At 42.4% G+C, this 144,179-nt stretch overlaps 1 protein-coding gene across 1 annotated transcript; it reads left to right on the top strand.

Moving 5' to 3' along the window:
- Positions 1-30,238: 30,238 nt before the first annotated feature.
- Positions 30,239-135,431, top strand: PARM1 (prostate androgen-regulated mucin-like protein 1; the record flags this gene model as incomplete). Its single annotated transcript, XM_080697118.1, has 4 exons — positions 30,239-30,281; positions 98,492-99,199; positions 122,131-122,209; positions 135,347-135,431. The coding sequence occupies 4 exons, from the start codon at positions 30,239-30,241 to the stop codon at positions 135,429-135,431; spliced, it is 915 nt and encodes a 304-aa protein (XP_080553244.1).
- Positions 135,432-144,179: the final 8,748 nt, after the last annotated feature.

The raw sequence follows: 144,179 nt of genomic DNA, 5'->3' as shown, positions 1-144,179 counted from the left end.
GGGAAGCTTGGAGGCAAAACACAACAGGGAAGAGGAAGCTTTAGGTATGATCTGATTAGAGAGTATTGGCACTGGAAAGCTGGAGGAGGGATAACTAAAAACAGAACATCATATGTAATCGGTTGGGGGAACATGTTTGGCTTTCTTTGTTAGGTCCTGAATTGGAAGCCAGCAGTGATGGAGCATGTCCTGACCACTGCAGGACAATTGTTGCAGAGGCTGTGGTTTGGCTTCCCAGGCTGTTTGCTACAGAGCTTGTGGGTTGGAGTTCTGTTGCCATCTGTAGCCTGGTCACCGTCTGTATATTCAGTTTCTTGGTCTCCACTTTGGCCAGTGTCTTTCTTGTGAGAAGCTGACCAATTCACAGACAGCTAGAGATCTAACCTTCACTGTTCGGGGATTGTTTGCCCACCTTCTAATCAACTGCACCGCAAAATTGTCTTGATCTTTGTCATCTTATCATGGTAACATGATGAGCAAACAGCTGTTCTGGGCATAATTCTATTATGTAATGAATTTACATAATGACTGCTATGACAAAAACAGGAACAATTGTAGTTTTTGTAGGACGCATGGAACTGAGAACTCCAGTTGCCCAATCCACACCAAGAACAAATTTGGTAGGCCATGAGGGTCAGTCTTAGAAGCAAGTAGTTTTTTTATTTTTTATTTTTTAGTGGGGGCATTGAAGGTTTTTAAGACCACTCTGACTGCACTGAGTAGATACTGGAAAACCTGTGGGCAAGTGATTAAAGTCACCTAAATAGAATGAAGCCGCTTGGGGCAAGGCAGGCAGTGCTAGTGGGTTACTTTCAAGGTGATTAGATTTGTTGAAGGATCAGATGCATGGGGAAACAAGGCTGGGGGTGACTGAGGTTTCTGGCCAGTACAACTGGAGTAACAAGGCTCATCTCATGATCACTGTGTGAAGGGACATTCCAGAGTGTGTGTGTGTTAGGGGTAGAAGGCAACTGTTTGGTCTTGAGCTGTGCTGTGGCCTGGATAGGTGCCTTCCACACATGCCTATGGAAACACTAAGGGTGCAAGTAGATACACAAAAGGGGTAAGAAAAGTAGCCAGCAAACATATGCAAATATTATCAGAGTCCCCACCCTAACAGGATGAATTAGGAGTGCAAACTTTTATTGTTGTTTTTGTGGTCCTGGGGGCAGAATCCAGAGGCTTTCTACCTCCAGGCTATACTCCCAGACCTATTTTTATATTTTGTTTGGAAACAGGGTCTCACTGAGTTGCTGAGAGCCTCACTAGATAGCTGAGGCTGGCTTTGAACCTGTGCGATCCTCATGTCTCAGCCTCCCACCTCATGTCTCAGGTGGCACAAGCATGCACCACCACACCCTGAAGGAGTGCAAGTTTTGTAAGCCTCGCTGGGGCTTTTGTGCCTAAGGAGCCTTCAGGGTTAGGAACTTCAAGGCTGTTACATGCCCCCACAGCTGAGGCAAGCAATGGATTACCCAGCAGGGAAGAGTTGGGAAATCACACAGGGGGCCCTTTTTCCTTTCAAACCCTGTGGATTGCCCAATTCACTTGTCTTGAGATACAAGTAATTTTTGTTCACAGCTGCCCCACATCCTAGCTTTTTCTAGCGTTACCCACTTAACTTCCTAATTAAGCCAAAAAAAATAAGTCGGAGCTCAGCATCCTGCCAAAGGTTTAGAGACATTTGAGCCACATCTCCTTTGCAGATCAGTCTTGCAGTATCAACTCAGGCTGTATGGACACATACGAAGGTGATTATTTTCCTAAGAGTCCTGATTAGATGCAGGAGTGGGTGTAGCTGTAGCTCTTGCTGGAACAGCTTCATTTAGGCCTGCCTGATAAGTTCTGGTTTCTCAGAATAGACAAACACGTCCAGGAGGAGCTCCATTTCAGGAACCAGCATTTTATGGAGACGTTTCTAGGGCTCTTCAAAAGTTCACAGAATCACCTTTATTTATTTCTCAGATGATTATGGGTGGGAAGTATGGTCATCCACTGAAGCCCTGGGATAGGCTCTGGCCAACCAGCGGCCAGACAGGTAAAGGGGGAGAAACCTGAGAACTTGTTTAAGGGCTAGAGGGTGCAATTAAGGGTAGGTGATCAACATTTAGGTGATACGAGCACAAGTACTAGAAAGAATCCCAGATAAACATCGCAGAAAGCCTGTAATACGTTGCTGGAATACCAAAGATACTGGGGTCAGAGCAGGAAGAGGTTTCAGATGAGAGCAGTAGACAGTCTGATGTAACCCTCAGGCTCATCACAGAGCTTGTTAGGCCCTTTAAAAAGATAACCTTTATAAATTTAAAACCCCAATAGGGTTTAAACTGATACAAAGTAGGAGAGGGTACCCAGGTGGAATCAATTATCAAGTGAGCCACGAAAGATACCAGCTCCACGGTTCAGGAGTAACAGCTCAAGCCTTAAGTGACGAAGCAGAGCCAGTAGGACTTCCTGGCATATTAGGTAGAGAAAAAGCCAATGGTCATGAGTTTTAGAAATTTAAGTACCCACATACGATTTATAAGCCTTCTCTTTAGCCCTCTTGTCCTTACCTTAACTGACCCGTAGGGCTGAGCAGCAATACTTGGTCGGCTTTGTTTTCCTTCCTTGCCTGGGGGGCTAACCCCTACCCCCCCCCCAACCAAGTTCTTTCCACTCCTTTTGCTTCCTTAAGAAATTCCCCTGGTCTTCTTGCCACCCACATCCCCTTAACCATTGGCTTCTTAGCTTTCTAAGTGGTTCTGAGAGGAAACCCCGAAGCTCTTACGTGGAGGAACGAAAACTTCCGACTCAGTTACGCCCAGGAGAAAAATAAGATACACGAAGTTCGCAAAACCCACACTAGCACTCCCAACCTTCTGCCACCGCCCGGTTCCTGCCGAGGCTGGCAGCTGTGGCCCACCCTGCTGCCCACCGACACCCCCGAGCTTTCCCATCGCTTCCCCAGCCCGACTTCCACCGCCCTCCATCCAGCAACAGTAAGAAGCCGTGCGTCTGGCTCCCAACGCCTTTTGAGGCCGCCGGCTGCTCTAGCTGCCTTTTCACGGTTCGCGGGGCGGGGCGAGGCGCTGTTCACGTCACTTCCGGGGCGGGGCCAGCGGAGGTAAAAAAGTAGGGTTTTTTTTTTTCATTTATTATTATAGTGATTTAAAGCCCATTATAACTTGACCATTTCATTGTCATAAGTGGAGCAAGAATCAGCGATGGCACAGATGGCCCCATGACTGACTAGCCAACAAGAACTCTGGAGCGAAGTGATTGTCCATCACTACTCAAGACAGTGAATTGAGACTGATTTGTGTTCCATCTAAAGCAGAGATGGTATCATTAATGTCTGCCAAAATAAGTGATAAATTTCCTAACAGTCCTTTATGTTTGTATGATTCCCACAAAAGAACACTACTCTGATTGTTTGCATAAACAGTGACTCAGAAATTTCCCCAGGTAGAAAAATGAATAATCAAAGCCAGCATTGTTTTGGAACTTGTGTCTAAATCCAAATTTACAATCTTGACGCTTTATAGAAGTAGGGTCTCTATGTACAGACAAGTCTCAGAAAACTATTCCTAAAGCATATGAGGTATTAGTCTGAAACAAACAGAACCTACCCTGCACATAAGGAAGTGGTATCTATTAGAGGCACAGAGTCTGGAGGATTGTGGACAGCCTCAGCTACTTAGTGAAGCCCTCCACAACTTAGTGAGACCCTGTTTCAAAACAGAGAATAAAAAATAGGGCAGGGGTGTAGCTAGAAGGTCGAATGCCCCCAGGTTTCATCCCCAGACCCGCAAAAAAGAAAAGAAAAAAAAAGACATAACCATAATGTATTTGAATCCTAAGGAAGATGGAATTTAGATAAAATTCATCTGATGGTGTCAGAGGATCCTTAGGGCTCTGTTCCTGGCATTGTTTCACCTTTACAGTTTACAGTTTGCCAGGGCTATTTTATTGTCAGATGACATATGATCTTCAGCTATCTTTTTTAAGGTTTCTCCATATATTTTGATTTAAAAACAATTTGTCTATGTCAAGATGAGTAGTGTCATGGAAAAACTTTATCTGAAATCATGTATTATTAAGCATGTGCTGTTACCAAACAGCTAAGTAAGAATGCCAGAAATGATTGTAGTGAAGAGTAAATTGGTTTTTGTTTGCTTTCTCCCATTTTCCCTTTTCCAAACCAGGAGCTAGTACATACTGATATTTTATATGGTATCTTTTAGTTCCTCCAAAATTTTTTCCTTTGGGGTGTAGTCATGATCATAACCTCAGTTAATACTGATAATTAGGCATAATAACCTGCTAGAGTATTTTCTTTAACTTCACTATTACCTTTTCTGAACTTGGCCTCAATCTTTGTAGCAGCCTCCTCTCTAGAAAGTAGAAACATGTTTAAAGTTTCTTTCCTTCTGCATGGACACACATGCACACACACACACACACACACACACACACACACGTGTGTGCGCACGCACACACGCACACGTGATTTTTCCGCACACACGCACACGTGATTTTTGTGGTACTGAAGAGGGAACCAAAGGGTGCTCTATCCCGAGCTACATTCGTAGTCCTTTTGAGTTTTTATTTTGAGATAAGGTATTGCTAAGTTGCCGAGGCTGGCCTCAAACTTGCAATCCTACCTTGGTGACCATTTTTGATAGAGGTATCAGTGATGAGAAATCTCCTTTGTTTCTAAAGCCTCCTCAAATCATGTACTACTTCACTAGCCTACCTCATGTCTGTATATTTACTATAGTTTAGATCTTGAGTGTTCCCCAAAGGTCATGTGTTAAAAGCTTTGGTCGCCAGAGTAGCAAAATTGTGAAGTAGTGGACCCTTTAAGAGGTGGGCCTAGTGAGAAGTCTTGATGTCATTTCATATATGCCCTTGAAGAGGACAGTGGGCTGTAGAGCTCGCTCGCTCTCTCTCTCTCTCTCTCTCTCTCTCTCTCTCCCTCCGTCCCTCTCTCTCTCTCTCTCTCTCTCTCTCTCTCTTTCTCTCTTTCCCTCCCTCCCCTCCCCTCCCCTCCCCTCCCCTCCCCTCCTCTCCCCTTCCCCTCCCTCCCTCCATCCCCCCCTCCCTTTTATTTCCTGGCTCCAAGGTGAAAAGTTTTGCTCAGCCACATGGTCCTTCCATGAAAAGCTGGCCAGCCGGGTGTGGTGGCGCACGCTTGTAATCCCTGCGCTTGGGAGGCTGAGACAGGAGGATCACACAGGTTCGAAGTCAGCCTCAGCTACTTAGTGAGGCTCCCGGTAACTTACTGAGACCCTGTTTACAAATAAAAATATAAAATAGGTCTGGGAGTATAGTCCAGAGGTAGAAAGCCCGTGGGTTCCACCCCCAGTACCACCAAAAGAGAAAAAAAAAGAAAAGAAAAGCGGCCCCAAAGCAATGAGGCCAATCGTTCACAGACCAGAACCTTCAAAACTGTAAGCCAAACCAAAACTTTTCTCTTTGTAAGTTGATTATCTCACATATTTGTTATATTTTTATACAGATGGCCAACACAACAGTTATTAATATTTAGTGTCTATTTCTAGTCTTTGGCTACTTGACAAACTTGAGAAAACATAGTAAGTTTTGCCAACTGATCTGATTTTGCCTCAGAAGACTAGATCCTAAAGAAGACTTTAAATTAATGATAACATATTCTGCTTGGTAACCTCCAGTTTAGTCACCAAAATTTAGTTTTAAGTTTAGAGTTTAGAGATTAGTTTTGAGTTTGGATCTGTCAACAAGAAGTAATAGGTCAGAGTCCTCAGTAGGAGGCACTAATAAATCTGAGTGAGGTAGAGGGAGTGTTCAAGTTGAGGTTAAACAATCGTGAGATTCCTTTCTGGCAGAAGCAGTTGAGCTGCAGAACTCAGGGTCACGCAACAGTAAACTATGTGAGAGAGTGAGAGTAATAAAACTTACATCTGTCGTAATGTCTTTATTGTGTGAAGAAACATGCAGAGAGCCTAGGACTCATTTAGCAGAAGCATCAGCAATTTTGTAGTAGCAGCCTTTGCCTGAAGATGAAGACCTCTGCTACCAGGTAAAGATTGAGTAATGGTTTGGATGGTTGCCATGAAGTTAAGTTAAAACCACAAGGGCTCATCTGTTTTGTTCATGCACAAATAGACCTTTGTAGTTAGGAATACTGTCGTGGGTTAAATTGTGCTCCCACCTCCCAAAACAAGATACATTGAAGTCTTAACACCCATACTATAGGATGTGAACTTACTCTGAACTAAAGTCATTGCAAATATAATCAGTTAAATTAAGACAAGTTTGTGCTAGAATAGAGTGGGCCCTTAATCTGGTGTGAGTCATGTACTTACAAGAGACAAAGGAGGAACACAGCGAGATGCTGGCCAGATGACAACACAGGTAGAGACTGAGTGATGCATCTATAAGCCAAGGGATGGCAAGGACTGCTGCTAATGCCAGAGCCAGAAAGGAGCAAGGAAGGATTCTTTCCTACAGGTCTCAGAATGAGCACACCCCAACAGCACCTTGATTTCACACAAAGTACTTTGTGGTGGTATTTTGCATTCAGCTCTAGAAAACTATTACGGAGGCCTAGGGAAGTAGGAGTAGAGATTCCTTCAGATTATAAAAGATCAGTTCATGTTTGGAATCTGGAAGGAGAGAGTCTTACTGAGGACACAGGTAATTCATAAAGAGGTGTCACAATTTCAGAAAATGTTGGCACCTATGCCTGCCAGATCCAATTAGACCTAGAGGTCCTCTCAACTTATTTTGTGGAGGTTCCAGAAGAGACTTAGATATTATTTATTAGAAAGAACTATTTTTTCCTCCTTTGGTAGGCCAGGTCCTAGACAGGGTGAAGAAAAGAGAGAGGGAGGATATGATAGGGAGGTGAGTTTACTTTGTTATTGCTTAAGTTTGTCAGGTTGTCACTATCTTTGTCCAAGGGATCTTTAGTGAAGGAATTTTTATTTAGAATTTGATTCTAAATATTTAACAACACAATATTTTGCATTTTTGAATTTTGTCAAGATGGTAGAGCTAAGTGGTTTTATTACAATGAAAATAAAAAACTGTACTTAAACATACAAATATTTTTATTAAATTAAAATGAATATATTTACAAAACTAATAGGAAATTTCTTCATTAACTATTTATGATAAAGAAGTTTGAAATTTATTCAAGAAATATTCAACATCAAACTACCACTTTGTGATAATAAATATAATGTATTTTGTCCAAATATAAATTCACATGATTTACCTTTCTTACTTTCAACATGCTTTGATTGATAATTTTGTTCTAAATTACTGCTTTTTTCCCTACAATATTATAATATGGTTTTTGCTGTAAAGTTAATAATCATAAAAATAAACCATGCTCACACTGAGAATGAAGCATGTAAATCGTCATGAATCTTTAATAATTATTATTTTTTTAATTTTATTTTTTGCAGTACTGGGGATGGAACCTAGGGGCATTCAACCTCTAAGGTCTACCCCCAGTCCTATTTTTTATTCTTTAGTTTGAAACAGGGCCTCACTGAGTTCCCAAGAGCCTCACTAAGTAGCTGAGGCTGTCTGTGAACTACGATCCTCCTGTCTTAGCCTCCAAACTGCTGAGGTTGCAAGCGTGCTCCACCACACCCTACATTTAGTAATTTGCTATAGCCTGGATGTGTGTTCCCGCTCCCCTGCGTACTTTGCTCACCCATATGATACTATAAGGAGTTGGGGACTTTGAGAAGTGAGGCCCTCATGAATGAGATGAGTGACCTTCAAAAAGAAGCCCAGAGTCCTGCCTTGTCCTTTATACCACAGAACAACACAGAACGATGCCACCTGTGAACCAGGAGCAGGCCCTCGCTACATGTTAAAACCACCAGCACCTCGCTCTTGGACTTTGCAGCCTCCATAACTGTGAGGAATGCAGTTATGCCGTGTATAAGCCTCTCAGTCTATAGCACTCTGTTCTAACAACCCAAATGCACTAAAACAGTACCTTTACGACTTCCAACTGAGTATGTGAGATGCAATTTAACCCGATCTTCAGTAGTTCAATTTGTAGTTTTTAGGGCTATGTTTCCATTATTTATCTCCGGGAAAAATTTAATAAACAAAGATTTTATTTTATCAAAAAGCAAAAAAAAAAAATGATTCAGAACACTCTGCATAGCAACAAAAAATGTTGCCCATTGAATATGAGAAATCTTATTCCCATTCTTATCAAATGAAAAATTTTGTTCAAATCAATTAGTCTCCATAGTAGTCACTGAAGACTCAAATCATCCTTGATGAAGACATGCAATTTAGTAATATAATAGTATGAATAATGATGACAATGAAAGTAGATATAAAATTCAGAAAATTTTCCTAGAAAAGTGGAGGATTTAGATTTCAATAACCTAGTGACAGCTAGAAACAGTCAACCCAAAGTGGTTTTCGTGTCTGTGTCTTAGATCTCCAACTTGTTATTTGTTTTTTTTTTAAGATTTAAAGAAGTTTATTAAAAACATAGGAATACAGAAAATAGTTACAGCCCCATGCCAGAATGGCATGGGGGGAGGGTGGTCCGAGCCAATTCACCACCCCCAAGATACAGCACAAGGACCAGACTTTTTATACCCATGACCTCCATCTTGTTTACGTAATTCTGAAGTAGTGAATGTCCCTGTAAGGTACCTCCCCCAGCAAGGTGTGGCAAGGTGTCTCCTTTCATGAAGGTGAAGGTCAACCCCCTGCTCCACCCTCCCTACACTATCATGTAGATCTGTCTTTAGATAGAGAAAGGCCTAGTTCTCCTCTCCTTTTGACTTGTTAATTACTTTTAGCTAGGTTAATTTACACTGGAATAGTCGCCTGCTTTTAGGCAGAAACCAAGTCCTTGCACAGATTTTCCCCTCACCCAATTTTTGGAATATATTAAGAATCATAGCTTTCTCAAATCTTCCTAGGCCATTCCTAATACTGGTACATTCCCCCCTCTGTCTAGTAACTTCCTGACACCTGTCAGGCCAAAGGTAGATACAGAAAATACATTTTGGCATTTACAATTTTACAAACATTTAACATGAGTTCAATTTCCAACTTGATATTTGGCCACCTGAATTGTTCAGGATTGTATAGAGAAAAAGAACCAAAGAACTAATAGAAAAAATATATATTATATAAATATATTTAGTATATATAAGATATATTTATATAAATATAAAATATATAATATGTGTGTGTTTAGAGATTAATGTATATATTTATGGAAGCCAATCAAATGCTAATCTCTTTCAGAAACGCACCCAGAGATATGTTTGACCAGCAATCTGGATACCACTTAACCCAGTTCAAATAAACATATGAAATTAGCCATCACACCATCTCTAAATATAGACCTGACAATTTAAGTTCTCTCCCCCTGCCACTAGCAGGTGAAAATCCACAGGAAATTATGTCTCTGAATCAAAGCCAAGTTGTTCAGACAAAATTTAAGACAAAGAAAACTCTTATCCAATTTTATCGGAGACTCACAGCAAAGTCTGTCCAAATGGTTATCATGTCCAGTGAGAACTTTGCTACTTTCTGGATCCAGCTGGAACAATAAACTTAAAGATCCTCTGCCTGCGTTCCACTCTTCGATTCTCCTTCCTGTGACAAACAAAACTATTAGATAGCATGACACATAGAAACAAAAAGAGGGGGAAAGAATGGCTTGATTCCACCAAGAATGCCGAACAAAAGAAAATCAGCAAAAAAAACCCAACAAACAACCCTAGATATCGAACTATGAGTACATATTCAAAGAACACAATGCAAAGAGTTCAGAGCTGGTAAAGATTTACAGTCCATGCTACTCTGACTTGATAAGCCACCAGCAGCAAGGCCTTGGGGCCTCGTAGGCACCATACCTGCCCAAGGCTTGGTCCAGAGCACTGAGTGGTGTATACTATCTCTTGGTGGGATGTCAAGGAACACACAAGGACAATTTAAATGAGAAGAAAGGCTGTTTATTCAGTCCTTGCTATTGCAAGGGACTCGGCATCAATACTTATATTTGGGAGAGATCCCAAAGCAGGCAGAGCAATAGGAAAGTTTTATATTGGGGAGAGAAAAAGAGAGAAAAAGAGAAGGGGAGGGCTATAGATATTATCTGGTTGGAGGTTGTTTGTATAGGAAACTAGAGCGAAGCTAACTAACAGTAAGGCATATTATGTAATTGGTGTGAGAATATTGTCTTTCACGGGTAGCTCCAGACTTGGAATTAGAGCAAAAATTTAGAGAAGCTGGCAGTTATTAACCAAGTCCTGACTGCTCTGGGCTGGAGGCTACCGAGGCTGTGGGTCAGAATTCTATTTTCACATATGGTTTAGCCATTGTTTCTTTGTACATTTAGCATCTCAGAGTTATTGTATCTATTTTCTTGTATAATCCTTTGCCCCTTGTGGTGACACAGATATTATATTTAAGTAGAAAAATCATTTTGTTAAGAGTATTCAAGTGGTAATTAGATTAGATCTTTTAAAGAAAGGTCTTCATCTTTGAGATGTTCATTTTCAGTTGTTTAAAACAAAAGAAAAAAGTTGGTTGACCTTTAATGCTACAGGCAATCACATTCATATGGCATTATTTTCATTAAATCAAGCTCTTTTAAGAACATTTGCAGTAATTGCCAGAAATTGAGGTGGTTGTAGCACACACACATAAAAATTTAAGAACATATAATAAAACTTCATTAACTGGCTTATTTTTATGGTTTAAAACACATGATTATTCAGATAAGGAAAATATTGGCTATTTGTATCAAAAAGAAATATTTTGCTGAGTCACTATTTATTCCTCTAAGTCAAAAATCTACATTTCTTTTTCAATGAACTATTTATAAGAAATTTTCTAATGCCAGTGGGTTCTCTCAACCTCTCTGGTCTTAATGGACAAGGATGTATACATATGGTGCATAAAGTAAAAATACATTACAATATGTAATTCCATGTGATTTTAATAATTAATGATATAAGTAAAGGGCTAATTTCTACCAGAGTACCAGATTCCTATTACATTTAGTATAAATGTAAGTTGGCATTTTTTCTTATAAGCGTATACCATTAAACAGTATAAGCATATTCTTTCTACAATTATAAATAAAAACAGAGAAGTATAAATATGCATAATAAAATATTATTCACCGACAAAACAACAAATTCCTGTCATCTGCAGCAGGATGGATGGAGGACACTGTGATATAAGCCAGGCACAGAAAGACAAATACTGCATGTTCTCAACCATATGTGGAAGCCAAAAGTCTTGATTTCATAGAAGAGAACAGAATAGTGATTTCAGAGCCTGGAAGGCTATAGAAAAAGTGATGATAGAGAATGGTTGGTTAATGGGCACAGGGGTGCATAGAAAGGATAACTCTTTGGATAGACAGGATAACTCTCTTGATTCATATGATTCTTGGAGTACCAGAAGAGGGGTATGAAGTCAGATTGCAAATAGATAGAAAGCATGTAAGAGTGACAGGCAGTAATAAGTGGCACTGCTGAAGGAAAGAGCCAGGGCTTAGGAGTGTTCTAGGCTCTGTCACTCACTAGATGCCTGGCTTTCGGAGGAGCCATTTATCACTTCTAGAACTTAGTTCCTTCATCTATAAAACTGAAACAATTATCTCCTTATCATGTTTGGATTAGTGATTGACTTTGATATGCTTGTGAATATACTTCAAAATAGATCACATCCTGGGTCACAAAGTGAGAGCTAGCAAATTCAAAAAATTTGGCACATATAATTACTTTTCTAAATAATAAATATTTTAATTAAAAAACGGAAACAATTAAAACAAATATGGAGGAAAATACACCAAGTTATGTGTGCATGTATGTTTATATCACTTTGAATCTCATTATGATGTATAATTACATGGCACCAATAAAAGTAGTTTAAAAAAAGTAGTTTTATTCTATTCAGGCATAGTGGTAATGTCTCTAATCTCAGTACTTAGGAGTCTGAGATAGAAAGATCACAAGTTTGAGGCCAGCCTCAGCAATTTAGTGAGACCCTGCTTCAGAATAAAAAAAAAAAAAAAAAAAAAAAAAGAAAAGAGAGAAAAGAGGGCTGGAGCCATAGTTCAGTAGTAGATTGCCCTTGGGTTTAATCTCCAGTACACACACACACATACACACACACACACACACACACACACACACACACACACACATTATTTTAATCCAATCAAAATAATCACATTGACTGGAAGCAACAAATCTCATTCTATCACGATCTCCAGTATAATCCTGACCCCAGACTCATCAAAACAGTGTCTAAACAACCTTTTTTTTTTGTCGCAGAAAATAAGTGTTATATGAACTAGAAAATAATAGAAGTGCAATCACTGGCAACTGTTAAACTTGTTGTTTTTGTTGTTATACATAAAGAATCAGAGGGAAATAGAGACCTTTCCAGTAAGTAATTCCCACTTTGTTTGATGAGTATTTGATTAAATACCCATCTTGATTTCAACTAAGCCTAATCCAGGTCTAAGAAAATTCATCTTGACTCTCTTTGAAGAGAGAAAATTTTCAACTGCTCTGTGCTTTCATGGGTTTCAAAACTATAGTATAATTCAGCACAGGTATTTGCCAAATAGATTTGTTTTCCCCTTGGTTTCTATGCAAGGATAGCAATGCTCAGAAAGATGTGTCATCTTGATAGAGAGTGGGTGAGAGAGAGACATTTCAAGGAAGATTTTTGATATGATAATTATTTCTAGAACACAGTCATCCTAGATACTAAATACTTCTGGATACCAGGTACTAGATACTCCTAGATACTAGAACAAGATACATCTTAGTTACTAGGTCCTAATAATAAGGGAAATAGAAGCTTCTATGGTTCATTATTAACTGGGTTTTGTCCTTCATGAATTCCTGTACATGCACAACAATTCAATATATTCTTTATCTATAATAACTGTTCCCCTAAATAAATATAGTAACCATATTTTAGAAGGAAGAGAAGGGGAGGGAACAGGAAAGAAAAGGAGAGGGGGAAAGAGAGCAGTATCAACCTGACCAATTTTGGTTTCTGATTTGGAGGTGCATTTACACAGAAAATAATAAAACAACATAGTTAAGACAGATACCGGTGGGAAATCAGAGATACATCACAGCCTCACCAATTAATAAAAGACAGCTGCTAAAAGTCTGTTCATAATTAGCTGTCTTGTTCCTACCATAGCACAGCAATGGGGCAGCTTACAAAAGAAAGTGGAGCTAATTGGGCCACATGAACTACTTTCATTAGCTTACGTACCAGATAGCACAGAAACTAGTGTCTGGCTTGAAAGAGCCGTTATGCCAGGCACCTTCAAAAATGGTAGGGCATTAATTTGCTTGTCTACTGAAGAATACTGTAAATGAAATAATATATGAGCCAGTCTTTGGCTTGGATCTGAAATGTCCACCAGGGGCTCATGTGGTGAAGGCTTGGCCTCCAGCACAATACTGTTCAGAGATGAGGACTTTGGGGAGGTGATTGGACCGTAGGTTCCAGCCTCATCAGGGATTATTGCATTGGCGTATCAATAATTTAGTGGCATTACTGGGGAGTAGGGAAATTATAGGAGCAAGGGCTTAGTTGGAGGAAGCAGGTCACTGGGGTGTACCCTAGAAGGGTCCCAGCCACTACCACCGCCAGCCCTCTGCTTCTTGGGCAGCTGTGTAGTACCACACCCTGTCATGATCTTCTGGCTCACTTCAGGTCCAAAGCAATGGAACCAGCTGAAATCCCTGAAACTGTGAGCTGAAATAAGCCTTTCTTTCTCTAAGTTGATTTCCTCAAGTATTTTGTCACAGTGATGAACAACTGACTAATCCAGCCATTATCTTCTTTTGGTTGCTGAACACTACATATTTTCTTTAGTCCAAGGTCTTTCTCTGCTGTGGATGTTATCTTGGCTCCTCACCTCCACTCCTACCCTCCAATTCTCAACTCATGTCTGGCTCATTCCTATTCAAACTTCTAATTTCAAAATAAAGGTTACTTTATTTTTTTTTAATTTATTTTTATTGGTGCATTGTAATCATATATCACATTGGAATACAATACTTGAGAGGATATACAAGCACACATCATCCAATTAGCCCTCATCCAGCCCCCATCCCATTCCCTCCCCCTCCCTCGATCCCATGCTTGTTTGGTGATTAACTTTGATACATATGTTTATGTACCTCCTGCTTTTTAAAAAGGCTCCATCCTCCCCTATTCCATACCCTCTGATTGGTCACCTTAATTGCTTCACTATAGGGACCTTTCTATAGCTCGACCACTTCCTGTTGCCCATTTCCTCCTAGTTATTGCTGATTAGGGGAAGCATCTGGTTTTAATTTTCTGCAATATTTCTCTGTGCATGCCGCGTTGCAAATACCGATCCCACTCTTGACGGCCCAAGTTGTGGCCTGGCTACCCGGTGGACTGATCCAGACCTCGCTGGCTCAAGCAGCAGCCTTGCCTCATGGAAGGCCCTGGTTCTGGCCTCGCTGGCCCCGACACCAGCCTAACCCCTCAGCTGGCTCCGATCCCAGCCTCGGAGGCCCCAGCACTGGCCTTGCCTCACGGCAGGCTCCGATGTTAGCCGATGGCCCCGGCATTGGCCTAACCCCTCAGCAGGCTCCGATCCAGGCCTCGGAGGCCTCAGTAGCAGCCTTGCCTCACGGAAGGCTCGGATGCCGGCCAGTGGCCCCGACACCGGCCTAACCCCTCAGCAGGCTCTAAAGGTTACTTTAACAGAAAGGCCCTCCTTACATAAGTTTCCTTGTACTTCTCCTTTGATGCATCACACTTTTTTTGTATGTGTGTGGTGCTGGGGATTGAACTCAGGGGCATTCTCCCTCTTATCTATACCCTAACTTATTCTTTGTTTTAAAACAGGGTCTCACTAAGTTGCAGAGGTCCTGACAAATATTCGAGGCTGGCATATTGCCTCGGCTTTCCAAGTACTGGGATTACTGGCATGCGCCACCATACCCAGCTGTGCATCACACTTTAAATCCCTGTTTCTCCTGTCCTTTTCCATCATTTGTGCCAATGAGTCCATCTCCTACACTATAAACAATAGAAGATCTTGCTTATCTTTTCATTACTGTATGCCTAACATTTTAGCTAGCACAAAATGGACACTCAAAATAATATTTTTTGAGTGAATGGATGGACAGTCAAATGGATAAATCCAAACAGAGTCATATTAGAGGAGAGGTCCATATAAAAATTCTTCTAAAGATACTTTATTTGCCAGAGTAACAGCTTTAATCTCCCAAATTTCTGTGGCTTAGCACAGCAGATATTGGTTGTTTGGCCATAATTTATTGCAGGTGTTCTTCACTGGTGGCGAGGGGCTTTCTCTTCTGTAGTTAAAGTCCAGGCTCCTTCTATCTTGGGGACTGAAGAAGGGAACACAGACACAAGCTTACATTTACCAGTGCCAGCCTGGAAGGGACACAGAGAATTTCTGGTCACATTGTATTTAAAGGAGTCATTTGCCACATCTGAAAACAAATACTCCTAAGAAATGGAGCCCTTGTCTAGTCACTCACCTCCCAGTGACAATACTTGTAAAAAGAAGAGTTCAGGTTTTTAGTGGATGGCTAGCATATAGCCATTGGCCCACATATTATAAACCAATTCAGATAACTAAGCTAAAGCAGCTTTATCCAATTCACCAATCCATTTGCTGCTTGTTAATCATACAAATTTCGGCCTCATTTTTGTCTATGAAATCGTGATCCTAATATTGGTGTTTTATTATTAAAAGTAGTTTCCGCAAAGCTGTTTTAAACAACTTTGAAGGTCTGTAGTTTTCTTACATACTATTTAGGTTTACTAAGTAGTATGTAAAAAATTAACATAAGGTAAAATGAATTATCTTTGATGATGCCTTGGCAGGTCTCTTCTAATCACCGAACCTATCACTACGTACCAATATTATCATCTAAAGCAGCAGTAACATATGCCTATAAGAGGCTTAAAATAATATTAAAAATATAAACAATTTAAAATACAACAGATCCAAACATGGAGATGCACACCTATAATCCCATACACAGAATGCTGAGGCAGGAGGATCACAGGTTCAAGGCCAGCCTCAGCATCATAGACTCACCACCTAGAGCGATCCAGTTTCAAAACGAAAAGTAAAAAGAGATGGGGCTGCAGCTCTTAGGTGAAGGCCCCTGGGCTCAATCCCCAGTGCCACACACACAAAGATAGATGATAGGTAGGTAGGTAGATAGATAAATAGATAGGTAGAAACATAAATAGATAGAATAGCACTGTAATGCAGTGTTGTTACCATCAAGCAGGAAAAATAATTTAAAGATCTTTAATTGATTTTGATGAAATCTTGCCATATCTAAATACAAGGATCACTAGCCAATTTCTTTGGGCATTATATAAGCACAAAATATCACCTAAATAATATATATATATATATATATATATATATATATATATATATGTGTGTGTGTATGTGTGTGTGTGTGTGTGTGTGTGTGTGTGTATCCAAATGGCAAATTAAATAAAAAGAAAAAATATTACATGTAATGATACAATTTATTAAAGATCAAAGGCCCTTCTAAGGATGTACTAAGAGAAGTAGATTCTCACTTTAATGCACATGCCAGCAATAGTATTTTCACAGGATAAAATTTTTGTGAGGAAACACTGATTTAACAAATTGAATATGTAGTGCTGATTTTACATCTATGATGGTGGCTACCGTGCTGAATACGTCTGCTTTCCTCAATAATCAATAGGCTCCCATGGAATGGCCGCTGATGCAGTCAGGAAGCGGTGATTCATTTCACCCCCAGTGGCCTCGCATATCCCAATTGCCTCAGGGAGTAGATTTATTATGCTCATCAGCCAAAGGCAGATGGACTGACCCAATAGTTTATGTGGCCTTATGTAGGAAAGCTACACTGTTGTAAGCTTGCTTGCTACAGTGAGTTCTGTTTAGGATGGTAATAACATCAAAATTGGTCACATATTGAGATGAAATTAATCATACTGCTGACAGCCAATGATTACTCAAAGAGTTCACCTTCACTGGTTTAAATAAGACAGAGCTATTCAAATAATAGCCAGCCTTTGAAGACTCTAGAGGCATTTTCTTGAGACGGCCCGGCCCCTCAGATTCTTACTTTTGTGGTTCTGGCATCTGCTTTTCTTCTGGGAGCCTCCGAAGCTAAGGAGTGGCATTTAGCACAAGTTAGCCCAGTCAGAGCCATTCACTCAAGGGTGCTAGTCATCTAAAAATGAAAGGGGGTAATTATTGAATATCCTCAGGGGCTCTCTAAAGAAACTATTTTTTTTCTTACTATCCTTTCTTTGTACTATCCCTGGTTTATGAGGCATAGAGTTACTCATATTCTTCAAGAGAACTAACTTCTTGGCTTAAATTAGCTAGAATCATTTTCTGTGGCTGGAAACTCAATAATCTGACAATAAAAAGGACACTAATTTTTTTTTCAGTACTGGGGATTGAACCCAGGGGCATTCTACCTCCAAACTACACCCCAGCCCCATATTTTATTCTTTATTTTTGAAACAAAGTCTCATTAAGTTGCAGGGAGCCTCACAGAGTAGCAGAGGCTGGCCATGAACCCAGATCCTCCTGTCTCAGCCTCCCAAGTATTGGGATTACAAGCATATGCCACCATGCCCGGCTTCAAAATTTTAATCACATAATCACCCAAAGATACAAGATTCCTAGATTTCCAGAATCTCATTTTTTTCTGTTTTAATAGTTGAACAATTCTACTAAACAAATATGAGAAGGTCTATCAAGTTTAAAGGATTTAAAACTATGTTCAAAGCCAAAGAAATACGCAGTTCAGTCAAGCTACTTTGTGGAGAACTAAAGGTAGTATAATGTAGTAATAAGTATTACTTCTTCATAACTTTAACTCTTAAACATTCTACTCATTGACAGATATGATTCTATATTCAAAGAGGAAAATCAGTATTAAAAGATTCTCAATATTCTTCATTTCTACAAAATCCACAGCTTAATAAATAGGGCCCAAGAAGAAATCTGAGTGAATATTTGATTCGTGCCTCTGTCTCAACTGCACATCCTATAATCAGTTAGTACTTTTGTTGCTCTTATTCTCAAAATACATTTTATTTTTTTTCTCTCATCTTGACTGCCACTACTTTATTTCAACTACCATCAATTTTTTAGAACTATTACCATTACCTTTCAAACATGTGGAAGCAAAATACTTTAAGCTACTAATCTATTTTTAAACAATGCTATACTTTTTTCTTACCCTGTCCCAATTAAAACAAATTAATCAATCCAGTTCTCACTGCCAGATTAAGGGAAGAGAACAAGGACAGAGAGATTGTGTAAGAAAAAAATCAGAAACTGCTTGGCAATCTTTTAGGCCTTGGTTTCTAAAGACCTAATCCCTAAAGCTGGAAGAATATTAGGGAATAGACAGAGTAGATAGACCAGAATCATGAAAGAAATATGATTTCCCTAAGACAAGAAATCCCTGGGGTTAAGAGAGTAAGTTGAATCATGAGCACAGAGAGGCCTGAGAGTCTAAATACAGGGAGACCTCTTACCTACTTCCCAGGCAGAGCCACAAAAGGCGTTGAAATTCTTTGGTAATTAACCAACTATTTCATGGGAATCTAGATAGTTTTGCGAAGGTTCCTATACCCCAACCTTATTCAGTAACCTAAAATATAATTAAAGAAAAACTGATACTCTATAGACACCTGGATTTGATAGGCAGATGGGTCAGTAATTGGATTGTCTCATTCCCACTCAAAATGTTAGCACTGCATAATATTCTGCATAAGATTCTAAGTTATAGATTAGAAAGATGAGAGTAATTTACAATGACTAAAGTTAAAGTCTTTCACCAGCCTAATACAATGGAAGGCTTAAATTGGAAATTAAGTTAGATAAAGGAAACAATAAAAAGAAAAAAGAAGAACAAGACAAAAAAAATAGGAGACTTCATTTCCATAATTATGGAGGTTGAGTTATTCTGGAAAAAAAAATACTGTATTTAAAATGCTGAATAAGCTAGACGTGGTGGCGCATGCTTGTAATCCCCGCATTTGGGAGGCTGAGACAGGAGGATCCCACAGGTTCAAAGCCAGCCTCAGCTACTTAGTGAGGCTCTCAGCAACTTAGTGAGACCCTGTTTCCAAGTAAAATATAAAAAATAGATCTGGGAGTATAGCCCAGAGGTAGAAAGCCTCTGGATTCCATCACCAGTACCACCAAAATAATTAATAATAATAATAACAACAACAACATAAAATAAAATAAAATAAAATAAAATGCTGAATAAGCCAGGCATGGTGGTGCACGCTTGTAATCGCAGTATTTGGGAGGCTGAGACAGGAGGATTGCACAGGTTCGAAGCTAGCCTCAGCTACTTAGTGAGGCTCTCAGCAACTTAATGTGACCATGTTTCCAAATAAAAAATATAAAAATAGGTCTGGGGGGTAGCCTGGAGGTAGGAAGCCCCTGGGTTCCATCCCCAGTATTACAAAAAAAATGCTAAATAAGCTGCTATATTTATCATATGCTCACAGAATGGGAAAAAAGAAGGATAGTTGGGTTTTGAAGGAAAGTGGAACAAGAGATTAGTATGCGACCACCCTTTCTGCCTCACTGCTCTAAATTATGTAGAAATAGACTTCTAGGGACAGTGGCATTATCAGTGCCTTTGAGTAGTAATAAATCTAATTCACTTAATAAATTATTCTACTATAATGATATCGACATGCTTTTACTGTTAGTCACAATTCTTCTTCCTCTTCTTCTTCTTCTTCTTCTTCTTCTTCTTCTTCTTCTTCTTCTTCTTCTTCTTCCTTCTCCTTCTCCTTCTCCTTCTCCTTCTCCTTCTCCTTCTTCTTCTTCAATTTTCATCATCATTTCTACCAGAAACAACAGCAAACATTTGTTTGAACGTCTGCTTTATCTAGGTTCAATTCTAAATTCCTTCTACACATTTAATTCTGATAATGACCCATTGAGGTAAGAGGTAATATCTCCATTTCACAGATGGAAAACTGAAAGCTGGAAGGTGTGCCTCTAGCTATGCAGTCGGCTTCCAACAGCTATGCAGTCAAGAGGATCTCACTCAGCAGCACTGTCCCTTACTCTTACTGAACATACTCGGAGACAAGGCCCATGCTCTATAGCTGCACTGCCCATTATGATGCCTATCAAACACACTGGACTTTTTTTTTTTTTTTTTTTTTTTTTGGTGGTACTGTGGTTTCTGGAAGCCCTTCTACCTCCGGGCTACACTTCAGACCTATTTTTTGTATTTTTATTTGGAAACAGGGAACAGGGTCTTTTTTTTTTTTTTTTTTTTTTTGGTGGTACTGGGGGTGGAACCCAGAGGCTTTCTACTTCTGGGCTATACTTCCAGACCCATTTTATATATTTTTTGGAAATAGGGTCTCACTAAGTTGCTGAGAGCCTCACTAAGTAGCTGAAGCTGGCTTCGAACCGGTGTGATCCTCCTGTCTCCGCCTCCTCAACATGACAAAAATCAAATAAAAAAACATGTGATTATTACAAGTTTTAAAATCGAATATGTGGCTTGTGTTTTATCTCTATTGGATAGTGCTTGTCTAACTATTGATTTACTCGATTAAGCTTTACACTAGTTCAAATAAGAAGTTTCATTATGTGCCTCAGCTCCAAGGAGTTAGTCTTATCCTTCATGAAGTATTTTAAGGGCCGTATGCGTAATTAAAAACTATTGACACATGGCTTATTGTCCTCAAAGACCTCATGCAACTTCAAATAATGTTATTTATATCAGAGAAACAATAATGTTTCATCATGCCCCTTTTATTAATTCTTATTTTTTTTAAATTTAATTGGCACACTTTAATTGTGGATGATAATGAGATCCTTACTCCAGTTAGAATGGCAATCATCAAGAACACAAACAATAACAAATGCGGATGCGGTTGTGGGAAATAGGAACTCTTATACACTGTTGATGGGGTTGTAGATTAGTACAACCATTGTGGAGATCAGTAAGGAGGTTCCTCAAAAGATTATGAATGGAACCACCATATGACCCAGCTATACCATTCCTTGGTATCTTTCTAAAGAATGAAAGTCAGAATACTATAGTAATATATGTATATTGATGTATATAGCATCATGCTATTTTTAAACTGCCCTATTCAAGTGCATATTTCTTGGCTAAATTCCAAATATACACTTTTACACATATTGTGCAACTGACTTTAAACTTTTTGCCATTATTATTAAAAATAAGAAAACTACAGTTAAGAGAAGAAAAGCAAAGGAGTAGGGCAGATGTGGTAGACCCAAAAAATACTTTTGTAATTGCACTTATAGAGAAATGAAGAAAGCCAATACAAAATATACTGGGGTCCTGAAGCTGCTGTATTTCTGAGAAGAAAGGAGAGATGGGGAAGAGGCTGGCAGAGACAGTTCAGAGCTTCCTACTGTCCCTCAGTTGTAGCAGAAGTGGAATTAAAGACCGAGCCCAGCGGAACCCCGGAACAGCCGGGGCCCGGGTCGCGGGACTCTGGGCCCCAGGCCGGACCGTGCATAGCATGCCAAACCCCTGGAGAAACCGAGCCCAGTAAGACCCTGGGTCCCGGACAGGGGTCACGCGGGGCACGCCAGCCGGGGCCCGGGTCGCAAGACTCTGGGCCCTGGGCCGGACCGCACATAGCACGCCAGAACCCTTGAGAAACCGGGCCCAGTGAGACCCTGGGTCCCGGGCAGGGGTCGCGCGGGGCACACTGGAACCCCGGAACATCCGGGGCCTGGGTCGTGGGACTCTGGGCCCCGGGCCAGACCGCACGTAGCACACCAGACCCCTGGAGAAACTGAGCCCAGTAATACCCTGGGTCCCGGGCAGGGGTCGGGCAGGGCACGCCGGACCCTGCAACAGCCGGGGCCCGGGTCTCAGGGCTCTGGGCCCCAGGCGAAGTAGTGCGGAGCACTCTGGGCCCATGGGGAAACCGGCCAGGTCACAGTGCTACTGAGTGCCTGATCCCACTACCTCCTCAAACCACACATACTGTCTTCTCTTATTGAAAAAAAAAAAAAAAAAAGGAAAAGAAAAAGAAAAAAGAAAAATATTGGAGAGGGGTTAAGAAGGCCATGGCAGATGCCAGGATACTGGAGATGCAGACAAAACTTATCCAAATGAACTGAAACTTATGGAAAAATTCCCTGTAAAGGAGGACTTCTGTTTCTCTATATTGTAAAGAATCTTGGAAATCACCTGTAAGGAGAGAGTTTAGCAGAGACCAAGGAGAAAGGCGGTGTTGAAAGCAGTCTTCGCGATGGCAGTGGAGACTTGTATTCAGGAGAAGCAGAAATCGGATTCTACCAACCTTATTTATTTGGAGAAACTACACCAAATGTCGAATGCTACCGTCACGCATGCTTAGGAACACTGGACAACATTCAGAGTGGAAAAAGAGCTTGGGAAAGATTTGAAATGGTGGAGGCAATGGCAATGGCAGTGACCAGTACTCAGGGGAGGCAGAGATTTGATGCATTACACCTGGAACCTTTGAAATAATAACCCCAGAGGCAGAATGCTAACACCACGCACCTTTGAGAACGTGGGACAATTGGTTGGCGAAGAGGGTGCTCAGATTGGAGCCTGCCGAGGGGTGAGGCCAGCGATGGACACAGCAAAACTGGGATTGGAGCCTGCCGTGAGGCAAGGCCGGTGCTGGAGCCTCTGAGGCCGGGATTGGAGCCTGTCGAGGGGTTAGGCCGGTGCCGGGGCCAGCAAGGCTGGGATTGGAGCCTGCCATGAGGCAAGGCCGGTGCTGGGGCCTTCGAGGCAGCGACCGGAGCCTGCCGAGGGGTTAGGCCAGTGCCGGGGCCAATGGCCAACATCGGAGCCTGCCGTGAGGCAAGGCTACTACTAGGGCCTCCGAGGCCCAGATTGGAGCCTGCCGAGGGGTTAGGCCTATGCTGGGGCCAGTGAAGCCGGCATCGGAGCCTGCCGTGAGGCAAGGCCGGTGCTGGGGCCTTCAAGGCCGGGATCGGAGACTGCAGAGGGGCCAGCAAGGCCAGATTCAGAGCTCACCGTGAGGAAAGGCCGGTGCTGGGGCCTTCAAGGCCGGGATCAGAGCCTGCAGAGGGGCCAGCAAGGCCAGATTCAGAGCTCACCGTGAGGAAAGGCCGGTGCTGGGGCCTCCAAGGCCAGGATCAGAGCCTGCTGAGGGGTTAGGCTGGAGCCGGGGCCAGCGGCCAGCATCGGAGTCTGCCGTGAGGCAAGTCCAGTTCTGGGGCCTCTGAGGCCGGGATCGGAGCCTGCCGAGGACTTAGGCCAGTGCTGGGGCCAGCGAGGCTGGCATCGGAGCCTGCTGTGAGGCAAGGCCGGTACTGGGGCCTCCGAGGCCGGGATTGGAGTCTGCCGAGGGGTTAGGCCGGTGTCAGAGCCAGCGTGGCTGGAATCGGAGCTCACCGTGAGGCAAGGCCACTACTGAGGCCTCTGAGGCTGGGATTGGAGCCTGCCGAGGGTTTAGGCCAGTGCTGGGGCCAGCAGCCAGTATCAGAGCCTGCTGTGAGGCAAGGCCGGTGCCGGGGCCTCCGAGGCCGGGATCAGAGCCTGCTGAGGGGTTAGGCTGGAGCCGGGGCCAGCGGCCAGCATCGGAGTCTGCCGTGAGGCAAGTCCAGTTCTGGGGCCTCTGAGGCTGGGATCGGAGCCTGCCGAGGACTTAGGCCAGTGCTGGGGCCAGCAAGGCTGGCATCGGAGCCTGCTGTGAGGCAAGGCCGGTACTGGGGCCTCCGAGGCCGGGATTGGAGTCTGCCGAGGGGTTAGGCCGGTGTCAGAGCCAGCGTGGCTGGAATCGGAGCTCACCGTGAGGCAAGGCCACTACTGAGGCCTCTGAGGCTGGGATTGGAGCCTGCCGAGGGTTTTAGGCCAGTGCTGGGGCCAGCAGCCAGTATCGGAGCCTGCTGTGAGGCAAGGCCAGTGCCAGGGCCTCCGAGGCTGGGATAAGAGCCTGCTGAAGGGTTAGGCTGGTGCCGGGGCCAACGGCCGGCATCGGAGTCTGCTGTGAGGCAAGTCCGGTTCTGGGGCCTCCGAGGCCGGGATTGGAGCCTGCCAAGGGGTTAGGCCGGTGCCCGGGCCAGTGGCCAGCACTGGAGCCTTCCGTGAGGCAAGGCCGCTACTGAGGCCTCCAATGCCAGAATCGGAGCCTGCCGAGGGGTTAGACCAGTGCTGGGGCCAGTGAGGCTGGCATCGGAGCCTGCTGTGAGGCAAGGCCAGTGAGGCCGGGATCGGAGCCTGCCGAGGGGTTAGACCAGTGCTGGGGCCAGTGAGGCCGGCATCGGAGCCTGCCATGAGGCAAGGCTGGTGCTGGGGCCTCCGAGGCCGGGATTGGAGCCTGCCGAGGGGTTAGGCTGATGCCGAGGCCAATGGCCGGCATCAGAGCCTGCTGTGAGAGAAGGCCACTACTGAGGCCTCCGAGGCCAGATTGGAACTTGCCGAGGGGTTAGACCGGTGCTGGGGCCAGCAAGGCTGTTATCGGAGCCTGCCATGAGCCAAGGCCGGTGCTGGGGCCTCTGAGGCCGGGATCGGAGCCTGCCAAAGGGTTAGGTCGGTGCCAGGGTCAGCATGGCCAGGATCGGAGCCTGCCATGAGACAAGGCTGGTGCTGGGGCCTCTGAGTCTGGGATCGGAGCCTGCCAAGGGGTTAGGCCGGTGCTGGGGCCAGCGAGGCCGGGATGGGAGCCTGCCGTGAGGCTAGGCTGGTGCTGGGGCCTCCGAGGCTGAGATCAGAGCCAGCTGAGGGGTTAGGCTGGTGTCGGGGCCAGTGAGACCAGAATCAGGGTCCCCCATGAGGCAAGGCCGCTGCTTGAGCCAGCGAGGTCTGGATCAGTCCACCGGGTAGCCAGACCACTACTGGGGCCATCAAGAGTGGGATTGGTACTTGCAACGTGGCATGCACAGAGAAATATTGCAGAAAATAAAAATCAGATGCTTCCCCTAATCAGCAAAAACTAGGAGGAAAGGGACAACAGGAAGAGGTCGAGCTACAGAAAGGGCCCTATAGTGAAGCAACTAAGGTGGCCTATCCGAGGGTATGGAATAGGGGAGGATGGAGCTTCTTTAAAACGCAGGAGGTACATAAACAAATGTATCAAAGTTAATCACCAAACAAGCATGGGATCGAGGGAGGGGGAGGGAATGGGATGGGGGCTGGATGAGGGCTAATTGGATGATGTGTGCTTGTATATCCTCTCAAGTCTTGTATTCCAATGTGATATATGATTACAATGCACCAATTAAAAAAAAAAAAAGACCGAGCCCAGGTCACATAGTTATATGTGTCAGGTATTAATGTTTTCTTCCTGTTTTTTGGACAAAAAATGTTTTAATGTGCCCCAAAACTTCTCTAATAATGGCTGACATTTATTGGCACTTAGAATATGCCAGGTCTTTCATATATATAATCTATGAAGAGGTAAGGAGTAGGCAGCCATCTGCATGCCAAGGAGAGAGGACCCCCCCACCCCGAAATAGGACCTGAAAGACTTGAGTCTTAGATACTCAGCCTACAGAACTTTGAAAAATAAGTTTCTGTTGTTTAATCTGCTCAATATGTGGTATTCTGTTATCTCAGCCCTAGAAGACTAGCGGAGAACCTGCAACATAGAGATGTCAAGTAACTGAAGTCACTCAGCTGGTAGGTGAGAAAGAGGAATTAGGACTCGTCCTCTTCACATGCTGCTTCTCCAGCTCCCCTAGCCAAGTTATTCTTTCTGTATTTTCAGCCATGACAAAACCTGAGTTCAGAAAGAACACTTCTATACCATCCAACTTATATGATCTAACATTATCTATAGGGTGTCACGAACTCAGAATGTCAAAAACTATGCCAGCCAAGAGTATTTTGTTTTCTTTTCCTTTCTTTCTTTTTCTTTTTCTTCTTCTTCTTCTTCTTCTTCTTCTTCTTCTTCTTCTTCTTCTTCTTCTTCTTCTTCTTCTTCTTCCTCCTCCTCCTCCTCCTCCTCTTCTCCTCCTCCTCCTCCTCCTCCTCCTCCTCCTCCTCCTTCTTCTTCTTCTTTCTCTCTCCCTCTCTCTCTCTCTCTCTCTCTCTCTCTCTCTCTCTCTCTCTCTCTCTCTCTTTTGGTAAGATGTTGAAAATCCACAGCACTAGAAATTCATTTTAACTGTGATTAAAGAATAGAAGTCAATATAAGGCAAATTTTGCTTGGATTTTATACCAGGAAGTATTATAAAAAGAACCAAGAGAATTATATGAAGAGACTGGCATTTGCTTTAAGGCATAATTAAAGGGTCATGTGCACATTCTTTTCTTTCTTTCTTTCCTTCATTCTTTCCTTCTTTCTTTCCTTCTTTCTTCTTTCTTTCTTTCTTTCTTTCTTTCTTTCTTTCTTTCTTTCTTTCTTTCTTTCTTTCTTTCTTTCTCTTTCTTTCTGATACCAGGTATTGAACCCAAGGGTATTCTACCTTCAAGCTACACCTCCAGCCCTTTTATATAGCCTTTTTATATTTTGAAATAACTTCAAAATTAAGTAGCTGAGGGCCTGGATAAATTGCTGAGGCTGGCCTTGAACCTGCAATCCTCCTGCCTCAGCCTCCTAAGTACTGGGAATACAGGCTTGGGCTACCATACCTGCATCAGATTTTACTTTGATTCCTCTGAGGAATCTATGTCCCTCACTATTATATTTCATAGAATTCTTCAGTTTTCTTCATAGTTAATTTCTCTGTATCTCTTGGTTTATTTGTAAAATTAGGATAGTAATAGTATCATAGGGAAGAAAAAATATTTTTCTCTTTATCCTTATAAGTTTTTAACTGGGACTCCCTATAATGAAACACAGATGAACAAAAGAAAACCAAAGTGTATAAAGATGATTTCCATATATACATGGGAGATACCCATGGCATGAGTAATTCTCAGAGGAGGCTTTGAATTTTGGCTTAAAGACCATCTTCAGCTGAAATAAGGAAATAATAGTATTGGAGCAGAGCAGTCCTGAGCAAGTGACCACCAAACCTTCATAACGAATCACAGTGTTTGTTATACAGATTTAAGCCAATGAGAACTGTCCAGTGAGAAGAGCCTCCAATAATTTACCAGTAGTGAGGAGATTCCTTTACAAATGGAGGTTCATAAATTCAAGTTCCTTTCATTAAAGGGCGACTTCTCCATTCCAGAGCTTCTCCTATAGCTGCTATTTCTCAAAATAACCCTTATGCCAAAGGAGTATTTTAAGGCTACATCTTCTAGTTCTCTACAGTATCTACCGCATAAAGCGTAACTTTTCAACAGATAAATATACATAAAATGCTTGGAACAATTCTTAACACATGGCAATAAATATTAGGGGGTACTATCATGGCATTTCACATAATACATTCTTACCTATATTTTGGTGGTTGCTCATTCAGTGTTTGAGTCTCCACTTTTAGAAAACGGGCTTCCCGATGACAATGGCAATTCACCTCTGAGGCGCACAACCCAACTGTCCCCTGCGATTCATTACTCCTCTCCACTGGGGCACACAAAGAGATTGTGCTTCCTTGCCTTCTTGAAGTTGGACATAGCCATTCACTGACTTAGTTTAGTCAATGAAATACAAGAAGAAGGGTCACTTCTGGGTGGACATTTTAAATAGTGCATTCAACTCTACTTCTCTCTTCTACTTCACTGAATGTAGAAGCAGGTTTTGTTGATACAACAAGTTTTACTGAGTCGTGATCAGGAGGAAAACTACTCTGGAGAGTAACCTCAATCCATAGTGGAATTCCATGAGCATGAAACCAACTTTGGGTTGGTTTGTAAAGCAGCAGAACCTAGCCTACCCTGGGTATTGTAACTGTTATATCTCTGCAGCTTAGCATAAGCCCTGGAACACAGTGTGCTTTGATTATATTAATATATTAAAACATTTTATGCAGTAATTAAGTACATGATTTTAACTAAATAAATTATTTCAGTCTGATTCTGTGTACAATCAAAAGTCTTGGAAATTTCAACTGATTAATATGTAGGGATCACTATCCTTTAAGCATCAAACCATCATGTTTTATGTCAAAGTTAGAGTTATACATGCTTGGCACTCCAAAGGGACTCCATTAAAGTTTTGTTGGATTTAATTGAATACATTTTTTTCTGTAAAGTAGTCTTCAGAAACCTTTATCTCTGCTATGGAGTCCCTTATTTAACTCACCCTGTTTAAAGGCACCAGTGCCTTATGCAATGTCCCTGCAAAACGCCATTTGCGTGTGGTCCCTGCCTCCATGACAACCAAAACCCAGATGCAGAAATTCTTCATAATCACATAGATTACACTTGAAACCAGAGGACTTTGAGGTCAAAAGCGTTCGGAAACCATGTTTAGCAAATTGAATTTGCAGTTTCTCTGGACAGGGAAGAGGGAAGGGGGATGGGAAGGTGCTTACAGTATCTTTTCTCATTTTGACAGAAATCAATACATTTACAAAAGACAAAAGAAAAAATATGAGCCTCATTTATCCTGGTTGTGGAGTGGAAGTAAGCTATGCAGGTGGTAATGGTGGGGTCAGGTAGAAGAATTGACCTGGCCACAGATTAAGTAATGAAGCCCCTCAGAGTGAGGAAAGCCCCTGAGATATGAGAAAGAAGTGTGGTGGCACACGCCTGTAACCCAGGACTTGGGAGTCTAAGATAGGAGGATCACAGGATGGAGGCCAGCCCCAGAAACTTGGTGATACCCTGAGCGACTTAGTAAGAACCTGCTTCAAAATTTAAAATATTTTAAAAAAAAGGGCTGGGGGTGTGCTTTGGAGGTAGAATGCCCTGGATTCAATTCCCAGTACCAATAACAATAATAATAAAATAATAAAAGAAATAAAAGAAAAAAAGCTACTAATGGTACCAAACAAAGAACTCCTTTAGGAAGATTTAGGGGCCCACAAGGCTCATAAAAACTGGTAACAGGAGAGGGTCTGACCTCTGGTTTGGCTGAGGGGTAAAAACTAAGTCAGTCTTGGTTGTAGATACAGGGGAAAGTAATTAAGAAAGAAGGTCAGTAGGTGCTCTGGGCTTTGGAGAGGCGGCAGCATGGAGCGGGTGAGCCAGGGGCCTGAGCCAGGAAGCCTAGCCCGTGTGACACCTTTGCTGACTGTGTGCCCTTGGGTAAGAACTTTAAAATCTCTGTGCCGCCATTCCCTCCCCTGAAAATGAAGATAAAATAACGCCGATCTCACTACTGAGGTGGGATTGTTGTAGGAAGGACTGCTGTAGGATTCTTGTGAGGATTTGTGACTTAACACTTGGTCAACTGGTAGGCAGGTGCCTGGCACATCAGTCACTCAGGAAATGTGGGCCTGGTGCATAGACTATCCCTTCCAGCTATGCGACCCTGAGCACTCTACCCCTTTTCTCAGCACCTTTGTTTTATCATCTGTAAAGTGGATAATAATGATTTCTAAGATTTAGAGGTATTCGGAGTCACAGCACAGCCACCCAGAACACTGCTGCACTCAGTTATCTCACGATCAATGTTATCTGACCGTGTTTTTTTTTTTTTTTTAATGGTTGGATCTGGCGGCAGACGCCCTGGCTCAAGCACCAAGAAGGGCATTGGAGTTGAGTGTGGGTGAAGGTTTAATGAACTCGCAAGAATTCTCGGAAAAAAAGGTGTTCATACTTGAAAAGAATTGTGCTGGCTCACACCTCTTTCAAGGCTGTAAAGTCTTGTAAGAAAAGCCGAGAGGGATTCCGGGGGCCAGAGATCTGCTCACCTTTTGCATAAGCATTTCTTGGCAGCGTGCGAAGCGCTCCCAGCTTTGACCAGATCCACTTCACGCTCGGATCTGCAGTCCGGATTGTCCAGCAGGGGCCGCCCTGGGCCGGGGCTCCAGGGGCCTGAGCGCACCGAGAGGGAAAGCCAGCGGGTGGCCCCGCCGTCGCCGCGGGCTCTGGTGGGAGGGGTTTGGCGGCGGCGGAGGCGGCCGGGCCTCGGGCGGCGGGGATGGAGCAGAAGCGCTCCGCACGCCGGAGGGCACGCAGCTGACTGGGAGCCGCGCTCGCCCGCCCCGCCTGCAGCCCGAGCTGCCCCGGCCGCCGCGCCCAGCCGTCCGCACCCCGGCTCCCGGCGCAGCCCACCGGGCGAAAGAGGAGCCTGCAGCGCCCGGAGCGCGCGGTCAGCCCCAGCAAACTCCTCGCCGCCCGCGCCCGGCTCGGCCGAGCACCCGGGCATCATGGTGTGCAAGACTCTCCTGGCTTTGTGCATCTTCGCGGCAGGTACTTGGCGCGGTCCTCGAGGAGGGGGCGGGCGCTGGCGCCCGGCTGAAGTGGGGTGCCGCCTGGGCGAGCCTGCGGGGTGCGCCCAGGTGTGCACGCACTTGGGTTCGGGGTGGTGGAGTGTGCGCCTTTGGCGGTCTGGAGCCGCGCGGAAGGAAGGGACGGCCAAGCCCGGGGATTGCACAAACTCGGGTTTTGTGGAACAGGTGGCTGGCTGGCGCGGCGGGTTCGAAACCCCGGCTTGGGCGACGCTGGCTGCTCCACCAAGCTTCTCGTTCTTCGCCTAGGTTTCGGAGCGCACCTGCCAGGCAGGGAGTCCTGGATCGGACTTCGGGTCGTGGCTCAGCCAGGGAAGGGATGCAGAAGCCTGGGAAGGGGTGAGGTGTGTGTTGGGGGCGGGGGGATGTCTTCACAGCTAGGAAGGCTTGGGCAGCGATGGCCCACCTGGCGGGGCTGATCTGCTGCGCTCCGGAGACTTCGGAGCATTCTCTTCTCTGCGATCTCTGGGTCCCCGGCGTCCCTTCCCAGTTATGCCCAGGGATGATGCAGCACAAGTTGTCCCAAGGAGAGCAGCCCGGCTGGGGTCAAGCTTGCCATCGCCTCTGGGATTTTGCAGGTTTACCCTGCGGTTCGGAGCCGTGAAAGAAACTAGTAACTTGATTAAAACTAGCACCCCCCCCCCTCCATTTCTTCCCATTTCTCCTTCATCATCCCTCACACATCGCTTCCCGATCCCGTCCCCACGCACATAAGCCTCTCGGTTCTGAAGACCACCAGCCTCAGCGACCTCGGGCAGGGGGTGTTAGGGAGAGCCGAGCCGGCCAGCTACCGAGCTTGGTGGTGCCGGACGGGGAGAGGTCGGACCAGCCGAGTCTGGAGTTGGGTACTCAGTTTGTCCAGAAAACGCAGCCTGACAAGGGATGGCTAACGGGTGGAATGAAGGGCTCCGAGTGCGCGGCTGCCGGCCTGTTCTGCAGGACCCAAAGCCACAGAGTAGAGCCGATTGGACCACAGCTTTAGCGCGTGTATTTTCCCACCTCTGAGTTTCCTGGTTTTCTGTAATTGTGGCCCCGAGTCATCAGAGTCCCTTGAAAGGAAGTTGGTTCCCTGGCATTTCACAAAGGACAAACATTTTTAAAGAAAAGTTTCCCAACTTGATGTGCAGCGTGTTGTTTTCCCTACTTTCTTCACGTCTGAGAAAACTCCCTTTCTGCTGTAGTATCTGCGCCGTTTTGGATAATAGCCTGTAGATGGTTCCCGAACGCTCTGGCGCAGTGGCTGAACAGCCTCAGGCCAGGCTTGGGGAGCTGGAGTCTGGAAGGTGAAATCAGGCATCCAGAGCTCCTGGCCACCTCCCTTGCTAATTCCATAGCTCTCCAAGCTAATTCCAAGTTTCTTTGCAAGAGATGTTCAGGAAATGGCACAGAAGATACCTGTACTTTCTCCTCACTAAAAATCTTTTTTCATTTTAATTTTTTTATTGGTGCACTGTATTCATACATCATAATGGGATTAAAAAAAACTTTTGTAGACATATATGCACACATCGCCCAGTTAGCCCCTACCCGATCCCCACCCCGTTCCCTCCCCATCCCTCCTTCCCATGCTTGGCTTAGTGGTTGACATCTAGTATTATAGCAATTTATCCAGAATTAACAATGATAATCTCACATGACAGTTTAATTTGTCTGATACCAAGCTTTTGATGACTTAAAGATAACATTTTAATATTTATTTTTGCTTTCTTTCTTACCAGAGAATATTTTTTTCTTTTTTTCTTTTTAGGTGAAACTATCATACATTTATTTATTTATTTTTCAGAAAAAATCTATCTTAATATGGAATATGGACTAAAAATCTTTTCTTGAGGCTCAGAAACACTTGATCAAGCAAAACAGTGGATAGTCATTTACTAGTTGGGTTTCGTTGTTTGTCTTTTTGTTTGTGTGTTTGTTTATTTATTTATTTTATATTTTGACCACCCCAGGCAGTTGACCAAAAAAAAAAAAAAAAAAGAATTAAACAGTTTATTGTGGCATTTTCCTCCAGGGATCTCAAGATGGAGAGATAGAATCATTCATTCATTCATTCATTCATTTTATCCAGTCCTACAGTTTATCCCTGTTATTCAGAGAGAAGGCATTGTGTCCTCACCCACTGCTATTGTGAGGAGTCTGGTGGGTCAGGGACTGGCTGAGCATCTCTCCCTACCATGGCCACTCGCTCGTAGGGCTAAGAGCCAATAAGCACGCAGCTGCCAGTTCAGCGGCTTCCAGGATCCAGGAAGACATAGTGCCTATTTCCCCTAGTTATGCCTCTACATACCTATGACGCTAGTGGAAACCTGCCCTTGCCTCTGAAATTTGCGCCTCTGAAAGAATCTCTTGAGGTATCAGTTTGTTGTTAGAACTCCTTGCAATAAATTGCCAGAAGAATCATGTAAAAATTGGCACAAATACTTCACCAGATCCTTCACACCCCAAAATAATATGTTTTCAGGATCCAAAATAGCGTTTCTCTAGGATCGAGCAGATGTACTGGTGAAGGAGCAAGGGGTGAGGGTTCTTAAAAGAAGAAAGCATGTTTCCACAGCTCATCCTGGGCTCCCCTGGCCAAGCTCCTGTTAGAACTGGTCCCCTAGGCAGTTGCCTCCTGTCTGTCTTTTTTGTTTTTTCTCCAGCTTTAAAGGCTTCACAGGTTTTTTTTTTTTTTTTTTTTTTTTTTTAATTCTTAAAGTGATATGTTCTGGAGCCAGGAACATGGTTGGGCGGGAGCCTATTTTTTTAGCTTACCCGATCTTCTCAATTCATATGCAGCATTTCTTCTAGTATGTACAATGGACACTTGCAAATCCTTTTGTTGTTAACAACCCATGGGTTGTCAACAGTCCAGCCAGGGTAGCTCTTTCCCTTCATCCACTTATGTTTTTAAAAGGAGGAAGAGAGGAGCCTTGGATGGTCTTCAGTTCTCTAAAGGCTCCTTATAGTAGAACACTAGCAGTGCTACTTTACAAACTATTCAGGAATACCTCTTAAGCTGTGCCAGTAGAGGCGTAGGTGTGCTGCCTCTAGATTAAAATCCAAGCAGAACCTCTGAAGTCTGGCGCCAGGACCCAGCAGGGAGGGTCGGTGGCAGGCCACTGGGCACCTTTCCTGCTGCCCCCTGGGCTATCTTCATGCCCACCACCATCAGTGCTGCCCTCTGACATTCTATTTCCCAGTTTATTTAAAAACTCCCTCACTGAGATATACTGGAACTCTCAAAAGGCCTTTTCAAACACTGGAGGACAAAAGAGAAATACATAGTAAGAGAGGCACAAATCTCATAATTCTACTTCTCCTACCCTGGATCTGCCCTCTCCGCCCTGGTCTCCCTTTAGGAAGAGCACATCCCAGCCCATTACCAGACACTCTGGGCAAACATATTGGTCCCTTGGCGAGCAATTAAGAGGAGAGCTAGATTCCCACTCTTCTTCTGGGCAATGAGGGGATCCTATGTGGGTTGTAGAACTGTCAGCTTTCTCCGGCATCTAATATCTAAAATGTCCTTATCTTTGAAGGAAGACCCCCCCCCTCTCCCTACACATTTATGACTCTGTGCCTGCTATGAATCCTGATATGTGTCAGTTCAGTATCTTTATCACAAATATATTAAAATAAGCCAAAAATGCATACACATTTACAGGTTGCTAAGTTTGTTAGGAGTGGCTGGGAACAGTTGTTTGAATTCTTTTGGCCCAATTAACTCCTGTTGCCCTGAAATTTGTGGTCACAGTAAGACAGGACACCTTCCTCATATGAAACCTGACCCGAGAATATGGAAGATTTTCATTGTTATCTGGTGTATTCACAGAGCCAGGTTTTTAAGGTGGTGAGCAAGTAGATTGCTTAGGCACAGACAGGCTTTACTGCTTACTAATTGTGTACATTAGGACAACCACCATAACTACTCTGAGTTTTCTTATCTACAAAACTAGGGAAAATAAAACTATATAAGGTGTGGGAAGTATCAAATGACCAGACACACCTACAAGCAGACAGTGCTGGGGACATGGTAAATTAGCAGTAGTAACTTTTGTCACTGCTACTATCTTTATTTAATAAACTTTGCTATAGTCTGTACCAAATAGGCCATCCTCTCCAAAAGTGGAATTTATATGCTTACACGTGGACTAAGTAAATCAAAATTCTTAGCTAATATTTTAGTGCCAGCTGTTCCAGAAAATCCAATGTGCAAATTAAGAAAATATTCAGCTAAGCCTACTATATGCCTAATTTGAAAAGGTTAATAAGGTGCCAACTCAGTTTTAGCACAATAGTCCAAAAATCACATAGTAACAAATAGAAGTAAAGTCTCACTAAGGACTTTATTTCTTCCACAGGGACTTTTGCAAACCAGTATGTTTCAAAAGCCTAAGTCAGCTAAACGTTAAAGGTCAGGTCCCCAGAGCCACAAAATGTTGGGTAATTCAGATCAAACAACTTAGGAAAAGACCAGCCATTTTGTCTGATGATTTCAGAATGGCTCTCTCCAGAACCCAGAATCATCAGTAATTGTCAGAGCTCTAATTTAACTTCAGCATTTGGGCCTGGTCTAATTGTTCTTGTGTTTTCAAGAAGAAAATATTGGCCAAATATTTATACTATTTAAGCTGATTTTCTTAAGCAATAATTTCCCCTGGGGGAGAGGGAACTTCAATCCCTGGAAATGGTGGAGAGTGTTTTCGAAAGAGATGGGCTATCTTATCACCTAAATCCAATTCACTATAGATTAAAGGAATTCTGCAAGAGTAGTTATAAGAGAAAGTAACTCTCATTGAAATTGAACATGCTAGTTTAGAAATTAAATATTCGCCTCACTTATAAGGTATTAGATGAAGCAGATCCTTGGAAAAGTTAATGTTTAATGTAGAAGACAATGGTAGTTCTAAGAAGTGGACAGGTGGTAAATGTCTGCTTTATCCAGGGATTGCTTTTTATTTGGAAATGTGGGGCTAATAGGTTATCCAGTTAATGGGCAAGCAAGGTAACTATCAAACAAAACTGATTTGTATATGTAGTTTGTCATGTTTTAAAAATTTATTTACATATTAAATTATTTGAATGACGGGGATTGGTGTAACATCAGATTTTCTGATGGGTAGGCCTTTAGATGCAAATGTTCATCATAGCCCTTTCTACCAGCATAGCCATTTCTTTCACTGCTTTAATATTATTTAGGACTTTATCACTTTATAAAATGATAGATATCATCAAAATGAAACAGTTACTCATTTGTTTTTCATCTGTGCTTTCCATTGGCTCAGGATGGTTTAATGGCAATTGAAAAATATATTGTCTTAATTTTCTGTTGGCTAGTGTTGCCAGATCAAATTTGAATTTTAAATAATGATTCTAAGTTTGTCCTTTGTAATTTCAAATTCAACTGGGTATCCTGCATTTTAGCTGGCAGTCCTACTTTGGTCTTTCATTTGCAGTTCATCTGTACAATGGGTTTGATGGAGAATTATCTTTATTTTGAACCTTGCCCTCATGGGCTTTAGTTGCCCTGTAGCATTTCATTAAATATAATCTGCTTGTGTGGAAACATAGAGATTTAAGAACAGTTCTCTTGGTTAGCAACTACATGAATTAGGATTTAGGGGTAGTTTTTGCTCCAGTGAGATATTTTGATTCTGCTTTCGTATTCATTAACTGTGCACTGTTGTGTGCTTCCAAACAATTGGTGGGGATTCTGTGCCCTCCCTGAACTACATTTTTAATGAGTACCTTTCGACTGAGACTCACTCTCTTCTCTTCTCCTCTCTCTCTCTCTCTCTCTCTCTCTCTCTCTCTCTCTCTCTCTCACACACACACACACACACACACACACACACACACACGCACACAGAGTATATTTCTAATAGTAGCAATATTTTTGTCTGGGAGCTGGAACTAGAAGCCTTTCAGAATATAGCTGGCAGCTGATTAAGAAAATTGTAGAATGGCTTTGCATTTTAGTGCTCTCTTTCATGCCAAGGTCTTAAGACATCTTACAATTATTAATTATATAAGTTTTATAAGTTCTGCTGCATAAGTTTATTGCTATTGCTTAAAAGCTGTAGCTACATGGAGCCTGAAGCAACATATTAAACTAAATTTTTAAGGCAGATGTAAAATAAAGTCTCTTAAGCAATTGAACTGTGGTGGAAAATTTGTACCTTTTATGCCTAAGGCTAAGCTTGTGAACAGCTAACTAAAATATTTTAAAATGTGGGAAATTACCAGGTGTGATATTTAGAAAACATGCCTATTCAGTACAGAAGGTGAGTAGTGGAATACAACTTTGATGATAACATCTTTCACTTACATTCCAAATTCTAAGCTTTTCGATGAGAAATGGAAACTTTAGTACAGGTGTTAAACATGAAAGGAATTAGATGGGAGACCCTTTGTTTTGTTGTTTTTATTTGGTATGGTTGTGAACTAAAGTTGCCATTCATGCTTCCTATTGGTTATAGCACATTATATTTCCTATTAACTATTTTACATAGTTAATAAGATGCATGCTATGCTATACATTGTGAAATTCTCACCAGCTTTGTATAGTATGGAGCATAACCTTACTACTGATAAGTTATTGGTGCCTCTTATGAAATGTTTCAGTTTTCATTGGAAAAGCTTTTATAGTTTGTCATAGTCCATTCAGATTGCCATAAAAGCCTGATTTCATAAACTGGGTAGCAATACACAACACTTTTATTTCTCATGATTCTAGAGGTAGGAAGTTCAAGTTCAAGGTGGTGGCTTATTCTGCCTCTGGTGAGGGCTTACTTTCTGGTTCATAGATGGTGCCTTCTCAGTGTGTAGTCACTTGGTAGAAAAGGCAAAGCAGCTCTCTGAGATATATATATAGGCACTAACCCCATTCGTGAAGGTTCACCTTGGGGGTTAGGATTATAACACAGGAATTTGGGAAGAATAAAAGCCTTCGTCTCATAGAATGATTTCACAGATAGGGGACAGATACCATTAACAGGTGTTGAACATTTATCTGGTTATTAAACACTCCATACCATATGACTAGCTTTGTACTATAATTTGGATTCCTCAAGAAGAACAGTGGTAATAGTAGCAAGGATAAAAGCATGTTCTCTTTATGTGCTGTGTAAAGTTGCAGTGCTCTGTCTAAATGTGTTTGAGGAAATGTTTAAGATCCCAATTACTGAGTTAAAATGGGCCTTATCATGAGAGGATTTTAGTATAGCTCAGAATTACAATGTGAGGGGGCCTTTCTGCCACATGTCCATCAGAGGGTCTTAAGGAAATATGATGGACTGAACATCTGTCTCTTGGTCTGGGAAAGAAAGAGCCAAGTTTTTTATCATGCACTCTGCCAGTCACAGGGACTCCTGCTGTCGATGAACTCTGCTATGTTAGAGGCAGCACCAAAACATGTACTGTCATCATTCAATTAATAGGAAAACCCAGATGTTTTCTCTTAGGAATTATAGTATTGATGGAAATAACATTCAAGAGGAAATCCCTAAAATTCTCAACTTTTAGTGGGCTGGTCAAAGAGGTCTGAGCTCCCAGAGAAAGGACTATCGGGACTTTGTGTTTGTTTGTTTTGTTACTGTTTTCGTTTGTGGCATTGGGAATTTAACCCAGGGGTGTTCTACTTATGAGCTACACCTCCAGCTCTATTTTATTTTTTATTTTGAAACAGGATCCCACCAAGTTGCTTAGGCTGGCCTCAAACCTATGATCTTTCTGTCTCAGCCTCCCAAATATTGGGATTACAGGCAAGGGCCACCATGCCTGGCTGGATTATTCATTTTTTAGGATAATTGAATCACTTATCATTTATATTCCAGGAGAAATATTGATGGGGAAGGGAATTTCTACATAAGCTATATAGGAGCAGCTGGGGCACAAGATTACATGATACTCAGATAATATCATAGCCTAAACAAGAGGGGGATGACAATTAAAATTATTGAGAGTACTAATGCCCAAACCACCCCCTTAGTGCTGTTGCTGGGATTAAAAAATCATTCCAATTTTTCATAGGTATAGATAAGGAATGTTTTCTCAAATTTATATGAATATAAAGTTTATTCTACTATACCTTTTCAGTTCTGTGAAGGATTGCAAGTCAAGACTTTTAGATGCAACAATGTGAGGACTTTAATGGCAGGTAATTAAAGTACCCTCAGACTTGTAAAAGGGGATATAGAATATTAGAAACTGGCTTGTATCCAAGAGCAGTGGTGAACACCTATACTTTCAGCTCTTTGGAGGCTGAAATGGGGGAGATGAGCTCAGGAGTTTAAGACCAGCCTGGACAGCAGAGACCCCATCTCAAAAAGTAAAAAGAAAATCCTGGGGGCTGAGGATGTAGCTCACTGGTACAGTATGTGCTTAGTATGCACAAGGCCCTAGTTTAAATCTCCAGCACCAAAGAGAAGAAAAGATGAGCCCAGCTGTATGGGTTGGGTCAATGAAGGAAGGCTGAGTAACCTGGGGTTGCTCACGTTCAGGTAGCCTTTTGAGACTGTACTTTAAAAATAGTCCTGTTATGGGTACGCTCCTTTATATGCTTATATGAAGAGAAGCATAACCCTAATTTTTTCCAGGTGGGGATGAAATTTTATTATTATATTTGATAAGTGACAGGGTATGTGAAAGGAAGCTTTGGAGTTAGGCTGGTCAGCATGGAATTCCAACCCTAGAATCTCAGTTTCCTCCCCCATGGAGTTAGGATACTATCCATAGAGCGCCATGTGCTATACGCCACTGGCAAAATATTTATTTTACTTCCTTTTCTTGTCTGAATCCTGCTTCTATATAGTAAGGTATGTAAGTGTAGAAATTTTAGCTATCTTATCTGCTGCTGTGTCCCCAGCATGTAGAACAGGTTGAGACCAAAAAATGAGTGCCTAATAAGTATTAATTTATTTAACTATTAATTCAGAATCTAGGTGTACTGAGGATTAGTTAAAGCTCTGAAGATACATCAATGAAAAAACAGACAGAACTCTATTCTCATGGAGTTTACAATCTCTGAGGATGAGGAGTTGTGACTTGTTCAAAAGAAAATCAATACTTGACTAATAGTCATCCCAAACCCACCATGTCCAAACTGAGCTCCTAGACTTCCTTCCCTCCCCCAGAAGCATTACTCCATCTCCACGGGTGGCAACTCCAGCTCTCTAGTTGCTCATACTGAAAACTGTGTGTTTGCTCTACCTTTAAAATCTATACAGAGCCGGGCGTGGTGGCGCACACTTGTAATCCCCGCTCTTGGGAGGTGGAGACAGGAGGATTGTGCAGGTTCAAAGCCAGCCGCGCTGTTGTAAGAAACCCTGTTTCAAAAATATAAAATAGGTCTGGGAGTAGAAGAATATAAAATAGCCTGGAGGTAGAAGGGCTTCCAGGAACCCCAGTACCACACACACACACACAAAAAAAAAAAAAAAAAAAAAAATCTATACAGAATCCAACCACTTTGGGCCGCCTCCATTACTCTTTCCCTGGTCTAAGCCACCACCGCTTTCCTCCTGGAACACTGCAGTGGCCTCCCAGATCTACCAGCTGTCACCCTTTTCCACCTAGTCTGTTTTTGAAATAGCAACATTTGACCCATTGGAGCTATACCATATCAAGGGTGGCACTACTCTGTCTAAGCCCTGTAATGACTTCCCATTTGTACTTTAAGTGAAAGCCCTTACGGTGACCATCAAGACCTGCATAAACTGCTACTCTGTTCATTCTCCAACCTAATCTACTCTCCTCTTGGCTCACTGCAGAGCCACACTGGCTCCTTAGAATATGCTGGGGCTGATTCTCCATTTGGAACACACTTTCTTAGATGTCCATGTGGCTAATTCCCTTACCTCCTTAAAACCTTTTGTGTTAGTAGCTTTCGATTACTATAATAATACTGAGATAATCAACATAAAAAGAGGAAAGGAAAGGTTTATTTTGACTCACACTTTTGGAGGTCACAGTCTGAATGGCCCATTGCTTTGGGCCTGTGGCAGCACAGTGCATCATGGGAGGAGCACATGGCTGAGAAAGGTCATTTACTCACAGCTGGGTATGAAGAAAAAAAGAGGAAGAAGCCAGCATCCCAGTATCCCTTTCAAGGGGAATGCCCCCAGTGACCTAAAACCTCCCACTAGGCTCAACCTCTTAAAGGTTTCTACCACCTTTCAAGAGCACCCAGCTGAGGACCAAGCCTTAAACATATGGGCCTTTGGGGATAATTCCAGATCCAAATGATAGTACCTTTCCTTAAATGTCACCTTCTCAAAAACACCTATCCTGGTCAAGATCTTAAAATTATAATCTATTCCACCTGCCAACACTGTATTCTCAGTGCCCCTGAACTGACTCTTGTCTCTACTTTTTCTTTAATGTCTGTGTCCCTCTATCCCTCTCCCAACATCTGGCTAAAAGACAGCCCAGGAGAACAGGGCTTTCATCTCTGTCTTTTGCTTCAGTATCTCTCAGTGCAAGAACACTATGCAGCACAGAGTGGGTGTTGAATTGGGTGCTAAAAATACATTTTTGAGGGCTAGCACAATGGAGACTAGATCCAAATTTTTTCTTAGATCACTTGAAAATGAGACATTGGCAAACTTGTTTACTCTCAGGTGCTTATGTCTAGTGTTCCCAAATAGCAGATAGAAAGGAAGACAGACAGACAGACAGACAGACGGCAGGCCTTTAGTCTTCACTGAGGATTAAACTAAAATTTAAAAATCAGATACTTTTGAGCTATACATGTACAAAATTATTTTTAAAATGCAAGCTTTGAACATTTTTTATTTGCCATCGACTTTGTTTTAAAATAGCTGAAACCTCTTAAACTCTCTAGCCAATTAGGAAAATGTCACCTTTGCGCTTAGCTAGGGAGGATCAATTTACCTCCACTGTTTGAACGTTTTTGAAAATATTCTGAATAACTAAAAATAGCCTGCTGATGAAAAGTGACTTGCGTCTAAAAGAAGCAAGTTGGCAATTGTCCTGTGAAGTCTAAAAAAAGTTAAGAAAATTCAGACGGTGAGTGCTGAAAGTGTAAGTTAGTCACTATTAATCCCACAAACACAAGGGAGTTTTCTTGATTCAAAACATCCCGCATTCTACCTTCCTAGGTAATTCTGAAAGATGAACTATGTTTTAGTCCTAGCAGTAGATTGAAGCAATGTGAAGTTCAAACTCAAATCAAACCCGTGTCCTGAAGGTGCGGGCAAGATACATTATCTACCCTGCAGGCTGACAGTCCTTGGGGTGGCTGATGTTAAAAGTCACCCCAGTGGGTATATCCCCCAGCTCCATCATGCAACAAATACTCCTGGTTCTTTCTGGCTTGCTCAAAGTATGAATGATTAGTTATTTAGTCGCCACTATGAAAAACACAGAGTTTTAAAATAAAATAACAACATGTTTGTCTTGATTCTAACAACTTGAGTGACTTATAAATAAAACAAAGAGAGAAGATGAGACTTTATTAAAAACATTTGCCTTGCTTGTCCATGAGGCCCATCTGTCCATTCATGATAACAGGCTCTCTGTCCTCTTATACTTCAGCATCCCTGACTGTCAACAGAAGCGAAGCAAAGGAGAGAGACCCAGACCTTGGGCTGGAAGCCCTCTAGACCTATCCCTGGTATCGTGAGCATGGCCCTGGAAGACAGGTGGCCTTCCCCCTCCTCCTGTGAGCAGTGCTGTGTCCCCTGAGTGAGAAGAGAAGTGGGCCTCATATCTGATTGGAAGGAAAAGGAGAGCACCTCAACAAGAGAAGGCGTGTGATGCCCCAAATCTCCAAGGCTGGTGTTGCTGCCAAAGGAGGGGACTGCCTCCCAGAGAAGAGAGCTGATCCCATTACGTTCATACAGGGCAGTCCTGAGAAACTGCTTAAGCAAACAGGGTGGCTCATTATGTGACAGCATGTAAAGATATTAAGCCAATATATTATAACTTTATATTTCCCAAAATTGAAAAAGCAAACTACAGAACAAAATGCACATTGTGGTAAAACTTTTAGCACATTATTGTATAAATGTGTGCCATTCAGAGAAAAAAGTTTGAGAGGACACTGTGGTTATCTCTGGCAAGTGAGTTTGGGGTCAGTTTTACTTCCCTTTGCTATTTCTCCTGAATTTTTAAAATAAGATATTATGAATATTTTAAACCCTTCTTTAGCAACTTTTAATGTGGCTACAGTGACTTCTAGGTAGATGTTTCAATCCTCCAAATCTTGATTCAAAAATTGTTCTGACAGAAGACTCAAAAATCAGATTTTACAGAAGCAAATAGTCTCATTAAGGTTTATAGAGCATCACAATGTGACTGGCAGGGAAGGTTCTGGGAAGGATTTGCGCTTAAAGTAATACTACATTTTCTAAGCTAGAGTGCTGTATAAATCATTGATCAGGATGACCATCTTGGACCGAATTTTAAGGGGCTCTGAGCTAGCTGATCAATATTCAGGGTATGTTGTTCAGTTTATTTCTTTTCTTAATCTCTTCAGAATTTTTCACTGATGAGAGCAGTTCTTATTTTTTCAAAAAGAAAGTTGCCATCTTAGATACCAAATAAGAAAAAGAACCCTCAGAAGAATAAATATATAACTTTTTTTTCCTTTGGCAACATTAAATTTATTATATCATCTTTTCAATAAAATAATCAATAAAATGTGGTTTAGGCGAATGCAGGAGGATCCATTACTAATCCTCTAGGGTATTATCAGAGTGTAACTGGGACGACAGCTGGAGCAGATAGGACAGGAAAAAGCTTTGGCATGAGCTGGGAAGCCCCTTCCCACAATTAGACATAAAACTAAACTCATTGCTGAGGGGGTCACATTTTTAAGTTAGTCTTGCTAGGTGTAACACATTATGCTACCTTGGTTTCACCTAATGCCCCCAGCCACGCTGTGAGGGAGGTCATCATATTCCCATTTTGCACTTCAGTTCACTGAGGTTCAGGATTCACATAATGAGCCATAGATCACACGTAACAGAGCTGGGCTCTGACCCTCACCTCTCATCTTTACCCGCCTCTGCCCCCACTGCCTTGAACAGCCAGATCAATTGCTAAATCCTCTTGAGGGGCCCTCTCTGATTCTCTTCTCCACTCCGGCATCCATGGCCTCAGTTGGGAACCTTATCATATCTTACTAAGCATGGGAGTAACTCCTATGTGATCAGCCTTTTTCTTCACACAGGCTCCCCAGTCTTTCAGGCCAGGTCAAATTGCCTGTTCCTTACCAAGGAGGAGGAACAGGCCCCGATTTGCTCAAGATTCTTCCAGGTGTTTAGATTGGTGTTTCTAGATTCCATTGTAACAGAGAGAGAGAGAGAGAGAGGGAGAGGGAGAGGGAGAGGGAGAGGGAGAGGGAGAGGGAGAGGGAGAGGGAGAGGGAGAGAGAGAGAGAGAGAGAGAGAGGCAGGCCCCACAATTATAGACTGTATTTGGATCCTGAATCAAATGAAAACTGTAAAAATAAATGATCACATTTATGAAACAGTTGTGAATGTGAACATTGACTAGATATTTAATGATTTAAGGTTCTGATGTTTTAAGCATGATAATGATATGGCCCTTAAGATCTTGAGACTCCAGAAACCTGTCCTGGTGTCAGCCACCAAGGCTAAAACAATTTGGAAGGCAGCATGCCCTCCTGAGCAGAAGGGGGACATTTTTCTGTTTTCTCATTTATCCTTCAGTACATGTTGCCAGAAGTAAGACTCTTGTTCCTAAACATCACTCCCTGCAAGTCTCTAGGAGATGCTTGTCTCTTCGAACCAAGCCAACCTGCCGAGCTTAGGATAAATATAGATTAACTATTGTCTGAGTTTCCTAGGGCTGCCATCATAAATTAGCACAAACTTGGATGGCTTAAGACAACAGGCATTTATTTTCTCACGGTTCTGGAAGTCTGAAATCAAGGCTTCTGCAGAGCCGAGCTCTCTCTGAAGCTCCACAGAAGCAAGCTTCCTCCTTGCTTCTTCCAGTTCCTGGTGGCCCTGGGCATTCCTGGGTTTGCAGCAGCATAATTTTAATCTATTTCTCTGATTTCACATGACCTTTTTCCTGCCAGGGCTGTCCGAGTCCAGATTCTCCTCTGATGGACACCAATGACATTGATGGACACCAATGACATTGATCAACTGTATGCATTGGATTTGGACCCACCTTGATTCACTGTGACCTGGTCTTGATGGCACCTGAAAAGTCCATATTTCCAAATGAAGCCACATTTATAAAAACTAGGGATTAGGGCTTCCACATATCTTTTGGGGGACAGAGTTCAACCAAAAATAAAATAGTAATAAATAATAATAGTAATAATAATAAAAATAGTAAAAATAGTAATACTATTTTTATATCTAACCCACGCTTACAGAAGATCCTACTCCATGGATAAAAGGAGTTCATAATATCTATAAATAGTTATAAATAAGTCTTATTCAAGATAGCAGTTGCTATCATCTCGAGCATTTTGTTGTTGATTTCTTTAACTGTTTATCACTTGTGATGGTAGAAGACTTATTGAGACTATTTTAATCAGATATTTCTCAATCTGAGTACTGTAGGCATTTGAAGGGGACATTTCATCAACCATGGACCTTACTGGTCCCTGACCATTAAGTAAGAATAGCACCCTGTAACCATTAAGACAAGCAAGAAGAAAATTAGCAAACACAGTAAGGAAGGAGAGAAGAAATGCCTCCCAACACTCTCAAAATATGACTTATTGAAAACCAGTGACTAAATTAATGAGGGTTTTAATGCCCCCCTTTAGGGTGCCACATAGAATGTGTATTTAGAGTACTGAGTAGCTCTGGTGCTTAGCCTGCCAAGTGTGAGAGGCCTCTAAATGATTCCAGAACATTCTACTTGAACAAGGTTAGTGGTAGCTTGAATACTGTTTTGGATGTATATGGCAAATGTCAAGCACTGTTTCAATTCTATGCCACAGTTGATACTATGCTGTTTACAATATTGTGCCTGAAGTTGAGTTAGTAAGAGTATAGAACAGAGCAAAATGTTATACTAGATAAAAATAACCTTCTGCTTTTTTACTATAGTTCATGGCAATGTAAAAATAATACCTTTTTTCTATTTGTGTAGGGCAGGAGTCACGATCTATGTAATATAGTTTTCTTGGTTCTGTGTAATCTGTTATTAAATGTGGGAACGTAAAAGGTCACAGTAATCTTTCATGAAAAAATACATAAATTGTGACATTACAGGACAGTGGATTTCTGTTTGCCAATGTTAAACTCTGTGTGTGCATGTACATGTGTGTATGTGTGTGTATTTGTGAGTAGGATACATATTTCATATTTCTTTACCTCTTTCCATGCTTCTTTCCTTACCAAAATAACTAGAAGTTTTAAAAGGAGGAGATCAAAGCATTAGAATGTCTTTTTAGGGAAAATTAATATTCAGTGCACTCACCTGTTTTCTAGAGTATCTAAATTTTACTTTCCCTCCCTGTAAACAAGTAGAATATTTTATATATTTAAGAGCCATAAGCATAACCATCCATCTTATGATTAGTAACTAAGAGGTTTATTAGGTAAACATTGATGTTTATTTGATCTAATAGCTACCTTTTTAATGGTTTTTTGGGAACCGTAACTTTCCTTTATTTATTTATTTATTCATTCATTCATTCATTTTGCGGTACTGGGGATGGAACCCAGGGGCATTCTACCTCCAAGTGACACCTCCAGCCCTATTTTTCATTCTTTATTTTGAAACAGGATCTCACTGAGTTGCAAAGGGCCTCACCAAGTAGCTGAGGCTGTCCACAAACCTCAATCCTCCTGTCTCATTCTCCCAAATGCTGGGATTACAAGTGTGTGCCACCACGCCCAGCTCTGTAGCTTTCATTTAAAATCAGAGTGAAAATTAACATTTGAAAATTTTTTCTCTGGAAAAAATATAATTCACACATAGGACATATACTTAGAGTGTTCGCTTATATAGGTAAGAGAAATTGTCTAAGAAAAGTGAGAGGTCTTCTGTCTAAAATCTTTATTGATTTGAATTATTCTGTAAAAGGAAAAAATAAAGCTCTAATACTACAAACAAAGCTCCTTGATGAGAATGAAGTTCATGCTGAGATAAAACGTTTCAAAGCAAGAGAACAGCCTCATTATATATTTTAAATCCCAGGGAGAGTCATTGTGTTCCCAAAGCAATGTGGTAAGATAGCCTGAGACCCAATGTCAGTGCCCAGGAGACCAGGAGTAAAAAGTTTTAGAAGCTTTGAGGTTTTTCTTTTTTCCTAAAACAATTAAGATTAAAGAAGTTAATCAGGAAATCTGAGGTTATATAAGGGGTGAACAGGTCAGCCAGCTCAGATATCTGGTTTGGGGCACATGCTTAGGATGACCAAACTTTTCCATGAAAGATTGTACTCTATGATAATTCTTCCAGAATGAAAGAAGTGACAAGAAACATTAAAGTTTGGAAAGCGATCCCCACCGCCACTGACATCTGAGAGCATCCTGGCCTTTCCAGAGATAGCTGACTGAGGGAGGCAGGGCAGCAGGTGGGGCTCCAATCCGAAGGACCAGTGGCAGGAGGGAGGGAAGTGGGTCACAGCTGGGAGTGCTGTCTTTCTTGGCACCTCAAGTTGACTGGTTTGGAGGCTATCAGCTCTTGGCCAGTTCTCCAAAGGTGGCATTGGTTGCAGCTTGAAACTTGACAAGTACTTGAAGCTAAAACTAGAAGTAGGTCTGTATATATTCAGAGGAGTATGTCCTCAGAAGCTTTAGGTTCAAGATCCACATTAGAGTCTTCTCAAAATTAGCGGAAAGAGAACATTCACTATTCAAGCAGGAACCACCCAGAAAGAACTGAAAGCCTTCTGCAGTGGTGGGTGGAAGGGAAGAATCTCGTTTCTCCTTCACTCAGTCGGGATTGGCTTTGGGGTTTCTGGAAAGGCAGAGAAAACTTGAGAGGCAAGGGTTCATTGGCAAGTGTCATTTAATACTTCACATTCCTAGTAAAAATGTCATCATATATGTTCTTTCTTATTCTGTGTCTGTTCTGTCAAATTCTAACAGTAGCAGCTTGTACTTGGAAGTGTGCCTGTGTCCTTTGCTAAGCACTGACTAACATGGTTTTTAGCAACCTGCATTTGACCTGTGTTTGACTCATAATACCCAGTGAAGACCTGCTGCTGGTGCCTTGACAGTACACCGAGAACAGCATGTCGATCCGACCACGCTCTTCTCTCAGTTCTATCTACCCATTTTATTTCCACTTATGATGCTGATGGCCCATTTCTAGTATCATGTTCAGAAGACACCCACCAATCCTGCACCTGAAGAAAAGCAATTTCTGCTGGTTGTGATAACAGAGGGAAGGTAGCTGGTCCCCAACCCCATCTGCAATGGCAGTGTTGGCCCTTATCACCCAGGTGCCTAAATGTACAGATTATATTGTTGATGCATTTCCTTCATTTTATTTTTATACACATACACACACACACACACACACACACACACACACACACACACACACACATATAATTTTTGTGTCTGTGGTACTGGGGGTGGAACCCAGAGGCTTTCTACCTCCGGGCTATACTCCCAGACCTATCCTTTTTTTTATATATTTTATTTGGAAACAGGGTCTCACTAAGTTGCTGAGAGCCTCACTAAGTAGCTGAGGCTGGCTTCGAACCTGCGCGATCCTCCTGTCTCAGCCTCCCAAGCGCGGGGATTACAAGCGTGCACCACCATGCCTGGCTCCTTCATTTTATTTTTATAAAAATGCATTTAAGCACCAGACCTAAATAACACTTGATTTTCCTTTGTGATAAGGAATTTGGCAGAACATAGGCAATTAGCTGGGAGCTATGTACATCCAGGAAATCTGATTAACAGATCAAAATTCATCTGAGAATTTATGTGTAAGCCATGGTGGATAAAGTTTCTGTATAAAAGCCTTGGGCAATTTGGTTTTAAAAGGAGTGCTAGATTAATTCAGTCTGTGCTTTCTTGCTATATGGCATCATTTTGAGGTACAAATCCAGTTTATACTCTTGGAAATTTATAAGATATGCATAAGCTTGTTTGGATTTAATAGGGATGATAAAATTTTCTAGTAGCTGGAATATTACAAATAACTGTGCTTAATCTATATAATGTACACTACAGAATCTGAAAAATAAAAAAACTTATTTCAATTTTCTTTTGTTTGTTTAAGTTGTCATAGATTACTGATAAGCTCCATGCCTCCATTGTTATCTGTTAAATAAAAAGTTTATACCAGGGGTGATGGCACTCACCTGCAATCCCACTATTTGGGAAGCTGAGACTGGTGAACTACAGGTTCAAGACCAGCCTTGCTAAACTTAGAAAGACTTTGTTTCGAAATAAAAAATAAATAGGGCTCGGAATGTAGCTCAATAGTAGAGCGTTCTTAGGTTCAATTTCCAGTACCACAAAAAAATTTAAAAAAATAAAGGGATTACATGATGGTCATTAGTCTCTGTTGTTTATGATCTAAAGTAGATTCTTAACCTGAGATCTACCAAAACTTAGATGGCCCATCAAGAAGTTACCAGAAAATCCATGAAATTCCTGAAATTGTAGTTAACCTTGTGTGTATATACTTATGTGCTTTTTTCCCTTTTGGGAGAAGATCCATGGATTTCATCTATTACCTGAGCTCTGTGCTCCCAATAAGATTAAAACCATCTAATATCCATTCTATGATTAATTTGACCATTAAACAATTTAGGCCTTCTTTGAAAATTCATAAGGCTCCTCAGGATGTTCCAGTCCTGGCTTGATGCATCTGAGCTCCAGTTTCCATGGTACAGATGGCTCTTGCATATATTTCTCTTGCCCTCAGGTCACCTTCAAAGCAGGGATTGACCTCTCAAGTTAGAAGTGAGGAAGTGGAGGGGCAGAATGACTCCAAGGTAGGTGTGTAACACATTACCCTTGGCAGTCATGGGTTTTGGCTTCTTGGTTTATTGTGCTTTCCATTAGAGTTTGTTACACAGATTATCATAAAAGCTCCAAAACAATGCATAAAATTCAATATTTTGAAACTCATTTGTGTTAGCAAAGGTCTCCAAAGTTCAGGTCCCCTAAAAATGAACCCCAAAGAAATCAAAGTAATGGCAAGTATGAATTTGAATTTTAGTTTAAAAATGGAAAATATTACCTAGGACATAGAGTTCTTCAGGCTCAGTTTCTTTAAGTTCTTAAGAGCTTAGAACCCTTTAGAGTGGTTTCCTCTCAGTCTTCAGTTGCAATATGATACTCAGTCCTTATAAGCTTTTGGCAGTAAGCTAATCTCCCATTATAGTGATGAGAAAAATCGAGACATAGAATTGAGATGACGTATACCAAAAGTCAGAGATAAAAGGGCAAAGCTAGAACTCAGTGCTGATATCATTACTACATATCTGTACTGGTTCTTCTCAGCTGTCTCTACAATGTTCTCAGGGCATCAGACACAGATAGAGGAAGGGTGCACAGCCAAGTGAATAGGTTTCCATTTCTATAGAATGTGCATTGAAGATGGAGCCATCTACAAAAGAAATTCCATGGTAAGATAAACAGTGCATTCTCTAGAGTCTAAATATGAGGAATTTTTCCAAAAGTACACAATGATTCTCCATACCTAGCACACTAAGAACAAATATACCTATGGCTAGCAAGAAAATTGCTAAGAAGGAAATCTTGCCCATTTGGAAATGCAGCCTACAACTTTTTACAAGAATATTTTTTGTGGACTTGCATTTTTTTTCTTTCCAGAAGAAAATGCATCCTGATTCAAAGTAAGGACATGGAAAGAGAGATTTAGGATGAGAAAGGTTACTGGTGTTCCCTAGTTCTTACTGGCTTCCTGCAAATGCCATAAAAACTAAAGCACAGTAATTATTTTGATTCTTTTTACTTACTTTTGCCAATGTTAAGCCTTTTTTCCTAAATAGGTCTATGGCATTAAGTGCCTGGCAGAGATATTTTTATGATCAGGCTGTACTAAAGAGACATTAAAATGCACTGGAACCATGCATGATTTATGTATTTTGATTTTGAATTCTAAAATATTTGCATCTGGACGTAGATACATGAAATAATAGAAAGTGGTTTGCCGGTACAAAGGAATCATTCAGTTTCAGACGGTCTGATTGTATCACCACAGTGATGGAGGAGCAGCTCAGACAAGTCCTTATTACAGATCTCCAAAGAACTTGGGTTGGGGGGCCCATGACCCTGATTTTTAATTCTAGCGCTGCCATGTAACAGTCACGGGAAGAGGAAACCAACATTTATCAACTAATCATATGGCTGGCACCTTACAAACATTTCCATATTTCACATGCCCGTATTTGACCACGACAGCCCTAGAAGGCTACTACTACTGATGTCTACTTCAAAATGAAAAAAAAAAAAAACTGATTCAAGGAGGCCAAATAATGTGCCCAAAGTGGGAACCAAACACAATGGGTTCTCCCTTTAGTCAGTGCAAAGCCAGGAAGTACAACCAAGAGATAAAGAGTGAAGAGAAGTTTATTACTAGTATAGGTAACCAGAGTGCTGGGGATAACACCCAAAGCAGTGTCTCCCAAAACAAAGAAAGCAAGGGGGTTTTATTGAGGAAATGTATGCATTAAAATTGGAAAGACACCATCACTAGAGGTGAGCACATTTCTGAGCATGCCATTTTAAGATTATGCTTCTTCCTATCTTCCATGTTCAAAAATGGTAGATGGGAGTGGTTCCTGGGCAGAGAAATTAACACTAAAATGAGATTTAAATGAGCAAAATTTACTCTAATTCACTCAATAGAATAATTCAAGATGAATCAGCAATTTTAGCTGGTTCTTTGTAGTTTCCTCTGAAGGGCCTTATCTGAAATAAAACAACCTGATGGAATGTTAACAGCCATTTAAAGGGCAACAGTCTCTTCTTCCTGCTCCCAGCAAGCACAGGAACTTAAACCTGTCAAGTTCCTGCCTAGCAGCTTACAAAGCTATACAGTTAGTAGTGCTCACATTTGAACTCAGATCTCCTTGCCATTAAATTGATGCTCATTTTCTTTTATGGGACATTTTATCTTGACTTCAGTGTCTCTGTTTTTTAATGAGATCATTAAGCATGACTTTTAGGATTGTTGGCTTACAGGAGATTAATTTATCCAGAATAATACTGATATACTGGAGGTCTTTGAGAAATACTACTTCTCTTCTTATACTTTGTTCTGATAATAGCCATCATTTTGCTTTTTGATTTGTCTGTTAGGTTGATTGATGATAGTTGTTGGTTTGTTTTGTTTTGTTTTTAAGATTTGAGCCTATCTCAGCTTTCTCTAAAATACAAAAACAAAAAGATGACTCAAAATTGTGCTGCCTGTATGACTTTTGAGGACAGAGAGAGCCAGAATAGCATTTTTGTTATTTTTCTATTTGTCCAAGATAAAGATCTACAGAAATGTGGGCAGAAAATAAGGTGATGCTGTTCTGCTCCCTGGGACAATGTGTGGGACTGCTGCATGTCTTTATATGTACCAAAGTCTTTGAGAAAAAACAGTAATTTCCCTTCATTAAACAGCTACAGTCTTGCTTTGGGGAAGGGTATAAGCCAGACAACAGCCAAACTGAATCTTAATAGGCCTGCAGTATTTTCAAGTGGTTTTTGTCATTGTGTGGACTGAATGTAGGAGACAGTAATATGTTCCTACCTATAAATGACGGGCTACTTGCAGAGAAGCAGAGGAGGATCTACTTGTTGGTTGGTTGGTTGGTTGGTTGGTTGGTTGGTTGGTTGTTTGGTTGGTTGTATTTTGCTCCCTGAAGGTTCTGGAGTTCTCTGGCCTGTAAATAATAAATGACATCTAAAGTTTCATATTTCCAGAACAATAAAAGCATCCAGATAAGTTGGGTGGTTGGAAAAGGTGACTATCTTAGAAAGATATTTTGATGCTTTCATGCAGCAGATATTAACTCAGCACCTTCTTTAAACTGGGGCTATACAAAAATGACTTGGCACAGCCTTCATCTTGAATATACTGAGTCTGGTAAGAGACTAGACCTATAAATAGATACTGTCAGGCAGCCTGGTGGTCTGCATACTTGAGGTTGAGTGGAGTGTAGTAGAAGTACAAAACAGACAGTGTTACTATTTTATCTGATAAAGAAGTTATAATTGAGTTAGTTTTATAGGATAAGTAGTAATTTTTCATTCCAAAGAAAAGGAAAGGAGGGAGAGCATTTTAGACAATAAAATCTGTGAGGGTTGGTCATAAGAGACCAAGCTTGAAGCCAAAGTAAAACAACTGGAGCTGGATTAGGATAATCAGTGGACTCAATCCCTAACCTTAGCTTTGTCATTTCTAATATGTGTGTCTGAACAAATAACTTACGATGCTCCAATTTTTGATTCCCTCATTTATAAAATGGGTAAATAACAATTTCTATCACAGAAGGTTGTTGTGAGGATTAAGTCAAAATGGCGCTTTGCACAATTTTAGTGTACAGTCATGCTAAAAAAATGCTACTTTTTATTAGTATTCATGGGAATGATACTCACCTTTACAATAAAATCAATAATATTGCATAAGTATAAAAATTTTCACATTAGATTTCTCAAGGATCTTTTTGAAGACAGGGTCTACAGAGGCTGGCCAAATGTTTTCTGTGATGTTGGAGATGTTTTCTCTGTGTATTGAGCTGTATCTGGCTCAATGCAGTTAGTGAAACTGAGGAACTTGATTAAACAATCAAATATGCTCTAGTCACTACTGTACTAGACAGGAGTTCTGCAGAAATGGACTTATAACATCTATAACATGTTTTAATTACAAAAGACCTTAGAGATTGAAATAAAGCCTTCACTTTCCCTTACCATAACCATTTTACAAATATCTAAATAAAGGCTCAGAGGGATTTTTTTTTTAATTGTGAATATTATTTGACTTACCCAGGGTCACATAGTTAATTAATGATGGAGGTGGTGCTAGAACCCAACAATTTTTTCTAGCTCTGTAGGCAAAAAATATTGAGGTCTGGTTGGATTATCCTTTTTATGCTTTTATGCCTTTTTATGCTTTTTATGATTTTATGCCTGTTACTCAAGCATCATGACCTTTGATGTCTCTCTTGACCACCTTTCCTTCCCTTACCAGGCACATTTCTAGTCCTTTTGTTCCTTATATCAGATGCATGCTGCACTGTAGAACCTGAGTAATTCAACTTACTGACAGATATTTAGTTCCTGGTTATGGATAAACATTTGGGAACATTATGTATTGGTAATAGCTCACTTAGTATGAAATACATCTTGCCATTGTTTTTATAATCAGCTATGCTTGTTGTTGTTTTACTATTATTTGTTTTTGTTAAGTTTCCTGAGAGCTAAATTTGTGCCAACAAAAATATAGATCTTGCAAAATTGAGATGATCTGACCATTTCACAGAGTCAGTGGACAAGAAAGGACAATCAGGGAATTCTGAGAAGATGGTGGAGCAAAATGCACCAGGAGTTTGTCTCCCCCTCTAGACAGCAATGGTACTGGCAGAGTCTTTCTGATTTCACTGTTTTCAACTCCAGAGTCTACTAGAAGGATCCCAAGTTCCAGGGAAAAGATAGGATAGTAAATTGTGGTGAATTTTGGCTTATAACTGACACTCTGATACCCAAAAGTAGCTTGTTAGGCAACTTACAGGAGCCAGGGTAAGCAAAAAGGACTGTCCTTTTGGGGATCTGTATTCTGGTTACTGATGCTGCCTCTAGTCTTAGAAGTGAAGACACATGGGAGGCAGGCATTGTTACACCCTGGCCCGACTGTTGAAAACCTTTCTCCCATTGGCTGAAGCAACTCCAGGGTATTTAAAAGACCAAAACACTGTTTTTATATTTTTTTTCCTCACATTTCCCTCATTTTCTGCCTTTTACGCTTGTAGAAGACAAATATCTAAGGTCCAGGACATTCAAAAGCAACCATATACAGCTGGGGTTATAGCTCAGTGGTAGAGTGGGTACTCCTATGTTTAAGGCCCTGGGTTCAATCATCAGCATCACACCTACACACAAAAAAAGCAATCACAGAAATGAATTTAGAAAGTCACAACATATGCCCAGGGAATGTCACAGGCTTATAAAAGATCTGAGGAGACTGTGTGTTCATGACCACCACCACAGATACAGCCTAGGCTCATCAGAAAAAAATAAACATTAGCAAACCCAGATAAAGGAAAAAATTTAATTTCCAACATTACTAAAGTATTAGATTCAAATGTTCAATTTTAACAACAAAAAATCATAAGACATACAAAAAAAGAGGAAAGTATGTTCTAATCAACGGAAAATATAAGCCAACAGAAACTGTTCCTGAAAAAGATCTAATGAATTCTGTATACATGTATGTTTCTGTCACTCTGAACTTTACTGTGATATATAATTACAATGTACCAATTTTTTAAAAAATTGAAAAAATACCTGAAAAAGGATTTATTAGGCAAAGACTTCAAAATGACTGTCTTAAAGATGCTCAGAGAACTAAAGAAATAGGTAAAGTAGGAAAACAAAATATGAACAAAATGGAAATACCAATAAAGAGACAAAAATCCTCAAAAGAAACAAACAAAAATTCTGGATCTGAAAAGCATAATAACTGAAATGAAAAATTCTCTAGAGCTATTCAAAGACAGATTAAGGAATGCTGAAGAAACAATCAATGACCTTGAAGAAATCATTTACGCTGCAAAAGAAAGAAAAACATTGAAGAAAATTAAATAGAATATAAGGGATCTATGGGATACCATCTAATACACCAGCATACATAGTATATGAATCTCACAAGAGGTTCATATAAAAAGGCAGAGGTTAGTCAAAGAAATAATGTCCCCAAACTACCCAAATTTGAAGGAAGACATCAACGTAAGCATGCAAAAAGCTTATTGAACTCAAAATAAGATGACTTCAATGAGGCCTACACCAAAACACATTTATAATTAAACTGTTGAGAAAGAAAAACCAACAGAATCTTGAAGGCTGCAGGAAAGAAATGACCAAAACCTCCCATAAGATTATCACCAGACCAGGTGTGGTGGTTCTCGCTTGTAATCCCAGCATTTGGAAGGCTGAGACAGAATGGCAGTTCGTGGACAGCCTCAGCTATTTTAGTGAGGCCCTTTGCAACTCACTGAGACCCTGTTTCAAAATAAAGAATAAAATATAGGGCTGGGGTATAACTCAGAGGTCGAATGCTCCTGGGTTTCATCCCCAGTACTAAAAAAAAAAAAAAAAAAGAAAAAACAAAGATTATCACCAGAAAATTTGGAGGTCAGAAGGCAGTGGGCTGATATATACAAAGTGCTAAAAGAAAAAAAGAAAGAAAAAGCACCAAGAATTCTATATCCAGAAAGAAATTTTCTTTCAAAATGAAGGAGAAATTAGGACATGCTCAAATAAACAAAATCTGAGGAAGTGCATTACCACTAGACCCGTTCTGTACAATATGCTAAAAGGAGTCCTCTGGGCTAAAATGAAGGGACACTAGACAGTAACTTGAAACTATGGGAAGAAATAAAAATCTTAGTAAAAGTAAATACATGGGCAATTTAAAAATTAGTATTATTTTGATTTTTGTCTATGACTTCACATTTTGTGCTCTATGTGATTTTAAAGAATTATACATTAAAAAATACTCAGTTTAAAAGCTAATGTATTAGTCAGCTTTCCACCACACATCTAGAGATGAATGGTGGTGATGATAGTACAAGAATATGAATATACTCACTGAATTGTACACTTAAAAACAGATAAGATGACCAGTTGTATGTGGTGTACATTTTACCACCCTTTAATATTTTTTAAAATGTTCATTAGATCCAAAAGAAAGGAACATAAAACTTAGAAACTTTTCTGGTAATGTTCTTAGCAGCATTATTCCCAGTCAAAAGATGAAAACAACCCAAGTGTCCATTAACAGGTAAATGTGGTATATTTATACAATGGATTATTATCCAGTTCTGATCCATGCTACAACATGAACAAACTTTAAAAACATTATGATAAGAGAAAAATCAGACAGGAAATTAAATGTCAAATATTATATAATTCCATTTACATGAAATATCTAGAGTGGGTGAATACATAGAAATAAAATATAGATTATTTATTATCAGAGGCTACAGAGAGAAAAGGAATAGGATTAATTGCTTGATGGGTTCAGAAAGTTTTGGAATAGTAGCAGTGCTGGTTGAACAATGGATGTAATTAATGCCACTTAAAATTGTTAAAATGGACAGTTTTGTGATATATATGTGTGTGTGTGTGTGTGTGTGTGTGTGTGTGTGTATAATCTTCAAAAATGTTAGATGAGAGATCTTTCCACCAGAGAGAAAATGAGAGAAAGAGAAAGAGAGACAGGCAGACAGATAGACTACAAATTTAAAGAGATAATCAAGTGCAGACACAAATCTTTGTAGCATCCTGTATAGTTAGTTATCCTGGAACTACGAGGCAGATGTGCTGCCTGACCTAAAGGCATCGATGTAGCTGTTTCCTTCTGTGGAGAGAATTCTCAGCCTTTGTTGTAGAAGACCCTGGATAGGCAATGGCAGGTGGTGTTAGGAAGTTTGGATGGGTACTGCAGATTTGATATCTTATTCTCTTCCTTTTTGATACATCCCCTCCTTTCTATAAATCCAAACTACACTGGAGTCGGTGTGGAAGGTGCAAGGTTTTATGGCTAAAGGAAATAGGGACAGGTCATTTAGCATTTTACTCATAGTACACATCATACTTGTCTGTAACATTAAGAAAATACTTAACTCTTGCCCTCCTGAGCACTTCCAAGTGTGCCCTGCATGGAAGACAACATTCACAATCGTGAACTTGGTCTCAGCCTGATCCTGCATGGTTGCTGAGGTCACATCATCCTTTCCATTCCAAACGCGCTGTCGTCTGCCAGCCCTATAACAATGAAGCAGGCTCTGCTTTCAGCCTGCTCTGCACTTTCCCTCGTGGTCTGTTTAGCTAACTCATACTCATTCTTCACGTCTCCTGAAAATATTGCTCTCTCTCAGGTAAGCATTCCTTGTCCCCACACTTAAAAAACAAACCAGCTATCCCCACCCCTGCAAACACACACACAAACACACACTACATCCTACCTTGATGTTTTCTTTATTATTCTTATCATAGTTTGTGATGATACTATTTTTATGATTTTTAAATTTTTATGATTTAATTTTTAATTTTTATAATATTTTTTAATCTTTATGATTAAAAATACTATTTTTAATTTTTATGATTGTATCTGAGGAGGAGATGGATAGTAAACACAGAATCATAAAAAACAAGTAAAATACGATTAAAAGTTTATTTAAACAAAAATTATTTTATTTTATTTTATTTCATGGTAGTGAGAGTTGAACCCAGAGGTATTCTACCACCAAGCTACATCCCCAGCCCTATTTTAATTTTTAGTTTGAAACACTGTCTCACTGAATTGCTGAGACTGGCATAGAACCTCTGGTACTCCTGTCTCAGCCTCCAGAGTACTGGGATTACGAGCCTGCACCATCACATCTGGCTAAACAAAAATAATTTTTGTGGGAAGCCATTAAGGTTTTCCCCTAAAAGAATATTTCTGACTCAGCTGACTGTCCTTCGCCCAGAGTCAACAAGGTTTGGGGTCATAGGAGGTTCAAAGTAAAAGGTCTAGCCGGGCATGGTGGCGCATGCTTGTAATCCCCGCACTTGGGAGGCGGAGACAGGAGGATCATGAAGGTTCGAAGCCAGCTGTGCTGGCTTAAGAGACCCTGTTTCCAAATAAAATAAAAATATTTAAAAATGGGTCTGGGAGTGTAGCCCAGAGGTAGAAGGGCTTCCAGAAACCCCAGTACCACCAAAAAAAAAAAAAAAAAAAAAAGTAAACGGTCTGAGAGAAGATCAGGTGGTGATGGCACGAGGGTACTGATTAACCTTCCTGTAATGTATGTGCTTTGGATTGGTCTTTATTGTATTCTGGTGGTGATAGCACAGGGATGTTGATTGACCTGTAACTCTATAAATACCCCAGGAGTGGAGAGTTCGGCCCAAGAGAGATGATATTGACCCAGAAGTAGGTACCGGCCAGTAGGTCGGCCCAAGAGAGAATACTGACCCAGAAGTAGCTGTTGGCCCAATAGAGAATATTGACCCAGGAGTAGTCGTCGACCAGTAGAGATATTGACTCAGGAGCAGGGATTGGCCAGTAGAGATAGTAGGCTGGCACCCCACCACCACCACATCAGAATTAAGTATTCTTGGCCGGGTGTGGTAGTACACGCTTGTAATCCCTGCGCTTGGGAGGTGGAGACAGGAGAATCACGCAGGTTCGAAGCCAGCTGTGCTGGCTTAAGAGACCCTGTTTCCAAAAATAAAATAGATCTGGGAGTGTATCCCGGAGGTAGAAGGGCTTCCAGGAACCCCAGTACCACCCCCCCCCAAAAGAATTAAATATTCTTGGAATCAAATTCTTAGAGTTGAATTCTTCATCCTCACGCCTCTCTTTAGCCCCGTACTTTTGCCGGCTGGCTCCAGCAAATTTTAAAAAGGAAAACTGAAGTAACCTGTTCAGTGAACGGTGACATTCATTGTTACCAAAGCACCTTGAACCTCTGGCTCCTATTGCTGCTAGTCATTATTGTTAAAGATTAAACCACCTGATACTTATTAAAACAATGAGGAAGACTTTATTCTGGACTATTAAAATGGGTGTCAAGATAATCTTAATAAGGAAGAGAACAGACTCAACTCCAGATACAGCAATGAGGAAGAGTCAGGACTTATACCCAATGTGCAGAGAGAGGGGGGGTGAGTGGATGGAAAATCACTGGGAGGAGATATCATAAACAGGGGGATTCTTGCCAAACCAAACCAATGTAACAGGATTTTTCTTCAAGGCAGGCCAAGGACTTATACAGCAAAGGTGGGGGTGAGACTTGATCAGTTGTGCAATGCAGGAGGATTCATACTAAACTGATTTAGGAGGCTTCTTGCTAAAGCCTGAGTCGGCCAGGCTAACGACAGAACAAGGGCCAAAGTAGGGTTCTAGTTGAGAAGGTCTCAGAGGAGCCCGACTGCAGTTGGGCCAAAGAGATCATTTGTGTTACCATCAGTCACACTAACACCATCTGATTCAAGTCTGAATGGCGCCTGCACCACCAGCATTTGCCTAGAGCTTGATTCCTCTCCAGATGAGTTGGTTGCAACCATAGTCCTGGCATGGTGCATCCTGGAAGCAGATTCCACCTGTGATTTCACAGCTAGCATCTGGATCTTGGCCACTGGCATTACGGATTGGCCAGTCTTCCCCTAAACTGATTGGCTTGTGGACTTGGAGACAGCAAGCTTTGGGGATTTGGCATGTGATTTTGCAAATGACTTAGTACCTAGCATCCACCAAGCAGTTTTTTTTTTTCCCAGAGCCAAAGGCCTCAAAAGATGTACATCCTTCCAATCAAGAGGTACTTGAGTAGATGTAAGAATTTTACATACAGTGCAAACATGAATTCCATCAATCTGCCAATTTAGGTGAAAAAGATGAGCGGCCGGAGGAGCCTACTCTGTGCCTGTGCCAGTCTAGCACATCCATTCACATGAACATAGCCAGGTGTGGAGGGCTTCACAAAAGTTGAAAGATTGGTCTCTGCTCTGCATTCCTCTTGGTGCAGAATGTCATGGTTCTTTGTCATTTGGCTAATTCCTGGAGCAGGATCTTCCAGTGCAAAGCCAAGTGAAGAAACAAAAGCTGACAGGCAATTCCAAGCAGAAGCAGTTTTACTTTTAGGCCTGAATTCAGACCTCAAATTATCTGCACAATATCCCCATTTCTCCACCTGGCTTTGACTGTGGAGACACCTTAGAATTCTGTCTGCAGGGAGACGGATTATGGGGAGTATTATGCACAGAGCTTGCTGGGGAGGTCTCACTGAGGTTGACATTGGCACATGGGCTGAGCTGGTGTAAATTCAAGTTTAAAGTTGGGGTGTTTTTTTTTTTCAGTTTCAGTTCCAAAAATAATTTCATAGGCCAACACATTCTGACTCTCCCAGCTCCATAAATATTCTAAAGGGACATGAAAGAAGGCCTTAAAGTCTTACAAAATACATGTCTACCTGTACCTGTAAGGTCTTCTTGTTCTACTGTTATTTAACTTGTGATTTTTTCCCTGGGGGTATTTTAATAGATGGAGAAGGTGAAACCATGGCTAGAATATTGGGCAAATGTAATCATTATTAACAAGCAACACATGGGCAGATTGTCAGCCAGTACCCAGAGCTTTGGTAGGTTAGTTAAACGGATAAAACAGTGAACACAGAATTCTGTTGTCTTGGAAGAAATTGGCAAGAAAATATAGGTGTTTCATTATTTCTGAAGTGTTACAGGTTTTCTCCCCTCCTCTTATTTTCCTTCTTGCAAAACTCTTTAATTTCAACACCATCTTTTAGCCAGCTTTCAAAATAAAATTAATGTATGTCTATGACTTCATTTTTTTCAGCAGTTTATGATATTTAAGGACTAGCCAGCCATCATTTATTTATAGAATTTGATCCTGTTTCTATTTCTCTATTTTGTCTCCTGGAAAGCAGAGGGAAAGAGATCTAAATATATCAGAGAAATTAGACATTGAACTTTGCTTTCCTCCAACCATTGGGAATGAAATTATAGCATTTGTCTCAAGACAAAATTAAGAGAAAAGAACATTGTATCATTTGAAAATGAGATTACTAAAGCATCAGGTCTACATAATTAAGTTTATCCAGGTCAGGAAATAAAGCTGATTTATTCTAGTTTAAAGCCTTATCCTTTGTGTGGGTTCTGTAGTCTATAATAAGACATGTTTGCCTGTCCTGAATTTCATACGATCTGAACTTCAAATAACATTTGAAATTTTTACATGCAACACTCCTGATTGTCAGTGTGCATAGAAGGAGGAAGAGGAAGGGAAATAACCCTGGCATTTAAATTAATTGAAATAGAAATTAATTGTGAAGCCAGCTTCCTGACAAGGTTTTGTTTACCACAGACAAAAATAAGTCTGTGTTCAGTTGTCTATTGTGCTTTCTTTTGCCAATAATCATCCCATTTTTTGTTATTTATTCATTCATTCCATCAGAGGAACTTTTTCTTTCGGTCATTTACTTTTGATCCCATTACTCAAAAGTAGCAAAATCCATTTTATCTTTGGATAAAATTATACAAAGCTTGAATCTGGGAAGGTGTCAAAAATGAATCCTAAAAATATAGACAAATCTGTAGGATCTTTTGGTTTCTAGTAGTTCTGAGAGTCGTGTGTTGTCCCATATCCAAAAAAATGCTTTGAGAGATAATAGTAGATTGTGGGCTGGTTTGCCAAAGTGGTTCTGGTTCAAAATTAGAAATAACCTTCCAGAGAAAATTTACTGGACAAGCACACAGGCACACAAGAAACCATGCCTTGGCTGCCTGGAGTTGCCCATCCCTCTTTCCTGTGGCTACTGTGTCGGTGGGTCATGGATGTACACAGGGCCTCTCCTGATGATGTAAAGGGTCAGGGAGAGCCAATGAGGTCCTCCTGCTGTGCCATTTGCTTCCAGAAGTTCCCAAGGGACCCAGGCGCATTGGACCCTAGCAGTGGCGTTGGGGACCCTGAGACCTTTGAGCCCAAACTCCCATTTATATATAAGAAAGGACTTAATACCAGGGAGTACGGCACCAGTTGCAGACAAGCCAATGCCAAATCTGAAAGCAGTCACCACATCACCTTCTGCATCACCATCCACACACATGGCAGCCAGAGCAAGGCAGAGAGGGTGAGAGCTAAAGTGTCCATCCTGCTAGGAAAACAGCCAGTGTCTCCAGAGGAAGGAGGTGCTTGCACAAGCACCTGGTGAGAAGGCACAAATCATTTCCTCAGGCAGGGAAGGCCAAGAAAACTCGAGCTGATAGACTGAGCAGTGGTGTGATGGAATGGAATCCCTCTGGAGAAGGCAGATGCCTTTGTTCCTCTCCCAGCCTTGGCAGCTTGGTGGCTCCTTCTCCTTTGGGTGCTCCTGCACATCTTGGTCTCAGCCAGTGGGCAACAGTAAAATGACCAGGGAGTTTCACTGGCCACTGCTTGAGATTTTAGAAACTGATGGGGCACGGTGCTTTCATCTTGAGGTCTTTCAGCTGAGCTCCCTGGCTTCCTCATAGGGATGGAGGGAACTTGGGTGCTCCCTTTCTTGTTTAAATCATTGGTTCACATAGAAAAACCAAGGCGATTCACAGCCAGGTGAGCAGCTTGAGCTCTGGGGTGGCAGGTGGACGGCAGCACTGTTTCCACATACGTGCACTCCATTTATGCCACAGAGGTTGGAATGCTCAGAGTCCAAGGAAGACTGCTCTCATACGAAGCGATAGAGGCCAGAGCTCTAAATGTATGTGACAATATGTGGACAGGAGGGACAGAGTAACTAGGGTTTTCTGGGACCCCAGCCAAATGAGATATTCCAAGTGGGTCTCTGCTAAGTGTGGCTTGTACCCAGATGCCAACTTGGTCACAGGAGGCGCTACAGAGGCAACTGTCTTTTGTGTGGTCCTGTCTCTCTTTCAAGTCTAAGGGGCTTCTAGGTAGGCCACCTAAAGATGGAGAGATCACGTGTCAGCCACTAAGGCATGTAGTTCCAGGCACAGCAAGCTTTGACCACCACAGTGGCATGGGGGTTGTGAAGGGATCTCGGTGTTCCAGTTGTGTGGTAGAGGGAAGGGTCAGGCTGGTAAGAAGAAAAAAAATGTTCTCACCCCATCCTACATTCCAGGAGGTCCAGATCCCATAAAATATCAACTCCATATGTGACAAAGCTATTTAATTGCCTAGCCCATGGATTGCCCACTTTGTAGGTTTTGCTGAGCACATTTGCAATCTAGAGGTATCTATCTTCTCCATTGGCAGACCTCTACCCAGGCTCTTTCCAACCTGCCTGCATGTGTTCAGAGCAGCAATTTAATTTTTATGTTATCATAAGCAAAACCTAATCAGGAGGCAAATGTTCTGCAGGCTAATTTAGTTCTGTTTTCTGGAGCCAGAGATAAATCCCTTGGAGTGAGAGGCCATACAGAGTCATGGGAGCCAGCACACAGGAATCAGGGGCCTCGTCCCAGTCCTGGCTCTGCTCCTCATCATTAGCTCTGTGACTTTGGGTAAGTCATCCAACCTATGGATTCGAGGTTTCTCGTCTGAGAAAGCTGCATAGTATAGCAGGATACAAAAAAAAAAAAAAAAAAGTAAGGACGTAAGGACTGAGGATTGAGAATTTGGAGGCAAGTTGCTCACCACAGCTCATCAATTCTAAGGCAATCTTTTTTATGTTTGTTTTTATATTTATCACCTCTGAAACTAGGCTCATCTCATAATCAGTGACTATAATAACATTTCAGCAGCATTTTGTCTCTGTTCTTAATGGCACATACAATAACCATGTGTCTGATCATTGGTACTCTTTAGATTTGATTATTGAGCTGGGATTGCTTATCTGAAAATTAAGCAGGTAATCTAGATGAGTTCTTAGGTCTCCTTCTTTTCTGAGGTTCTGAGTTCTGATTTGCTGAATTGCCATCCTGTTGTCTCCTTCCACGGTGGGTAAATCAGGAGCCAACTTAACCATCAAATGACTTTGCCTCTGATCCTCATCTTTCCTCAGTCTAGTCTAGACTCTCCTTTCCAGGAGACAATACTCAAGGTCTCTGAGAAGTGAGGTTTTGGAGCACATTTCTGCAGCACTGATTAACTGGATGGTGCCTGTGTCCACGGGGCTAGAGGACATCTCTTAGAGCCACCAGCATAATGGTTTTCTGTCGCAGATGCTTTTTCATTCCCATAGAGTTCCTTGAGGTCACTGGCAGTGAGGGTGTGGCTGGGGTGGTGCAAGGTAAGCAAGCACATGGGCATGTGAGCCCTGCCTCTGAGCCGGGCAGGGAGGAGAACGCTGCAGTTCCTGAGTCATGAGTCATGCCCACGGAGCAGTGCTGCCGCGTCAGCTTCCCAGGGCAACCGAGGGCCTGTGCGCCGGGGGCTGTGCCACATGGCTCTGGAATCACAGAACACCTGTACGCCTTCCTGTACTATCAGGGATCCCTACTTTGTACTTATACATTGGATTATTTAATTTTGTTTTTTGACAATGTAAAAAATTTGTCTATGACTTTCCTTTCCTTTCAACCATATTCTTTATTTGGCTTTGGAAACTCTGTGTTTCCGTTCAGAACCCCTCCATTCAGCACTGAGTCGCGTATTCAGATGCTTCGTAGAAATAAGGTAACCTCAGAAAGAAGGACAAGTCTAAGTTAAAACCTTTCTGCAATCTTTGCCTTTTTTAAAACATCCACAGATGAATTTGAATGTTCTCAGAAACTCATCTTTGAGCACAGTTCTTCAGTAGCATTATGCAAGCTCTGACATTCTGCCATAAATAGCTCCTTAGACTCAGGAGTTAGAGCTGAGAGGCTTGTCATTTACTTTAACGTGCTTGGGAAAACGCTTCTGGTGAAATGCACAGAGTAGTACTCCACCACCTCTTCTGATCGGCAGAGCCTCTGTATTATTTTGCTTGAAATGTTAAGTCCTTGCTGATGTAATCTTGATGATGCCCTCATGTATCCAGAGAGTTAGGTGAAATGAAGATTTTCAATTTGTGGACAGGAGGCTGGAGAACAACAGGAAGCTGTACTGTATAGTGGAGAAGGGATAGGCTTTGCTTTCCATCAAGTGACAGCCGAAGCCATTAGCTCTGCCCCTTAAGGTCGTTATGATCTTTAGGTGGAGCTTCCTTTTCATCATTTGTAAATAATGAGACAATCATACCTCACAGTGTTATTCTGAAGATTAAACAAGATAATATGAGTGGATGTTCTACAATTTCATCACATATCAGGGAAATTTATTTATTCCCATTTCCACTTTGCTTTTAGAAACTTTATTTTTTGGTATGAATTCTGGTTTTCATTTTTTATCAAAACGTAAATTCTGAATGTTTTGACATATACACACTATATGGGACATAAACTTGAAATAAAAAATTAATGAAACTTGCCATCTAGACAACCCTCAAGCATATATGTGGAAGATGGTCATATTTTTTCAATAAATATAAACAGACTTCAAAGTGTTAAAAAGAATAAAAATTTCAGTATGTAAAATACTTTCATTTCTTCCATAAAGATTTTAGCAACTTGAAAATAGGCAAGGGTGCTGTCTCCTTAAGATCAGAGCCCAGTCCAGGGGTGAAGCCGTGGACATTCTGTCTCTGGAGGCTACTGGAGGGGCAGGCTCCTCATCTGTACCTAAATCCTGGAATAGAGTCAAGTCCAGACAATACAAAGACCTGAATTCTCCATGGGACCCTTGTGCAATGGTATATATACAGACATGAAAACATATAAGGCTCTTATTTCCATTACTAGCCTGGCAACATTTTTGCATTCTTCTATATGGTTTATTAGCATAGAATGCAGAGGTGATTACAATCATGATAGAAATAGGCGAAAGTGGAAGCAAATGTTATCATGACCTTTTCAAAATGTGGCTCCCTGAGGAAACAATGGGCATATGAGGAGAGAGAGAGAGAGAGAGAGAGAGAGAGAGAGAGAGAGAAGAGAAGAGGAGAGGAGAGGAGAGGAGAGGAGAGGAGAGGAGAGGAGAGGAGAGGAGAGGAGAGGAGAGGAGAGGAGAGGAGAGGAGAGGAGAGGAGAGATATTATGAGGAATTGGTCCATGTGATAATGGAGACTGAGTGTTCTCACGATCTGGAACCTGGAAGCTAAGGATTCAAGAAAGCCAGTGGTATAATGTAGTCTAAGTCTAAAGGCCCCAGACTGGGGAAAAGCAGATTGTATAATTCAGTTTAAGGGCTAGTAAACATGAGATGTCCCAGATTAAGCAATGAGGGAGAAAACAAAGGGGCACATTCCTCTATCCTATAGCTTCTGTTCTGTTCAGGATATCATCAGATCGAATAGTGCCCATTCACTTTAAGGAAGACAGTCTGTTTAACTGAGTCTACTGATCTGAATGCTCATTTCCCCTGAAAACACGCTGACCAGAAACAGTGTTTAATCTGGGTACTCCATGGCTCAGTTAAGTTGACATATAAAATGTGTCATCACAAATCACCAGCTCTCTATAGGCAGAATGAAGATACTCCAAGAGAATGAGCTACTAAAAATTGTTGAATAGTGTCCAAAAAGGGACTTATCCAATTTTTTAGACTTCCATGTTTATGCTAATACATTTCTGCCCATTCAAACTCAGGAGACATGAAAACATATAAGGCTCTTTTTTCCATTACTAGCCTAGCAACGTTTTTGCATTCTTCTATATGGTTTATTAGCATAGAATGCAGAGGTGATTACAACCATGATAGAGATAGGCGAAAGTGGAAGCAAATTTTATCGTGACCTTTTCAAAATGTGGCTCCCTGAGGAGACAATGGGCAGTTGTCTGAACTGAATTGTATTTCGCTCAAAGAGCCTGTTGAATTCCTTAATCCTCTATGTGATGGTGTTTGGAAATGGGGTATTTCCGGAGTAATTAGGTTTAGGTAAAGTCATAAGGGTGAGATCACCCATAAAGAGATTAGTGCCTTTATAAGGAGAGATACCTTGTGAGGATACAGCAGTAAGGCAGCCATCTGCAAGCCAGGAAGAGGGCTCTCAAAAGGACCTGAGCCTGTGGCACCCTGATTTCGAACTTCCAGCCTTCAGAAATGTGAGAAAATAAATCCCTAATGTTTAGGTTACTCGGTCTGCAATAGTTGGTTATGATAGCCTTGGCTGAGTTTTATAAGCAGCACTGGCCACCTCAGCTGCTGGTCACCTCTCTCCATTAAGTCAGCAAGCACCAAGCACTGTGCTTACCTGAAGGCTGATGATACCCTTGCATGACCAGAAGACAATGGGCTCATTTCTCTCTGCACTAACCTTTAATGATAGTGCAGTCTCTACAAAGAAAGACCCAATAGAAACATCCCAGTGCCTGTTTCATCTACTCAATTTGATGATGTAGTGTGTGTGTGTGTGTGTGTGTGTGTGTGTGTGTGTGTGTGTTACTGGGGATTGAACCCAGGGGAGTTCTACCTTTGAGCTACATCTTCAGCCCTATATTTTATTTTTTATTTTGAAATAGGGTCTTGCTAAGTTGCCCCAAGCTGGCCTTGATCGTGGGATCCTCCTGTCTCAGTTTCCCAAGTACTGGGATTACATGTATTTGGACTACCACACCCAGCTTTATGCATTTTTTTTAAGTCTCATTAACCTAACTTTAGAGTTAAATGAGTACTAATTAGACACTACGAGATAATGCAGTCAATGAGAGTTTTGCATTTCCCAGTCTTGGTATGCTGTGACTTAAAACAAACAAACAAACAAACAAAAAAACCTTGCTAGCTAAAGCTCCACCCAGCAGTTTAATGTTAGCTTCCTTGATGTCTCAGCTTCCTTGATCGACTTTGAGTTTGAGAGAATTGAAAGACATAAATATAAGGGAAAGAATATTCCTTGATAGGTGTTGACATTTCCCAGAAACTTTACAGAAACCCACATCCCAGCAAAGTTTGTAAAAGATTCATATTGAGTCACCTTTAATTTCATTCATTGCATCATTTAGAGTACTTTATTGCCTCCATTAGATTAGTTAGACAAGTGAACTGATAATTCAGTGACCTCCGTATAATCATATAATCAACTCTCACAATGGCTGGGCTATAGTTTGTATGTTTGTTTTCTTTAATGAACTTTGCATTATTTCAGTTGCAACATATAAGTATTGTTGAAAATTAGAAAATGGAGACAAACGCACATTTTAATAGCAGTTCCCTCTTCCCACCCCTTCCAAAAGATCATCACTGTTCAACCTTAATTCTTGAGTATATTTTTCAAAAGAAGTCAATGGTTCCTGAAATGAAAGTTTAAAGTCTGTCACCACTGGCAAATGGAATGTGCTCCAGAGGCACAGCATTTTTAGGGTAACTTTCAGAAACAGTTCCTTTCAGGAACATTTCCGAGACCTTCAGTCTAACTTTAAAAGAAAAAATTCTAAAGCAATTTCCCCAAAGATATGCCTGAATTAAGTTGGCATTATTCTAAGACACATACAGTTTAGCTCTAATTCCTTTTATACAGAAAATCATTTTCACCCTTTGAGTCAATCAGGCCACTATTGAGAGGATTCTGCTCTCTGACCCTACAAAGCACGGCTGTTAGTCTTATACATCTTGTCCTACTTTTCCAGTAATGCTGTAACAGTTAAAAAAAAAAATCAGTACCCACTGATGCCATCAAAAAAAAATATTCCAAGTATTCCAAGCTGGGCATGCTTGTAATCCCAGCATTCGGGATGCTAAGACTGGAGGATCTCGGTTCGTGGACAGCCTCAGCTACTTAGTGAGGCCCTCTGCAACTCAGTGAGACCCGGTTTCAAAGTAAAGAATAAAAAATAGAGCAGGGGGTGTAGCTCAGAGGTCGAATGCCCCTGGGTTCCATCCCCAGACCTGCAAAAAAAAAAAAAGAGTTATTCAAATAGTGTGATTATCAATATCTCTCCTTCTATGAGGAGAAACCACTCTACAGTCACCTGGGATCAGAAAAGAGAGCTCTGTGCCCCTCTGAGTTCCACATCAACCATAGTCTAGTTGAGAATAAAGATCAGAGCCAGGCATGGTGGTGCATGCCTGTAAGCCCAGTATTTGGGAGGCAGAGGCAGGAGGATTGCAGGTTGGAGACCAACCTCTCAACAGACTAAACTCTCAACAACCTATCAAGACTTGATTTCAAAACAAAAACTAAAAAAGGACTTGGGGTGTGGCTAGGAATTAGAATACCCTTGGGTTCAATTCCCAATACAAAAAAAAAAAAAAAAGAAGGAAGGAAAGAAGGAAGGAAGGAAGGGAAAATAATGCCCTAAAAATTGCAAACATCCTTGTATTGTATACCAAAGCTGCACTGTACTAAACAGTAGCTTAACTACCTGAAGCTGGATTAACAACTTTTTTCATGCCTTGGCACACATAGAAAGTGATCATTTTTACACAGTACACTGGAGTAAACAGGTGAGAGTGACCAACTCCCCTGAAGACTGGGGGAATCATCATACTCAGATCTGAAATTTGTCCTTGGTGCTGTCTTAGAAAACCTAACATAAAACGATTGTCCTGTTTCCAAAGAAACAGAGCTCACTTGCTAAAGTAGGATAAACTAGTCACTGTGCATTATATTATATGTGTACCAGAAAATTCTCCATTATTTGACAACAGTACTTGAAATACCAGTAGGATTTCCTTAGGCTTAGAGATTAACAAAATAAAAATAGCTATTTTTCATTTACATTAATATAGCAAATACTGTTTCAAATTCTTTACATGGGTCTCAGGGAAGAGCCCCAACTTCTTAAGACTTGGGGTCAAATCCAGCCTTCAGTCTGTTTGTATAAACCTGTTAAAATATTTTTTATAAAGATTTTTCTTTACCACATTTGAAAGGTTGTAAAGACAAAAAAAGGTACCAAGAGTATGTAGCAGAGGCTTAAAATATTTACTCTCTAGCCTTTCAGAGAAAACGTTTGCCAAGCCCTGACACAGAGGATGGCAAGGGGTGACCAGATTCCAAAAGAAATCCAAAAGACACGGGAAAGCAAGCAGGAGGCTTGTGAAAAGGAGACAGGGAAATTGAACACAGCAGAAGCACAGAGGTAGCAGGGGCAGCTCACGGCAGGGCCACTAATCTCACAGGACATAGAGCCCAGATGGTGGCTACACAGGCAGAAGTGCTACGGCTCAAGATCTAGGACCAAGGGCTCCACACCTTTGGTAACAAGTATGAACAAGCCAGGCTCCTTCCACTGGGGAGCTGGTCATCAGATGGTGGTTGCCCTGTGTCACCATGACCTGCTTCAGTGGCTATTTGACTAGCTACAGAAGTGGCTCAGCCTCAGAGGACGCTCTGGCAGCCTCAGCAGGGACAGGCACAGATGCCTGGGTCCTGGCACACTGCCCTTGCCAACAATCAGTTGAAGAAGCTGAGGTTCAGAGAATGGAAAGTAGCAGAGGAACCTGCTTAAGGTCAAAAGTAATTTGCCCAGCCGGGCGTGGTGGTGCACGCTTGTAATCCCCACGCTTGGGAAGCGGAGACAGGAGGATCATGCAGGTTAGAAGCCAGCCGCGCTGGCTTAAGAGACCCTGTTTCCAAATAAAAATATAAAATAGGTCTGGGAGTGTGGACCGGAAGTAGAAGGGCTTCCAGGAACCCCAGTACCACACACACACACACAAAAGTAACTTGCCCAAGTTGCGTAAGTATAAGGTGATCAGTGACTGTAATCCTGATCTGTCTGGCTGCAGAGCACAAACAACATACAATTGCTTCATTTCATTCAGCAGGAAGCTAAACACCACCACAGTGACTAGACTTAAAGCATATGTCTGAACAAATACTTCATTGTTTTACCTTCTTCTTTTATAACAAAATGCAGAGAAACAGCATTCTTATAGTGCATAAGGCTTGTGATGCATAAAAATCCATTTTAAGATGTATTCATGTTTAGACGCCAGCAAAGCCTGCCAGAAACTTTCCTGGTTAAAAAAAAAAAAAAATACTGGATTTGGCTAGGTTTTACCTATCCCAGTTGTTTTGAAAAGTTTCCTTTGCAGTGTGAAAAACAAGGCACAGATTTAATTATTTTTCTCTCGCTAATGTTTGAACTGCCTAATTATACTAAAAGCATTAATTGTAGAGATTATGAAGAGCAGCTCACAATAAAATATTTTCTCATGATTTAACAGAGTTCATCAATTAAATAAAATCTCAAATATCTTCCTCCAAATCCTTTGCATTATTCTCTCTATATTTTCAAATAAGCAGCTGACTTTTATGGATAGTATAGAAGCGGGTGCAAGATGTGCTGTGCATACATGCCTGTGTGCATGAAAAACTAGCACAAACAGCAAAGGCTGACGAAAGTGGGAGCTTGAGCATATACATAAAGCTCAGTGGCAGTGGCCACTTACGCTCACTTATAGTCTGACATGAAGGGGACGGAACACTTGTAGTGACCTTTGGAGGTAACTGAAATCATATACACAAAGGTGGAAGAACTTAATGGAAGAAATTGGTCTTTCTCATAATATCCAAAAGCTGAAAGTCCAGATAAGTTTCACACAAGAACAGAAGATCTTCAGGAAGCTAGCTGTTTCTGCTCTTTGGGATCATGCAGTCTTTCACTCCTTTCTGCTGCCCTAGGGCAAGATGATGTCATGGTCTTTGGAGTCAGGCTACTAGATTCCCATCCTTTCTGTTTCCGTGAATCTCTCTTGGACTCAGTTTCCTTTACTATAAACGCTTCAGTTGGCTGCGTTCTGTGAGGACCAAATGAGGTAGCACCTAATGCATACTAAATGCTCAATATTATTTGGGCTTCTCTTTTGTATTCATTTCATTCTCTTTCATTTGCGAATTGACTTCCCTTTCTTCCATATACAAATGGGAAAATGTTTGCACAGTTTCAACATTAATTCTGATCCTAGTGTTTTGGTCAAATACAACTACTTAGAAAAAGAAATCTGACTGGCCAAGATAGGGTAAGGTGTCCAGCTCTGGTCCAAGAAGATGTGGTTGAAAGATAGCATCACAATGTCTGGTTGTGACCACAGAGACCCATTCCTCTGTTAGTTGGGAGTGTGAGTTCTTAAAATGACTTAGCATTTTTGTAACATTTTTAAATAATTATAAGTATTAGTAGTTATAAATGAGAGATATTGACTGTTCTAGTCATCATGCCTATAAACAGTAGTTATATTAAAGAAGGATGAGTGTAAATCAAGTCCTATTTTAAATGACCTTCGATAGGATCATAAAGTAAAATCACTTGGGAAGCCTCCCTTTAAGTTTTAAATAACAGGTACACAGAATATTCATTTCATATACTGAAAATTAAAACATTTGGGTTTTTTTAAGATAGATTATGTTCAGAGACAAAATTGTGAAATTTTAAAATTCGCAGCTAGCCAGGTATGGTGGTGCACACTTGTAATCCCAGCATTCGGGATGCTGAAACCAGAGGACTGTGGTTCGCGGACAGTCTCAGCTACTTAGTGAGGCCTTCCGCAACTTAGTGAGACCCTGTTCCAAATTAAATAATAAAAAAAATAGGGCAGGAGGTGTAGCTCGGAGGTTGAATGCCCCTGGGTTCCATCCCTAGACCCAGAAAAAAAAAAATTCTCAGCTCATTCAGTTTGATTACCTTTTGTCTTAGTCAACATTCTTACTGCCCTAATCTAAAAGAACTAACCATACAACTTAAAGGGAGGGAGATTTATTTGCTCACAATTTCCTTGGAGATCTTTGGGTTCAGTCCATATGAGGCCTGGGCTGGCAGATCTGGGGGCATGGCAGTGGAAAGTGGAGAGAGACAGCACAAGGCTTTGCTCTCACATCATGGAGGGTGGAAACAAGAAAGAGAGAGCAAACACGCAAGGGGTGGAGAGAACCTCATGGTGTAGAGGACCTTATGTATTCTCCAAGGCCACACCTTCAGGGACCTCTCCCCAGCAATTCAGCCTCCAAGCCCAGCTTTCACCACTGGGGGACATTCCAAATCCAAACCACTACAACTTTAGAAGAAACCAAACTTGACAGTTTCTGTCCGTTTGTGGTGTTTTCTTATGGTTGGTCAATGAAGATCGAATTAATTTCTCATTCAAAAAGTATTAAGTCAAACACAAAGAAGCAAACTAGCACTTACTTATTCTGTGGACATTAAATGATCCGGGCCCTCTTCTCAATTACTCAGACATAACACGTCATCAGTACCTTTTTGATTCTTGTTTGGTTGTATTATTTTGTTAAATCAGAGAAGAATCCATTTCTGTTTAATTCAGCATTGACTCTGTGTCATGCAAAGCCCTGGGCTAGACTCTGAGTGAAGTCAGGAGGAATGAGATGTGATGTATTCCCTAACTCCATTGTTGGAGAGATGGCACATTTACACAATGGTGAAAGAAACGGTCACATGCATAGTGTGTGCATCCACACTGCTTTGGGAGAAATGGCCAAGATGTATACAGTGGACACATTTACATGACAGTGAGAGAGATGACTGTGTTCTCAGTATACAGACTTACTCAGAGGTGGGAGATGATGGTGGTGTACTCTGGCTTGGCCAACATTCTCGTTGCTATGATCCAATGCAACTGACCACACATCTTAGAAGGAGAATTTAATTGCTCACAGTTCTTTTGGATATCTCAACATTTCAGTCCATGTCAGGTTAGGTTACATCTGCAGATCTCAGAGCACAGTGGTAAGACGCAGAGAGAGGGAGAGAGCAAGGCTTTTTTCATATCACATTATAGAGGCCTAAAGCAAGAAAGCCAGCAAGCAAGAGGATTTAAAGATAAAAGCACAGTCCTTAAGGGATCACACCCTCAGGGGCCCATTTTCTCCAGCCATACCCCACCTGCCTAAGTCAACTCCCAGTAAGTCCATCACAATAGATTCACACAGACGAGATTACAAGGCTCATGACTTAATTACAACCACTCTGAGCATTAAAACATGATCTCTTTAGGGGATATACTATATCTATCCATAACAATTCAGTGGAGACATTTATACAACTATGGGAAAGATGGACATTTATGGAGTAGATACATGTACATGGTGATGGGAGAAATAACCATTATTGGGGGAGTTGTGGAGAAGGGGTTGTCCAATGAACTCTGTAGCATGGACCTCTCATAACATGATTACTTACTCAATTCTTGTTGAATGAATGAACTAATTGGTGCATTGAGGCCGAATGATAAAAGCGCAATCCAAAAAGCACAAAATATTAGAAAAATATAAAAGAGAAAGTTATTCATGCATTAAGTAAACACTTCTGTGTGCCTGCTATGTGTCTGTTTTAAGAATAAGCACATGGCTGTTGCCACTTGTTAGAAAATGATATGAAGGACTTGGCCTCTACAGTACACCTATTGTGCAGAATTATATGTTTAAATAGGCAAAAGTCAGTTTAAGAGGATTACAAGAGAAGATAATACATCAGTTTGGCTGGAGATTGCAGGTGTGGGGTGAGGTAATGGCTAAGATTACAAAAGTCACAGGATGTTTTAGAGGAGGGAGTATGTTTGGGTTTGGTTTTGTAGACAGTGGAAGTTTCAACCCCAGCCCCAACTTCGAGGGATGAAGGTTGAGTTGATCAACCTTCAGGGTTTGTTTGGCTTTGGTTTTGTAGACAGTGGGGAGCTGTTGAAACAGCTATACCAGTCCTTTGTTTTAGAGGAGGTCTAAGTAGATATAATAAAAATCACATGGGTTTTTCTTATTTTCTCTCACCACTAAATATAACAGTCACCAAAATCTGTGGTGATTTCTCCCCAACAACCAAGCAGTTTCTTTCTCAAGAAGATTCTCTAGGGACATCAGCTGGTGTCATCTAGTTCAAATCTCTCACCACTAAATATAACAGTCACCAAAATCTGTGGTGATTTCTCCCCAACAACCAAGCAGTTTCTTTCTCAAGAAGATTCTCTAGGGACATCAGCTGGTGTCATCTAGTTCAATTCTGATACTGTCTACCCAGAAAAAGTATCATGCCCTCCAAGTTAAAGGTTAAGTCCCGGAGGACTGCCTTCTACTTCAGAAACCAGTGACAAGAAATAGGTGGTCAACTATTCTTATGACCAACTGGCTGTAAGCTGGGGTCCCATATAGGCTGGATAAGTTTACTAGAGTGGCTTACAGATCTCAGAGAAATACTTCAAGTCACCAGTTTATTATGAAGGTGATTATGAAGGACAGATGAATAGCCAGATGAAATGGATGCCTAGGGCTAGGTCAATGGGAAGGGCAGAAAGTTTCTAGACCTTCTCTGGACACAGAGCCTTCAAGGAACTTCCCATTTACTTATTTGGGAGTGCACCAAATCCTGTTCATTTTTAGCTTTTATAAAGGCTTCATTATGTAGACATGGTTAATTAAACAACTGGCCATTGGTGATCAACTCAACTTTCAGCCCTGGGAGTTGGGGCTGGGGGTGAAACTCCCAGCCTTCTAACAGTGCCATGTTCTTTCTGGTGACAGCCCCTTAGGGTCACCAGCTATCAGTCATCTCATTATCATACACTAATTAGATCTTACTCAGGAGATTCCAAAAGTTTTAAGAACTATCTGTCAGGAAGTAGGATGAAGACCAAATATATATTTCACAGTGTCACAGCGGGGTTCCCCTGTCAGTACTGTGTAGGATGGATTAGAAATGCTAAAACCAGGAACATTGGAGCTTAGGTCTAGCAGCAAGGAAGAGATAATAGAAATGTAGTGAAAAATATGGATATGAGAAATATCAGACTGTTGTTAGAATTGATAACACACAGGAGACTTTATACATGTAAATGTGTTGGAGGGAGGGGACTGTTGGAATTAGGAAAAAACAGTAAATGAAAATAGTAAAGATGGCTCCTGAACTTCACGTTCACCAAATTAGGAGATTGGGGCACCACTTATGAAAATAGGGACCATGGGGAAAAGATCATATTGGCAGGGAAGATGTATTTTGGATACACTGGCCCTTAAAGTAAGTGTGTGTGTGTGTGTGTGTGTGTGTGTGTGTGTAAATGTATAACATACCCATCACAGGTTTTTAATTTAATTAGGCAAGGCTAGGAGCTACTGCAGCAGATTCTTAAAGGGATGAATTTCACCTCTGAAATAATTATTTTATTGACATCTTTATCTACCTTTATCTATAAAATTCGTTCTTCCAGTTGGAAAGGGGAAGAATTCTGAAGCTGACGTATAAATTGGGATTTGTGAATTCCTCCAGAACACTGTTAGTCTCAACACAACACAAATCTGGCCAGAGATGAAACTTAGAGATACAAGAACAGTATAAAAAACATTAGGCTCTGAATGTTATCCAACCACACCAGGAAAGTCTTAGAATGTCATGAGTGACTACTGGCTGAGATAGGAAAACACTGAGAATCCCAGCAGGGAGTGGAAGGCTAGGAACAGAGGTAAGGTGTAGGTCAAACAATGAGAGTCACACAAGCTTAGTACTCTAACTAGGATATTTGGATTAATTTTTCCAAATGGCAGAATTTTCCATCTAAATGCACTTTAAAATATTTGCCACATAAATGTCATTTGAGGCTCTCTGATGCTGTAAGTTGCCACTTAGTATTTGGCAAAGATAATATTTGAAGTCATCAGATTAGGGGGCATTGTGTTTATGGAGTAGAATGAGGAGCTAGATAGAGAGATGAAAGAGAAAAAAGAAGCGTTCACTTTCAGAGGAGACTTCACAGCCAATCTTTTCCAGAGATAATGCAAAGAATAACTGTATCTGTATAAGTATATGTATATGTATTTTTTTTTCAACATGAACACAGCACTGTACTAAGTGTAAAAGAACTCAGATAATATGGGTTCAGTCCTTCAGGGGCACTTCCTTATGAGCATAAGAAATATATTAAAAGTTATGGGAGTAAACTTACAGATCCTTAAAGTAAGTAGAACAGCTTTTTAGTTCTGAACACTATAGAGTAATAGAAACCACATTTAGCTTTCTACCTTCAACACCTGAAAAAAAAAAGACAAAAATAAATGAATCAATGCTTTTCTGTCTCTGGAAATTGGGCAGTAATCTATAAAAGAAGAGAAGCAAACCAAGTAATCCCTATAATTCTTTGGCCTGATACCTAAACAGAGTTTACTGGAATATAAGCAAAGCCTGGCAGTATCCTAGAGTTGAACAAGCAGAGCTAAGAATTTGGGGAATGAACAAAGCAGCTAAGATACCAAGGGCTGCACAGAAAGGCAGCTCCAGAACCTGAATTGAAGTATTGCCTTCAAGTCTAAGCTGAGTTCTGATGAGGGCATGCTTGTATGGAGACTTCCTAAAGTTGGAGAAATAAGCACAGAAAGGAGTTAGCAGAGGAAATCCTGACATTAAATCATGACTAAAAATCATTCATGTTACAGCAGCCAGAGCAGAGAAATCTTGTAATATATGGGGCATCAATACAGTGGCCAAATTAATAAAGATTGCTGCAGTCCCCACTTAGTAGAGCTTAAATGCAAGCTGAATGGATCAAAATGTCCCCAAATAACTTCACCATGTCCTTGGACAAAGTTCAAAACAGTTAAAGTAATGCAAACAAAACATACAACTAACATCCAACAACATAAATAATCAAATGTCTGTCACCTAATCAAAAATTACTAGGCATATAACAAAGCAATAAAATATGACTCCTAATGAAGAGAAAAGTCAGTCAGTATAGCCTGATCCAGCAATGATACAGATGATAGAATTAGTAGAAAGAAAAATTAAAGTGATTGTGATAAATATACTCCATATTTTCAAGAAGATAGAAGTCTGAGCATGTTAAGGAGATTTGTGCAAGATTTTTTAAAAAGCCAAATCAAACCTGTAAAAAAGAAAATTACAATGTCTTCTAAAAAAATTCACTGAATAGGACTAACCAAATCTACATATTGCATAAAAAATTTATGACTTCAAATACAAAACAATAAAAATGTTCCAAAACAAAACAGTGAAAGGAAGTGGGAAAAGATAGTAAATAAGTAAATAAGCAGAGAAGCAGTGAGTTGTGGGACAACCAGCTGGACTTAAAAAATATGTCCTCAAAGGAAAGGGAAATACAGAAAAAATACTTTTTTTTTTTTTTTTTTTTTTTTGCAGGTCTGGGGATGGAACCCAGAGGCATTCTACCTCCAAGCTACACCCCCTGTCCTATTTTTTATTCTTTATTTTGAAACATTGTCTCACTAAGTTGCAGAGGGCCTAAGTAGCGGAGACTGTCACAGAGCTTCCATCCTCTGGTCTCAGCCTCCCAGATGCTAGGATAACAAGCCTTTGCCACAATGCCCGGCTTCAGAAAAATTACTTGATGGCTAATTTTTTCCCAAATTTTATGAAAATTATAAATTTGGAAATCCAAGAAGCTCCATAAACCCAGATAAAATAAACATAAAGAAAATTACATAAAAGCACATCTTAATCAAATTGTTTAAGACCAATGAGAAAGAGAAAGACTTTAAAGCAACCAGAAAGGGAGGGGGGAGACAATACGCAGCAACAAAGATCAAAATAATAAAAAACTTCTCATTGGAAACAATGCAAATGAGAAGACAGCAAAGCAACATCATTATAGAATGAAAGAACAAAACATATCCAATTTAGAATTCTTTACCTAGCAAAAAATATCTTTTAAAAGAACAAAGGCAAAGAACAAACCTCTCCAGACACACAAAACCAAAAAGAATGCACCATTAGCAGTCAAGCAATGAAGAGCTCCTCCTGACAGAAGGAAAATGGTACCAGATGGGAACTTGAATCTAAACAAAGGGGTGAAGCACTCCAGGAATTAATTGTCTCTTTAGAACAAAAATAATAACATCATGTTATGAGCTTTATAACATGTACAAATAAAATGTAGTAGCAGTCAGTTTCTAAATAGCTCCTAACAATCCCCTCTTCCTGGTGAAAACTCTTTTTCTTGTACATAGAAACTAGAATCTAGAAACTTATTTCTACTAAGTGATAGGCTGTCACTTCTAATATTGGGTTATAAGACAATGTGACTTGTGACCTCTATCCCCTGCACACACACACACACACACACACACACACACACACACACACATACACACACACCTTTTGGGGATAAAGCAGTCTATCATGTTATGTGCTCCCCTATGAGGAAACTCATGTGGCAAATATGTGAGAGTAATTTATGGCCAAGAGCCATGAAGAAACTGAAGTCTTTAGTCCAAAACTCACAGGATCTGAATCCTGCCCATTACCATATGAATGAGGTAGTTCCTTGAGATGACAGAAGTCCTTTTGGATACCTCATCTGCTGTTCTTAGAAAAGGACCCAGCTAATCTGTATCCAAATTCCTAAGCCACAGAAATAATGTTGTTTCAAGATATAGGTTTTTGGAGAGATTTGTTATGCAGCAATGTATAACTGATACACCAGAGGAGGGGAAATGGAAGTACATCTGGGTATAAATATAAAATACTTTTCCTTTATTTTTTACATATCTCTAAGAGATATGTAAAGAGTGTTAAAGCCAAATTAGCAACAATGGACTATGATTTTTATCACAAACAAAGAAGCAAAATGTATGACAGCTTTTTATTTTTGGTGACAGATAACAGATTAATGGTTATCTGGAGATAGGGCTAGGTGTGAAGAGTGGGAGTACCAAGGGGCATGAGGAAACTTTGGGAGTGAAGGAGCTGTTCATTGTCTTGATTGTGGCGATGGTTTCACTGGAATGTACAAATATCAAATCTCAGTCATTTGTACATTCTAAGTGTGTGCTACTTATTATATATCAATTATACTTCAAAAAAGATAAATAAAAATATAAGGACCAGATGATAGAATTTTAAAGAGAATGTTTAATGTGAGCTATAATTATTACAAAAGACTTCACAGAGGATAGAAAACCTAGCAATAGAGTCAGGCTTTGATGAAATGGCAGGAGACAACATGGGAAGATAATTAAGGCAGAGGGTAGAGAACTGGAAAACTAAGAAGCAGGAATTGGTCTGCTGTGTAGAAGGGAAGAATAAATAAATGCCCAACACTGAGCAAAGAAAATGGTCCTCTCTATAATTCAAGGGGAATTTCTTCCTGAAAACACTAATAAGGCAAGTTCCTATAAGTCTAAGATGTAATTACTATTAATTTCAAGAGCTGTTGATGCATCCCAAGTCATGAAATTAAGTTGTTTATACTAAAACACCACCAAATCCCCTTCCAATGGGCACCGTCACTTGAGTAGTTGATGCTAATTGTCCCTGCCTGGCCTTCCAAGGCATTTTTCCTGCATTAAGTATTCTGTGACAAGACGAAATGCCTTAGTTGGGCTCATGTATAGCTATTGCATACCATATACTTAAGCCTTTGTTGTCCTTTTTCAGCCACAAAAGACAAAATAAATCAATAAAAGCAATGCAAACGATGTATAAGATTGTCACTACTATAAACTTGAAAACCAAAACTACTGGGAACTTCACCACTGGGAAGATGACCTCATAGGCCTGTCATTTCCTGGTGCTCAGCTACTTGGGGAATGCACACAATCCAAAACATCTCTTACAGACGTGAATAAATACATCAGAAGCCAATGGCAGATATTTCCTGAAACCATTTGCAAATTTAAGATCTGGAAAGCCAAAAGGGCATGCCTAAGGCATAATTATAATGGGAAATAAGCTCAAGAAAGAGTCAGTAAGACCAGGTTAAAAATGGGATTTATTTATTTATTTATTTATTTATTTATTTATTTATTGCGGTACTGGGGATTGAACCCAGGGGCATTATACCAATGAGCTACATCCCCAACCCCATTTTTTAAAAATTCTTTATTTTGAAACAGCATCTTACTAAGTTGCAGAGAGCCTCACTAAATAGCCGAGGCTGGCTGCAAACCTGAGATCCTCCTGTCTCAGCCTCCCAAGTACTGGGATTACAAGCATGCACCACCACACCCAGCTAAAGATGGGTTTTAATGTTAGATGAAGGATTTGGGACTTAATTGGGAAGCCTATAAAATCTGGATAAGTTGGATGACATGAAAAATGTCATGAAGATTAACCTAGGAATCATGTGCAGAGTGGAATCAGGCAAAAGAAGAGTGAGGTAGGGGGGTATTTAAGGTGCCATCATGGGGTAGCTGGGTAGGATGTGATGAGATTGTGAATAAAAGAAATGGCACCAAATCCCAAACACATTTAATATAAGCAATCAACGTGTTGAGTGCTTCTTCTGTGACCTGCACTTACATGTATTAATAATACATGTAATGATACATGTAATGATACATATATTTATTATGGAAACTATACTATTATTACCCATATTTTACATCTGAGAAAATTGAAGCACCAAAAGATTCAATAGTGTGTGTGTGTGTGTGTGTGTGTGTGTGTGTGTGTGTGTGTGTGCACGTGCACACACATACACGGGAATGTTCATGCTCATGTGAGATTGAACCTAGGGACATTCTGTCTCCAAGCAACACCCCAGCCCTTTTTACTTTGAAACAGGATATTGTTAAGTTGCTGAGGGTCTTGTTAAATTTCAGAGGTTGGTCATGAACCTATGAGCCTTCCATCTCAGCTTCCAGTACTAGGATTATAGGTGTATGCCACCATACCTGGCAAGAGTCAGTGTTTTACGAGTGTTCCCAGAGCTAATGAGGAGCAGTTGGGATTTGCATAGTGCAGTCTGGATCTAGAGTTCTGCCCCTCTAGCATCCACTGGTAAACCCTGTGATGGCTCCTGGGAATGCCATTAAAGAAAGAACCAAACCCGAGAGAGAGCCTGAGTGCATCACTTCTCTCCACGGCCACTGCCTTACTCCAGGACAGCATCCTCTCTGCAGCAGCCTCCAGTGGCTGCCTCCAGCCATGCCCTCCTCCAGTCAGTTCCCTACTCTCCAGATTAATCTTCCAAAAGCATAAGGCTGACCACACCACCCCTCCATCACTCCACTCAAGTTTCTCCTTCATCTAGAGTCTCTCCTGTATCTCAATTTCTCCCTAGCTTCCACATGTGTGAGAAAATATCCCACCTTTCATTTTTGTGACTAATCTCACTTTTTTGATGCTATACTCTTCAAGTTGAAATGCAGTTCTTTCTTTGTCCCCCTACCCCCATTCCTTAGGCACTAACTTCTACTCATTTCCCATATCCAACCTGAGAAGTGACTTCTTTCAGAAAATCTGCTGTAACCACCTCTCACATCTGCCTTAGACCCCACTTCAGGTGCCCAGACAGTGCAATGTGCCATTATTAAATATACTGCAGTCTAACCTTGGACTTAGTGATTGGCTCATTCCACTGAATATGAAGCTCTCTGGGGACAGTGACTTGACTCATTGTTTTATTCCATATATTCAGCATAGTGCATGTTACCTGGTGGGCTCTAGGTAAATTGTTTCACTTGAAGGATAAATGAGAGTTCGTTTGGTCGGGATATAGAAAATGAAAGTAAAAAAGAAATCAAACTTTCTCCCAATACTTAAGGCTGACTAGTAAATACCATTTGCAGAATCAGGGAGCATTTAAGAAAAGTGTTTGGGAGCTATGTAGGTCGTGCAAAGTTGCTCAGTTTAAATTGACCTGTTGAATACGGTGATAAAATGTCATCCAAGAAGAAATGCTCTGTGTGTAGTTGGAATAATGGGATCTGAGCTTATTGAGGATGGGGTTGGAGATTCAGGCTGGCGAATGCCTGGAGTTCCTACCATTTTTTCCCTTAGAGGATTTTATTTTCCTCTTCTTGCTCAGTAGTATCTACCTAGACCGATTGTTGCTCTACTACAGTAAAACAGAAATGAAAGTTATTAGTAGACATACTCCTTTCCAGATTACGTGTGCATTCATACATGCAAGTGGAATCAATTTTCCCTGCATATTTCAGAAAGTTTGCTTGTATCTTTTATAGTATGCTGTTTCTTGCTCAGATAGTGAACGAAAGGGTGAGTTTCAGAGATAGGAGCCAAAGCTGAAATGCTCTTGATTCAATTACATAGCAAATAGAAATGCTATTTCTGATCTTGCAAGGAATAATTTTGGCCTTTCTCTACATCATTATTTGATAAGGACTTAGTAAAAGGCAGATTTTCTGGATGAGGATTTGCAAAGGCAATTACAGCCCCACAGCCATACCACGCTGAAGTACTTGTTCTTTAGCCGGCAGAGACCTAACAGTTTGTAATTGCTTTTAGGGTGAGATGTGAATCTGTCAGGCTAAAGGCAGCCTCTGAGCTAGAGCCAAAGAACGTGTGTCAGTAGTCTGGCTGACAGGCAGCCCCTGCCTGAGGACATGTGGGTATCTATCCCACAGCCTAAAGAACAACCCACCTCTCCCCTTCTGGATAAGTCTGTGAGGAATTTGTTTTTCTGTCTGGGCAGAAGTTCTTCCTTTCTGATGGAACACTTAGAAGGGCGTGTGTGTGTGTGTGTGTGTGTGTGTGTGTGTGAGATAATATTTTTTTCCACTGTTAACAGAGCATTTCTCTTAGTAGGTTCCATGTCTATAGGAATAGAATCCTTCCTACAAAAAGACCTGATGGATTACTGGAATAGTCAGATATATTTGAACTCAAACCCCAGCTTTGCCTTTTGACTCTGAATTAGAGCTTGAAAAGGGGAGAAGGGTAATGACTGAAATGAGGGGTGCCCGCACGCTGGCTGGATGAGGAAAGATAAACCAGATGTTATATGTACCAATTTCGGGGATAAGGCTCAAAAGGCATGTGAAGCTTGAGGCCTGGCCTGCAGGAGAGAATGCAATGCTGGATATTTAGTTCTGGGAATCACCTTTAAAATAAGAGCCACAAAACAGAGCTGTGTTTCAAATTAGGCACGTGTGTATTTGGGGTGTCACTGTATAATTCTGACATTGCCAGAGAGAACATAGGACTATATTTTTTAAATGGTTTGTAATTTTTTCTAAGCAACCACACTTTAAATTTATTCTAAATAAATATAGCAAACAAAATTACTCTTTGAGTTGAGCTATCAACAGAGCCAATTTTTACGCCGCTTCCATAATTCTCCCGAGTTAGCTCACGTCGCCAGACTCCATCCTTCCAGATTGATGTGTTTAATAGCATCTGTCAGCGATGGCTGCAGAGTAGCATTTTAATGGATCCCGCAGATTTTCATCAAAATATGTTGCACACCAATAACAGCGCCGGTGACACCTCCCCAGTTGGCTCTGCTGACACGTCTTCCAGCAGAGGTGGCTGCGCTGCGGGCGTTCACGTGATTACGAGGGTGGAGGCAGCTGGAGGCTAAAAAATGGAGCACTGGAGATGCTGTCTTGTGCTGTGTGCACCCAAGGAGCGATTTCAGTTCTTTTAAGCAAAGCGACAAACTCCAGGAGGAGAGCAGGCTACATCTTTCTGGAATAGTGGATGTGTTAGAAAAAAAAAAAAAAAGCATAGGGAGCCTGGAACTTCAGACAAGTTAAAAAATCAGAAAGCTCCTTCCACAGGTGACAAATTGGGAGGTAATTAATCACATTCAACGAGGATTCATCATGGAGTTTCTTCAAACAGCAGTTCCCCTTGTCACTTAAATTATGTGATTAAAATTCATTACTCACAACATCTCTTCCATACAGCATCACTCCCCACGTTGACTTCAGTTGATATAGTTCATTACATGCAATATTTTTGTAGAGAGGAGTCACTCCTACAAAATTAATAGTTAATACTACCTTTTCTTATAGTGATTTGTGTTGTTATTACAGAATACCTTGGAGTTAGTACTTTAAAAAGAACAGAGGTTTATTTCTTACAGTTCTGGAGGCCGAGCAGTTTGAGCTCAAGGAGCTGGGATACAGCAAGGACCTTATTTCTGTATCATCTCATGGCAGAAGGTGGTCTGGCAAGAGAGCATGCATGTATGTTTGTACGTGTGTACACACACACATGGGAGAGGGAGTTCACAGGAAGGGAACTGAACTCATTCTTTCATTCAGAACCCACTCCGAGTACCTAATGAGCTCCTGAGATGACAACATTAATCTATTCATAAGGACAGAGCCCTTGGGACCTGAATACCTCTTAAAGGCCCCATCAACCAGAACTGTGGCTTTGGTATTAAGTTCCAAACACATAAACTTTAGAACCACATTCAAACCTTAGCACCCTAACTTGGAAATAAGATTTACCCAACGTTAGCTGTATGCTGTTCATAGCTCGGTGCACATGTTCATTCCTGTAACCTCTCAATGACTAAGTGCCCATTCTCCCAGCTCCTTTCCTTCATTCAGGGAAAGAATGGGTACAGGGCTTCTGCTTCCCTAGGATGGGGTGCCTGTCTCTGATAGCCTAGCAGGACTTGGAAACATTCTATGAGAAGATAACGCAAGTGCAAAGCCTCCTCTTGGAGTCCCCGATGATGAGCCAGGTTCCCATGACAGCCTCCAGCCTCCAACCAAACTTCAGGAATGACCCCTCTCAGCAGAAACGCTAAGCATAATATCAGAGGTTGTATCCGTTAGCGTTATTGCATCTGTAATCTAAAAAATGACCATATACCATAGAGGAAGGAAGATTTTTTTTTTACAATTTCTGCTACAGTCTGTATGAGGCCAGAGATCACAGATCTTAGGGCATGGCGGCAGGAAGCAGAGAAAGAAGAGCACATGGACTGTGCTCACATCATGGAGGCCAGAGGCCAGAAGTGAGAAAGTGAGGGGGGAACCATATAAATAATCTCCAAGGCCGCATCTCCAGGAACCACCTCCTGCAGCCACACCCACCAGGTACCACCCATTACAATGGATTTATCTACCTGGGATCACAACACTCATGACTCTACTATATTGACCCTGAATATTAATAAATGAGCTCTTTAGGGGACATTTTGTATCAACTATAACAGGAGTCCCTGATGGGAAAGAGGGTTGATAATCAAGGGAATTCAAAGAGAGAATCAACTCATCCAAGGAGCCATGGCCTTGAGACCAATGGGGCCAACAGACTTCCGAGCTCATATTCTGCCTCATTCCTTCCAGCCTGGCACACCTCAACAAGCAGCCAGCCCCATTGTCATTAGACGTCTAGAGAGGACAGGGAGCCCCAGGTTCTAAGAGGTATATCTTGACTCTGTAAGATTTAAATCCTGCAGTCCAGGGGAGAATGTAAGAGACAGAAAAAGAACTAAAGGGGAGAGATCACAACTAGTGAATCTCTTTTATTGTTATTCCACATAAGCATCTACTAATTCCTTTTACCTCCTCATTTATCCCTGTTCTTCCAGAATATTTTATAAAATAGATCATCTATATGGAGAGAAGCTGGTGGAGAAGGAAACATGGCTGTCCCAGTATCATGGATCCTTATTCAAAAGGCCAAGCACAGAAGACTTTAAACATGAACATACAACATACGTGAGGGGGAAATAGGACTGAACCTCACAGTCAGTGGAAAGCCATGCGAAATACAAAGCAAATACACGCCTCTCCCAGTGTGCCTTCCTTCCTAGGGTTTAGACAGGCAGGTACCCTGCTCAGAGCTGGCCCTCCATACCTGGTTATCCAATTGGACATAAACAAACTAAAGTTGAATCTAATTGTTTAAAAAAAAATAAACTACTGAGTGATGCTTAAAAGTTAAAAGTAATAGTATGATGCCATTCTAGTGAGAGTGTTCTAGCTGAACCTTGTAGCACTTGATAGAGGCAGGTCAACTTGCCTAAAAATAACCCGATCCAGGCCCCTGACAGTTGCTGGTGCTATTTCCTCTCCCTCCTCAGCTGCCTGGAGCTGCTCAACCTGACACATGGTGTATCAAGACTCATTTTGAAAACGGCCCCAGAAGTTTCTGAACTTTCTTAAAATTAGGTAGAAAACTACAAATCACATTTAGCTGGGGGGTTTGTGGTTTTGTTTTGGGGGGTTATTTTTCTCTTTTTGATGTGTTCTGTGGGTGTTTGAAGCAGCTCAGCCTGCATTTGGCATCTGCCCAGAGAGTACCTGTGGGACACTAACAGGTCCAGCTGCCTATGGCTTTGTCTAAGGTTGTGGGGAGTACTCCATCCCTGAGGCTCATGGCTAGTGCCACGAGAAGGAGTCCTCTCCCTCCAATAGTGCCTGAAAAGTACCTTTTGAAAATCATTAGCAGATTAAAAGGTGAGGGCATTTGAGCCCAGGCTCCAGCAAAGGTCAGCCTACCTGCCTAGTGTTTACTGAGCTCTTCCTTTGTAGCAGGCATTGTGATAAGCTTTATACATGACCTACCATTTATATTGCTTGCGATGGAAAACCTGACCAACAGCGCCTTCACTCCCAGGGGATCTACTGTTTACTTTGTTTTTTGTTGGTTTGTTTGAGATACTGGTGATTGAATCCAGAAGCATTCTACCTCCAAGCTACACCCCCAGCCCTTATTTTTTGTTTTGAAACAGGATCTTGCTTAGGTTGATGAGAGTTTCGCTAAGTTGCTGAAGCTGGCCTTGAATCTACATCCTCCTATCTCCGCCTCTCAAATACTGAGATTACAGGCATGAGTCACCATGGCTTATACTATTTATTTAATAGGAGGTCTAGAGGTAGACATCCCAGGTCTGTCTTGGCAGATGAGCAGTATCACCAAGGAGAAAGGCTCTTTCTTTACTCCTAGTAGGTTGACTTTCGTTGTTATCTTTATATAATGGCTGCCACGGTATCCAATGTCACATCTGCATTAAAGACAAGCAGAAGAGGGAAAGAATAGTCACCACGTGATTCTCTTTTATTATATACTCCTTTTTATAAGGAGATAGACTTTCTCTAGGGGTCTCTTAACCAATGTTCTAGTAATTTTCACTGCATAGAACTAGAGTATATTGAAACCTCTTGGCTATAAAGAAGGCCAGGAACACAGCATTTAGCTTTTAAATTATCTATATGAAGATAGACAGGAGGGGAATTAAAAATAGCTTGTTAGATTAGTCCAGCATCACGATCTGTCTTGATTAAATTATTATTTAGTCCTCACAATGGCCCTTTGAATGGAGGTACTGTTATTTCCCCCAATTTGGAGGTGAGGAAACAGAGTGATTAAGAATCTTGTACCTGGTCACTCAGAAGATAAGTGGTTTGGCTTATATTTTACCTGTTGCAAGCAGCTGTATAGCATGGTGGGTAAGAAAGCAAGCCGTTAAAATAGACTGCTTTCTAGAGTTTGGACCCAAGGTGTACTACTCTAGTTATATATCCTGAAAAGTTATTTACCTCCTCTCTGCCTCAGTTTGCTCTTTATAAAACGGGAATATCAAAAAGACTCATGCTAACTTGATTGCGGAAACCAACTTCTACTCAGCCAGAAAGAAAAACAGAATTACATCATTTGCAGGAAAATGGGTGGAAGTGGAGAACGTCATGCTAAGTGGGATCAGCCAGACTCAGAAAGTCCGGGGCCACATGTTTTCTCACAGTGTGAAGGCTAGAGAGACAAGAGGAAAGAAAAGAGACCTCATGAGAATTTAGGAGTGAGACCGGTGGAGTAGTGAAAGGGAAACCAGGGAGGTGCGAGGAGGGGACACTCGACAACGTTCTGTGCACGTATGAACGCAGCACGGTGAACCTCACTGTCATGAACAATTACAAGGCACCAATGTTTTACAAAGATTGACCTGATCTGTATAAATTACCCCAAATTTAACATGTAATAGCCATTATAAAAGCGTAAAATGAGAAGCTATGAAAGAAGCAGCTTTATTTGTAATAGTCCTAAACCGAAATAGCCCAAATGCCCATCATTTGTAGAATGGACAAATAAATTGTGGCACATGCATAAAATTGAATAAAAGCCAGCGGTGAAAAACGGATGAGTTAGCAATACACACAACACAGGGAGATCTCACAGTGAGGGGAAGAATCTAACGGATGATTTCATCTATGTGACGGTCACACGCAGGCAGAATGAATGTAAGTGACAGCAGTCAGAGAGTCACGTTAGAAGAGGACATGAGGGAACTTTCCTGGGTGCTCGAAGGGTTCTGAGTCTTGATCTGAGTGTTGGTAACACAAGTAAAACTCCCTTGCGCTATACGTTTACGATGTGTACACTTTGCTATATGTAAGTTACGCCTTCGTTTTTTGTTTTTTTTTAAATAAAAAACAAAGAAGCCATGAAGCCTATTCGTGACTGGCCTTTTTGGCAGAAACCCTTAGAAGAAACAGTGGCCGGGAGAGAAAGGGGCACGCTGATGTCACAGGCTATTCTTCCTCTCTCAGAAAGCCCTGCCATCTTTCTCCTTGGTCAGAGGAAACATCCTTTTATCAGTAATTGTGCAGGAGCCACCACTGGCCTCTTGCCCGCCCCTGGAAGGCCAATGTGGGCTCCGGTGGTAAAGCCAGCAAGAATAAAAGGCCTGACTGCACTTCGTAGATGCTGTCCTGTAGGCAGTCAAATTGCCTACAGGACAGTTTGATTGACCAACAATAACGTCAGGGTGCATCTGCCTGGGTGCCCCTGTGCACTGTCCTTCCAAAGGCAGGAAGCCACAGAGCTGACCACTTAGTGAGCTCCAGCTCTTTGTGGACAAGGTGCCACAGATGGCACAACCAGCAGAGCTGGAGACAGCAGGGGAGTGCGTGCTGCAAACCTCCAGGCTGCTTCGGCTGTTTAGATGTTGCAAGCCCAAGAAAGATCATCTGGTGGAAGAGGTCCCGACTCATAGCAGAGCAGTATTATGGACTTTGTTAAGTTCTGATTATATTCTGGGTTGCAGGGATGAGAAAGGACTTGATTATGATTTGGACCTTTTGGAGGTGGATGGAACAGAATGCAAACCCTTAACCAGGCAGGGACCCTAGCATCTTGCTAATACCCAAACAGAAAGACTTCTTTCTTTCAGTCTCATGAGGCAGTTTTGCTTGTTTATTTTCAGTGATGGATTGTGCACACAGGAAAGGGATGTGGGAGCTGGCCTGGGCTGGCAGAGGATGTGGCCTCAGCTTTGGGGAGACAGAGAGACTGTCTTTGTTAAAAGCTGGTCACGCAGGGCACAGTGGTGCACACCTGTAATTCCAGCACTTAGGAGGCTGAGACAGGACGGCTACAGGTTAGGGGCCAATCCCAGCCACTTAGCAAAGAAGACCTTTTTTCAAAATAAAAAAATAAAATAGAGCTGAGGGTATAGCTCAGAAGTAGAATGCTCCTGGGTTCAATCCCTAATACCACCACTAAAAAATATATAAAAATTTAAAAAGGCTGGTCACTGGCAAATCACCCGAAGTGTGACATGCTTTGGCTCTTCACCTCTGCTTCAGCATGTCTGAAAATTCTACCCAAAATGTAAAGCACAGTGAAGGGAAACCCCATACCATAGTGGCTGAGCAGCATCTGCAGGTCGGGCACCAGAAGATCCCTGGTCCTGTTGGTTTTGAGGATCCCCTAGGAGTGATCTGCAGGGCCCTGGGTGGAGCCAGGCTGAACCACTGACATGTCTTAACTCATAGCAATTGTATATTTGACATTGTCTAGTGGGGCTTTGTGCATACTCTTTCCCTGGAACCCACAAATGTTTGGTGCTATATAAGGGAACTATCAGAGGACATGACATTGTCCCCCAGAAAGTCCCCTGATAACTGAAAACATGGTTGGGTCCTCTCCTTCTCCCCCACCACTACTCCCTGTGTGTGTCTGTCCCTGTCCTCAACCTCAGAGTGATCAAAGAGAAGTCTCAGACCTCCTTCATGGCCACTCTTCTTCATTGCCCACCCTGAGAAGTCCTAGTGGTTCTTACAGAATTTCAGGCATGTGTCAGCATCTCGCTCAGCACAGCCTCCCGGGGGACAACCACTGGTCCCTCGCAGCCTAGAGGCAGTGAGGCTCAGACGGCATTTGACTGATAAAAACAGATACTCTCCTGATAAAACAAGAGAAAATGGTATATTTTCCCCCAGGAAGTACAACATTTTCCACAAATGTTATTTTATCATTAGCATGCGGAGCACTACAGAGAGCCTGGTGATATCATTGGTACTGATTTTTATGGATGGAGAAATTGAGTCATACACCAAGTCTGCAGGTTCTGATTCCGTGGCTGAAAAACAGAAGTTCTTTCCTCTTTTTGGACTGAAGTAGATCTCATTTCCATAAGCGAGACACTCAGGAGACTATGGCTTTTCTACTTCAAACAAGAATCTTCTTAAACACAGCTTGATGGCTTTGGAGTATACACATGCTCTCTAGACATATGATAGCTTTCAGATACCATATGGTTGGGCCACACTCTAGTGATAGTTGTTCAGATGTTAGATGAACTTTCTGGAGTGTTAGGTGGGTGCCCTTAGCAGCCCCAACCACCATCCAAAGACAACATAGGAAGCTGCTCTTTTCTCTCCTCCTCTCCTCTTCCCCTGCCCTCCCAGCCCATTCCTTCTCTTCCTTGGTCCTCCTCTCTCTCTCTCTCTCTCTCTCTCTCTCTCTCTCTCTCTCTCTCTCTCTCTCTCTCTCTTAAATAACTGTTGATGTTTAGTGCATCTAATGTGGGGATGTTGACACTAGCCTGCTGTTTAGACTTGTCCAACTGATAGCACTTTATGAGCAATTCCATTTCATGCAGAAACAAAAGAAATTCCTGAAGTCTTTGAAAACAAGCAAACTATAGTCTGTTTAGAGGCCTATCCAAAATCTCATTTTAGCTGATCATTTTATGGAACTTACAAACAAATCAAAGAGAGGATACATTCCTGCTATTGTGACCTAGTATATAAGCCAAAGAGCATTTTGTTATTCAAAAGAAAGAAAACTCATATTTTTGCTCAATATTTATTGAGCACCTTCTCTGGGTCAGGCACTAAAACACAAAGAACAAGTCACAGCACTTATTATCAGGGCTCTAAGCCTGCTGGGAAACAAGGACAGAAAGAAATAATGGCCTCATTGGGAGGCTGAGACAGGAGAATTGCAGATCTGAGGCCATTACAGGGTAACCTGTCGAAGTCCTATTTCAGAATAAAATAAAATAGGGCCGGGGTATCAGGTGAGACCCTTCTGGGCTTGATCCCCAGTATCACAAAAATAAAAAGATTATACAAATATTAAATGATGGCTCAGTATAATGTGCACTATGAGGAGAATCTGTATCAAGTGCTGGCCACACAGAGGAGAAAGGCTCTCTCAAGTTGGAGCTGACTTTGTATTTTTCAGAATTGGGATGGTAAAAGAGGAAGGAAGGAGCTAGGGTAGGAAGAACAGCAGGGGAAAGGCAGTAGGCAGATGGTCCTGGAATGTTTCAGAAATGAACAGTGATTCAGATAAATAAGATCTCTGGGCCCATGAGGGTAGAGAGGGGAGACCACAGAGAGTGTATTGCTGTGCCCAAGCTCAGGATTCCTCCCCAGGACATTTTAGAAGCTGTGATAGGACAGAGGGGAGGGAAAGTGTTCCTACACGCAAATAACTGTTTTAAGATCGCTCCAGTGGCCCACACTACAACATTTATTAGGGGAGATAGGGAAAACAGTTGCTTGCCTTACAAACATGTAGCCCCAACTTCAAAAACAACCTTGCATTTCCAAGTTCAACGTATAGAGTGATTAACAGGTTGTGTCTCACCCAGACGTACCACTTCATGACATCTTTCCAAAGGTATTGAAGTTATAATACTATAGTGATACATGTATCCCCATGTTTATAGCAGCACCATTCACAATAGTTATAGAACCAGCCTCGGTGTCCATCAACAGACGAATAGATAATGGAAATTTGGTATATATGTACAATGGAATTTTACTCAGCCATAAAGAAGAACAAAACTATGCTATTTGCAGGAAAATGGATGGAACTCGAGGATATTATCCTAAGTGAGCTGGGCGTGATCATACACACTTGAAATCCCAGTACTCGGGAAGCTGGACAGCCTCAGCTTAGTGAGGCTCTCACTTAGTGAGGCTCTGTTTCCAAATAAAATATAAAATAGGTCTGGGAGCGTAGCCTGGAGGTAGAAAGACTCTTGAGTTCCATCCCCAGTAACACACACACACACACACACACACACACACACACACACACACACACATATATTATCCCAAGTGAGATGAGCCAGTCTCAGGAAGCCAAGGGCTGTATGTTTTCTCTCATATGCAGAAGCTATAACAAAAATAGGAAGTAACAGGGACTTCAGAGAAACGTTGAGAGAAACCAATAGAATAGCAGAAGGGGCCTGGGAAAGTGAGGTGGGGAGGGAAAAAATGAGAATTGAGAAAAGGAACAGTTCAAATAAGATTTATGTCCATACAGGTTTCACTACCAATCTCACTAACATGTATGGGGAGGGAGGAAGCGGGAGGGGCAGGTATATGGCAGGAAATGCAGCAAGTGATGTGTGCATGTATGTTTGTATCGCTGTGACTCTCAATATGATGTATAATTAATTGCACCAATAAAAGTATGCATTTTTTTTAAAAATTGTGCCTGAAGCATGACTGTTTCAGCATTAGCTGTGTGACCTTAGGAAAGTTACTGAACTTTCCTGAGCTTCTGTCTAATCCTCTGTGAAACAGATGACAAACTTGCCCACCTTCTAGAGGTTATATGGTAATGAAATGAGATGATGCATGTAATGTGCTCAGTAGAGGGTCCTGCACAGAGCATGTGTCTCATTGCTCACTAAATGTGTGTGTGTGTGTGGGGGGGTGGCTGTTTATATAGCTCAGTGGTAGAGTACCTGCCTCACATGCACTAGGACCTGGGTTCAAACCCTACCACTGAAAAAAATAGCAACGAAAAAATAGCAACAAAAAAATGGTGTGTGTGTGTGTGTGTGTGTGTGTGTGTGTGTGTGTGTGTGTCCTGTTAGCCTTTTCAGAAGCTCCTGGTGCTGCTGTGTGGGGTTACTGTTAGCAATCACTCAGCACACAGACCATCAGCAGCCTGGGGCCTCTGCCAAGAGGCCATAGACAACACTCTGGGCTGACTTGGCAGCCACAGGAGAGGGCCTGACGGTGTTTTGATCAAGTTTCACCGAATTTGCCAAAGCTTTGTCATGCGTTTCTCGGGTAGTTGACAAGCCAAGGACAGGGAAGGACATGGCAAGGGGAAAAAGAAATAGGTGAGCAACACAGGTAATCAGGCTGCCGCTCATAGAACCTAGGCAGAGGTTCAGGCCACTCGCTGATGCATTTTCCCAACACCCAGGTGCATCAGGAGAGCAGAACACAGAGCCTCCAGCTGAGACGCCTTGCAGCTCCTCAGCTCTGGGAGAATTTGCCTGCAAGTCCCAAGCATTGGCCCTCGATTCCCTCCTCTTAGTAAGCCAGGAAACCAGGTATGGGCTCAACCAGGCGCTTTCAAATATCAGAGAGATGTGAACAGTGATATCAGTCTCCTCCATAAACAGTGATACACATGGAAACAATTTTCTATCCAACTGAAAATATGCTTTTCTTCAGAGTCACAATCTGTCAGCTATTCTTGCAACATAGAAGCTTGAGTCTGGCTGAAATTCAGGAAAGGATGCCTTTTATAAACTTACAAGAAGGAATTTCAGATTAAATTGGCCTTGTGCCCTTAGACCTCACATACTGGGTAAGGCTAAGAGATTCCCTTCACGGAGCCAGTCCATCTTATACATATGGCCCTGCCAGTGCCCAGCCAGGGCATCCCGTATCTGCCAATGTCACTATTTTTAAACCATGCTCATTCACCTCTACATGGGAAATGAATGGGCCCAATTTATTGGTTCCATTAACTGTCATTTCCTTAAGAAAATATTAAAACCAGTTCTTTTTGCCAGAGGAGATGATTGTACTGTGGGTAGAGCCACCTTCTTCAGCTTCAAGTCTTCTGTGGGTACCCCCTCGCTTACTAATGGGGGGTACTACTCGTGTGGCTGCTACTGTAAGATCTACCCGCCTTCTTGAGGCTGGGCACAGTGTTTACAGGGGTCAGAGAGCAGGACCTCCAGCTAGCCTCTGTCTTTATACAGTTCTTCCTAGGGAGACACTGCTCATTTCTTCCTCTTAGAAGTGTAAGGCCAACCGCCACTTCCCTCTCTGTGTCTGGTTCCGCATTTGCAAAAAAGAGGTTGCACTCCCTCATCACCTACACATTCTCTAGCCCTGAAAGTGTTCTTGAGATCCTAAGAAAGTACGCATTTTCCCTGTGAGACCTACCCGGTTTGGCATTCTTGAAGAAGCACAAGTTATACATACAAGAAAGCAGAAATCATATTTCTTCAGAACAGTTTAGGGATTCTGAATGGTGGAGTTTTAGCCCCCAGGGCGATGGTCTTTGGAGATGGGGCCTTTGGGAAGTAATTAAGGCTAGATGAGGTAACAAGAGTGACTACCCTCATGATGGGATTCATGCCCTTATAAAACATACGAAAGTGTTCTCGTTCTATCTATCTATCTATCTATCTATCTATCTATCTATCTATCTATCTCTTTCTCCTTTCTCTCTCTATCTCTATCTGTATCTCCAACCAAATTTCCCAACAAAAGGCTATGTGAGCACACAGGTAGTAGCAGGAAGGGGCCCCTCACCGGAAACTGAATCATATACTGCCTTGATCTTGAATTTCCCAGCCTCCAGAACCATGGGAGATGACTTTCTGTTTTTATGCACCCATCTGTGGTATTTTGTTATAGCAACCCAGGCAGAATGAGACAGCTAGCATTCAATGGTGGCCATGGTGATTTGGCCATCTTTAGGCCAAAAGAAGACCCACCCTCAGGCCATCAAGGCAATTCAGAATGCACTCACACACAACAAAGCAAAGGTTCTTAATGCCTTATTCAAGTGATGATAACCAACCTTGTCACACAATTTCATGCATTGTTGGTTTGTTAAGAGTAGAAATCGCCTGAATTGGCCTGTAAAGTTACTTTAAATAATTACTCGGTAGGTGTTCATGGGAAATAAATGGCCACCTCCAATCCTCTTGGGAAGCAGCCAGGGTAGGAATATAAAAGTACATTAGTAAAAATTAAACAAGGACATGGAAATCTCCAGCAAAACAAAAACAATTTTTTTTAAAAAAAAGCATTTTTGGAGCGTGTCATTTTTACACTGTGCTTGTTTTTGCAACGTAAAGCATTAGCTCCGTTGGAAATGACAATGCAAGTGGCACCTGGAACGGCAGACATCTGAAGCAGCATCGTGGCCCTTCTTATCCTTTCAGAACCAACTCAAATGCCATCTCTTCTGTGACTTTTCTAAATGTCACTTGAAAATGACATTTGTATACTTCACACTCGGTGGTCCCCTTGCAGGATTTAGTAATCTTTCCCCAGGACTTTCGTTGCAACTTGATTTTACTTTTTCTAAAGCACTCACGCCATTCTATTATGCAAAGGTGGATAGCCTTTCTGTCCCGCTAAATAGTAGGCTCTATGAAGGCAAAGCACAGACATGGAAGATACTCAATAAATGCTTGAATGAATGAAAGAATTGGTGCTCCTTTAGTGATTCCTCGTTTATCTCAGGCTTTCAGAGATGCTTTCCTTGGCTACTGGGTTGAGGCTCTTTCTGCCTCCATCTGCCCAAAGATGATGCTGTGAACGCAGTGAAGCATCACTATCTTTTGCTCTCAGGATCTTTAGTCACACACAGGAGTTGCCAGGATAGAGAGCCAGGAAACTACAAAAGCCTAGTGTTTTAATAATATTTGTCCCAACTCTTGTCCATATTTCAAGTTTTTCTTAATCTGTATTCACCCTGAAAATGTTGGCAGTTTGTAGCTGTCAAAAGCGCACATGGAATTTTAGGCAAGTTGGGAGGTCTGACTTTCTGTTTGCCAGAAAAGTAGCTGTCTAGCCAGGTGTGGTGGCGCACACTTGTAATCTCAGTACTTGGGACACTGAGACAGGGGGATTGCAGTTTGCAGCCAGCCTCTGCTACTTAGTGAGGCCCTCCACAACTTAGTGAGAACTTGTTTCAAAATAAAGAATTTAAAATAGGGCTAGGGGTATAGCTCGGAGGTAGAATGCCCTGGGTCCCATCCTCAGTACCTAAAAGTAAAGTAGCTGTCTTGTGGTTTATGACCTTGACTGCCAATTCCTTTTAAATTTTCTTCTATATTTCTTTCCTCCTCCTCCTCCTCCTCCTCCTCCTCCTCCTCCTCCTCCTCCTCCTCCTCCTCCATCTCTTTCTCTCTCCCCTCTCACCCCCCTCTCTCTTTCAGTCTTTGTGATTGAGCCCAGGGCCACACAGATGCTAGGTAAGAATTCTACCACTGAGTTATCTCTTAACCAACTATCTCTTAACCAACTCTTTTTAAATAATACATGATGAAAACCCAAATGTCAAATTCAGGGTACACTCTGTACCACTTTCCATCCTGTCCTGAATCTGTTGCATGGCAGAATGGTGAAGGAAGCAGATTTTATCCTAAGTACCTGAATGCCTCCCCTCTGGACTTTACTCCATCATCTAAGTGCTATCTAACCCCTGCTCCTTTCCTTCTGACTCTTGATTGTGGCTGCCCTTTACCTCTGCACCTCCTCCAAGGAAATCTCCTCGGGGTATGTAGGGTTCAGTAGTTGAAAACCTAACAGATAACAGTCATAAGGATGTGCCATGGTAGAATGACAGAATGAGGAAACCCTCACCCTCAAATAGCACCAGATATTTTCAAGGTAGTGTCCTCAGGACTCAGGAGTGGATTTTGTAAGGGGTGTGAGAGACAGAAATGAATAAAGGATGGTGTCTTGATTTTTAAAGAGCAGCTTTGCAAATGGGAGTCTTACCTACTGGGATAGAAATGACTATGGGAAAAACTAGTTGGGGAAAAAATACAGGGAATCAGAAGATGCATTACCTAGAAAGAGAGCCCATAAACCTATGACTGCCAGAGCACTAGCATCATTTATTAAACAATGAATGAACAAATGACTGAATGAAAGGGTGGAGCTGAGTGGCTAAATGAAGGGAGAAAGGAAGAAAGGAAACTTACTCTATATTTTACAAACTGTGAAGGAGAACATTTGGTAGAATGATATGACAATAAAAACCCTAAGCTAGAGTTTCAGAGAATTGGGTTCCCATCTCAGAAAAGATTTCCAAACCTCAGATTGTTCTTTCTAGCTTTTATTCTGGGACCTCCTCCTTTGGAGGATGGGTGCTCCCTTGTGTAATCTCAGCAGCCACCAGGCCCACCTCCCCACCTGAGTGAGAAGGGACAGAGGCAGGGACAGCCAGTCAGCTCGGAAGTCCCTCTGCAGACACCGCCTGGCTCCTGCCAGTCACCAAGCACATCACAAACACCCTCATCCCCTGCCCTCAGCATTGCCACAGGTATCCGGAAGCTGATGCCCCAGCCTGAAGACAAAACCCAGGCAGTCATGTTTCTCAGAGGGCCTGGCCCTCAATGGACACTGGTTTAAGCAAGCAGTGGATAAGCTGTGTTCATTCCACCTGTGTGCAGACTGGCCCACTAACTGCCCCTGCTGAGCCTCCGGCCGGGTCCAACTGAGACTCACAAAGCAGGAGAAGAGCAGTTAGTGGGAAGAGCATTTTTTTTAAGTCACCTTCATCTTTCGGGAGGGCACAGTGCAAAATGGGTGATACCTGTGACGATATTGCAAATAGCTGCAGGGCCAGCACCTAGCCTCGGTTCCACAAGTCACGTGGTTGTCACATATTAACCCCTGTCCCACTGGATCTTCCACAGGGTTGAGGGTACGGAGCTCGCCCACGTCAGCCCCCTTGCCCGTCTCTCTTCCGGCAAAAGTTACCGCATCATCCACCATCTGGACTAGCTCAGCGCACAACACTGCTGCCGCTGCCATCACCGTGTCCCCAACCAATGGCACTAATAATGCCTCAGTACTCCATGCCACAGCGTCAGCCTCGACATCCTCACTCTCCAGGAACATGTCCACTGAGCCCAGAGAAGAGGCGGTCACCACCAGCCCAGCCTCGAATTCGGAAAAAACAAACACAGACCCCTCACCGCCTGGATTCTCACCGACCAGCGGCGGGGTCCCCTCAACACCAGTGCCAGAAGAACACAGCTCAGCCAGTCCTGAAGCAAGCAGGCCAGCCACAGGGTCACTGCCTCCCACACACGTCTCCCCCCAAGCTCCAGCCTCCTCACCTTCTTCCCTGTCGACCACACCACCTGAGCTTCCTTCTGCCTCTGTGGCCTCCAATCACAGTTCCACTGTGACCAGCACCCAGCCCACAGCAGCCCCAACTGCACCAGAGTCCCCAGCGGAGGAGCCTGGCTCTGGTCCCACGCCGACTTCCCGGGCCACAGTGGAGCCAGTCCCCAAGGAGAAAACACAGCAAGAAAGTGAGCCAGGCAAAGTGCTGTGTGAATCCGAAACCACCACCCCGCTCCTGATCATGCAGGAAGTGGAGCACGCGTTAAGTTCAGGTAGGCCTTCGCCTGGGAAACAGGAGCATTCTTCACCATGCACAGCTTTAAGAATCGGTGATATTAACTGACACAATTAGGATTGAATTTTGCACTTAGATACCTGAGGGGAATTATAACTTCCAAAATTTTCCACAAGAATGCAAACTTTGAGGCCAGGCTTGTAATCCCAGTACTTGAGAGGCTGAGACAGAAGAATCACAAGTTTGAGGTCAGCCTCAACAACTGAACCAGACTCTTTCTCAAAATAAAAATAAAATAGGTTAAAATAGGGATGAGAGTATTGCTTGGAGATAGAATGCCCCTGAGTTCAGCCTCAAGTACAAAAAATAAAAAATGAAAACTTAAAAAATAAATCCAAACTAGCCGGGCATGGTGGTATACACTTGTAATCCCAGTACTTGGGAGGCTGAGACGGGAGAATCCGAGTGAAGCCTCTCTGCATCTTAGTGAGACCCTGTTTCAAAATGAAGAATAAAAAATAGGGCCGGGGGGTGTAGCTCAGAGGTAGAATGTCCCTGGGTTCCATCCCCAGTACCACAAAAATAAATAAATAAATAAATAAATAAACAAACAAACAAACAAGCCGGCCATGATGGCACACACTTGTAATCCCAGCATTCAGGAGGCTGAGACTAGAGGATCGTGATTTGCAGACAGCCTCAGCTACTTAGTGAGGCCCTTTGCAACTCAGTGAGACCCTGTTTCAAAATAAAGAATAAAAGAAATAGGGTTGTGGGTGTTGCTCAGAGGTAGAATGCTTTTGGGTTCTATCCCCAGTACCACAAAAAATAAAATAATGTAAACTTTCATTTTAGTCACTTAATAATTGTCATACAACATATTATTCATTGTAGCCATTTGTTACCTATCCGACCTGTCTTCATATAGTATCACGGGGTTGTAAGTGGGTAAGACTCTATAGCAAAAGGATTAACAACATAACCTTGGGTCAAGCTTCCTAGTGTCAGTTCTGACTCCTGAGCTTGGGCAAGTGACTTCATCTCTCTGTGCCCTTATTTTTTCTCATGCGTACAATAGGCATGAAGCGGGTCTTGTTGCTTACTGTTCTTATGAAGATTAAATGAGATGACATATGAAGTGCTTAGCACAGTTCCTGGCAGGGAGTAAGTGCTCGGGAAATCTCAGTTATTTTCTGCTCAGTGTTTTAAAGAAATGTTTACCTCTTAGAAACCAGTTCAAGTAGGGGGGAGGGTGGGAAGAGCATGCTTATTCTTCATTGTCACTGATGAATTTTCTGGGAGAGACCGTGAATTTTGCAGGGCATTGCATTTATTTTTATTCTCCCAGCAATCCTGTCAAGTTAGTATTATTTCTGTCTTCATTTTGCAATCTTGGAACTAGAGTTGTTTTGGATCTTTTGAGGACATATGTATGTGACACTGATGTGAAAACTGTAGGGTTTGGGGTGGGGAAAGGCCCACCTGAGAGTCCTGAGAGGTGAGGACAGCCAGGAGGTGAAAGGGGGCGGGGTAGAGCTGCAGCTCCTTCCCCGGGTGGTCCTGTGACAGGCGTGAACTAACCAGGATATTCCAGACAGAATTCTGCATGACCTGCTGGGGTCAAAAGAACGCTGTCACTAAACAGAAATGCACATCTTTCAACAAGCAATTAGTGAACCACCACCACGAGTAGAAACTAAACTAGAGCATGCAGTGTGAAGAGGTAGAACTAAGATTAGTGAAGCCCTCATTCTGCACAGAGAGTCCAAGTACAGTAAGCGAAAAAGTCCCCCCAAAATGGTTTATTCTTATCTCAAAAGGCTTATTATATCAATAAGGGTCCCAACAAGAAAGAGGGAGACACTCAAACTGGAACAAAGGAACTAAGGACAAAGGTGCAGGTGAACCGCCGGGGTCAGGATCACTGGGATGTTCTGAGTCAGGCCTGAGAGGAAAGGAGGGAATTGTTTCTGCTTAAGAAAGAGAGAGCCCTGAGGACAGACCATCTTGATGGGACTCTTGGTTGAGGGACACTACCAGTCCAAGGTTCGCCTCCTAGTGACAGGAAGAAATACTCTGCCCTCCTTCTCCTTCTCCCTCTCCCTCTCCCTTCAAAGAAATCCATTGGTGTAGTCCTGACAACTCAGCTTCCTGGATGGCCAGAGAAGCAAGTAGAGAAGGATGGACAGTGGAGAGGCAGAGGGAGCCATCCCGGCCCGCCGTCCCCATTAGCACTCTCTTCATACCCCAGGCCAGTGCTTACCACTCTGCCCTTGGAGGCGTGTCCTTGTCTCTCTCCCCTAACCCCTGCACCCTATGCTTCTGGTAAGAAAGTAACAGCTGTGCATCAAGGAGGTACCTGGAGCAGAGTGGTTGTCTTAACGACTGTCTCTAAAGAAGAACCATCCAACTGCAGCTTGCAGACATGACACCCCCACCCCCACCATCTCCTTCTTCACTACCACCAGTGTGCACGACCACTCTCCAGCGGGTCTCCCTCCCTCCACGCTCTATCCCCTCTAGGATTGTCTAGATGCAGCAGATTGATATTCCTGAGCACAAACCCTGAGCCTGGCCCACGTGAATCTCCATAATCTGACATCTCTCCTACTTTCTACAAGTACTCCAGTTTCCCCAGCTGGATTTTCCAAGACATTTCTGTTCTATTTTGTCTTGGTTTTTAGGCCAGGTGTCTTGATTTCAGCAGAGCAGGGTCAAGAGGCACAAAATTAATGGCAAGTTGGGTAATGAACCTTTGTGGTTTTAGGAAGTATGCGCACATATTCCAGGGAAGTTTGAATAGACAGGGAAAGAGGTGGGTGTGGCAAGGGCCATCACTGAGCAAGGGCCATTGTGCACTTCACAGAGCAGAGGATGAATGCCTTAGGATCTGTGAAATAGAATAATGCTTACTGTGCGCCTCTAGACGCAGAGTGTAAACCCTGTCCTTTGAGCGTCTGCAGTTTGAGTAGAGAGGAAGAGAACTGTACAGCAACTCTCAACAGCATTCACTTTTTAATCTGAGAATGAACTGAGATGGGTGGAAGGATGTTGGAACAAAGTGACCCCCCATCTGTTCAGTTCAAAGGTAAAGAAACTTTTTCCCAGAAGTTTGAAGTGCTATCTTGCTCAAGGTCACACAGGTCGGTGACAGAGCTGGGCCCAGAGCCAGATTTCTAACAGTCAAGTCCCCTCTCCAGCCCAGCATTGCTGCACCATTCTGTTCCGTATCACCCCACACCTAAGCGCTCAGATCCTGCTTCCAGGTGACTATTTGGGGATGTTCCTCTTTAGAGACCCATGTGCTGCCTTCAGTAGCAGCAGTAATAAGACCACAGTTTTAGCCGGGCTCAGTGACAGATGCCTGTAATTCCAGTCCTTGCGAAACTGAGATAGGAGAATCACAGGGTGAAGCCCAGTCTGCAACTTGACAAGGCTCTCAGCAACTTAGCAAGACCCTGCTTCAAAATAGAAAAGAAAATAGGGCTGGGGGTATAACTCAGAGGTAGAGCTCTCCTGCATTCGATCCCTAGTATCAAACACACACACACACACACACAGTTGGTTGTCTTCTTCCGAATGGGTTTTCACAGTATATTTCTCTTGACCCAAGAACTCACCTGCTGAACAAATACCTGAACATAGTGACCTGAGATGCGGTCGATGCTGTGAGGGTTAAGCATGCCTACAGGGCTGGTGAGGCTTCCTGGAGGAGGGAGCCAGGCATTGACTTGCAGGAGCTGAAGGGGAATTGGCGAGGGCATCTCTGGTGCACGTATGCAAAGGCGAAGAGGAGCAAGGTGGGCATTGCTGCACACACAGTCCTTGCAGACTCTCCCCTGCTGCCAGCCTGAAACTGCTCTTGTCAGGATTCAGTGGCTTCCACATTGCCAGGCCTGGGTCCACCCTTCCCATCAACAGCTGCTGACCCAGGCAGACAGTCCTGGCTACCACCCGGTCCTTACACCACTATCTCTGCTTGAGCCCAGGGCAGCTTCTCTCTCGGTTGCTCTGCCTCTGCCTCCATGCACTGTCCAGGTGGAGCACCCTCCTCCCTCCCCATCTCTCCTCCTCCGGCTCTCCCTCCTCTCCTCCTCCCCACACTCAAGCCTGAGATGGTCACACCCCAGCCCATGACTCTCAGTGGTATCCGTATGCTGATAACACAGAGGTGTAAAATCCCATCCCTGTTTTGTTTCACTGAACTGAAGACATGTGTATCCAGCTGTCGGCCAACTCATGACTGCTTGAGCAGCCCACGGATATCCTACACTTGCTACACATAGGGTGAAATATTGATTTCTACCACTGTCACTCTCCGTCTCCTTCTGTCTTGCCCCCTCTTCTGTCACTTCCTCAGGCCTAGAACCTTGGAGGACCCTAGACTTCTTTCTTTCCCACAGTCTCCACATTCAGCCTGGCAGAGCTGAACTGATGTCATCCTTCTGTCATATCTCACCTGAATTACTCTGACATTTCAGCACCTGACCTCACAACTCTCCTCACCCTTACGAGAGAAGCCCTATAAAATGTGCAGGCCTTTAGATGCTCTGTCTCAGGTAGGGCTTTCTGGAGACCAGCCCCAGCTGCCTGCCTTGTCAGGAGAGGAGCTCAGAACCCAAAGCTCCTGCGACCTCAGCCACCCTCTCCAGGGACGCAGTCTCCCCTGATGTCAGCCTTCCCCTCGGCTCCATGAGATCACCGTGAAGGGAGGCCTTGCCGGCCCCATCGGCCCTGCCAGCCAGGAGCCAGATGTGGCTCTTGAGCATTTGAAATGCGGCTCGTCCACCCTGAGATGGTCTGTAATCGGATCACACTGGATTTCAAAGACTTAGTACTAAAAGAAGAAGAATGGAAAGTGGATAATTTTAATACAGTTGCACATTGGAGTGAGAATATTGGGGATCTATTGGGTTGAGTGAAACCTATTTTCTAACAACACTCAGAACAGATTCTGCAGCACCTTAGCTCTTCTGTTACTTCCCCTCTGACTCAGAGCAAAGGCCAGAGTCTGTATCATGCCCACTGTGCTCGGCCTGATCTGAACCTGCCTGACCTCTCTGCTCTCATCTTCTAACCCACGGTCGTCTTCCAGATGTTGAATGTCTAGAGACTCCTCCTGCCCCAGGGCCTTTGCTCTGGTCCTTGTTCCTGACTGAATCATTCTCCCTCTGTAACCCCTATCACTACTGATTCTTTATCCTGTTTTTTTTTTTAATTTCTATTGCTTACCATTTACTGTTGTCATCCTGTTTATAGGCAAATGTCTGTTTTCTACCGCTAGACCATCCGCTCCAAGAAAACAAATACCTTGTTCATGAAGATGAGAATGTAGGCTACATCCTCAACCCCAAGGAGACTGACCTATGGTAGACCCTCAATAACATTTGTTGAATAAATGAATGAAAAAATCAGCCACCCAGTGCCAGGGAAGTTATCTAACCTCTCTGAGCCTCTGTCTTGTCACTAAGAGGAGATAAAGGATAGCTTCCACTTGATGGGGCTGCTATAAGGTTAGATTAAATGATAATTTGGCTACCAAGCGGTGGCTCAGTCAATGACTAGGCTTATTTCACTATTATTTCATATTTTTATTACTATTATTATTATTATTATTATTATTACTATTTTGCCATTTCAGTTACCATCATCAAGCCACGTGTGGTGGCACACGCCTGTGATCCCAGTACTTGATAGGCTGAGACAGGATCAGATTCTAGACCAAATCAGCAAAGCAGTAAGAATCTCAGCAACCTAGAAAAATTATTTCAGAATAATTTATTTTTCCTTATGGAAGAACTTTTTTTTTTTTTGGTACTGGGGTTCCTGGAAGCCCGTCTACCTCTGGGCTACACTCCCAGACCTATTTTTACATTTTTATTTGGAAACAGGGTCTCCTAAGCCAGAGCGTGCGGCTGGCTTCGAACCTGTGCGATCCTCCTGTCTCTGCCTCCCAAGCATGGGGATTATAAACGTGCGCCACCACGCCCGGCTATGAAAGAACTTTTTTAAAAATGTAACTGTCAAGTATATTATTTACACTTAGGAGACTGTTAATCTATGCTAGATTGGCATTTCCCCCCTTCTCCCACAAAGGTTTACTGGTCACCCAAGTCCTGGCTTGTAGCTGTCCCTCTAACCATGCTATGGAAATGTTTTACTACTAAGTTGGGTAATCAGCATATGTAGAATTATCTTGCATTGCCTAAATCATGTGTATATAGTGAATGTACCCAGCAGGTCTGTTTTAATTTAATTGAATACAGATACAAATACTTAAAAAATAATGTTTTTTTTTTTTTTTTTTGGCGGTACTGGGGTTCCTGGAAACCCTTCTACCTCCAGGCTACACTCCCAGACCTATTTTATATATTTTTTTTAATTTGGAAACAGGGTCTCTTAAGCCAGCGCAGCTGGTTTCGAACCTGCATGATCCTCCTGTCTCCACCTCCCAAGCGCAGGGATTGCAAGCGTGCACCACCACGCCCGGCCTAAAACAATAATTATTTTTACAAAAAGGGCTAGGGTTGTAGCTCAGAGGTAGAATGTCCCTGGGTTCAGTCCCCAGCAAAACACAATCATCATCATCATCATCATCATCATCATCATCATCATCATCATCATCATCACAGTTGCCATGATGGGCCCACCATCTCCATCAGACATTCACTGAACTTTTACTGTGAGCCAGGCATCTGGCTAAATGGTAGGGATATAGCCACAGGAAAACATACAGTCACTTCTCTCTTGGAGCTTACAATGTAACACGTACATGACACAGAAAGCAACATGGTTCCACAGATCCCAGGCTGCATGGAGGGAGATACTGCAAACGGAGTAGGAAGGGAGATTTAGGGCAAGCCTTAGAGGACTCCAGGGAGTCAGATAAGGTGATTAGCTATACTTGGCAGTCCACTGGTAGTCACCCAAAGCTTTGGATCAGGAAGGAACACACTGAAAACAGTATTTTAAGGCTGTTCGACGGGGGGGAGGACTATGAAAGGTAAGTTGTGGGCAATTCTGGACTGGAAACCCACGCCAGTTTGTACCTGGTTTCTGGTTTGTTGTCTCCAGTGAGAGGCCATACCACTGAGCTACTCTAACGTGACAGTTGTTTATAACAGCAGTACTGTGCAGAAGCAACGAGGTCCACATTCACAAGAAGCTTACTTGAGAACTGGGCTAGTCCCTGACAGGCAGACCCTCCTCTGATCCACAGAATCCTACAGTGAGGTGGGCTTCACAGTACTTGTTCTCGCGTGACAAACAGGTCCAGAGGGATTGACTGACTGACTCTGGTTCTCATGAGCAGCATCAAATTCAGTTCACCTGACTGATCCTAATTCAAGCGTCCCTCCACCACACCCATCCTACCTGAAGTAGCAGAAGTCAAAGTCAGGGAAGGACCCGTGGTCTTTAGCACTACTGCGGAAATGAGCTAGTTAGGCTGTTCTCAGAGGTCACCAGCTGGGCCCAAGGGTGGAGCTGCCCAGGGGGTGGCAGTAGCAGTCATCCGAAACTGGCTCTGCAGCAGAAACAAGTTTTGATTGTCATTTTTTAGCTTTTGTTTGACTTTTAAAGGAAGATAAAAAGATGCAATGTGTTAAATGGGGACCATCTTGAGCTATTAATTTAGAACTCTTCCATGAATGAAACAGAATGGCACTGTGAGCAATTGAGGACTCAGTAAATGCTTGCGGGATGAACTAGTGTCATGAACCAAGTTTTATTCAAAACATCATCAAGCCAGGCGTGGTGGCACACACCTTGTAATCCCAGCATTGGTGAGGCTGAGACAGGAGGATCCGGGTTTGAGACCAGCCTCAGCTACTACTTAGTGAGGCCCTTTGCAACTCAGTGAGACCTTATTTCAAATAAAGAATAAAAAATAGGGCTGGGGTTGTAGCTTGGATGTAGAATGCCCCTGGGTTCCACCCCCAATACAGCAGCAACAACAACAACAACAAAAACACATAATCAGTTCCTACATATGCAGACTTTAAAAGTACAGTTCCCTGCCTGTTGCAAGAGGACATTCTCTTTTGTCTGTCAGACCCAGTGTCCAGTGGCTGCCCTTAATTTTCCATTACAAAGAAAACATGATGGTAGACACTGGTAATGTCCTTTGAACTTTCAGTTAGTGATTTGAACTCTAGCAGTTACTCAGTATGAACTGTGCTAATAAATAAATACCCTTCAGTTACTCTGTATGAACTATGTTAATAAATACCCTTAAATGAAGGTCACCAAGAAGTACAAACATGAAGACATCTCTGTGTACCTGCAAGGAAGTTTGCTCTGTGAGGCATCCATATGTCTTAGGATGAATATAAATTTGTAAAAGAATCATATCATAGGAAATAAGAAGGGATAGTTTTTGGAGTGTGCTTAGAAATAGCTTTAGAAGTAAAAAAGAGAAATGTCTATTGTAGTGAGTTAATTACCATCATATTTAAAAACAAAAAATAGATTAAACTGATTTAATAAAAAACATTAGGTGTGTGAAGATGATATTAAGAAGGTTAAATTCAGCCAGGCGTGGTGGCGCACACTTGTCATCCCAGCATTCGGGAGGCTGAGACCGGAGGATTGCGGTTCGCGGACAGCCTCAGCTACTTAGTGAGGCCCCCTGCAACTCAGTGAGACCCTGTTTCAAAATAAAGAATAAAAAATAGGGCTGGAGGTATAGAAGGTAGAATGCCCCTGGATTCCATCCCCAATACCGAGAGAGAGAGAGAGAGAAAGAGAGAGAGAGAGAGAGAGAGAGAGAGAGAGAGAGAGATGTTAAATGCTTCCTGATCATATACTATTAGAATGCACAGAATGTATTTAAAAAGCAATCATCCTGGCTTCACTTTACAAATAAGGATCCCTGTGCAGGGCCAGGCCTGGGCCTCTCATAGTGAACACACCGCCATCCTTGCTGATTTCATTCCTCTCTCCTCCCATCACTGAGCACTGTTGATTTTGAACTGTGAGCAGCTCCTCAGCCCACCCACTGCTGTTCATGGTCATCTCAAGTCGAAGCTCCCCCATCCACAGCAGCAGCCCCCCCCACCTCCTCCCCGCCTCAGTCGCTCTGCTCTTACTTGTTCACACAGCGGCATGAGTGAGGGGGAACCACAACTCTCATCAGGCCTCCCAGAGCCTACGCCAAGCCCCTTGAGGGCACCCCGCTGCTCCGAGGGTGAAGTCTCAGGCTTGCCCTTTATGCCACCTCCGCCTGTCCCCCATGTCATCCGCCACCCAGCTGACCGACTCTCAGGTCCTGGAGCTGCGATGCCCCTCTGGACTTAGGTAGGGATCATTCTGATGTGGTGCAATGACAGCATGCCACTCCTCCTGGCAGCTTTCAGTTCCCTCCTCAGACCTCCACTCAAGCATCACCTGTTCTGAAGGCTTCTCCCGGTCCAGCCCTGGGCTCCTGGTTACAAACTGCCACAGTCTGTTGCTCTTCTTCATGGCTCGTGACTGCACACCCAGCAGCGTGGCTCTTGGTCACTGTCTAGCTGCTTCTCAAGGTACAAGAGCGTGGAGCCCTGTCTGCTTGGGCTGAGGAGTATGTTCCCAGCACCTAATAGTGCCTAGCTCAGTGTAGGCCCTCCATCCATGTTCAGTAATGAAAGATTCAATCCATGAATCAATGATTCTGGTGAATAAATATGAAGCTTTAGTTAATAATCCACATAGTTTTATAGCCACATAATCCTGAGCTTTAAGTTAAGAATGAAGGAAAGTTGTACACTCTCACTTGTGTGTGTAAAGACCCCTATGAGGCCCTGCCATCTCTGGATTCCATCTTGGGGCATTCTGCTGCTCTGTTTCCACCCATTTCCTTCCCATCTCACCCCACCACTCTGATTCCTACTTTGGATTTCCCAGGGACTTCTAAGGCTACTGTCAGAAGTCCTCATTGACATTTCGTTTTCTTTTGTGCTCAATTCTTTAAACTTATGCTAAGCCTCTGAGTTTGCTAAGGCCACATCAACTCCCCTAAGGAGCTCTGTCAGATTTCATTTTAGTTCAAGCCATTCTGAGCTTTTGTCTGCACTTCTTATATTTCTCCTATGGCTTACTTTGGCTACCTAAATCTTCATCTGCTTTTGAAATATTTCCAAAATACCCTTTGAAAAATATATGTCAAAGTAATAAAATCAGCTATTTACCATTTGTTTTGTCATCTACCAGATATATAACTCTGTCATATATTTTAATTGTCCCAATGTCACCTTTTATTACACTGGGGAGGTTCTGTCCCCACTGAACAATTTCTCTTTTCTGTTTCAAATACTTTCACCAATCATAGATGATTAAAGTGATTCTGGAAATGCTTCCAGAGAGATTTAGCTTATCAGCACAGCTGATGTTGTTAATGAATCCACTGCTTGTTGGCTCACTGGGAACCAGATTCCAACACAAGAAATGCTTAATTCCAATAGCATTATAACCTTACCATAACCTTCCAACTCAAAGAGCATGCCTTTTTAGTAACAAGATAGCTGTTCGGGAAGAGGATGGATCAGCACCAACCCATTACCTTCATGAGAAAACTATCTAAAAATCTCACCCCAGAGAGCTGAGTTGTTAGTATTCTCTTAGAAAGTACATAGAGATATTAAATCCATATTGTCCTCAGTGTGCCTTGATTCTCAGGTCTAGGAAAGAAAGATAATGACCAGTAAAAGATGGTACTTTGATTAATGGTATCTTGTTTTCATGGTCAGGCTCATGGCCTACAAATGGCAGACCATAGGCTCAAAGTTAAAGATAAATGCATGTTAAAAATCACAAAATCTAGATAAGTCCATAAAAGCAGGCCATCAAAAATACTTTACCATATTTCCATTTGTAGAATTTATATAGTTGATTCAAAGGCACTGGAGATCCAAGCATGTTAGTACAAGTTTTGGCATTAGACTTCCTGGCTTGAATCTTAGTGGTACCATTAGCTAGATGGAAGTCCTGGGGGCGAGTTTATCACTGGGTGTCATGTTTTCCTAATCTATCCGATGAGGGAACAGGCATGGTACTGTATCTGTTCTACAGGATTCTTAGAATTAAATGAGACAAGGATATATATATATTTGGCCTCTTACATAGTTACCTCTAAATAAATGTTAGCTATTATTATTACAGTTGGGTTCTTAATCCTCAGCATGGATACCAGCAAGAGTGTTGACTCCTCTAGACTGATTTCTTTAACTTGAAAAATTAGAGTGTAAAACACTTTAAGACGCCCAAAGGAATACTTACTGTGACTATTAGGCAATAAAAGTCCATTTAAATACTTTCCTACAGCACAATACAGAAAAGGATAATCCAAAAAGTGTGAAGGGGGAAAATAACCATGAAACAGTAACACTTTCAGAAAACTTGGGAAATCCAAAGGAAAGGATGAAAGAGTCCAAACAACAAGAAAATTCTAGCTGGGAGAACAGCGGTCTTGGGGAGCTGAGGGAATAAAGCTGAGCTATGGGATTGAGCTGGGCCCCACTTGTCTCTAAGAGCGGATTATTAAGACCTAAATTTTGTACTCTCTGTTACCTTGAAGCAAACTTTAGAAATTATTTTTCCCAGTGTTTTTAACTCTAAAACTTTAGGGTCCTGAGTCTGTGAGAAATTAAAACTTGATAAATACGGTGCCCAAAAGCAGGTTCCTACATGACCTTGCTGATTAATTACATGGGGCCAAGGCTAAATTGAGCTAATGGCTCCTAGGAGACCCCTGAGTCCTTGGGACTGCCGTGATTACATTGGGGTCACTGCCAAGGTGTCGGGACTGATGACCTGAAACTGTAACTCTGCTCCCCACCCGGATCCCATGATACAAACAACAAATTTGTACATTGCTGGGCAAACAGGGCAAGGACTCTGTCCCTGGCTCTGAGAATTCTACCCTTCCTTCTTGCTTAGGTCCTCTGAATGGGAGAATGGCCTTGTCAAAGGCCTAAGACAGTGAACCCAGAGGAAAACAGGCTTCCACCAGGCACACTGGATGACTTTCTTTCATTTATTTGTTTTATTTGTTTTATATTGATAATGCAGATTGAACCTAGAGTCATTTTACCTCTGAGCTATACTCCTAACCCTATTTTATCTCTTATTTTATTTTATTTTTGAAACAGGGTCTCTTAAACTAGTGAGGCTAGCTTTGAACCCGCATGATCCTCCTGTTTCTGCCTCCCAAGCACAGGGATTACAAGTGTGCGCCATCATGTCCAGCTATTTTTATCTTTTATTTTGAGACAGGGTCTCACTAACTTGCTGAGGCTGGCCTTGAACCTGCAGTCCTCCTGTCTCAGCTCCACAAGTACTGGGATTATAGGCAAGACTAGATGATTTTTGAAAAGACATATACCAGTTTTTCTCCTCCGTATTGTTTTATCAATAGTCTTGCCTCATTTTCATCATTGAAATATTAAAGAGATAGAGGAAGTAACAATGGCAAAAAAAGCAACAACCCCAAAACAACAACAACAAAAAAAACCACTTCTCTTTGGGTTGTATTCATAAACTCATGACTGTACTCATGGCAAGCTCCCTGTAATCTATTACTGTTCCCCAGGAATCAGTCACAAAGAGAGGACTTAAGAATCGAGATCCCTGACCTGGCCAGTACTGTCCCTCACACCCTGCAGTCTTGGTGCAGGAGTGCTTTCAGGCCAACTGCTTGAGAGGGACGCTCCCAGACACTGAGCAGGAGCTGCATCATGGCATTCAGCTTGTTCAATGTGTAAGACATCAGGCCATGAGAAAAATGAATAAGGAACAATTTTGCTATTCTTGGAAACCTCGTGTATTTCTCATTAGAGATGTCAAAGGAGGGCGGAGACTGGGCGAACTAAATGGGTAGTTAAAATAATTTTCAAGTGAGAAAGAGGTATTGCTGGTATTGGAAAAGACTGTAATTGTAAGTGAGGTAAAGAAACTTTAAAGCCACGATAACCAAGAACTGTTCTTACATGCGTACCCTGGTTTGCATTAATTGCAAACCTGTGTTCCCCCCATCCTTAAAGAATAGCAGAGGTGTCCTCATCCACACCTGGCCTGTGCAGGTGCACATCTTTTGTTATCTCAGTCGAAATTAATCTTTTTACTGCACATTTTTAGCTATATGCATTAGGTATGTAGATAAGTGCTTTTAGATGAAAGCAAAGCCAGTCTCCAAACCAGGTCTTGTGATTACATAAACTAAAAAAGAATAGATTTTCATACCGCCTCAACTTTTGGATCTCATTAACCAATGCTCACTAAACAATTCTCCCACTTTTAGATAAAAATATAAACATAGGTGAAATATTCAAGTTGTGATAACATTGGCTAACTTTGATAAGGTTTACCCCTCTTCCACTCTGTGTAAGGAAATGATAAACAGTAATTTAATGATCCGAAGACTTTTAGGGAAGGGTAGTGGGTAAAAGAAATAACTTTCAGAGACAAGCCTAGGCTTGTGTTAATTAAAAACACTTCTGTAGCATATTTGCATTGCAAGCTACATGCCTTATAAAAGAGCTTTTCTTTTGCATCACAACTACTGATAAAATCCAATAAAAAGCTATGCTTCAGAAGAAATCAGTTATTTTATGAATTACTTATTTTGAGTCTAGACAAATAAAGAAGCATAATTTGGTATCTCCGGCTTTCAGGGACGTCTAATTTGCAGACCAGGCAGAATGCATTCATATGAAATCATTAGTATAACAGTGTATTTCATACATCTCTATTCTGTATGCATAATATGCATAGCTACCCACAGCTACAGATGTATCAGTTGCATACTAGAATAAATTCACTAAATTGTACTGTGCAAAATAAAGGCAAGTATCTCAAAAAAGAGGGCTCAAGGTAGTAGCCATTGTTGGGTATGATTTCCCAGAGAAGGTTGGGCTTGAGCAGATCACTTCAAAAGTACAGTACATAGTACGTCCAGTACATCCTTCTTCCCAGAGCACTCCCATGGCCCCTGCTCTGCACTGTCAAGCCAGATGCCATGCCCAGCTTTCATGGCTTTCTAAAACTTGGCTCCTGGTCCCTATTAATTTCTATTAGAACTATATATAGTGTAGTCTGAGTTTTATCATTTCTGTAAACTGTGTGACCTTGTAAAAGTCACCTGATATTTCAGTCTCCTAATCCAGAAAGTGAAGGGACTGGACTTTATAAAGATCTTAAACACACACACACACACACACACACACACACACACACACACACGTGCACGTGCGCGCTGCTTCACAAAACACTTCATTTTATCAGCTCCTCCCAGGAACCCTAGAAAGTGGAGAGGGCAGCGATCCGCCCCTGTGTAGATGAGGATTCCTGCCCTTGTGCTTCTGTCTCCAAGTCCAGTTCTGACGCTTCAAGTCCAGAAATGTTGGGTATCTTCTCTCCTCCTCACTCTTCCCCACTCGGGCCTCGTTGCTCCAGGTCCTGCCCATCCTTCTGAGAACAGCTTTATCCCCACCTCTTCCCAAGACTGCTCCAGGTTTAACAGACCTGTTTTCCTTACCTCAGTCACTAGGTAGGGGGCACCACCCATCTCCCTACTGACCTCCAGGTCTGTCTGTCTGTCTGTGCAGTCCTATACCCTCTGTTTGGCTCCGGGGGCCCGGCGCTTGTCTCTGCAGTGAGGTAGGGAAACCTCAGAGCGCTGGCCTGTTGTTCTCTGTGCTTCACACTGGCCTTGCTCGAGAGGAACCCTAGAGCTCATTTAGAACAGGCTTGGGGATTGATTTGGGGTAAGAGGGAAGAGACAAACTTAGCTTCCCATGGTGCGGAGTAGGCCAGGAGGAAGAGCAGGGGTGAAACCCACGGAGTCCAAGCAACCTAGAACAATAATAAAATTAAGACTTGCCTGGGCAGTAGTTCCCCAAAACTTTTTCTTTTTTTGATTTTTCTCCCCATCTCACAAGTCTACACACACACACACACACACACACACACACACAATCACCACCAAAGCAAATGACAGGTGCCACATACCTTGAGTTGTTTAACATACAGTCAGCTTTCCATATCCATTCATCCCCCATCAAATATATTTGTACTAAATAATTGGATTTATACTGAACATGTACATACTTCTTGTCACTATTCTCGGAACAATTAAACAATTCAGTCCAACAACTACTTATACAGCATTTACATGGCATTAGGTATTATAAGTAATGCGCAGGGGATGTAAAGTATCTGGGGAGACGCTCCTAGGTTATATGTCATCACCACGCCTTTGTAATAAGGGACTTCGGCATCCTTGGATCTGGCATCCACAGAGTTTTAGAATCAATCCCTCATGGATACCGAGTAGTGACTGTACCACAACACATGGCATTTGGCAATGCTCTAGGTATTTGCCTCTGTCCAGAACACGTGCTAGAAACCAGTGACACGGACCTTCTTAGGTCGCTGCTCCATGTCTGCTTCCAATGAGTCCTTCTCTCAATTAAATTACTGAGTTTCAACCCACCTTCACCGGTGCCTACAAAAGTACCCAAACTCTACGGTCCTGAGTTAAGCCCTGACTCCTGGCCAGCCGCGAAAAGCAGACAAGACGACCAGGCCTGCAACTTTGATCTAAAATGGACTTGAAGCTGGGTGTGGTGGCACACGCCTGAATTCCCAATACCTGGGAGGCTGAGCAGAAGAACCGCAGGTTCTCAGCTAGCCTCAGCGACTTAGGGAGGCCCTCAGCAACTAAACCCTTTTTCAAAAAAAAAAAAAAATAGAACTGGAGGTGTGACTTGGAGGTAGAAACCCCATGGATTCACTTCCTAGTACATAATAATAATGATAATAATAATAACACAAGTAAATAATAAAATGGACTTAGATCTACCAGCAGAGCTCCGAGTGGCAGGAGGGCCCAGTGAGTAGCAGCATGGACTCTGGACCCGCACCTCGTCTTTCTAATTAACAATAGTATAGATGTGGGCTGTTCATGTCTTTGTGCCTCAGTCTCCCCATCTATGCAATAGAGATGGCAAGAGCACCTACCTTATAAAAGAGCCCTCAGGAATTCAATGAATGTCAATAAATGAAATTCATAGAAAAGTTCCTGGCACGGAGTAAGTGACGTGAAAAGTGTGTGCTGCTCTTTTTGCTGCTGTTGCCGATTACTGTCATCGTTGTTCTTGGACAGAAATATACTATTGCCATAATTGTGAAGGAACCTAACATAATAAATAGAGATCCGGGCATATGGAGCTCTGTCCAGCCCCTCTTCACACCAGCCACCCACTTCTCCACCACATCTGTAGACCCGGACTTTGCAAGGAAGAAAATTCCTTTGAGATAAAGTATCCTTTCCTCTTGGTGACCCTGACTGAAGGGGCCCCGCACTTTCTGACATGGCCACCTGCTCCTCTTCTCTGTTTCTTACTGAATCTCTGGACCAGGAAGAGGGAAGGGAAAAGTAAGAACACTGAAGAACAGTCAAGAGGTTTGTTCAAGACTTCTCAAAATAGGTCAAAGGTATGCACACACACAGGACTGCGGTCAAGCGCTGCCGGTGCACTCTAAGCACACTGTTGGCTGGATTCTCCAGGAGCATCAGGGCAGGAGCGGGAACTGTGGAGGAGAGAGGCACTTAGACCTCTTTCTTCGCCACTTCCTCCACTCTCAACTCTCTCAGAGAAACACCTTGTTTTTTTGTTTTTGTTAGCTTGTTTGTTTTTGTGGTACTAGATATTGAGCCCAGGGGCATTTTACTTCTGAGCTACACGCCCAGCCCTTTTTAGTTTTTGTTTCAAAGTAGGGTCTTACTAGGTTGCTCCGAGTCTTGCTATGTTGCTGAGGCTGTTCTCAAACCTGTGATCCTCCTGTCAAAGCCTTCCAAGTACTGGGTTTATAGATGTGAGTCAATACACAGCAATTCAATGGCTTTAGTTAGAAACACCTTTTATAAAAGATGCTAGTCAAGTTCTTTCACAGACTGCTTAGGTTCACTTTATGACATCCTAATATTTTCTTTGGATATAATCGGCAAGTATTACTGCCGAAATGTTCAGATGAAATGTTTCTTTCATGTTTAAGGGTGGGAAGCAGGGGAGGAAATCCCCCAATGAGAAGTGTCTCTGGAGGAACACTTGAGGCTTGGGAATATTGCTAAGCCCGGGGAAGGAAGTGTGGGTATGAGCCAAGTCCTTCTGAGTGTGTGAAAGGAGAAGGCGCACCACTCTGTGGGCGGGAGGCAGGTGTGGGCAGAGACTCCCCTTCAAATGATGCCTCAGAGCTGAACGCAGTGACGCTCACCTGTGATTTCACTCCCTGAAGGTTGAGATAGGAGGATGGCAGGTTCATGGCCAGCCTCAGGAACATAATGAGACTCTCAGAAATTTAGAGAGACCCTGTTTCAAAAGAAAAAATAAATAGGACTTCAGGGTGTAGCTCAGAAGTAGGGTGCCCCTGGGTCCAATCCCCAATACCAAACCCCCCAAAAATATGATGCCTTGGTTTACCCTTGGACTGCCTCAGGGGCCTGACCCCAGATCTGATCGGCAGCATGGCCTGATGACAGTTTGGTGTGGCTGTTTCATGGATATTATCTGACTCTACTCAGCTATACTTACATTAACTCTCCTCCAGCCAGCCACCTTGGTCATTCCTGGGGACTCAGGAGTGCACGGTGTGGAAGACAAGGGACGCAATCATAAAATAGTACTTGCGCAAGACCTGGAACAGAATTCCACCATGAACAGATGGAAAAATTGTTGCTTGGGAACTTTTTTAGCACAGTGATTGGAGCCAGAAATTCCCGGTTACCATTTTTCTCACCAATACATTTATTTATCCAGCATTAAATAAAAGTTAAGTAAGCTGACCATGGCAGTGCATGCTTGTAATTCCTCTACTTGGGAGGATCAGACATGAGGATCACAGGTTCAAGAACAGTCTTAGCAACCCAGCATGGTGGCACACACTTGTAATCCCAGTACTTGGGAGGTTGAGACAGAAGGATTGCAGGTTCACGGCCAGCCTCAGCTACTTAGCGAGGCCCTCCACAACTTAGTGAGAATCTGTTTCAAAATAAAGTATAAAAAGATCAGGCTGGTGGTATAGTTCGGAGGTAAAATACCATTGGGTTCAATCCTCAGTACCACACACACACACACCCAAAAAAAACCCCACCAGCCTTAGCAATATAGAGATTCTCTCAACAACTTAGCAAGACCCTGATTCAAAAGCAAAAAAATAAAAAGGGCGGGGGTGGTGTAGTTTGGAAGTAGAACACCCCTGGGTTCAATCCCCAGTACCACACTAAATAAATAAGTAAGTAAATAAGTAAATAAACAAGTGTTAAGTAGCCACTGTTGGCTAGACACTGTGCCTGGTGCTAAGAGCAAACACAGAAATCAGAAGAGATGCAAGACAGATAGGATTAGAATCTGCCCAGGGAAGCTCAGAAACACAACACAGTATTTCATGAAGGAGGCAGAGAGATCCGAGAACACCGCAGCACTGTCGCTTGTTTGAGAATGTCAGAGAAGGCTTCTCTGAAGCATCTGTTTTGTTCCTTTATGAAGAAAGAATTGGGGTCGCCCACACTGAGAAAGAGGCTGAAAGAAGTAACCCATGGATTTGTGATTAAAAACGCAAAACCTGGGCGACATAGTCCTCTATAAAATGGGAAGGGGTCTACTCTACTCATCTTATAAAGAGAATTAAACGAGATGAGAGCTGTGAAGTTCTTGTGCTAGGGCCAGCCCAAAGTGATCCCCAGCTATGGTGATCCTTGAGCCCATCTATCCTAGTCCTGAGCCACTCTGAAAAGTGGCATTCAGGCAGTCTGAGAAGCCCCAAACTTTGAGAAAGTACACAATTCCAGGCAGATCTGGTCTGTGGATCTTCAACAGTCCTTTGATTAGGCAGAACATGTTGGTTGGTGGCACGGCTAGTCCAGTGGAATATTCTTGTATCTTAGCTGGTAAAATACGAAGACAAATGTCTTCTGATTTTCTTTTAACTTCTGTCCATTCCAGAACCTTCTGGCATATCTAGGTTGCAGTTCACAAATCCCAATGAGGAAGAACTGAATTACCAGCCACTTTCCCCCTCTGTCCACTTCCGTCCAGAGCCCACAAGTGCTCCGCACCTTCCTTGAGTGCAGAGCCTCCCACACCTTCTTCATTTTCTTCTCTCTGCCCTGCCTTAAAAAAACAGAAAGTAGGAGGACAAGGGGGATTCCAATCTAGTTTAAACAGAACTCAGGAGGAAATGGCATTTGCTTCACAAGGAGGAAATAATGCATTTTTAGTTACCCTATAAAGTTGTGCTAACATTGGCTCAGCAACCACTCCTTTTGCTCAAATCACACGGCCCTCAGGTGTGGAACTTTTCAGAGCAGAGGTTACTGGAAACATCAGAGGCAGCAGTTGCTATGGAGATGAGGGCGAGGTCAAGACGCAGGTTCTCAGCGCTGACAGAGACTTCTGGAAGACTCTGGCTCCCCTGACTAGCACCCTCTGAGAATGGCCAGTGAGTGGCCAAATAGTTAATAAAGAGGTACAAATGTAAGTACAAACTATTTTACTTTGTCTCTTTTGGCCACATATTGAGTGAAATGGACTCTCAGAAGTGCCCCTTTGCCCAGCTGCCCCCAAGTACTTAGCAGATGGGAAACACCTACAGTTTCCAGCTTTGGTCGTGCAAGCTGAAATCATCTGTGGACAAGCAGGGCGGCCTTGAAGAGCCCACCAGAGGCGCAGAGGAAAACCCACCCAGAGCTGGACAGCCACTCATCGTGTGGAGGAGAAGCAGGTCCTTCTATCATTGCTGTCTCAACAACAGCAAAAAAAAAAAAAAAAAAAAAGAACAGCACTGGAGCTGGAGAAACTGCCTGATTTATCTTTAGGAAGAAGTGGTATATAAATAAATTCAGCAAATCGCAGAGTTGGAGAAACCCAACTGCTTAGAGTTAGAGAAGAAACTTTGGAAAAGGTCAACCGTATGATTTCCTATATTAAACCATTCCCTGGGGCAAGAAAGAAGAGCGTTATAGGCAAATCAGCAATATCCCTTCTCTACTCCCTTTTTTAAAAAAGGAGATGAAATTAAAAGGTCAGTTTCTTAAACTGCTCCTAATTGCAAGGACTGTATCTTTTTTAAGTCATAAAATGCCCCCATTACCTTACCTTGCTGTTATAATCCTTTCACAAGCTCTTAAGAGAATGGTTATGAGGCTTTGGTGAACTTTGAATTGTTCTAATTTCAGCACAGTTTGGAGGCCAAGAAGCTAAGAGCCGCCTTGAGAAGTAGGAATGGAAGTTTTCATAATAGGATCTGACCTCAAACTTTCTCTACTTGGCCCTGTCTGCATATTTGAGCACTTGGTGCCATAATTTTGTTTTTACATAGTAAAAAGAGAAAAAGAATTGTATTCATAATTATACTAATCTGGCTACAAAAGATTCCAGGAGCAAAGAAACGGATATGTGGGTGACCAGAAGTGTGCAGGCCTTAAAATGGTTGAATATGATCATTCTCCATAGAGACCTCAAATTCTAGTCTGTCTTCATGGTAGCAATAGTCCTCTTGGTCTCATTTAGAAATTATAAACCATTCTTGGGAGGCTAAAACGGGAGAATTGAAGGCTTGCGGCCAGCCTCAGCAACTTAGTGAGAATTTCAGAACTTTCCAAAACCCTGTTTCAAAATAAAATAAAAAAGAGTGGGGATGAAGTTTGAAGGTAAAATGCCACTGGATTCACACCGGGCGTGGTGGCGCACGCTTGTAATCCCCGCGCTTGGGAGGCGGAGACAGGAGGATCACGCTGGTTCAGAGCCAGCCGCGCTGGCTTAAGAGACCCTGTTTCCAAATAAAAAAATAGGTCTGGGAGTGTAGCCTGGAGTTAGAAGGGCTTCCAGGAACCCCAGTACCACAAAAAAAAAAAAAAAAAAAAAAAAAAAAATGCCACTGGATTCAATCCCCACAATAAAAAAAAGAAACCACTAGAAGCAAAGATCCCTTATGTAGCCTTTTCTCACGCAACACTTTTTGGGAGTTACTAAAGTACTAATAAGTAGCTTTGCTTCTTAGTGATCCTCTAATTCTTTTGGTGGAAGGGATAATGAAAAGAACAATAAACAAAAGCCATTCATGTTAGAAGGGAAAAATAAAAGGACAGATGGCAAAAGAATCTACAAATGATAAATCCCCAGAGATGGAGGGAAGATTCATTACCTTTGAGACCCTAATACAGGAGAGATGGGAACTGGACCTGCATCATACATTTGTATGGTTCTTGAGAGCGGTGCTTGTGACAGCTCACTTAATTCCCTTAAAATCATGTGACAAAAATAGATTGTTCTTACTCCTCTGTCTCTACAGGTGAGTAATACAGGAGTTGTCAGGTTAAGTAAATAGCTTACTATCCCACAGCTAACCCTGGTCAGCCACATGTGAACCCATACATTCAGCTCCAACATCTCTTATGCCCTTCCCATGTGTTTAAGAAGAGCCCCATTCATTTGTTGAAGTAAATAATTTCCCAGTGAACTGAAAGAGTAAGTAGGGCCCTAACACTAGCTTTAATGCCAAGCTGTTTCTCGAAGTATTAGGGAACAAGAGCCCAATTGATGCTTGGCGTTGGTGAGGTGGGATAAAACCGAAGTGTGTTTTTATTAGTCCACAGTTCACACAAAAAGAGTGTTCTGCCCCAAAGTGGTTTTCAGATGCAGTATGGTTATTCTTACAAGACTCTGTGCTCAAAGGATTTTTTTAATTGCCTGTTAATAATTGCTTTTGGAACCGCATTTCAAAATACAGAATAAAAATTTTATGGTACTTTATAATAATATTCAGCCATTTCAACAAAAATAATAGTGAGACCGACTGGACTTAACCTTATTTTTGCACACCAAACTTGACTTTATTCTCTATAAAAATCAAATTTACCATTTAAAAAGGAAATCTTGACACACTTCCCAAAGGGGAGTTTTTTAAAATGCTTTGATATGATAGCATCATTCAAATTTGCACACCTTCCAAAGTGACCCTTTAAAGTAAACACTACCGATACAACTATGCGATTCTGGTTTATTTAAAAGAGCAACCGTATTACTTTGTAGTGACCCTTAAATAAAACATCCTGTCTCTCAATATTTCACAAGTGGTGGAAAGATGATCCAGAGCCTATAAAAGAAGAGAGGACATGAAGAATTTGTGTGTGTGGGGGGGGGGGTTTACTGGTGTTCCTGGAAACCCTTCTACCTCCGGGCTACACTCCCAGACCTATTTTATATTTTTATTTGGAAACAGGGTCTCTTAAGCCAGCGCGGCTGTCTTCGAACCTGTGCGATCCTCCTGTCTCCGCCTCCCAAGCACAGGGATTACAAGCGTGTGCCACCGTGCCTGGCATGACATGAAGAAATTTAAAGTCCATGACCCCTGCAAACAACAGCAACTAATTGACTGCCTCCTCCTCCTCCTCCTCCTCCTCCTCCTCCTCTTCCTCCTTTTCTTCCTCTTCCTCTTTCTCTTCCTCCTCCTTCTCTTCATTCTCCTCCTCCTGGGAGATTGAACCCGGAGCATTCTGCCTCCAAGCTGCATCCCTACTCATTTACACCCTCCTTCCTTTTTTCCAAAACAGGATCTCACTAAGTTGCTGAGGCCTTGAACCTGCCATCCTCCTGTCTCAGCCTCACCAAGTCCTGGGATCACAGGAGTGCATCACCATTCCTGGACTGGCTGATGTCATTCTTAAAAACATAATCAAATATTGATGTGTACTTTCCTCTGAGTTCCAAGCCCACCAAAATGTCTTGATAAATATTGACATAATATTATTTATCAATACTCACTTGGCATAAAAAGTAACAGAATAAAGATCCTGGGTTTTGTTCTAGTTCTGACCTACCTGCAGAATGATTTGAAGGAAATAACCTTTTCATCTTTCAGAGAAAAGAAGGGATGAGTGCGGGGTTATCACTGTCCTCCCCCATTTACCTTCCCCCCTCTGCCTTCCCCCCGCAGGCAGCATCGCAGCCATCACCGTGACAGTCATCGCTGTGGTGCTGTTGGTGTTTGGGGTCGCAGCATATCTGAAGATCAGGTAAGTCACACCTCATTCCTCTTAAAAAGAAGAGGATTCCATTTTGGGGGGCTCCAGGCTGAGAGCTGTTCTGTTGAGGTTTTATTTCTTAGATGGTGTCTTAGTCCTCAGAAATACTGGCAGGGAAGCGTATGTGGTAGGTGGACACTGGACAGGAATAGGTGGCACAGTGTCCACATGTTGACACAGTGGAAGACGTAAGCTGAGACAATATGAAGCACGATGATGGAAGGGAATGAGAATTAACCTGGAGTTGGAAACGGGGGCTGAGGCTCCGTTCTTAGCCGTCTGATCACCTGGGATGCCGAACGCCACCTGAAGCCCAAGCTTCGTCCTCTGTGAAAGGGGGGGCGATGGGATCCATGGTTCCTAATACTCCTCTGTGGATTTGTACCCAGTCTGTTAATGAGGTTTCCACTGGTTCTGATGCAAAATGTGAAAAAATAAAAGGAAAATGTAAAACTGGGCGTTTCGCCCTCTGAGATTTCACTTTACTTAGAAAGTTCCAATGCCCTCTGCATCCCCCATTTTTGTTACCTAGTGCTCTATGAAATCCAAAATCTCCAAAGCACATTACTCACACTCCCCGGGTGTCTTCCCAGCTGTAAAATGCCAGATGGCGAGTGGCAGTCTTATTTGCCAGTCTGTGCAGTGCCCATAACAGGGGACAGAAGGACACGTTCATTCTGCCATGATAAGCACAGCCCCTCCTTGACATCAAACATAGCAGCGGGTACCAGCTTGGTGAAGCTCCTCTGACCCTGTCTCATCTCCCCATAAGCTCCCCCAGGGGCTCCCCTCTGAGCTGAGGCTGCGACTCTAACTCCTTGGGTTGGCCCTACACATCATTCACAGACCTGCCCTTTCCTGCCCACCTCTTCTCACTCCTCCATCTGCCCTTTTATCCTCATGCTGGCTTCCCACATTTCTGTTCATCTTTTTGTATGTTTTGTTTTGTTGTATTTGGTGTTGAATCCAGGGGCATTCTACCTCTGAGCTACACCCCCCATCCCTATTTGAATTTTATTTATTTATTTATTTATTTGTGTGTGTGTGTGTGTGTGTGTGTGTGTGTGTGTGTGTGTGGTACTGGAGGTGGAACCCAGAGGCTTTCTACCTCCAGGCTATACTCCCAGACCAATTTTCTATTTTATTTGGAAACAGGGTCTCACTAAGTTGCTGAGAGCCTCACTAAGTAGCTGAGGCTGGCTTTGAACTTGTGTGATCCTCCTGTCTCAGCCTCCCAAGCGCGGGGATTACAAGCATGTGCCACCATGCCCGGCTCTGAATTTTATTTTTGAAACAAGGTCTCAAAGCTCTGAAACTAAGTTGCTGAGGCTGGTCTCGAACATGCAATCCTCCTGTCTCAGCCCCCCAAATGTAGGGATTACAGATGTGTACCACCATGCCAGCCCCTAGGGTTCTTGAGTATCCTAGGTTCCCTTCTTCCTGAGTCCTCTGCTCCTCCCAGCTCCCTCCCTGCCTGCTTTGCTTCTCAACCTTTCTCACGTGGCCTATGTTCATTTTCATCTCCCTCTTCTGAGGGACTGCCCTTCCAGTGTGGTACCACTGTTACTTATTCTTCTAGTACTATTCTCTAGCGTTATGTTTTCCTTTCATATATTTCTTTGCATTCTTATTGTTTCTTTTCACCACAAAAATATAAGTCCCACGAGGCCCTGGACTTTGTCTTAAACTCGGTGCTGAACATAAAAATGATGCTTGATAAATTGAATAGGTGACTGTGCAGGGTAGATGATTATGTATAAGCACACACAATCGGGAACCCAGGTATGGGGGCACACACTTGTAATCCCAGTTCTTGGAAGGCTGAGAGAACAATTGCATGTTCATGGCCAGCCTCTGAAACTTAGCAAGGCTGTCAGCAATTTAGTGAGACCCTGCTTCAAAATGAAAATTAAAAGGGCTGTGAATGTAGCTAAGAGGTAGGATGCCCTGTTCAATTCCCAATACCAAAAAATAGGAAAAATATGCAGTCACAGGACACTGTGGTAAACTCACTCTCCTCTCTCTCTCCCTCTCTCTCTTTCTCTCTCTCTCTCTCTCCTCTCTCTGTCAAGTTCTGCACAGTTGTCCTTCTGTTCAAGAGGTGTGCGTCCACCCATCCTTCCCTCTGTCCTTGTTCTCAGGTGGGGCTCGCGTGTACCATTTCTCTCCATGCACACATCCTCTCTGGGACCCCTCTGTCCCTGAGTTACCCTAGCACAGCCCGACGCCCACCAGGGCGCTCAACCCACTCCTTTCCTTTAACTTCCCTCCCTCTTTTGTTCCAACTACACTCAGCCAGCTAATGAGTGTGTCCCATATGAAAGCGTCTTGTTATATCTCCTCCATCTGAGGTGCAAAAAACAGAAAAGTTCTGAATCCTGTGTCTAAGTGCCTTTTTGAAAGCATCCAGAAGTTTCCTCCAGATTTTAAAACATCTTTGTCTTCATTATGTCTATGTTTTCTTGAACACCAGACTTAACCTTATACATTATACCATACTGAATGATACCCCTTTCCATGTGGTTTAATAACTAGCTTATTGCTTCAGATACTTCATATTTTAATTATGTGTTAATTTGGCTTTTATAAACCAGTCTAGGAACCTTATTCTCACTTCATAACCAAGTAGCTGTTGAAAAATGTGTTCTGGGGCCCACAAATGAAAAAGAACTTGCTGGGAGGTTATAGACTCCTTTTTGGAATCACCAGTGGTGAGTTTTCTGAAGGACTATGTCACCAAAAATGTGCCCCCACTCCCACCTGGAGTGAAGTGTGAGATGAAATAGACATGCCTCTCTGTCTACAGGCTCCCCCCAAAATGAGTCTGACATAACATAACCTAGAGGACTCTTTCTCTAGACTTTAGGCAGTAATTCAAATTTATCATCTCAAACCAGCACCGTCTCTAGGCAGGCAGTCTAGACGAGTAATAAAGATCCAAGACTCCAGAAGCAGGGGGGCTTTGGTTAGAATCCCAGCTCCTCCACCTCCTAAAGTTCACTTGAGTATGTTAGGATGAGTCACTGGCCCTCTTTTCTCTCACCTGTAGGAAGGACAGACATAACTATTACCGTTGCTGGAAGGACAAGTACCTAGCCTGATGCCAGTATCATCACTTCATCATGAAAACTAGAAGGAAACCTTGTAATATAGTCACAGACAGACAGATAGACAGGCAGACAGATGCTGAGCATCAGCCATGCCAAGCTCTCCTGTAAATGCTGAGGTCACAGAAGTGGTGAGACTCAATCCTGCCATGATAGAACTCACTGTTCTTGAAATGTGTTGTTACCAGACTACTACAAATGTGTTCCAGAGTGCTGATTAAAACTGTGTATAATGTCATTTCAAACTCTCTCTCTCCCAGGCCTTAACAGCACATAAATTCAAAGAATTATTAAATTGAAATAATCACTTTTTCTCTCCCTCATGTTGGTTCTCTCTCCTAAATGTAAAATGCCCCTGAGTAATATAAATATAAGGTTGCTATTTATCTATGATGCCACTTATGTTTGGTCCTATAAACCCAAGGATGGATAAAGTGATCAGACTTCTGTTCTCAGAAATCCCCTAAGGAAATCCCCTTTCTGCACCTCCATTAGTTATTTTGGCAAAATGATAACTTCAGGAGGTTAATATTTCTCATGCATCATAAGGCTATGCTAAAACCCTTTCAAGTGTTATTTCGCAAGATTCTTGGAAAGCCCCACTAAGCATTTATCAAAAATACAGCTGGCTCCACTGACATGTGTGTGCGTGTGTGTGAGTGTGCGTGTGTGTGTGAGGTTAGGCTTTGCCTTGGCTGGAAATTAATTCTGTTTCTGTCATCCCAGATTTCTGAGAACAATAGCACAACAAGGGTTCTATTGTCAGTAGACTTTTAGCTCACTTGGCTGGAGCAGCAAGTGACTGAAATCACAGCTCGTAAGGGAACCATTAGCTTCTGGCCTGTAACCATGGGCTCCACACTGACGCAGCCTGAGAAGTCCCTCAAATGCAAGGGGAGGGTCCCCTGAGAAAGGCAGCCTCACAGCCCAAGCGGGGGAGCCCCACCTTTCACCTTTCTCCCCCAGCCTCACTTCCTCCAAAGCTCTGCTGAACTCATTAGGCATCTGTTTTTCACACTGCTGTTCTCCTGGGACCTATGACCTCTAGTTTTGTCACAGCATCCCTTGCCCAGAAAACTGCATCTTTTTATAACCTGAGCCACTTTAGGATGTGGCTTATAAAACTGAACTGCCCTGAACCTACCAGCGCCATCCTCTGCTATTGATTTCCTGTTAGCCAGCAGCAATATGGTGTGGCCAGAGGAATGAGAGCTTCGCAGTAAAGTTCAATATGTACTGACCTTTCCACTTAGTATTTAGGTAACCTTGACAAATTATAATCCCCTGATCCACAGTTTCTTACAATCTATAACAATAGAGCTAGTAATGGGTATCTTTCAAGGTTGTTTTTGTTTTGTTTTGTTTTGTGGCAATAGGGGTTGAACCTAGGGGCATTCTGCTTCTGAACGACACCCCCAGCCCTATTTTATTTTGAAACAAGTTCACACTAAGCTGTTGAGGGTCTTGCTGCATTGCTGAGACTGGCCTCAAACCTGTGACTCTCCCGACTCAGCCTCCCAAGTATTGAAATCACAGGCATGTGTCACCAGGCCCCACATCTAGGTTGTTTTGAGGATGAAATGAAGTAATAAGTATAGATCACATGGAGAGACCACAACATGGTCGTTAAGCTCGTGAACTCTGGGGCAAGAGTCTTAATCCTTGTGCTCAGTTCTTTCATTTGTAAAATAGAACTGCAATAATAGCAATACCTAACCTGGAATTACCATGGGGATTAAACCATCACACACACACACACACACACACACACACACACACACACACACACCTGGTATGGGGAATGGAAGGACTGACTCGTGGCACAGCCATTGCTGTCAGAGGCTCTGGGCACATGGGTGTTCATTAAGGTGGTAGCTGCCAATAGCGGGTGAGTTTGGAAGAGCAGCCTCCTCCTTGACATTTCCATTCAGTAGACATCAAAGACTAAAAAGAAAGAAAGAAAAGGAGGAAGAATGGAATGGACTGCCTCGCTGGGTTTTCTAATTGTGTATTGATGCGGTAGGCTTCCATATTCCATTTTGGCACCGGTACCGTTCTTCAATGTGAACACGAAGTTGCATTCCCGTTATCTGCTCATAAATAGAAACTCTCTGTGCAGTGCTGATTGCAGGGCCTGTTTGAAACTATAAAAGAAAGTGCAGGCCCTGCCTGCCTCTTGCAGAAGTGTGTCTTTAATTAGCTATGATTGAAGAATGAGGTAAGTCAGTTTTGTTTAAGTTGGCTCAAAACTGTTCAGCCACGAGATAATCTCCCTGCACAAGAGACCATATCTGCTATGGCCAGAGAGGTGGACTTTGCTATAATTAGGTGTTCTGGTAACCCAGACAGACAACACAGGCTGTTCCCTTTACAAAAATAAATGTGATTGTGATTTAGAGACACAACAATGCCTGGCCTTTAAGGGTCTTATAAGAAGTCACCTGTTTTGCTTTATATTTTATAATGGCTGCATTTAATACAAATGGATTCTATTATTGATCCCCTATTAACCAGAAGGAACTTGATTCCAATCTGATCGTTGCTATGTTTTTTTAAAAAAGGAGGCCCAGTCACTTAAGAAGGCTAAGATCTTCTAAAGTATGTTATCCACAGGTTGATTTTTTTTTTCAAACCAGCTTTTGGAGTCCCGCAGATCTGGTTTACTTGATTTTCCACCTCAGTGGTGCTCAAGGATTTTTGTGCATGAGGGTCAATGGAAGGGCTTATTCAAAACTCAGTTTTCTGGGTCTCATTTCCATAGGTTCTGACTTAGTTCATCCAAGCAGAGCCCATGCATCTGCATTTCCTGGTCCAAGGACGACACTCTGAATAACCCTGCTCAACCCTCATGCTCTAACACTCCTAACAGACACTCTGCTGTGGAGCTTCCCAGATATAGTAGCCTGCTGTTTCATGCCTCTATGCCTTGGAACATGCTGAACCATCTGCCAGAAGTGTTTGGCTCACCTCCATTTTATCTCACTAATTCCAAGTTGTCCCGCTCTGGAGACTCCCTTGGGTTCCTCACCGGCCCTTCCACTGAGCTCCTAGCTGCACGTCCCTCCTTCCTTTCTTCCACTAACTGCCCTGTGCTGGAACCAGCGTGTCCTCTGCCAGCCTCCTCCAGCCTCCACCACTAGAATATAAAGTCCCTGGCAGTGCCTGGCCTATATCATTAATTTGTAAACATTTATTCGAAGAGAGAATGGTTCTGGGTAGGAAGCTTGGAATGAAGAAGCAACATGGATTTATTCCAAATCAGGAAAGACTAGGCTTGGGGAAGGTGAAGCTGAGTTTGAAGCTCTTAAACCACATTAACTGTCCGTGGTGACCTCGCAACATTGAACTCGTGTACAGACAGGCATGTGTGCCCATGTGAGACCTCCTCTGCGGTGAGCATCTGCCAATATATTGCGTGGGATCCAACAGATAATTTTTTAATAAACGAATTTGATCTGCCTCTTCGATGTAAAAGTGATTATTCAAAGATATGTGCGAGAGCGACAGCTTTAGAAAAATTCAGACCACAGAAAAAAGATTTTGAAAGTAATGCTTACAAATGTGTCCACCACTGGAGTTTTGGTAGACAGGAGATGGAAGTGATAGGATTCTGAGTTGGAATGCTCTGCCATAACTTGTCGTGGTAACTGTGGGCAAATAAATTCAGTCTTCATGATCACAATTTTCCTAGCTTCAGAATTATGATTTGCAATATTAATTGCTTAGTTCCGACAAACATGCTATAATTATGTATAATAATTACACAATCATTTATAATTATATAGTTATGATAATATATTATTCTATTATATAATTTATAATATATTATAGAATTATATATAATAATTTACATATAATGTTAACATTAGGTACAGCAGTTTGAAGAAAGTATAAGAATTCTTTTACTATTTTTGCCACTTTTCTCTAAATCTAAAATCATTCCAGTATAAAAGGTTATTTTGACAAAATACCACACAGATATGCTGCTTGCTCCAATACTAGCCTTTGCCCTTGTTTCCAATAGGGGTGCCCCCAATATCCACAAGGCTCACCCTTCCCCCTTGTCTCTATGTGTCTGCTAAAATCATCTTTGTGCCACCTTCCTGATCGCCATATTCAGAATTACAATGCCCACAAGACATGATTGTATACACATATCTCAGTACTTAGGAGACTGAGACAAGAGAATCACAGATTCAAGCCCAGCCTCAGCAACTTAGTGAGACCCTGTTTCAAGTTAAAAAAAAAAAAAAAAAAAGGCTGAGCATGTAGCTCCCCTAGTACTACCCCCAAATAATTGCAATCTCCACCTCCCATGTGGACCTCCATGACTTCCCTCCTCGACTTTTTCCATCACACTGACCAATAATAATATGGTAGATCATAATAACTTATTTATTATGTCTCCCCTCCCTGGGACGTAAGCTTCCTAAGGACAGAGATTTGTCTGTTCTGTTGGCAGAGGTATTCCCAAAGTCTCAGAATAGGGTCTTTTAGATGGTGAGTTTTCAGTGGTTAAATGAAAGGAGGCAGGCCAGGGAAATGACAATCCAAAAAGGAGAGCCACTGACAGAAACAAAAAGCTGAGACAGTGACAGCTGCTCCACACAGTTTTGCTAATGGATGATAAGAGTCTGGTGCTTAATTACTAATGGCTAATGAGCTGCAAGTTCAGCTGTGTTTATCCAGCACGAGTGTCTTCATCATCTTTGTGCCCCTCCTTCTTAGCCCACGATAAGCACTCATGATCCCAAGGCACAGCTCACCTCCAAAAGAGGACCAGGGGGTCTGGGGGTGGGTAGTCGTTAAGAAAAGCGAGGCCACAAGCCGGGCGTGGTGGCGCACGCTTGTAATCCCCGCGCTTGGGAGGCTGAGACAGGAGGATCGCGCAGGTTCGAAGCCAGCCGCGCGCGCTGGCTTAGGAGACCCTGTTTCCAAATAAAATGTAAAAAATAGGTCTGGGAGTGTAGCCCGGAGGTAGAAGGGCTTCCAGGAACCCCAGTACCACCAAAAAAACAAACAAACAAACAAAAAATATATATATATATATATAAAATAGGACTGGGAGTGTAGCCCGGAGGAAGAAGGGCTTCCAGGAACCCCAGTACCACCAAAAATAAAAAAAATAAATAAAAAATAAAAAATAACAAAAAAAAAAAGAAAAGCGAGGCCTTGGTGGAGAACTGAGATTGACCCTTGTAAAGGAAGCATTTTCTTTTTCTTTTTCTTTTCTTTCTTCTTTTTTTTTTTTTTTTTTCGGTAGTACTGAGGTTCCTGGAAACCCTTCTACCTCTGGGTTACACTTCCAGACCTATTTTTTATATTTTTATTTGGAAACAGGGTCTCTTAAGCCAGCAAGGCTGGCTTCGAACCTGCGTGATCCTCCTGTCTCTACCTCCCAAGCGCAGGGATTGCAAGCGTGTGCCACCACGCCCGGCATAGGAAGTATTTTCTAAAATACATTTTCTCTGAACATCAGGAAAATCAAACACCTCACTCATTTCAAGGACAATTAAGTATTAATGTTACAGTTATCTTAAAATAGATGCTGGGGTTTTGTTTTGGTTTTTTTTTTTTTTTGCTTGTTTTTGCAGTAATGGAGAAGGCCTCAAACAGATGTCACCATATATACCAATTGACACCAACAAGGTGACCCTTCTACCCAAAATGTGCCATGATTTCAGAAGTTCTGACCCAAAGAGAGAAATTAACATTCTCACTAACTATTATTCCTTATAATATACACACAAAATGTGCTTGTCTTACCCTTTCTACAATGGTATCAGATTTAACCAAACCTGGCTTCAATACCTACGCTCTCAGACCTTTTTGTTTCTCATGAGTATATTAAACAAGCTCTACAGGTTCAGTACAACCCCTACCCCCACCAACATATTAGGTTATCATCTTTTACATCTCTGTCCTCCTGGCTTACCAGCATCTTACTCACTGTTCATTCAAACAGGAGGGCAAAGAAAAAATTAAAGTAATGATCAGTCTTTTTTTATTTTTTATTTTGTGAGTACTTACATAGTAGACACCTCTTGCAATGTAACAGATTCAACAGTATCAACCAAATTATCTGGCATAAAATAGCCATAGAGAAATAAAACCTGATAGCCAGAGGATTTAAGGTATCCTGACCCCCACTTCATCATCATAATAATTTATAAAATTCAAATAACAATGATATGAGAAACTGATTTTACAGCTATACCTGGGGCATAGTTTCAGGGTTTCCTGGTGTGAAGGAGGTTCACTTTAAATTCAATGTCCTAGCTGGGCGTGGTGGCGCAGGCTTGTAATCCCAGCATTCAGGAGACTGAGACCAGGGGATTGCGGCTTAACTGATAGCCTCAGCTACTTAGTGAGGCCCTCCGCAACTTAGTGAAACCCTGTTTCAAAAATAAAAAATAAAAGAATAAAAAATAGGGTGGAGGATGTAGCTCGTAGGTTGAATGCCCCTAGGTTCCATCCCCAGACCCGCAATTAATTAATTAATTAATTAATTCGACGTCCTTTTTTTTTGGTGGTGGTGGTACTGAGGATGGAACCCTTCTACTTCTGGGCTACACTCCCAGACCTATTTTATGTTTTTATTTGGAAATACGGTCTCTTAAGCCAGCGAGGGGCTTCAGACCTGCGGGATCCTACTGTCTCCGCCTCCCAAGCTTGGGGATTACAAGCGTGCGTGCACCACCACACCGGGCCTTCTATGCCCTTTTTTTTTTTTTTTTTTTTTTTTTTACTGTTGGGAAATTTAGTATATGCTTATGTAAGTTTCACTGTAATAAAAATTAAGAAACAGTATTGGCCAAGAGTTTTTGTGCATTTACCATGTGCCAAATCTTTTAATATGCATTACCTCACTTAATCCTGCCAGCAGCCCTGACATGATTTTTTTAATTCTTCGTTTTATAGATAAAGAAAGAGAAGGTTAAAAACATATTCAAAGGCATATCTATTGACCAAACTGACATTTTATGATAAACTGACATTTATAGTGATAAAAAATGCTGGGAGTTGTTACCAAAGATGAAGCAAGAATACCTCATCAATAAATGAGCATGTTGATTGTATAGATACTTGCCTGGCTTGCAGCAGTAAGTCATGATGAAAATGTAGGCTACAGCCGGGCATGGTGGCACACACTTGTAATCCCAGCATTGGGGAGACTGAGACCAGAGGATCGTGGTTCGCAGACATCCTCAGCTACTTAGTGGGGCCCTTCACAACTCAGTGAGACCCTGTTTCAAAAATAAAAAGCCTAGGATGTGAGGGCAATCTGGCTGCGACATCTGTCACCCCATTGATCGCCAGGGTTGATTCGGCTGATCTGGCTGGCTAGGCGGGTGTCCCCTTCCTCCCTCACCACTCCATATGCGTCCCTCCCGAAGCTACGTGCTTGGTCGTAGAGGACGACCTTCCCCGAATAAAGGAGGACCGGTCTTCGGTCAAGGGTATACGAGTAGCTGCACTCCCCTGCTAGAACCTCCAAACAAGCTCTCAAGGTCCATTTGGAGGAGAAAGTAGGGTAGTCAAGCTTCCAAGACTCCAGACACATCCAAATGAGGCGCTGCACGTGGCAGTCTGCCTTTCTTTAAATAAATAAATAGCCTAAAAACTAGGGCTGGGGGTGTAGCTCAGAAGTAGAATGCCCCTGGGTTCCATCCCTAGTACTACAAAGAAGAAAGAAAGAAAGAAAGAAAGAAAGAAAGAAAGAAAGAAAGAAAGAAAGAAAGAAAGAAAGAAAGAAAGAAAAGGAAAGGAAAGAAAGAAAGAAAGAAAGAAAGGGAGGAAGGAAGAAAGGAAGAGAAAGAAGAGAAAACATAGGCTGGGTTCCAGTGTTATGATGCCTGGGATTTTACGTGTTCATTTTGTAGTTTCTGTTTCTCAATCATCTTATTAAAAAATTTTTATTAGAATTGGAGGTTTTGACTTAGGGGGAGTGTTGGCCATAAATAGTCTATAACCTTTGATTTCCAAAACTACCCCTCCTATTCCTGTAGATTAAGACAGCAATGGTGTGTCTGGGTTGTTATTCATGGTCGCGCTTCCTATCATACTCACAGAAATGAATCTGGGCCTTTGGGGAAAACACAGCCCATTGTGGAACATCTTTAGGTTTCCAGGTAAACATATGGGGTCTGCTGAGTCACCTTTCAGGACCTAATTCCACTTTTTTTTTTTTTCCAGTACTGGGGATGGAACCCAGGGGCATACTACCTCCAAGCTACCCCTGCAGTCCTATGTTTTATTCTTTATTTTGAAACAGGGTCTCACTGACTTGCAAGGGACCTCACTAAGTAGCTGAGGTTATCTGTGAACCACAATCCTCCTGTCTCTGCCCCCTGAATGCTGGAATTAAAAGCGTGTGCCACCACGCCCAGCTCATAAGTTCACATTTTGATGGCTAAGAGTTTGACATGAGCACAGCAAGAGCTTGGTCCTTTGCAAAAAGCCTCTCTTTGCAAATCCCTGCAGATGTATGTGAGCTTCGGGAAAGAGATGATTTTAGCAATGGATTCTAGCACAGCAGAAAGCTGTTCGTGTCTCTCAGACCGTATTTTCATTTGGTTTAATTTTCCTATCTAACCGAGAGAAAGATTAGGGGGACTGAGCCTGCGTTTCTGCACCCTGTCTAGAATGCATGATTTCCAGCAAGACACAATCATTCACACGCGAGCCCGAACCTCAGAGGCACCAGATGCTCATTTTGTGGTGTTCTTCTAGTCCTGCCATTAATTTGCGTCTTAAAATGACCATATCGCTCACCAGGAACTACTTATCTTCTGGACAAATTAGCTTTTTGGGGAACTTGGGATGTATTTTGTTCCCAATCACTTTCTTCCACATTTATTGGCGACTTACTGTGTGCCAGATATTCTTCAAGGTGCTTGAGAGAGGGCCAAGAATAACAAAACAGATAAATAGACAAATAACCCATACCCTCCTGAAGTTTCTAGTCTAGGGAAGAGAGGCAATAACAAAACCAGTAAACAACCGCTATAGTATGTTAGGAGAAGAGCCAGCCGGGGCGGGGTGGGGAGTGAGCGCAGCGGTCCTGAGACAAATGCTGGGCATGGAGATGAAGAGGAGGCCGTGTGGTTGGCGCTGAGCTACTACTAAAGAAGCCTTTAAAAGGAGCTAACTTCCTGAGAAAAGCAGCAAGTACCAGATCTCTCAGGGCTCTGCAACTATTGCAATGACTTTGGCTTTTGCTCTGTGCAGGATGAGAAGCCATTGAAAGGTCTTGAGTCAGGACTGATGGCAATCTGACTTCGGTTTCTTTTAGAAATAATAACTGTGTGGAGACTCCTCAGAATGACCCACCAACACCTGTTTAACCCATATTGCCACTGAACTAAGGTGCCGATCAAACCCTGGAGAATGGCATCTTAAGCCACTGGAGTTAGATCCAGGAGGTGGGGATTAAACTCACAGCTCGGTAGATGACTTCAGGCACACCTAACATCTCTGAGCTCTGTTTCCTCAAGGGAGAAATAAGGATCAGCCATTTTCTTCCCCTGGGCACTACTCTGAGGATAAAGTAAAAACTGAAGATAGAAGTGCTTTGTACATTATAAAATATATCATCAGTGGCAGGAGGGGCGATGCTGGCAACCGTGGTCAACAGGAAAATTACCTCCAGGACCTAGTCAGAACGCTAGGAAAGCTTCCCTTTCCCAGCTCTTCTCATGAAATAGCCATTGGAATGGGGCGTAATTCTCCTTTTCTGCACTGGGGGCATGGAAGAGAGATGAGAACTCAGCCGATCTCAACAAAAAGTACTACCCGGGCTCACAGGTGGACGGGTGGTAATTTACAGGATGTTGGTAGATGGGCCCTACACCCTCTCAGTGGGCTGGTGGGTCCATTATCAGGGGATTGTCTTGGTGGGGACATCATGGCTTCCTCTCCTCCACGTGTCATCTTCCCAGGTTCAGGCCAAGGGTATAAGGCTGTCTTGAAATGGGCAACTTCTCTGAGTAACCACGACCCCCATCTTCTTCCTCTCCAGGCACTCCTCCTATGGAAGGCTTTTGGATGACCATGATTATGGATCGTGGGGAAACTACAACAACCCTCTGTATGACGACTCCTAACAAAGGAACATGGCCTGGGACGAGGAATAACTGTTCTTTATTTATAAGTGCTTACCCAGTAGAATTAATACCAAGTACCTGATGCGCATTGAACGACAATCTCGAGCCCCGTTTTTGTTGGTATGGTTGTTTTTGTTTTCCTCCTTCTCCTCTGGCTGCTACAACTTCCCCTCTTTGGTACAAAAGAACCATTACGTAAAGGTGAATGGAAGCCCAGGTGCCGCTGCAATGGGCCAACCCCGCATCGGCCAGGTGGAGGCTTCCGGACCCATGCAGGACCCACACTGAGAAGCTTGAAGGACCAGGGACTGAGTGGTTTTATTGAGGGCTATTTTAGGGGAGCTTTTTGTTTTGGCTATTTCTTAAACTTCTCTATGGAAAGTCACATTATGTATCAATGAGGAGAAAGAAAATCAGTCCTGGGAGGATTTCACCCTGCAGGTGAACAAACAGGACTTTCTCAGATTCCTTTTTAGTCTGCATCTGGTTGTATCTGGCAGGATGCCTGCTTTGGCTCTACAGGCTGGAAAGCTGATTTTTAGCTGCCTAATGAATGAAAGATGAAGATGGGAAATGCCCTGGAGGAAGCCAGCAGGCCTCAGGGCAGAGCTGCAGGCCACTGTTGGATCTCTATATCCCCTCTGCTTGCTCATCCCTTCCAGGCTGCTCCAATGCAACTGAGATCCCAGCTCACAAGCTTTCAGCAGAAGTGCAGTTCCAAGAGACAGGCTAGGAAGGGGATCTTAAAGAAGAAAAAGGAAGAAGCAGGTGAAGTGAGTGTATGGTGCACAGGGTGGGACAGCAAACGTGCAGTGAGCAGGTACCTCCTTGGGGCAAGTGAGTACCAACTCTCAATTACTGTCAGAAACATCCACTGCTTGGAGGCATCCGTGTAACCCTGGCTTTATGCTTGCAAAGCAGCTGGTTCACTGCCTTGCCATCTATTGGGAAATGGCTGGACACTGTTTTTCTTTTTAACTTTTTAAAACAGGCACAAGTCTATCTGCACTACATTAGGAGCCATTTCCTTAAAAAACAGGCACCATGAATAATCCATCTATCCTTCCATACAATTCTCTTACTCATTCTTCCCTTTAATAAGTGAATACACGCCCCAGGGTATCAAGTCTTAAAATCCTACACAACAGATATTGAGAAGCAATTGTCTATCTTTGAAGACATCCATTTATTTCAGTCATTCCCTGCCAGAGATGATTTTGCCACCCCACACTGGGGAGATTCAAAAATGTCTGATGACATTTTTGATTGCCTGAGTTGGGAGTGCTACCAGTGTATTGAGACCAGGGAAGCTGCTAAACATCCTACCCAGCACAGGACAATCTTCCCCAACAAAGAATTATCCAGCCCACAAGGTCAAGAGTGCTGAGACAGAGGAGCCCTGGCTCACTGTAGTGCCCTATGACAGAACAGGACTCATGGCTTAGGAATGCTTTTTTATTTTTAACAAAATGAAGTAATGTGTCAAATTTTTATCTTCAAAGTGTTTTGATTGTTGGCTGATGGATTGGTTTTTGGCATGCATGGCTGCCTTTGGAGTCCTTTGTGTTTCTGTGGAGGCTTTGTTCAGGGCTCCACCTCTCTCCTACTCTAACATCTGATATTTGTAACTGGCATCTTATGTCTTAATGATTTTATGTAACAGAAAGCACATATTTCCAAATGTGTTTGCTAGGCATGGTGGCACACATCTGGAATCCAAGTACTTGGGAGGCTGAAGCAGGAAGACCACAGGATCCAGGCCAGCCTCAGTAACTTAGGGAAACACTCAGAAAGTTAGCAAGACCCTGTTTTAAAATAAAAAAGAAATAAATGAAAAGGGCTGTGTCTGTATCTCAGAAGTAGAACAACAACTGTCTTCAATTCCTAATACCAAAAAAAAAAAAGTGTATCATCATATAGTGTCATAGAGAACTTGAAACTTCATCCATTTAGATTTCTAACCATGGACGTTGCACACTGACTGTTTAGCACAGTCACTCTTACTGTGCTTTTCTCAATCCTTTGGTGCCAGAGACCAGGAGCCATGCTATGTCTCAACCTGCCACTCTGCCCTCTGAAAAAATGTATTCCTGAATTCCTTAGGTGCCAAAGGGGAATGCGCAATCCCCAGAGGTCTTCTATACCCTGAATAGATAATGAGAAGTAAGATTTCAGGAATTAATACATCTCTAAATATTAAACATGAAAGAAAAACATGGACCTTCTCAGAAAAATGGCAAAGAATGACCATGGATGCCCCATCTGCCTGTACATGGCCAGAATAATTGTTCCTCTTCTCCAACTCCAGCCCCTACATAGGACTTCTAATCTGGCAAAGACAAGCCAATAAAAATAGGACATTTCACATGTTTCTCTTTTCTTTTTTGGCCCAAAATATTTAGACAAAATGTCCATGAAACACCTTTGGAGAAGTGCCCTTCTGGATGTTGTTCCTGTCTACATACTGGGTGGGTGGTTAAAGGGACCAGCCTCTATAACCACTGAGGCTGGGAGCATTTTTCCCTTTTGAAGGTTGCTATTATGCAAGAAAAGCACATGGTGGGTCTGTTGCTCTGATTAACTTCCAAATGTTTCTAGTAAAGACAGGGATCTGGGCCCAAAGCAGATATATCCAGCAAACTGACAGATTCCCATTAAAACTCCAACACTCCTCATTAGCTTTGTTAGTATAAAATACCTAAGGGTGGAACCTTATTTTGCCAAATGTATTTTTCCTGCTTTTGAATTAGCCAAAAGACGTTAGCAACTGTATTCTACAAATGTTACTTAAACACACACACACACACACACACACACACACACACACACACACACATCTGAACTATATGCCAATAGTTGACATCCTGCCTCTCAGGGAGAAAGCCTGTTTAAGTCTACAGAGGGAAATGGCTCTAGTGTATCTGAACAGCCACATCCCATTGGTGGAGAGGGCTAGTCATCCCACTTTAGAGAGAATGTCAGCACAGGAGGGAGGAGGCAGCCTCTCCCTAACAGATAGCAAATGAGCAAAGAGTGCAACTACTTGGTTTGCTTTTCCTGTGGCCCTGATGAAACTTCTTCCCCTCCCTGCACGTCTGTGTCATTGTTCCTGAAAGGGGGGTGGTGTACGGACCTCACCCCATACTACCTCACAGATGTGTTGTGAGGATTAATGAAATCATGTCTACAGTGTTTTCAGTTTCGGGAGGTAAATATTTATAGACATTTCAAGTATTACATAGATATATAAGTGATCTTGGTTTCTTGTTTGCTGTTATACTTGTGTGTTGTTTCTACTTATTCAATAGAACTATGGTTATGTCATAGCCACATCAGACAGCTACTAGAGCTCTGAACTACCCCCCAGTGCAGCTGACTGACAGCTGGGTTAGTTGTGCTTGGGATCACAAATGATGGTTTCCATCTCCAAATAAAAGGATGGCCCAGGATGTAGTTCTCACAGATTCTTGGATGAGGATCCAGGATGTTAGGGTGACATAGAATAGATGCCTGAGCACTAACACCAGGGGACCCTTGGCCTTCAGTATCACAAGGCCTTCTGGATCTTTGTAGGGTCTACTGTGGTTTGATGTCATCTATTCACCCTTTTTTCTTGCATGCAAGGGTGCATGGTTCAGTGCCTTGCATCTAGGAAGTGAATTTTGCAACTGGGCCAGATGCTAATTTGCACGTTGATTCACCTTCTTTGCCTTTAACTTTTTCTTTTTTAGGGCAAATGAATGTACCGTTTCAACTTTGATCTTTAAAGTGCTAGTTGATATTGATAATAGTGCTAACCCAAAGTTCATTGCCAGATTCCTTTCTTGGAGTAAGTTAACCGACATAATTGAAAGATGAAAAGACGTACTTTGATATTTAATGTCATTGTATCTACATTTGTTGTAAGACATAATGCATACCAATTATAATTATATCAATTAAAGTTGTTAAAAGTTTATGTCTGGCTGTAGTGATTTACATTTTGATGTTTTGTTGTTCAAGCTATCTGATTGATTTGCTTATCACTGCTCATATAAACTGGCTCTGACTTGTTCATAAAGAAAACTTATCCTTTGTCAATATATAATATTTTCTGCAGCCAGAAAGGTCTCTCTGATCTTGAAACAGAATTGAAGAATGCCACCATAATGTTAACATGGAAGAAACTTCCCAAGTAGTGATTTTACTCTCAAGCTTTCTGTGTGCCTCGTCAGGATGTAAAAATAAACACTTTGATTCGATGAGCTAGATGGCAATATATAATCAACTCATATTAATGCACATTGGCATTGGCAGGATTTGTGATACTTGCTTCATTCCCCTTCAAAAATTAAGTTTGACGTGTTCATCCTTATCTGACACATACGTATTAGGCAATTTTAACCATCCAAAATATAATTGCAACCCCCAGAAGTTAACCAAATATTAATCTGACTTTGAAAAAATAGCAACAGCAAACCCCATGCATTTTTGCTCCATGGGAATGGACCACTTGTAAACTAGAATGTGTAGATTAGATGAGGGCTATCAACTTAAAGTCAGGGTTAGTAAGCTTACTTACCTGGCTTCTAGTGACAGAGCATGGAAGATTAACTTGGAAGTGTCAAGATAAAGAATGAGAACTAACCATGAAACAAGCCTTTTCTATTGATTATTCAGTGCTACATGGTTAACTGTTCCCCAATGGCCCACACGCTAAAGGTTTGGTCACCATCCTGTGGTGTGCTATTGGGAAATGGTGGGACCTTTAGGAGGTAGGCACAGTGGGAGGAGGTTAGGTGGTTGAGGGCATGCCCTTGAAGGGGATATGTAGACCCTGGCTCCTCCTCTTTCTATCTTTTTATTTCCCAGCTGGCATAAAATGAGCAGCTTCTTCTGCTACTTGCTCCCACCAGGACATACTGCCTTACCACATGCCCAAGAGAAACAAGCCAACTGAATAGGAACAAGGACTTTTGAAATATGAGCCAAAATAAACCATTCCTCCTTTTAAGTTGATTATCTTGGGCATTTTGTCACAGTGACACAAAGCAAACTAGTACATTCAGTTATTTCTTGAAGATCTGTTCTGGGCACAAAAGCAGCTAAAGATCCAATTATATCAAGCTTGCCCAAATGGAAAGCATGTTTAAATATGCAAAAAATAAAAGGCTTAATAAGCATGTGTGATATTAACCTGCTATAGATTATTAGGTCCAAGTCAATATATCTCCCATATCACAGCTTTTCTGTGTCAGATCATGATCTTTTTCAATTATTTAGACACTTATCTGTAATCTTTTATGCTCCTAAAATTCAATAGCACTCACTAATAGCTAGCTAACATTTATATCTTTGTCAGTAAGCAATGAATCAAAACTAATTCTTGACAATCACTGATTGTGTTGAAGGAGACCTGTAAGATGCAGAATCACTTTCTTAAAGGGTCCCCTAAAGCCTTCAGCAGACGTGGAATGGACTATATTTACTGCAGGTGAGCACCATTCATCAGTTTGAATCAACAAATGTATTGAGCTTCTATATTAACCAAGAAACTAAATATTCATTATTAAAAAATTAATCCAAGCCAAATGTGGTGGTGCATGCCTATAATCCCAGTACTTGGGAGGTTAAGCCACAAGGATTGCAGGTTGGGGGACAGCCTTAGCAATGTAGTGAGATTTTCAGCAAACTAGCAAGACCTGTTTCATAATAAAAATAAAATGGATCTGGGTTGCAGCTCTGAGATAAAATGCCTCTAGGTTCCATCCCCAGTACCACAAAAAATAAAAATAAAAATGGTTGGGGTATAGCTTAAGGATAGACTGCCCTGGTTTCTATCCCCAGTACTACAAAAAAGAATCAGATATTAATTAGGGACTACCTCAGCTTTAGAGTTTATACTATCTTCATCTTATAAATGAAAAATCTTCAAGTTCCAGGATATTAAATTCATTCATCCACATACTGAATCTTTCTACATACTCTGTGAATAAGACGAAAAAAATCTTCAATTATTTTCAGTTTACTAAGTGGCAGAGGTAGAACTCAAATCAGCTCCATTCATCACCAGAGCCCTTAGTCTTTGCCCCCCCCCCCAAGGGACTGTGATCTGCTGTGAGTGTAACTTGGATCTTAAGACCCTCAGACCTCCTGCTAACATGGAACTTTCCATCCCTAGGGAAGGCCCCACTGCTATTTCAGGCAGTCTCCAGGGTGTCTGGCATGCAGCAGAGAGCAAGCCCAGTCAACTCGGAGCACATGCTCCCTGCCAGGCAGGTTGCCTTTCTGCTGACTCTGCTGCCTGCTGGGCTGTGTTCCCTGCCAGGGGGAAGACTGTCTTCCCTCCTGTCCTGCTAAGACACCAGTACAGGGTCCCACAGTCTCATGGAATTTTAGTGAAAACCTCTCATAGATTTTACTTACAGCCTCCCAGCTCTCCACCAGATCAAATGTGAATTCATGGCAGCCTATACCAGGGATGCTGCCCTGGGAATCGTTCCCATCATTGGGCCAACTTGTCTTTCCTTGGATTAGCAACGGTGATGGCCTGTTCTCACAGAGAACTTACTATAACTGGTTACTATCCCATATAGTAACTATACATGAGGTACATATTTTTAATATTCCTATAGAGTAGATAAGGAAATTAAGGGCCAAAATGGTGAAGAAACTCATTCAAGGTCACAAACTAGGGGACAGGGACTGAACTGAAATGCTAATAGCCTGTGTCTCAGGGTCCATGCTCTGGACCACTTCCAAGCAAACCCTCAGTCCATGACAAAAACTCATGACACATACATTCTGCCAGCCATGAGTCAGGTCCATCCACATGGGACAGACAACCTGAGGCCAAAATTGGGTACCCAGTGCAGAAACAAGGATCTCCCTAAAGGAAGCGTTCTGAAGCGGCCCACTTTAAGAACATCCACAACTGGGCAGACCTGTGGCCAGTGCCTGTGTCATAATTCTTGTCAGTACAGTGGCTTGTGGTGTTTTGAAAACATCAGGTTCCAGAACCAACAACCTAGTAGACATTGAGTGGCCTCTATGTGCATCCTGACACATCCAATCACTGTATTATTTAGGTTTGTGCTGCCAAATAATACAATACTACAGCCTGGGAGATAAATAAAGAAAGGAAGTTTATTTGGGCTACACTTTGGAGGTACAAGTTCCGGGACTGCATCTTGGTAAGGAAATTCTCACTGGCAGAATCCTAAGGCTGTACCAGGTATCACATGACCAGTGTGTGTGTGTGTGTGTGTGTGTGTGTGTGTGTGTGTGTGTGTGCGTGCGTGCGTGTGTGTGTGTCTTCTGGTATCTTCTTAGAAAGCCAACAGTATTCGATGACAGGTGCTCCACCCTAATGATCTTACATAATCCAAATCAACTCCCCGAGGCCCCATCTACTCAAAACCACAGCTGAATTGTTTATACTTCACAATAGGAATTAAATTTCAGCTTGATTTTGAGGTGGAAAGCCATATTGGATGCAATAGTTTGGACCTGGAAGGTCCCCCCAAAGCCCAAATGTTAAAGTCTTGAACCCCTGAGTGAAGCTATTGGGAGGTTGTAGAACCTTTAAGAGGTGGAGCCTAGTTAGTGGGAGGCAGTTAGGTCATTGGGGGTATGCTTTTGAAGGGGACAGTGCGGCCCCAGCCCCCTCCTCACTCTCTCTTGGCTCCTGGCCATCAGATAAATGTGTTTTTTTTGCTGCGATATTGCTTTCCCATTGTGATCTACTGCCTCAACCCACACCCAGAGTAATGGGGCCAATCCATTCTGGACAGGAAGCTTCAAAACTATAAGCCTAAATAACTCTTTTTTTTTTTTTTTTTGGTGGTACTGGGGTTCCTGGAAGCCCTTCTACATCCGGGCTACACTCCCAGACCTATTTTTACATTTTCATTTTGGAAACAGGGTCTCCTAAGTCAGTGCGCGTGGCTGGCTTCGAACCTGCGCTATCCTCCTGTCTCTGCCTCCCAAGCGCGGGGATTACAAGCGTGCGCCACCACGCCCGGCTAACTCTTTTTTCTTTAGAAACCAAATATCTCATATTTCATCACAGATGAAAAGTTGATTAACACAGGCCGACAACTCATATTCAAACCATAGCAGTCACCCAATTGATCATTAGGAGTCTCTAGACTGACCTTTCTCTTGTCACCAGATCCACACAGCCGCTGGAATGACAGTTCAGACCACTGTCTTATTCTACTAACCATTTCCCCCTTTGCACATGGATGGAATTCACTGCAACAAACTCTGCTGAGCAGAGTATTGAAAAATCCACGTCAGTCATAAGCCAGGTGCTGTCAGGAGGTATGAGAGACAAAGGCCCAACACAGCCCCTGGGCTGGGACATTCTGCCCTGTTATAGGTCCAGGGGGAAAAACAAAAACAAGAACATTGTTCTGTGTTTTCACTGGAATGTATGATAAATTCTAATACAAAGCTAAAGAATTTCATAGAGACCTTAGAGTCTTACACAGGCTTTGAAAGAACTGAAGGAGAAAGGTTAAAGAAGGTGCCAGCAGGTGACTGTTCAAATTCTAGGATGTCTAGAAAGTGCCACCACCTCAGGCCGCAGCAGCAGAGCAAGGAATTCTCCAGAATTTACTGGGAGCCACAGCTGCACACACACCTGACAGCACACCTTCTAAAAATGGGGGGAGGGGGCTCACCTTTTTTCCTAAAACCCTCTCACACAAACTCTAAGCAGAACCACACAGAAAGGGATCCCAACAAATGTTCTGTGGCTTCTCG

This window comes from Muscardinus avellanarius, assembly GCF_963383645.1.
Source record: "Muscardinus avellanarius genome assembly, chromosome: 6".
NCBI classification, from domain to species: domain Eukaryota; kingdom Metazoa; phylum Chordata; class Mammalia; order Rodentia; family Gliridae; genus Muscardinus; species Muscardinus avellanarius.
This window is presented reverse-complemented; position numbering and strand designations above follow the sequence as displayed.